This window comes from Hirundo rustica, chromosome 7 (genome assembly GCF_015227805.2).
Source record: "Hirundo rustica isolate bHirRus1 chromosome 7, bHirRus1.pri.v3, whole genome shotgun sequence".
NCBI lineage: Eukaryota > Metazoa > Chordata > Aves > Passeriformes > Hirundinidae > Hirundo > Hirundo rustica.
The window spans coordinates 31,687,042-31,791,491 of record NC_053456.1 but is presented as its reverse complement, the minus strand read 5'-3'; the positions used below and the strand labels follow the sequence as shown (position 1 = coordinate 31,791,491).

General features: G+C 37.4%; 1 long non-coding RNA gene across 4 annotated transcripts; it reads left to right on the top strand.

The window, feature by feature from the left end:
• The first annotated feature begins 29,777 nt into the window (after positions 1-29,777).
• On the top strand, positions 29,778-103,269 carry LOC120755196 (uncharacterized). 4 transcript variants are annotated; one of them, XR_005701678.2, is made up of 6 exons: positions 29,778-29,868; positions 30,955-31,111; positions 78,289-78,428; positions 86,039-86,118; positions 98,910-99,016; positions 103,153-103,269. It is a non-coding gene; the product is annotated as an uncharacterized LOC120755196 (long non-coding RNA). The 4 variants fall into 4 exon arrangements; XR_005701679.2 differs by lacking the exon at positions 78,289-78,428; XR_009208044.1 differs by lacking the exons at positions 98,910-99,016; positions 103,153-103,269 and adding an exon at positions 96,419-96,510.
• The last annotated feature ends 1,181 nt before the right edge of the window (positions 103,270-104,450 follow it).

Below are 104,450 nucleotides of genomic sequence, written 5' to 3'. Positions count from 1 at the left end.
AAGGAGGGGGAGTTCAGGGCTCTTAGTGTATATTGGCAGTGACACAGTGGAGCTCTGATCAGCTACTTTCTGCTTTACTAACAGTCACTAAGTAATGCTCCTAAGTTTGGAATTTGGATTTGTCCAGTAGAACACTGAGCTCCTAGAACTGGGCAGTAGTTTCTGAGCAAAGCCACGTGGGTACAGGTCTCTGGCTGACATCAGCCAGCTGCATTCTTTCCACATAAGTTCGAAAGCTATAAATATAAGAGAAAAAAAAGAAAAACCAAAAACCAAAAAAACCCACCAAAACCAATGAAGACCCCATATCATAACAAGCGACTTCTCCTTTTCCTTTCTACAGGAAATATGAAGCTTGCATTGTGACAGAGACTTGGAACATAATACAGCATTGATAAATTGGGGCAGATTTGCAGAGGAACGTTGTGTGTTCAGTCCTGCCAATAAACTTGCCTGGATGTTATTTTAAAATGATTTTAAAATAATATGGAAAATAATATTTACTCTTGCTTGCATTCTTATATAGAAACCAACTGAATGATCTCCAGTGGGATTTCATGACTCCTAAATTATTTAATCATTGTTTAGGAGAGCAAGTGTCCTGAGTGTAAAACACAGGGTTTTCATATACACTGTGTGTTAATGCTGCTACAGGGGCAACAAAACACCTCAGCAAATGAAAATCTCTTATATGAAAATACTGTGAAGCACTTCTATTGCTGATGCTTCACCTGACATCTGCAGATTTGTGGTGGTTTGGTTTTTTTTTTATTTTGTTGTTGTTGTTGTTTGGGGTTTTTTTGTTTGTTTGTTTTCTTTTATTTTCTTTTCTTTTTGGTGTGTGTGTGTTTGTTTTTTGTTTTTTTTTTTTTCTTTTCTCTTCTTTTCTGTTACCTAAATTGAGCATTAGGGATTTTACTTCTTCCTTTCCCCCCTCCCCACCCTTGTATTCATCTGCAGTTGTATTGAATAGAAATGTTCCCCAGTTATGTTAATGAAGATACTGAAAAATTGCTTTTCAGCTGGTGTTTCCATAAGTACAAAGTGAGTACATCAAAAGGAAGAATTGAGTTTCCTGGATCTCTGCTCATAATCTTTTCAGTCTTGTGTTTATTATTAGTATTTTGTTTGGATTTCTTTTTTTCAACTATCATATAAAAATGTCCAGGTGATTGTTTTTCTTCTACAATTTCTGTGTTTGTGCTGTTTAACTGTTTTTGTGACTATATAGCACAAGGTAAATCACATAGGCATTTTATCATTATAAAACTGCATGATTCATATTAAAATATTTATATTCTAATGCTGCCTACAATATCTGGCAGGACAATAATGACATATATCCTAACACTAGCCTGGAAATATATTTTTTATTATGTGTGGGGTTTTTGTGGGGGTCATTCCATGATCTTACTTTGTTGCAGTTCATCTAGAAGGCTTTGCAGATAAACAAAACCCCCGGATGAACTGCTTAGTGGGAAAAGTTGTGTATAATGTTTTGTACAGTACATGACCTTTAAAGCTCGCCTTCAGAAAAGGACCAGAGGAATAATCACTAAGAACAGTTTATTTTGGCACTGTAAAGTGAAGTGGTCTTCATACTTCTGACTACTGAGCAATACGTACTTTAGTTTAATGTGTGCTCTACAGTTCTTCCTCTCCACTTTTACTTCAGTTCACTTTGTACAAATGACATTGTCTAGCAAGGACTCAGATTTGCAAAAGTATGTTTTTAATGACATTTCAGAAAGATTAGTACTGACAGGGTTTTTTATATATATTTCCTATGTGGGGCCAACTCTTCCAGCCCATTTCCTTCAGTGATATCTGGAGAGGATCTGATAAGCTTTATACTGCTTTTTCACAGTTCAAAGGGCATTGTCTTCCCCTTCACTCCAGCTGACAACAACAAAGTCAGACATATGTTATCACCATCACACAGGAAGCTGTGAGCCTGCTTGTGTTCAGCAAAGTACAAATGCAGGAAGAGCGTCAGGTTGGTTAAAAGCTGAGGGAGCTGTGCTAAGGTACTGTAGAGCTGACAGTACTATAACCCAGCAATCCCATGCTGTATGCCAGGGAAGTTTCAGTTCAAGGGAGGGTAGTTATCTATTGCTGATTGGTTCAATATTCTTATAACATAACTGCAGGTATTCATTTAAAACCATTTACAGGTAGGATCATCTCCAGTGGTGGGGCTGCATTGCATTAGAAGAATAATTGCTTAGTTAGTAAAGAGCAAAACTGCAATGGGATTAAATGGTAAAGAATCGAACATGAAGATCATCTGATCAGAAACAATCTCACTCTGTCAATTAACAAACAGGATGTGAGGTGCCTTACATTTGTACTGGATATCCTCATTTTAACATGCAGGGTGTTGTGCATCAAGATTAAAATGATGTATGATATATTAGCAAGTTCATCTTGTGAAATGCTGTGGGTCATGACAGCACAGTTCTGGGAAAAGTGCATTTTCCACCTTTCTCTGATTTTGGAATGTGAAAAGTGGCTTAAAAGAACCCTTGTATTTCAGCGCTGATATCCAGTATTTTGGAACCACAGTGATTAGTGCTGATTTTGAGTCTATTTGCAGCTTCTCCTCTGCTTCCGGTACATTGTTTACTGCTTCAGGAAAGTCATCCCAATACTTTATATTAGTTCCTATCCTCTGGCTTTTGCTCAACACAGAACAAATCAGGTCAGCACACTGAGTTCCAGTTTCTGTCTCCAAGGACCACTTCAAGCTCTGTTACGTTGTATTGCCTCTACCTGGAATTTCTAGGCCACACCATAAATAACACACACAGATACCTGTGGGAATCGAGTACTGCAGAAGTAGAGTTATGTGAACTGCTTGTCCATGCCTTCAGGGGAGTCAGGAATGGGGTCTTTGCTCTGATGTCTGTGCCAGAGAGTGCCATACTGCAACTTGTCCCATCTCTCTACTTGTATCACTGTTTCCACACCATCAGTGGCTATGCCAAGAGCTAAATATACTTTCAGAAGGGCCTTAAAATGGTTTGCTTCCTCTGTTGAGATCACTGGATTACTTTAAATGAGAAACCAGCTCTTGAGCTTTTTCCATCCAGAAGTATAGATCCCACCTCCAGTGCCCGTGTCCTGCCCCTTTGGAGTGCAGTGTGGACGGAAACAGCAAGCAGCTGTGAAAGTCTGGTGAAGAAGTGCAGGAGATGAGTAAGTGGGATCATGTTATGGCTCAAACACAACCTTCTGCATTCCCAAACTGCCTGCATATTTAGCAGGGGGCACCAAGAGCAAGAAATGGTGTATTCACAGCAACAGAAGCTCAGAGACACTCCTTGTAAAGCTCTTCATCTCACACAGGGGATGGCAGCAGCACCTGGGCTCAGAGGTGGTCCCTAAGGACTACTGGCATTGAGCACTACTTTGGGTCACTGCTCTGAGGTGGAGAATGAGGGTAACAGTAGTACTTGAGCTTTCAAACCTGAAATAAACCATTATGACAAGTAACCCTTACTGTTCCACTATAGAGTTACTTCTGTGAATAGAAACTAGCCATTGTCACATCCTGCTATAATCCTGTCAATCTCTTCTGTTTTACCTGAAAGTGAAAGTGCTTGAATGATTTCATATCTATTAAGGTCTGTAACAGTACTGCAGACTCTGTATGTGTAAATGTCTGGGTTTACATCACATCAGAAAGGTTTGTCAGGATTTTTCTGGGGGAGAAGAAGAAGAGGAGAAAGTGGATTGTTAATGGATAAAATATTGTCTACTAGCTGGAAAAGAGATGTGTGGCCACCTGACGTTACAGAGCTTGAGGCTGTGTAGACATAATGAGTAGATATGCACCTGTACCAGTGACAAGCATGGCTAGAGGTAGGAGCAAGGGCAGGCTACAGAACGGAAGATAGGGTATTGAATGATAAATTAAATTAAATGGCACTTACAGCTTTAGCCAAGCATATTGCCATGTCATTACACATCTGCTTTAAACCTGACTTAAAACAATACATGTTTCCATGACTTCAAACTGAATTATACATCACTACAGCAATCTGTAAGTCATGCTTGGCATTCCTTTGTGTTAGCTACAGTCCAAGTGCTGAAAAACCTGTGCTCACTGATAGAGTAAAAGATAAAAGGTGTCAGTGAGGAAATGACCAGAATTAAACAGGTGGTGAAACTAGAGAAAAAAGAGATGAGGCTGAGGGAAACCTTTTAGTGAATTGGCATTTAAACTGCCTATTCAGAGCAGATGGCTCACTCAGAGAAGAGGTACTTGGAGGACTATGCTTGTGGTTCTGCAAGAAACATGAGTGATTTTGTTTTTCTTCTGCGATCTTTGAATTTTTTTGTGTGCCCCATCTTTGAGCAAAGCCCGTCAATGGAGTAATTTGAGTTGAACTGCTGAGATCTGGTACTTTAGTTTTGATATGATCTGAGGTGACTAGGTAGCCTGTTTGTGTGTACAACTGATCATCTTAACTAATCTGAAGCTTTTGATCTTTGTCTATCTGCAGTTCACAGAAATGGCATTAAACAATTCCAGTTCTGATACTCTAGAAGGCTGATCCTTAGCAATTTTCTTCAAAGCCTTATGCAGCTTAATACAGATCTCTGTAGCCTCCAGTGAAACTCTGCACTGTATGTACATACAAGCTGGAGCTACTGAGATGCTCTGAACTACAGAAGGTTGTCAAACACATCTGTTGGCTGCACTTTCCTGATTGTACATTTTGGAAATAACTAAGAAGGCTTTTCTGTCTTAATGGATGTGTCTTTGTTGTGAAGGGTTATACTGATAACTTTGGAATACCATCAGTGTTTGATAGGGTGGCACTTGTATTTGGAAAATTTTTAGGAAGTGGTTTGCACTTTAGGTGTTGCTGTGCATTTGGATGCTGGGGACTCTTTCCCAGTTATGCTCAGTAGAAGGTTTGTTAGCTTGAACCTGTATGTCTGTACAGAGTTGTCAGCTCATCACAGCTCTAACCACTGGTCATGTTCACGACCCCAAATGCTTCTTCAAGTCTGCATAGCAGAGGCGAAACCCTTCTCTATATGTGCAGATCATCTGCAATGTATTTTACCTACATGTGGGTAAAATACTGGACTAGAAATTATATTATATAGGAAGGGCCAATCCTTTTGAACCATGAGAATTAACTCTGTGTTTGGAATACTGCCTGAGTCCTGAATGTTATACCTACCCTAAATAGGTCTTTGACAAATTTCCTTTGCAGCTGTGAAAATGGCTGCTGCTGGTTTCCCAATTCTCCAGTGCTGAATTTCTCCATTTGGAGTCAGTCAGTGGAGTGCAGGCTGGTATTCTCTTCACTTCAATTTCTGAGATACAAAGCCTACAGGTAGCTTTATGTATATGTATCTAGACAGATGCATATACAGAGATATGTCTGGTTAAAATGTAATGGGCATTTTGCCACGTGTTCTTCTTTTCTTAGTCCTTTGCCCTTTTGCCAACCGTGTTCATGAAGAATTTATGCTAAAAATGCTCTGATTAAGGAGATTTGCTAAAGTTGTGGTCCTGAAAGCTGTGTTTGTTACTCACCTCTGGAACAAGATGTTATACCAAAACTACTTTTTATATCCAGTAGGCTTAACAGCCCTTAAGTGACAGAGGAATTCATGCTGGTTGGTAAAAAAAAGCCTTCTTGTTCTTACTTGGTGCAATTTTGTCTGAATGTTACCGTTGCAAGTTAAGATAGAGAGGACTGTGACTACAGGAAGCCAAGTTATCTTCTTCCAGCCTCAATCTTTCGAAAGGAATTTTAGTGGGATGGAAACAGCTTCAAACTGTGCGGTGTCACACTGTGAAACTGTGCTTGTCTTCTGGTGGCTTGTCACAAGAGGGGGCTGGAGTTCTTCGCAATGTCTAAAAGCTGATATGTTTTAACTCACTCATGTTCTACTCATGGTTGGTTGACCTTGTTTTTTGCGGGGATAAAGGAAATCTTCATATGGGTTTTTTTTTTTTGTTGGATTGTACTGTTTGTCACGAATAGACTCAAAAATTATTGAAAAGCTTAAATTTTAAAAAAGGGACTTGCTAAGAAACTGACTGTTCTACTCTGATTTTTATTTTGTACCTTGATGCCAAATATCTAATTGCAAAAATAATGATGTAAAAAGGATTCTTGGGCATGGTCATACTTTCTGGCAGTGAAATTCATAGAATAGGAGCTATGAAAAACATCTCTGTGAGAAACTGTATTTCTTTAGAGAACTGTCATGCGGTAAACCCAAGCTATGAGCTATTCAAGCTAAAGTAAATGAAATAATGATGCTCTGTCCTCTTGAGACAATATCCCTGTTTTTACTGGGATTTTTAACATGCCAGAATCCTTTTTAAAGACTCTGTCATTGGTTTTTAATGGAGTGACAAATATAATTGTCCTATTTTGGAATGCTTACTGTGAGCAGGTTTTGGAAAAAGTAAGAGTAGAAGTCTAGATCCAATTTTATTTGGTGGATAATCTTGGAAGGATCTGACACTTTGGATGATTCTATAAATCCTTGCCTCATTCATTCACCTTTTAGCATGCAGACCTGGAAGGAAGAGTATGTTTCATAGCACACAGGGCTAAGAGAATGGCTGAGTCCCCACTTTTCCCAGTGGAGTAGGATGATGTGACTGAGGAGGAAGTGTCTTTCATGTCTAATGAATGAAAGGTCTGGAAGGATCTAGTCTCCAGCTTTACAGGAGAAAAAAACTTGTCTAAAATAGTAAATGATTGCAAAGACTTTGTTTGATCAGTAGTGAATTATTATGATGCAAAAAAGGTAATGTAGAAGTCCTGTTTCTGTCTGTGAGGAAATCTAAACCTTCTTGTTCTTATCAATTCTGGGAAGAGTTTAGTAGTTTCTCTTTGAAATATTGGCTTATGTGCCTTAATTCTTAGAAAACCTTTCTCATTCATATCTACATTAGCCACATTCTGAGTTTCTATTGTGTTGTATTAAATGCCTGTAAACATCACGAGGATTGGACCTTTCTCTAGAAAATCTCACCCTGCAGCAATAAACTGATTTCATATCTTGCACATCTGGCAGCAATTCAAGTGTTTTAAAATACCAGCAATGCTCTTGGAAGATCTCTGTACACAGCTGAGTGGCTCTGCAGGATGGGGACAGTGGCTTTTTTATTTTATGCCTTAATATTTTCAGTGTCTGCAAATATTTATTGTGTGAGTTTTCTTAGGACTAAAATAATAGAGTACAAAAAATGCTGTGTTTTTAGGAGAGAAATGGCTTTCAAGCTAGAAGCACATGTACTTTGAGAAACACTACTTTAATGAATGACAAATGATGAAGAATAATTTTTAAACACTGTTAGCACAGGTGAAAGTATATAGGCAGGAGATTGCGTGCATCTCTTGTGAGGAACAGCATAATGGAGGCCCATTTTTGGTTCCTGAAAATGAATACAACTTTTCCTTTTCAACTTTGTTTAGTTCATTTTGATATTCTGTTGAGAATTGCAACCAAAGAAGGAAAAAAGAGGAAAAAAAAGACTAAAGGGAAAAAATTAGAGGAAAAAAAAAAAAAGAATAACAGAAAAAAAATTCCTTGGGCATTGCACTGGTAAATAAAATAGCTCACACTTAAGTGGGTTTTGTCTTAGAATTACTGAAGAATTGAAGAAGGATTATATTCTCATTCTTTTCTACTGTTATTGAGTACAGCAGTTCACAAATCAAATGTACGGCACCATAAACAGTTGCCACAATGTGAGCTGTGATTTGCTTTGTATTTACTCTTGGGAACTTTGGACAAAGGTCAGCACGAGTTTCATTACCCCTCCCATCTGTATTTTCCCACACTTTTCTTCTTCCCACAACTGAAGGAATCTATCTGGTGCTCGCTTACATCCATCGTGTTGTTTCATGTTTGAAATGTGACACATAATATTCATAAACTGGAGTTTTATGAGATACTGTCATTAATTCTGTCATGTTTCTGTCAGTAAAATGAGGACTCTTTCCTCCTCTTGTTTTCAAGTCAGAAACACTTTTTCTTTCATTTGCAATCAATGCTTCTCTGTAGAATTTTTTAATGATATTTCTTTTTTTTTTTTTTTTAATCAGTGGTTTGTTTGTTTATATATATATATATTTAGAACAGAGCCTGAACATGAAAATTTTTTTTCAGCACTACTTCTTACTACTTACTACTTACTACTTACTACTTACTACTTACTACTTACTACTTACTACTTACTACTTACTACTTACTACTTACATTCAAAATGTAAGGGTAGGCACTGGCTGTCTACCATGAATTGTAGAGCACACCCCATTTACTTTCTCCTAGCTTATTGCTTGTGCTGATCTTGATCCCCAGCTGAAAGATGTGAAGAAGGCTAAAAACCCTTTTTGATTTTGATGGGGATTATTGCTGCTAAGAATAAGATCCATGGGGACAAAAAGAAAAATATTTTGTAAATTTTTGGTTTTAATTTTTCTTCAAAACATCAGTTGGGGACTTTGTATCTTTCACTTCACTAAGTAAGAAATGCCTTATTCTCTTTTATATGTGATAGTTTCAGATTGATATAGGTTTTAGAAACAGATGGCAATAGAGGAAATTCTTGTAGGTCATGGTCTTCCCATCAACTCTTTGCACTGTTCTTCAGCTGTTCAAATAAACATACCTCTGCTTCTTGCCTTCCTGCTGAGAAATTAGTACATGAGCCCAAAGAAGCAGGTGTCATACAACACTACCAAGCAGAATAGCGTTTTGTTTGGAAGACCTTTCTACTGGTGCTGTGAGTTCACTTACTGTCTGCAGTATTAAAGATAACAAGTTTTAAAGAGCCTCAAAGGAAAAAAGTTAACAGGGAAACTTACTAGGTTTGTATCTTCTAAGACAAACATATATTTTGCTGACACAGTTATTTCTGTTGACCTTGCTTTGAGCAGGAGGTTTCCCTACAAAATGACCATAAGTTCTTTCCAATTTAGTGACTTAATTATTCTATGCTGATGACTGTTACTCTGTGGTGTGAGCAATCCATTTATCCTACCCAGGTAAACCAGATAAAACACCAAATGGGCCTGTCAGCTGTTGCTCCTGTTGTGTAGTTAATGTTTTCATGTTGCCTTTTTGTAGTCTGCAGACAGGAAAGCTCTTGCATTGTGAAATCCTGATTTTCTCAGGTGAAATTCATCTACAGTCTGAGCAATGAACTAGTTAGACTGAGAGTGGCACAATTAAGTGTTCAGCTCTGGAATACCAGAATCTCATGAATTTGCATTGACACCAAAGCTATTTTACCCTCTGATCTTGAGTATCCTTTGCAAAGAACAATCTAAGCTGCTCTGGAATATAATACGAATAGCACTTAAAATATGAACTGTGCAGTCAAGAGTGTGTATTTGAGAAAGCCCATTCAAAAAGTGCACAGAAAAAGGCCGAGATGTGCAGAGTTAGCTGCTAACTCGGTTTATAGCTGAACTCATTGTTGGCTCTTGGTCAATAATGGATATCCTCTCATATGCAAGAGATCAGACAAAACAAAGCTAGTTTTATTGTATCCTGTTCTGCTAAATAAACCTCTTTGCTCATTCTCAGCACAGCTGAGATGCCATTATAATAGCACTAATATTTTCCCTAAGTAAAAATACCTTCAGAAGGAAGGGTAAAAATAATCTCTGAAATATATTTTAGTTCTAAAATGAAAAAAGAAAAGTCAGCAAGCAAAGCTGTCTATTGTTACATTGAAGCTTTTTAGATCACTATTCTTCTGTCAGCCAAAAGTAATGGGGGAAAAAAAAAAAAGGGGTTAATCTTCTCTGTGAAAAAGTCACAGAAATTGGGCACTTCAGGTTAGGGCATTTTTTTGGGAGTGGGGGTGGTGAATCAATCAAATCTTCTCTGCCAAAATCCCCAGTGTTAATGATGATAAAAAATAGTACTTTCTGAAGAGGAGCACTTAATAAAAATTTCATGACCAGCTAGTTTAGGTCCAGTTATTTTATTTGATAATGCTTGTAATAGTGCAAACGGATTCTCTAGGAAAAGAACAGGACATTCATGACTGATTTGTCTGCTGACATTTATTAGCTGTGGGAAAGTCACCTTTTGGCAATTATATTTTGCAAATGTAATTCTAGTAGCATAAATATCATAAGCACTGAGGTTTCTATAATTAAGGTTACCTTCTCTTGCTCTTTATTGAATTAGTTCTATTTTTCTATATTAAGGGTGGTATTTCCAGTATTCTGTTCCCATGGGAAATTTTATTTATCAAGCCTTGTCAGATGCCTTGTTATAAAAATGTATGCCCAACTCTTTGCTCAGTTAGCTGATTCGTTTGTATCAAATATCACCATCTGTTCCTATTATCTGACAGAAATGCAGATGATCAGGCTAGAGGTGCCTTAGTGCCGGTGTGAGTTGAAAGTTCAGATGTTAGATACACTGGCATAAACCATATCTTCCTTCCTACCATAGAATTTGAGTGAGAAAAGGATTAGAGGTGCTGCTTCTGTGGTTTGTTCCTGTTTCTTTGGGAAGGCACACCCTCAGAATGTGGGAAAGCAGTGTCTTTTTCCTGAGTGCAGACTTGAGTGCTGTGATTATCTTTATTCCATCTACAGGCTGGTTTGCTTGCTTCAAAAGTGTACCACTGTGGGCCCTAGTGAAAATGGAGTTAAAATCTGGGAGAGGAGCCTCTGCTGCTGCTCAGATTCTCTTTTGCTTGGCAACTGAGCTTTGTATGGTGCTATAAATCAGGTAGCCATAAAAAGAAAAATCATCACAGAAGGAAGTGGAATATGATAAACTTCTGTTTACTGCCCAAGTGACTTCCTTTTGAGCTCTCCTCTTCTTTTAGGAAACGGAAATATCACCCTAAGCTATGTGGTGAATTAATGCCTATTGAATATGTTCAATACATATTCATTCTTCTTGTGATGGAGAATAGACACTTTAATTGGAGACTCGGGCTCTTTGTGCTGGGCACTGTCCAAGTGCATATTGAAAAGACTGAGCTGGCTCTAAAGGCTTCACATTTTAATATACCAGACAGAGAAAAGAAAGGGCTTTCTTTTTCCTCCCTCTTCCTCCAACTGTAGGATATTTAATGCATATTTGTAATTCTGGCTAGATGCTTTTCTTGGTGGAGAACCACACAATTGCAGTATGGCTATTCTGAATGCAAATGGACTTTCAGTAAAACTTGTATGTAGTTGCTGTGCTTCATTAAATACTAGAATCCAAAACAGCTGTTAAATCAAGGCACAAAGTGTTACGTTGAAGGTGGGCTGTAATCCTCAGTTTGACCTTGTTCTGTCATTAGTTCTAAGCTACATTGATGCAGTGTGTTCATCAGGGAGATACAGTTCGACTAATGACAGTTCATGGTGTTATTGCAGTGTTTAGGACCTTGGCTCTTGGGCCCTGCATGCATTGTGCCATACAGGGGAGCAGAACTCCAAGTGACTGGTCCTGTGTTCAGAAGTTTAATCTACAGGCAAGGGGAAGGGAAAGGGAAAAAAAAAAAAAAAAAAAAAAAAAGAGAGAGAGAGAGAGAGATATAGAAGGAATTAAATAAATGGTCAAGATGACAGATGAAAAATATCCTGCAAAAGCACATTTGCTCCTGAATCCTAGAGTGCCTTTTGTCCCATTTTCCCAGAAACAGAAAACTGGTAAACTTCAGCATTTCTGCAAAACAAACCACTGAAACAGTGATTTAAAATCTAGTCTTTGGAACAATTTCTCATGGCCAGCCAACAGTAAGCTTGATGATTCCATGTGATTGCTTGCAGGTTTAGGGCTCTCTGTTCAGCTACAGTATTAGGGAAAATGAAGAAATGAGCAGAGTTTTTATGGAGTTTGCTGCTTAGTCTTCAAATTACAGTCAGATCCCTGCTTAAGGCTATGAAAGGATCTGAGAAGTGTTCAGTGTTTAATCATGTGTCTACAGAGAATACAGGTTTTTTCAGTCCTCTCAAGCTGCTGTGTCTGCCCCTGTAAATTACGTTATTCTGACTGATATAAACATTTTCCTTTATTAATAGTGCCCAGCATTAGATGTCATAATAAAATACATGTCTTCATTTGTAGCTTGGATTTTGGAAATCCCCACAGACCATTTGAGGAAGTATAAAGAGACCAACCCGAAATGTCCTGGGAGAATTTCCAAAAAAAGCAAAGCAGCAAGAAATAGAAATCAAAATAATGTCTTCAATTTTCTATGCCCTAAATTCTTAGAACACAACTACTGTTTCACCTCTCTGGCAAAATCACAGTGTTATGATTTTGATATTTTGCAGCTACTGTAGACAGAAAATATTTAAAGCTGTAGTAAGTGACTGTCTCTGTTCCTGCCTTATCAGCTCCTGTCCTGCAGCTCTTTCATATTGAATGTGTGTGTTGTGCTCACTTGGAGAATAGGTCTGAAAACCGAGAAATGAAATATATGCAGCCAGTTGGAGTCTCCTTACTTTCCTTCCCAGTTCTGTGGAGGACTGTGACCTGTGCAGACTGGTTTGGATAGGGCTTGGTGGTTTTCTCTCTGCTGCTATTCTAACTTTTGCTCTTGCCTGCTCTTGGCATACTTTGACTTCAAATCAGTTAATGATGCTGGCCCTACTTATAGTAAGACACTGTTCCAAAAGTTAAGACTCAAGAGAGAATATAAGAGGAAAAAATATTCCCAAGGGATTGTGCAGAAAGCACGCTTATAAATTTTGAGAATGTGCTCCTTAATTCTTACCTTGTCTTTTTGAATAAATCTTCTACAGTTATGAGCCTTCAGAGACATCAGAGTATAATCTCACAGATCATGGTAACTTGAGATATCCAGAATAATGAAATTAATAGATCCTGTAGTTGCTTCCTCTACTGGGCAGAGTTAATTTGTATTTACTGTGGGAAGGTGGGTCCATGGTGGAAGTTTACTATGTCACAGCTGTGATTCTGTGGTCCTATTGGATTTTCTCCTGAATATTCAAAAGATAAAATGTTAGGATTAAAGATCTGACATCAAAACTTCCCATGATAAGCAAAGCTACTTAATGGTACACCTGTTAAAATAAGTAATTGTGTTGCATTTAGTGGGACTAGATGTGCTGACAGCTTGTTGTGCACTGAAATGGATTACTAGAGACCAGTCAATGCATTCTATAGCTCACGTAGAGAATCTTTATTATAATGCTGTTGCTGGTGAATATGTGTGGATAAAGAAAAAAGAATTGCATATTGCTGTAATGAGTATTTAGAAGATTAACCTTACCAAAATTATTCATCAACAGCACACTTCTTGACAATGATTAATCCTTATGCTTTACTAATTCTACAAAGATGTTGGTTTATAACACATTATCCCTGAGTATACAGTATTGCAGAGCTGATGCTATATAGTCAGGACTATTGATTAAATCCTTTGTGGTTCTAAGTATCTGAGGCCAAGGTGATTATTTCTTCCTTCTCTGATTTTCCTTGACTGTGTGTGATGTTTCTGTGCTACTGCCTTCTCCCTTCCCAAAGGGGTGTCACAGGGCTCCTCTGGGTTTTGGCTTTGCTGGTCATCCTTCATGAGCAGCAAGGAGACTGTTCTGCATTTCTGGTCTGACATCTTTGGTAATATGAATGCCTGCTTCATGTACTCCCACTCCTGTCCTTGCCTGTTTGGTGAACATATTAATCACATATTTGTATTACATGTTTTACATTGTATAGCAGATGACAGCTATATGAATAAATTGTTATTAGATTCAGTTTAATCTCTCTCCTGGAAGCATGGAATAAAGAGACTTTTCAGAAGTCCTTTTCAGACTAAACGTTTTTAGGACCAAACTGTACAACCATTTAGATGAATGTGCTTGAATCTCACAGAGAGAATGGCAAACCTAAATGTTGCTCCATCTCCCTGGGACACATTTCTCTTCCTTCCACAATTTTTTCTGGAGGACTTTACATCTCACTCTAACACCAGCACCTGCTTCTTTCAGCGGTTGTTTTCTTGCCCCAACAACTATAGCTGGCAGCAGCTCTGTTAAGCTACAGCACAGACAAGAGAAGGCTTTTGAATTTGGAAGAGCTTTCATTGCTCAAGCAGCTGCTCCTGATGTTCCATCAGAAATCTGGATGGAAGTCAGTTGGACCACATGTGAAGTTATTGCATTACACTGTCTAAGAGGTTCAAAGACCTTTTAAAAGGTGATTTAAGAACAGGTTGTCACATACAGTAATTTCTAAACTGCATTTTTTTCCATTGATTTTGTTTATTAAGACTTTTCTTCATAATATCACATGTCAATTATAATACTAGATCTAGAAATCTGTAATATGCTCATTTCTAGCAGTTCTTCATTTTAATATTTTGTTTCTTAAGAGCAGTAGCAGAAAGAACAGCCCACAAAGAGAATACAAGTAGTATAAAAATGCATCAGTATCCCATAGAAAGGAAAAAAATAAGCAAAAGTCCACTCACTGTTCTTGTCCAAGAGCTACTGCAGCAGCCTAAAAGCGGCCTCACGGTCAGCCAAGCAATGGTTCAACTAATTGATTTGTGTTGTATATGGTGGAATTCTTTTCCACTGGCTTGTATGAATTTTCCTCAAGGTTAGATAATTCTAAAAGACAGGGAAATTATTTCAGGTGTTTTTTGTTGTTGTTTTGTTGTTGTTGTTGTTGGTTGTTGTTTTTTTGCTGTTGGTGGTGTAAATAGCAGTTCCATAATTTCGGACAGTTGTATAGAATGACTGTTAGATCTCACACACAATTATGTTTTAGAACCGTCATGTTATCTCTATGCATGCTGCTGGAAAGCCACTTGTACCCGTCAGCACACCTGTCCTGGACAGAACAGACGTGCTGACAACCACGCTTGCCCACTCTTGTGTTCTCCCCAGGCTGGTGCCTTTTTCTCTATTGGTCTTTAGCACACTGAAATAGAAATGTTGCAGATGGCTGAAGAGGTGATAGGAAGGTTTTCAATGGACATCTTCCATAGTCTCAATCAAGTTTCTCTCTTTAAAATAATGAGTAATTTATCTTGGTTGAGGATACAAATTGATTGCAAAAACCACCAAAAAACCTCACATAACCTATTAAAGTTTGGTTTTGCACAAAAAGAATGACTAAGGCAGAGGAAACAACAGTGTCGGAAGATTAACTTGTGTTGAGTTGCGTTATGAGTTTTGGATGAATGGTGCTTATTATGCCTGGGCTTGTGCAGTGACCTGTACACATGCCAAGCTGCCTCTCTGACCCCTTCTCCCTACACATGTTTACTGTTGCTGGCTTAGAACTGTACTCAGGGTTTATCTTGAAGGCTGTCCAGAGTCTTGAGCCAGCTGTTCAGGCCTTCTGCAGGTCTGTGGGAGTCTCTTGGAGCATAAATGCTCTGGACTGCTCACCAGGAGCCAGTAATGCTCTGAGAAAGTGCTGGCTTCTGAGAAGAATTCGTCTGCTTTAGAAAGGAGCAGAAGGTGTTTATCCTGTTTTTAAAGTGTTCTATTTATCAGCAGCAGCAGAGTCCACCTGCTCCTGAGTCACATGCAGTGCAATGTATGTTGGGTGGATGTAGGTCAAAGACTTTACTTCTGGTAGACTGCTTTTCTTGACAATTTAGCTGCTAATATGTCAAGTTCTTTGCTTAATGAACCCTGCACAGAGTTATATCATCTATGTGTAATAAGTTTCTCTACCAATGTAAAGCTCAAACATTAATATCACTAGGTACCCAAAAAGATTCCTTTTACTTCACTAGAGTGCCCTATGAAATGCATCTCTAATACCTTAAAAGAGAGCGTATTTGTAACAGTTCCTTCACTTCAGATGGCATCTACTTTCTCTTCAGCCTCTGTAGAATCTTCTCGTAAACTAGAGAGGAAGTATAAACTTTGCTACATTTCCAAGAAGTTGTTAACTAATTATGTTAAAATAGTTAGCATGTAGAGTGGGCAGTAAGTATTAATTATAGTTTCTCTGAACCAATATATAGGGAATAATTTCTTCCTGTATTCTAATTTATGAGTTTGATAAGCTTTATGAATGGTACAAAGATATTCTTGTGAGCTGTTGGTGGTTTTTAACAGTATCCGCTAAAGCCTTTGGCTTATTTTTGTAAGGAATCTGAAAATATTCCCCCAGGAGATTCAAGTATGTTAATTAGATTTTTAAATAATCCAGACACATGCAGTGTTTTCTTAAGGCTCATTTTTTGGGAATATTTCAGGATCAAAAATGGCTTTTTTTTTTTTTTTTTTTTTCCCACCTCTTTTCTATCCTGCAGACACATGCATATATGGAGCATTTGAAGCTGTTACAATTTGAAGTTAAGCAATTGTCTAACCTTAATACTAGAAATCTTTGTAGTGATTTTTGGCCTGCAGTTTGTAAAAAAACCCTTATGAAGTCTGTACCAAATGCAAAAGCATTGCTATGGATCATCACAATACTTTTAGGTTCTCTTTCCTGGGGATATTTTTCTAAATTAGAGATTAAAAATGTCACTAGTTATCTTCCATGGTTTGAACCAGCTGTTGAGAAAAATGCAATTTGCAAAGTAAGTTAGAACCACAATTGAAGGATTTTCCATGTCTTTTCCTTCAGAGAATTCTGAGAGGTGTGGCACATTCAGAGTGCAGTTCTGCAAATGGAGATTGCTGCTCTTTGAAGAGTTGGAGGCTTCAAAAGCCTTTGGTAGCCTCTGGGTAGATACCATACAGCTTCAAGAATTTGTTGTGCATGGCTGCCTGGATCAGAATGCAGCTCTTGTGAGCCTCTTCTCCTGACACTCCTTTTTGGCCATGTATCCAGGACGCTCCTTCCTGGGATACCTCGTGGATATTTGCAGGGCTGCCACTGTGCTGCCATTTTCACCAAGGCGTGGACAGGGAGTCGCAGAGAGTGTGTGATTTTCTGCTGTGACTGATGGGAGAATACAGACATGTCCTCTGCACTCTCCTGAGAGACAGAAAAATAGAAAGAGCACCTCTGAAATGATTGAGGGGCAGAGACAGGAGTACACTGAGAACTGACACACAGCTGATCCAAAGAAAATACCCGCAGCTGTATGTGCAATAATTATAGATAGAAAAGTTTATAGTCTTGTTCAGGTACTGCTCTTTGCTTGCTCTATGATCACTACTTCTTCCATGTATTTGTGCTGGTCATTGAACTGGTTTGTTCTGTTAGCACTAAATGCTAGGTAGCATCCCCGAGTCCTTCCATAGCTTTTTGAGGCCCATTTGTGTTTTAAAATCAAAGACACACACACAAAGCCATCAACGAGGATAGCAGGGTTATATATTTATCTCACAACAGCCAATTTTAAATGTCACTCATAGAGAACAATTAATATTGTTTACCTGTATAGGTTTACACTGTTTGTGAAAGCCAGACAGTGAATAATTATCTTGGATTTAAATGACAGCCATCTACATTTTGCCTTTTCCCCAGTAAGTTCTCCACTGCCTTCTCATTTTTATTGCACTGAAGATAATGCCTAGCAGTTAAGAGAATCAGAATATTTTAAAGGGTTTTTTTTTTTCCTAGTTTTTCCAATTATCTTCATTTCTCTAACAGCAACATACTTTTCAAATGTGGCTGTCATTGTGTAAAATATTAGATGTAATTGTATGTAATTATTTGAAATGTGAAACCCTGTGCAGATTACTTACATGGCAGACCAGCATTTTCAATAAAGGATAAGAAAAAATGTTTTTAAGATGGGCTTTGTCCTGGAGACCTCTATTGTGAAGTTAGCATATATGTTAATTAAAGACATGCAATTAGATTGCTCAGCAAAGCCTCAGCATTTTCAAGCCACTTTTATCTTAAAACATACCACAAAAATGGCCTGTACTCTTTGTTGCTCAACTAGATATTAACCATACAATCTCTTTCTGATTAAATTTCCTAATTAAATAATGCAGCTTTGCAAAATACTTGTGACCACAACTGAAGCTGGCTGAGTTCTGTTTTGGCTTGCGGTGCTTTGTTGTTGTTGTTTTTGGGTTTTTTTTAGAAAAGCACAACATTCAAAAGCAGATTCCTTGGATATATGAAAAGTCTTTTGAGTGATCTTTGAGTAATTAAAGATTCTGCATCAAACTCCAGCGGTAAAAAACTTTTAATTACAGTACTTTGAATTTGACCAACTATTCAGATGATCTTTAGTAAAGTCATCAAAAAATCCATCTTGCAGTGCATATTGAATTCCTGTTTGACTCATTTCTCTGGCTGAGACATCTGTCTTTCAAATTAGTTGCTTAAATTCAGGGAAGTCTAAACTAGTGAGTTAATAGAACCTACCTTCCAATACATGTTAAGCTATTTAAAAGGAAAACTATTAATTATGTATAGGAAAAAGACAGTAATGAAACTGTGGAGTGAAGATTTAAGCATAAATATTAAAGGCAAAGATTGAGCAAGCATGTAAAAAGACATCTCTACTATCTATAGGGGAGTTCTTAGATTTACAGTTTCAGTTTTTATGTTTATTGAAATATAGACTTTTAAGTGTAAGCTATGAGTTCCTCCTGTCAAAGTTTGACATCTGACTTACAGTAGATGTTTATATGAGTATCAGCAAAATAAAACTTTCACAATCTGGTAGTTTAGTAATCGCATGCCTGCACAAGCTGCAATAGCTTGAAATGCATTCCTTTTACGTTCCATAGTGCTGGTGTGAAGGAGAAATGCTCTTTAAAATGAGCCATATCTGATGAAACCCCACCCAGTCTAGCCCTTGTGAAGATGCTGTGGAGCTATCTCCTAAAAGGATATCTTTAATTATAGAGATGCCCAGCTCTGCAAAATGATCTCCTAACCCCACAGAGCCAGAACAATGAGTGACAGGAAAGAAGCAACTCTATTTTGATATGGGGGACTCCTATGCAGAGGAAGGAAAAGTCTCATCAGGAGAGCTTCCATCTACTTCAGGATGTACTGAAATTAAAAGGATTGCATGTGCCAAGGACACACTTTACATACTTTTGGCTGTGCTGCGTGAAGATTTTTTTTTTTTTTTTTTTTTTTTTTTTTTTTTTTTTTTTTTTTTTTGGTGTTAGTTACTAGGCTTTACAGTAGATTTCTATAAATCTGATGGTCTAAGAGATTACTAGAAATTCTGTTTATGAACAGCTTCTGATTTAATATCCTAAGCATATCCTGTACTGAATTCTGGTCTAAGTGTCCTAGACTTTCTTTGCTGCTGCTGTTCCATGTTTTACAGCATCAGTAACTAAGTGTGAATGACAGTGACTTAGGACTACCATGGTGGCACAAATACTTCTTTGGAAATAGGTCACTGTAGCCCACTCTTTCACTTAGCAGTGCAATTTGTGAGATTAGCATTGCTGACAATCGATTCAAAACTGAGTAGTTCCAAAAGGATGAACATTTTTTTCTTTGTGCATATGTTTTATTCAACCCCGGGGTGAGATGTTCAATACACAGTGGATAGATTTATTGATGTAATTTTCTTTGTGGTTTGCGTGCAAAACTAGGAGCTAAAATTCATACAGAATCAGTAGACCCAGAGCAATTATAATTTAGTGCAGGGAGAAAATTATTTTTTGTAAAAAGGACTATTTGTTCAATCTACTCCACACAAGTCTTCTCTGCTTTCAAAGTTAATTTCCTTTACTATTGCACAATGCAACCTGGAGATACTGTAAAAACCTTCTAATTAAAAACAACCTGAATTGCCGTGGAGACCAAAAAATAGATGTGCTTGCCATAGACCAAGTAAGGAAAAAGCCAGACTGGGAGTGTCAAGATACCATTTCTGGAATTTTTATATATGTAAACATAGTTACATGTGGTTAAGTCTCTGGTGTACACATCCACACATCCATGGCCTGGGCTGTGTCAGAAGGGTAACCAAGGTATTAAGGGATGCGATTATTATACTCTACTCAACCACTTGTTAAGCCACACATAGAACACTGTCCAGTTTTGGTCAAGATTGCTTCAAGAGACATAAAGCTGGAAAGGATCCAGCAGGGAATTACCAGAATGACTAGAGGGTTCTAGAACTTGAAAAATGTAGAAAAATTGAAGGAAATTGGTTTGTTGAACCTATAGAAAAGGATGCTCAGGGAGGGAAACATCACAGTGTTGCAATACTGGAGGGGTATTTATAGACAAGATGGAGATTCTTTTGCCACCCATCATGAGAACAATTAGACACTAGAAAAGGTTACCCAGGGAACAGGTGGAGTGTCTCTCACAAGAAATATTTAAGACGTATCTGCATAGAGCCCTGGATAACAACCGAAAGCCCTATTTGCCACAGAAGATTAAACCAGATGATTTCCAGACTCCCTCCCACCCTAGGTTTTTCAATGGTTCTATGCTCAGGAGGGTAGCTTAGTCAGTGGCAAAACAGAGGGGATGGTCAATCCACTATGGGTAAAAGTGATTGAGTCTCTGAGATGATGCTTCTCATCCTTTCCCTTCATTTGTGTGCGGGCCTTTGCCGTCTGCACATTCACGCATTTTGAGGTCACTGATGTTACCCACAGCACCCATTCCCGGCCTGATCCTACTGCTGCCACATTGTTGTCATGCAGCCTTAGTGGACCACTTTTGTGAATTTATGGAAACTTTCTCAGGCTTCACCAAAAGACATCAAAAGATGCCTTTTGTTCTTTTCTACTTCTCAGTAAGTCCAGTGGCCTCAACAGGAAGACAGGAACCTTCTTTCTGAGATACACCAGGGTTGTTTGCTAAGTTTACATGTCTGAATACTTTGTATGAGAGGCATCATACCCCTTCCACTGTAGAGGTGTATTTTACGAACTTAAACCTCCTAAACCTGTGACTGTTTATTATAATTATATTATTAATATTAATAACAGTAGTAGTAACATTTGATGATGTTATTTCTTATGTCCTTGCTGAGACTGATGAGCTGCTTTACAGCATAAAAGTATCGGAGCCTGTCAGGGTGAATGATGAGGACTATATGAAATTGTACCCTTTTTGAAAATGTCAGTTGTCTCTTCTTAAATTATTCTGGTATCAGTCATGTAATGTGGCCAGATTTTTCTCATTCAGAAGGCATTTCACAGGCAGCTGCAGTCAAACACCTCTGTAAGAGGTGTTTACAAACAGAAGTACAGATTATCGCCGGAATGGTTGAAAGTGGAAATTTTACTTAAAATTTTTAATGTTAAAAACTTAAGGCGACACTTTTTCAGCCAAAATTTGTATAAGAAGTATCAAACATAGAAAAGAATACTGAAAAATGCCCGTTTCTTTTATCCTAAGGATATTGTTATGGAGGCTAATACACTAAGTAAATATTCTGAGGCTCCTATTCAGCTTCTCCATCTGATTGGGTCTTGTCTTACCTAGGAAAGGATTTTTGAGCCTTACATTACCTTAAGAAAAATATTAGGCCTACGTCTCAGTATCACTGGAAACTCTTGGTTTTGCCTTCCTGTGTGCATTGTGGGGCAACTATTTTATTAACAAATTATTTGCTTGTAGGGGTTGTGACCAGAGCCTAGGCAGTAAAGTGATGCAAACACACCTGCTTGATTTACATCTCCCAAGTCTATCCTTGCTCAGGTGTCGCAGATAGACAATGTGAAAACCTTGCGACTTGCAGATATAAAAATTGCCTTTCCTCCTTTTCTAAATTTAGTGCCCAGCTGTCACATGGAAAACCTCAAATGTGAACATTTATAAGTTTTCCATCTTTCACTGATGCCTCAATATTTGATTAAAAAAGCTTATTTTGGTGTAAGATGATCAACAATATACAGAGCAAGAGAAGTATAGTAGGTAAAGGCATGTAAATGCTGTAGTATTAGCTCATTTATTGATTCCATTTTTCCAAGTGAAAGCAGTTGAAGGATATAATGGATTATGGAGTCTGCCTGTGTTCAGAAGGTCACCTTTATATTATTTTCAGATATTGCACTAGTAATTTTACAGTACAAACTTACCTAAGAAGAGGAAAGAGCTGAATTATTTATGAACTTGGTATACAGAAGACCTACCCATCATCAGAGACAGGTTTCATGTCACTGCCATTTATTAGGACATACTGTTCCATGAAGAATTTGTTTATTATACAGCTGCACATGAGTCTGATTTTCTTGATTTCTTTATGGTGCATAGGAGGATTGAAGGCAGAGAGAATGCAAGGATGCATTCTGTTCTCCAGGTATTAGTTATGTCTCAAGAAAAATTTAGACTATTGTGAAACCCAGCAAGTAGGAAGATAGCAATAGAAACCATGGTTAGTAGAGAAATGTCTAATGAATCATCAGGCTGGGCATCAGCAAGATTTATGGCTGAAATGAAAAAAGTAAAAAAGGTATAAAGATTTTTCACTCTTATACTAATAAACTGTCAATTAAATATATACACCATAGGATGTCTTCGGGATGTAGTGCACTGGTAGGGGAGAGACAAGGAATAGGAATGAATAGATGGGAAGGTAAGGAAATACCACAAAATTGAGGAAGAGAATAATCCTGTATATTTTATTTTTATTTTCTTGGAGAGAGAAAATATTATATTCAAACTGCATTCCTTGCCAGCACGTTGGTACAGATCTCATTCTTGCTATCTCATCTGACTTGTTTTGCATTTGAAACAGATCACTTTCAAATTCCTTACAAAAAATAAGAATAAACATTTCTTCATTTGTAAAGTGTTGTTTGTTAACTCCGGTGAAGTTGCTAATTCAGAGCTGGTTTAACTAAAAATGGTGTAATTTACAAAAGACTTAATGTGATTCCTCAATAAAAAGGAATTTAATTTCACAAGTATTCTGAAAGCTGGGCTGTACCTCTTGTGTGGTGGGGCAGACATAAAGTAAGCAGAAGCAGATTTGTTTCAGAAAACCAAGGGCTTTGTTACACGACTGTTTTGCTTAAATCTTAGGGTCAAATTGTTACTGACAACCATCTCACATTTCTGGTATCTCCCATGGAGATGTTGTCAGTTCAAATAATTAGTTCCTTGTCTCCTTTCTAGTCCTCTTCCCCGTTTTGGTTCTGCATCTGTTTTCCTCCGTATGTCTTATCTGGGCAACTGCTGGCCTTTCTTTTATCTTTTCCTTCTCCTATTTTTATAAAATGCTTGATGGATGGGTCATTGCTTATATGAACCCTTGTAATAATTTCTGAATCTACTGTAAGTTTATGTGCTCTGTAACAAAATAGTTCTTTGACTCATTTTTCCTATTTCTGCCCTTTCAAGGTAAGCCTTAATCTTGTTCTTTTTTTATTACAGTAAAGCTCTTCTCAACCTGTTGACTTTTGAAGAGAAATTAATTCCTTTCTTTTTGATACTAACATCAAAAATAAAAACAAAATCCCCTTTGAAATCTGAAGATATAACTGTGAGACATAGATTGAGTCTCATTTGAGAAGCAGTAAAGATAAGGAAGGGAGCTGGCTTCATACTGTGAGGAGAAGGAATTTTAATGCTTACTTACACAATCCTTCTTACACCTAACAGCTTGGACACTTTTGTGATATCTTTCAAAACAACAATTGCCATAGAAGGAAAAAGCTAGCTTGCAGACAATACCTTCTGTGACCTCAACACCCAAAACCTAGCCCAGAAAACAAATGTTTCTTTACTACTCAGATGTTCTCAGCAGAATCCCAGAAATTAGCCAGGAACTTATGCTGAGGGCCAATGTCCTTTGGGGAAAAAAATCTTGTATTTCAGAAATCTGAGACATGTTCTGCCGACAAAATTAATGATGTTACAAAACATTATTATAATTACTCATGCAGAACTTTATTGATGCAGTATGTTCTGAAAGTTCCCATCATATTATTCATAATTGTCTTCTTTCGAAGAGCAATGAAATGTTCTGACTATACAGTTTCTCTTCTGGGAAGGAGTATTTTGTGTTTTGCAAGTTTTGTTTGTTTTTTTTTTTTTTAAATTATTTATGCACTTAACAATAACACAAAAGGATAATTGTGGTCTAGAATTGCTGAAGTGTGCCAGCTGGGATGAGCTGCTTTACTTATTAGGGCTGTCTACACTGCAGAGAAATATATTTTGAAGTGCAAAGAGGTTCTGATGTATTTCAGTGCATTTACACTCTGTAAGCAATCCCAGCAGAGCTTTATCAATCTGTTCATAACACTACAGTTTTTATATTCCATTATGAAGTCTGAGAAATCAGACATGGGGGTTCTGTCTTGTCTTAGAGGTTTATGCATTCATATAAAGCCCTATCCTCTCATCCCTCTTTTGTTTGTAGTGGGTTTTTTTTAAGATTTATGTGGCTTTAGCTGTGGTTAGAGGGAGCCTAGTTTGATCAAAATGTTGCATTTTCTAGATTTTTTTCCTAGATTTTTCTCAGCTTTAGAATTTTTTTTTATTATTATTTTTTTTTTTGCCTAGAGGGAAAACATAAGCCTGGAATGAAAACATCACCTGTTTTTTCCAGAGTCTGAGGCAGAGGTGTACTAAAGACAGTGTTAGATGCGAGCATTCTTTATGGTGCACTAAACCAGCAATAACTGACTAACTAGTCTCCCTCTGTTGATAAAGGCATTAATACTTTTTTTGGAGAACCTGTCTCTCTCTTAGCTAGAGCTGTGGAGTTGCTGTGGTTTTGTTTTGCTTTGTTTTGTGGACACATATCTATCCCACTCAAACCCATGGTATTTTTTTAAGACTATATGATAGTTGTCTCATTCTAGGGTATTTCTCTTCACTCCCAATAATTTAGCACCTGAGTGTCACAATACTTTTTGTGAATGTTTCTTACAGTTACATTTTTATAATGAAGGGAATACTAGTCCTGTGTTAGACAGAGAACTAGAGTGTAATGGGTCTGGTTACAATTACAGATTACAGAACAGCTCTGAGATCCTCAGATATCTCTACTAAATTGTCTTATGGAAAAATGCAGCATAAAGCTATTAGAAATACCAGCTGGGCTCTTGGAAATGCTACAGGTGTCTTGTTATAGCCCTACTGCAGTACTCATTAGCACTGTTTCTCAAGTGAAGATATCTAGTATAGCTTCAGGAGTTTGAATGGCTCAGCCCAGTGCTGTCCTGAAAGAATGTGCAGTGGGAATACCCCTAGTGGCTCTGGTTCTGTGGAAGATCAAGGTATACAGGGTGTGGACTCTCCTTTGGAATGAGTTTGCAACATGGAGAAGGAGAGCAAATTGACTAAGAGCCCAGACCCACTCCAAAATAACAAATTAGCACTCTAGACTCAGCTTGAATGATTTGCCCAAAATTACCCAAGGATTTTTAGGAGTTCAGTTCCCTCTCCTCTACCCAAGCCCTAAAGACACACATACTAGAACACTGCTTTTACTACATTCTCTGTTCCTTACTCTCCGTGTAGTATATTACTAATCATATTGCTGTGTGGTTCTTTGGGCTTTTGTGGTTTCCTAGTGTTAACAGGATTGTCTGAAAAGAGAAACAATGCCAGGATTTTCAAGAATTCCAGCAAGGACACAGGGGAGTTGGATGGAACATTTCCTCTGTTGTATGTCATGGAGTTTAATGCTCAGCTTTGATGGTCTGGTGTCCAGGCTCCACATTTGCCATTCAGTGTAGTGAAGCAATAATCTGGTTCAGATTCCAGCTACAGTCTGAAAATTTTAGCATTTTTCCAAAATTACAGGAATGTAGAAAAATAGCATTGGAAGCAGCCTCAAGAAACCATTTAGGCTGTCCCCCTGACAAAATCTGTTTGTTCCGTAATCTTTCTGACAGAGTTAGAAATTACTAGGTAATAGCCTGAAACAAAATTAATCATATAAAAAATCTGATCTACATTCTAGGTGAAATTTGCCCTTATGCAGAAGCCAGCAGAAAGCATCCAATTTTCTCTCCTAATGTTACATTAAGATTTAGGCTGTCACAATCCTTTATAGTCAATGTGGGTGGGCAGTTGCTGGCAAAGAAGGCTCAGATCCAGAAAGGAATGAATCTCTAGTGGGAATGAGCCTTTTACCTCTCAGTCCACAATGTGGTGTGCTTGACTTAGTAGTTTTCTTCTAATGGATTAAACTTGCTTTACCTCATACATCCCATAAATCATGTATTTCCTCATTGCTGTCAGTATAACAAGTCAAACTGAGGTTAATGTATGAATGATTAGCCTTTAGCTGGCCATAGGATGGAGAACTATGATTCAGAGCTGCTCAGGCTCCTGGATTTTAAAGTAAAATACCAATACTCTCAAGTTTCCTTGCTTCATCTAATGAGAATTCTCTAGAAGAGCTAAGAACATATAATTCCAGAAAGTGCATGCTGCAAATGAGCTTGAGCTGTTTTGTGAAAAATGAAGAACTGCTCTTTTTAATGCCTGTTTGGCTCTGTGCTTTCTTATTTTAAGGACTTTATGTGGGGGTTGCAGGTATATGATAATAACTATTCATTGTACATATTTGAACTTTAAAGAGTACTGATAACTTTATAATAATAATAAAAAAGCTGTATGAAGAATTTTAAAGGAATTACGGGAATAGAGGCTGATAAGAATATTTATGAGTCACTCCTATACCTTTGAAAATTCAATTCATACCAGCTGAGGGTCTCCACATTTCCCTTTCTCTGAAGAGCATGAGGATAAACTGGCAGCAAAATTGCTATGTCTCTAGTAGTCTTTGTGTCCCAAGAACATGCAGAGATGGTGGATGTTCTTCTTCACCATGAATATGCATTTACATTTCTATCAGAGATAAGGTACAATATTTGGGTGGGGAAGTACAGCAACTGTACTGTTTATTTAAAGTCATACCAGCTTGGAGTGTACATAAAGTCATACCAGCTTGGAGTGTACAAAATGCCAGATTTTATAGTAGTGTAAAGAAATCCCAACAGGATTTTAAATAATTACATTTCATTCTTTGGAGGCAGAAAAAGCATCCTTCCTAAAGATTTGGAAGTCTGAGAAAGGATGTAATTTTTATTTTACTTAACCCCTTAGAGATCTCTCTAAACTGTATTTCTAATATTAAAATCTCTTTTTTAGGTAGTACGCACAAATGATGAAATGCAGTTGTCACAGTGGAGCAATTTAGACAAAGAACCACCTGCTTGTCTTGGAATAGTTATGTTGTGCCTTCCCCCAAAATTATTTGTTACTTTAATGCTGTAGGCATGGTGAGTTAGGGAGGTTTCCCTAAAGGGATGTCACAGGCATTATTTTGTTTCAGTGTGAAGTGGATGGAAGGCAGCTGTGGTGAATGGCAGTAAATTAATGTTAGTATTTCTAGCAAATATTTTCAAGTAAAGCATTCTTTAATATGCTTGGAGAAATGCAGGCGAGAGCTTCTCGATTTCTTTGTGGCACAGATCTACCTCAAGGGGAAAGGAACAAGTCCAGTTACTGTAACACCTGTTCCATTTTATAAGCTCAGGGAGGGCTGGAAAGAAAAGTTGTCTAGAGTTTCAAGCAGTCATTTTAGCCTAGATTTCTATTCAGAACTACATAGACTACATAGAAATTATGACAATGCCTGGAAGCTGATGAGAAAAAAGAATCACCAATGTGAAATCATTACCCCTTGGTTAAATAATTCTTCGGAAATAGATTATGTTCCACATGCTGGATGCTTTGCCTTTTTAATGTTTGTGTTTTATTATTTGTTGAAGCTCCTGCACTATTGCAAAGTGACTATAGAGTTTCCTGAGACTGTGATCTCTGCTCACCAGAGTATAAGACCCTGCATACTTTTCCTGTGATATAAAGAGAGGAGCTATAAATACTCAGAAGCTAACATTATGGTGAGGCTTGTAAGGTATTGCTATGATGGGAATTTAGATCATACAGTCTGGTGGGACTTTTTGGAAAAGAATACAGCCAGTTAAAAGTTGACATTTATCCTTTTTTTCTCGTTCACATCACTGAACTGCAAGATTAGACACATATCCCCAAATCATTCATGTCTGGAACATCAAAGTCACATTCCTATATTAGGTAACCTCTGGATTTTTCCAATCAACAACCTCCAGATGTAGAATCTTTCCTGAGAATTCTCAGGGGAGTCAAAATTGCAAGTTTGGTGGTTTGGTTTTGTTTTGATGTGTAAGGTTGTATTATCCGGCCTCTAAGTATAGGAGGCTGTTGCTAAAACAGTAAAGTCTGGTGGGGCAGTGTGGGGTAAGGTGCACTTTGGCACTGAAAATGCTGGGAATGATTGGCAGCAGGGGTATGGCTTCTCTGTAATGAAAAGAGCATGCATGCAAGGATTCATTTACAGATTAATTTGCCAAATCTCTTCTGATTAAATATTTCCTCACTAAACCTTTTGTCCATCTGTTTCTCTGGAAGTCTTTAAATATTACAGGTTTCACTTTAAAATAGCCAGTGAGCTGGTTTCTTGTCCATATGTAAGTTTCTAGAAGGAAGAGAACATACTGATCATTTACAAGTGCTATATCTGGTCTGTTTCTTCAAGTCTCCCTACCTTGCATAGTTTAAAAGCACAGAAATCAAAGAATATTTCATATGTAAATCATTAGTGAAAAGAAATAAAGAGTAGTAAGAAATTAAATAGTCAATCGGAATTTGTCTTCCTTTTTCATAAGGAAGACAAAAGTACTTATGGCACTCTTGCATAGAATAGACTTAAAATATGATGGAATTCCTTTGATTCTTTTTTACTCAAGCTGGGCAGTAATGCAGGTTTCTTAGACTCATAATTAGCTTCAGGCAGTGAAAAGCTAACCACTCCAGGTGGAATAAATGCAATATCAAGAAATGAAATTATTTCTGGCATGCTAAGATTATATTTAGCATTGGATTGACAGTTAGTTTTGACTTCTAGACATATTTTATCAATTTTTTTTTTATCCTCATCTTTGCAGGTAATTTATAAAGCACGGTACTGATGTGACAAAAGAATGCAGAAAAATACCGATAATGTGGCATTTAGTAATACATTAAAATAAAATATAGATGTCTGTGCACTTTAAGTAATTAAAAGTAATTTATTTACACCTTTTTGCATTGTATTTAGATTATTTTCTAGTTTTAATTTGTGAGGGAACAGAAATAAATTATCAGAATTTTTTAATCAGCATCATGAGCCAGTATCAGTTCCTTCATCATTGGCATTATTTAAATTTTCCAGGTTACCTGTAGTGCCTATGTTGAAGTAATGCACATTTTGTCTGAACCACGTGCAGGAGAACTGAATGCGATTTTTGCACTTTCCAAAATAAACTGGATAAACTTGAAAAAGCAGAGACACTAGTATTGACTGTAATATTACACTATTGAGGTCAGGAGGGGTTGACTGTGCGTTTTTCTGAAATGGAGATCAATTTTTTTTTATTTTCCAACACAGTTCTTATAATTGAGGTTTTAAGTTTCCTGTTCTCTCCTGAGCGTATTGAAATCCTTTGCCTCAGTCCCTCAGTATCATTTTTTCACCCAAGAGATAAATCACACTGGAAAAGAGTAAAGTGGGAAGAAAAGTGGAAGAGGGCACATGACTGCTGGCCACAGGGTCTCCTGCAAAGACGCTCTCTGCTCTTCCCTCCCTCCTTTCAATACAGAGAAGGTGCAGTGCTCAGCTCAGAGGCTGCCTGCTGACAAGGTGAGAGAGCATCATGAGACATTTATTCCCACCTCACAGAAGAATTTTAAATTTCCAAGGTAGTGCAAAGCTCCTAGTACTTTGTCATTTAAACCCTGACGGTGCGGGGTGAGAGCACAAGAGTCTGTTCTGCCATCAGCCCCACAGCTGTTCCTCCCACTCGGGTGTTTTCAATCTCTCTAAAAACGACCCCTCACAGCTAATTACCTGCTGGGAGGACACCATTCTTTCCACTCACACAGGGAGAAGTCATAGGCTTTGGAGAAGGAGCTGGGGTGTGGCTGGACAGGGCAGAAAAGAAAGAAAGTGAATGTATTTTACAATGGATATTACTGGTAAGGAGGTTTAAAAATCAAGCTAAGTGCTTGGGATGGGATGCTAAAGCATTTTTTCAAGTATTCATATCTCACAAAAAAAAAAAAAAAGATCTTTGTTTGTTTTATGAGTGTGCACTGGTATAAATAGAATTATTCCAAAGTAACATTGTTTGAAAAACTGATGTAATTATTTTACTTATTTTTCAGAATTTGGGCTGGAGGATTTCAGTGAGTTATCAATATGTTATCCAAATTTGAAAAATTCTTTCCTGTATGTTCCCTTCCCCTTCAAATTTTGCAGAAGAAAAAATGACTAAGATGAATCATTGGAAATATTTAGATTTGTAATTTTGCCCACCTTCCCTTAAAAAGAAAGCCTTCCTTTTTAAGAAGGAATCATGAACTGTCTAAAGGTAAATTCTTGCTTCATGCTCAGGTCCAAAATTTTACATAAAGAAGCAACTATGTTTGCTTTTCTGTTTAGTTGACTATATATGTGTCCATAAGCGTGCTATTATAGTTAGTATGTCATAAAATTCTTGAGGCTGTGGTGAACAGATGAAGAGCTTAGTAAATTGATCTCATTTTTCAGGCAGCTGAACATCTAAGTATTGTGAAACTGCATATTCAAGTCATTCTGTTTGTATGAAGATACACTGATCCTGAGAGATGTAATTAAAAACATACTATACATATTTAGTTTTTGAAAAACAGTATCAGAATCTCTCGTGTTGTCTGCCACAATGGTTTACACTTCTAGCCAAATTAAATATGCTCCAGCTTTGAAGTTTCCTTGTTACCTCCATTTCTTCATATTTCTGTTTGCTGGCACAGGTGGGAATTTGTGCAGTATGTTTCTGGTAGGCTTTTGGTGGAACACCAGTAATCTGCATGACTAGCATTCCCCCTAACTTGTCTCAAAGCAGGACAACTACAAAGAAGTAAAGATAAAACAAACGGGCATAAGAGCACACCCTGCAGTACCTCTAGCTCTACTATTCCTGTAGATCCTGTCTACCCTGCATTTTTAAGAGTGGGATGCTAAGATGAGGCTATGATTGTGGGAGCTGTGCAGGTGCTCATTTCTGTTCTCTCTGCATGTAGGTAATGAAGCTGACCCATTAAGAACTTATTAAGAACCCCTCTGTCAGGCCAGCAGCCTCTCTCCAGGAGTGGCAAATAGATGCTGCCAGAGCTTGTGCACCTGGCCCCTAACTACAAATCACTCCCCTTTGTGCTGCCGACTCAATTGGATTAAGAGGTAACTATACATTCTATTTTTTGTCTTCATAATAGATTCCAAATTTAGCTTTGGCGAAAGACTTCATTTGCTGTTTTTCCTAACCAAAACCAAAGGTAAATCATGTTTGTTGTGGCAGGAATTGGATCCACTGTAGGTTTTGCGTGTTTAGAAGTTGCCTGCTGAATTACATCTTTCTGCGTGTAGCCTGACATGATTTCTGTTGTGGGTTTAGAGGATTTTAAATAGAAATTCTACATGGAAAACATACTTTATTGCCAACACACACATGCTTTCTGAATCACTTGAAAGTTTTATGTAAAAGTGCATGTTTCACTTCTCAGGCTGCAGATATTTTCATATCTACTTGTGTTAATCAATTTAAATGAAGAATGATTGTCAAGTTGGTTGTGAATCGCCCTTAAGCTGTCAAGCTAGTTGTTCTTGCCAGTGTTTAGCCATGAAAGTTTTCAGGCCCAAATTGATTACCCGGTTTATGTGCTCAACCCAGCTCAGTCATAGGCAGGGATTTGTTAGTTTTGTCTGAGTTTATGAGTTCTAAATTAATTTTTAATATCTGTAACTAAATCAGTCAGTGTTATCACTAACAAAAATCTGGAGCTGAAGGAATCTGAATTCTCCATAAATAATGTTTATGCACTCTCAGCTTGTTCCATTTCTTACTTTTTGTTCTGTGAACTTCTTTTGTCTCTCTTACAGTTTATTTCTTTTGCATTCTGCTTCCTAATCACTTTAATATTCCCACCCTTCTATTTTTCACTTTATTTTTATCTGTATTTGGTTACTTATCCTCTTTTCTGTCTTACTGCAGAACTGAGCATCCATAGAAGCAAGGAATGGTTAATGGCTGCATTTCTTTACCTTTTTTTTACCCTCTGCTCTGGTTTCTCCTGCTGTAACTTGGTGTGGATGCTTATGTATATCAGAACCTTGTTAATGTGATAAAATGTACTGGCTTGCTGCAAAAGCTCAGGATCAGCTTTCCATAGTCCCAGTTGGTTTTCATGGAAGAACAAGTTCTGGCTCTGGCACTGCTTTCCTATGATCCCTGCTGATATATGGATCCAGCATGGTGAGATTCCAGTGCAATTTACAAGAAAAGTGCCTTTGATCAGAAAACTGGCACAACAGAAGCTGCTTAGAAGAGTTCTCTTCTAATCCCATGTCTCTGGTTAGTCAGTAATTATTAGATCCAGCAGATAGCCTGGCCTTGGGGATATTTTGTGGTAAAGAGATCAGACTTTTCCCAGATTAGGGATATGCATGAAATGATACTCATTGGAAAATTAATTTCTCTTGTATTGTAAATATGGCTTTCTTTCCTTCTCCCTGACTCCAGCAACAGTGGCTGGTTTTGGAAGAATTATGTCAGCTCAAGAACCAGATTGTTACATTGCTTTGCATTCTGTCTGATCTTTGAGTAGCTCTTAGTTAAAGAGGTTGATTCTTTCTAGCACAAGTAACTATTGAGGGAAAAGATGATACTGCAATCAGGAGAACTGTGTGAAATGGACTACGTCCCTGATGACAAGCAGCTTTTAAGAAATGTCATGTGTTAAAAATAACCTGATAGCAGAACAAAGATTCTCTGGAACATAATTCCATGGAATGTCTTGATTTTTCATTTCTAACAGATGGAACTGCATCTGGTAGTGTAATATAAGTGGTCCCATTCTAAAGAATGGGAAATTGAGATAGTGAGTGCAGGCCTGTCACTTGACAGAATATCTTGGGGAAAAGAGCTATGTGACTTGAATAAATTTAAACAATTTCTGATTATGACTACCAGAACAACACCACCTTTCCCTTGAAGGGTGTCCAGATTGGTCTACTACTCATGCTAGGGTTTTAAATCTTAACAATTTTCAAGTTATGTTTATAAAATTTATTTTAAAAATTGTTCCATTTAAGCTTCAATGTTTTAGTTGATATCCTCTTGTTTCATCACAGCTAAGTTTAACCATTTACAAACATTGCCAGCCAGTTATTTCCATTTCTAGTCAAAGCTCACATTTTCCTGTCATGTCAATGGTGACAGGTGCCATCTTTTCCATATTCATTTTGAAATCATTTGACCACGAAGTCTGATTTTCATAAGGAATATTTGCCTGCAACAAATGTCAGATAGACCTAATAATGCTTTTATTCTATATTTTCCTCTCAGCTTCATTTTGTCAAGCTAGCCGGATAAGTGTTATTTCAGTTGTAATTAGACCAGTACAAATTCTGTCCTATCATTTATATTCTCTCGTGAATACTAGAGGAAAAGAGCGTTAGACAGACATGGAGCAGTGAGGGCTGGCTGCTCCCATAGAGAGGGTGAGTCAGGAGATGAGGGTGATTAGGCAGACTGAGCACCCAAGTGAGGGGAACAGAGGGCGAACACAGCCTTGGGGTGGCCAGGCAGGGCCAGGCTGTTGGGCGCAGGGCTGGGTAAGCAGGGCTCAGGATGAGGCAGGGGCTGGGCTGCACTGCAGCAGGAGGTGCAGCTCAGATCGGGGGCTGATGGCAGAGGCTCAGCTGAAAAGCAGCTCCCCGGGGAAGGGGCTTTGGCCCAGGCTGTGCAGGCAGGGAAGGGTGGGGGCCAGCCTGGACAGGCTGCAGCTGCACTCCCTGCCTTGGCCCCCAGCCCAGACAAGCCTCCAGGACGGACCCTCCTAGGGCCCTTGTATATGCTTTGCAGTCTTTAAACTTGTAAGAGCTGTTGAATGCTGATATATTTGCTTATTCCATTCTCTGGTAAGGTTTCTAAATATACTTAGAATCTTGGGGGTTTTTTTTCTCTAATTTACTGGAGGCTAAAATCTTTGCCAGAATCCTGTAAGTTGTTATATATATTCATTGGGACCTGGACTTCTCTGTTTTCTCTCTTCCAAGTTCATTGCTAATATTTTCCTGTTGCACTGATACTTGAAGCACTGTCACCTGAAGTATGACCCACGCCAAATGACAGATGTAATTTATTTTTTGTTTATTCTGCGCTGTTCCATTTTATTGATATTTAGTAGGGGTGTCTGGGGAAATGTCACCAGCCGTGCAGAGTAACAAAGCCATGATGCAGGATTTGTTTTCTGCCTCATGTCCTGTTTAGTTCCATGAAATGCCTTTCTTGTAGCAAAGCTGTCTTAAAAATGCTGTGACCACAACTCTCCTTGCTTCAGGTCTGACAGAGAAAGTGTTTTTGTAGAACTTTGTAAATTGAATGTCTGAATTAATTCAGGGTTAAAGCAGCCCATCAAGAGAGAAGACTTTACTTTTTCTAACCCTGTACTTTTTAGGCTTTTAATTATACTAGTTATTCTGGCATAAATAAGTGTGAGTAAGAAAATGAGGTGCATGTGGGAAGGCTGTGAGCACCAGGGAAGGCTCTGAAGCTGGCATTTCAACTCTCTACCTGCTGGGTGCCTGGGTCATTAATTTTGAAGCATTTAGTGCCAGTACCAGTTCAAAGTACTCTTTCCATCTACCAACTCTGCCCTTGCTGCTTTCTCTGCGACATGGTGTGCCAACACTTCTGTCAAAATCAACTGGCTTAAGGGGATCAAGGACTGTGTGGAGAGCAGGAATACCTTGTGATGATTTTCCTACTGTTTCCTCTTGTGAAACCATGTGTCTGGAATGTACTACATTAACCATGGAAACATTTCTTGTATGCTCTGCATACAGGACTGTATCAGAGGCCAGTTGTAGATTCTTAATAATATTTCTGATGTGAAAAAAAACCCCCAAAACTGTTTAGGAGAAATGTGAAGAATCAAGCATGAATTCTTCTAACTTAGCTTTCTAAATACTTTTGCTTTTACTTAGTCTGATGTTTTAAGTGTGACTACTATCACATTGCTTACAAAAGTAAATAGTGCAGCAATTAAAACATATTTCTATTCCCTGCTTTTTTTAGCCTTCTCCACAACAGTCGGTATTTGCTGTAACCACAGAACTTGTGTTAAAACAATTTTGATTCTGCCACCTGTCATTCTTATATGGGCCACATAGAAGGAAAAAATAATTCCTTTTTTTCTTGATACAAACATTGTAAATCTTCTGGATTATATTTCTCCTTGTGTAATATAAGGCTGGTAACTCTCTGAGATTGTATTTCTTGTGCAGAGTAAGACAGAATCATACCCTGCCACAGAACAACAAATTCACCATATTTTACGCATATTTACTTGTGGCATAAATTCTCATGCTGTCTGTTAAGAAGCTGATTCATTAAGGCTATAAGTTTCTTTAAAGACGGTCATTTGGAAGCTTTCAGTAATTCAGTGCACAGCAGTTGATACAATTGTCAGTTCTTTTATCTGAATAAACATTTTATGACTACAAGGGTGAGACAAATGGGGATTTCGTCCTGCCGTTCCAAGTTCCTTTGCTGTTGTTGGCTACCTGCCAGAGCAGCATGGAGTAAACATGCAAGATTTTTCTCCTTATTCCTGGCATTTGATAAAAGTGGCTCCAAAGTGATTTTTGCAGCTACAAAGCATTTGATGACCCGCTGGAATTCCTCCATTTGTATGCAGCGGCCTATAGAATTCTTAATGGAAAATCAGTATGGATTTACTTAGACTTTGTTGGTGAGGGTGATTATTGCCTGTTAATTTTACTCTGACCTTATCTAAACATTTTAAAAGGTCAACATAAAATAAAATCTACTACAGTAAAGCAAATCTATTTCATGTTTCTACTACATGCATAAATCGTTTTCTTAGTGCATGACTAAAATAATTTGTCCTGCCATAAAGATTAGCTAGCTTTATGCTTTTCAGCTTTTGGAGTATTTTTAGAGCTGAAGCATTATAGAAAAACATTTGAGAAAATGAATCTGGGAATGAGTTGTGCAGCTCTGTCCTGAGTTGATGTCAGTGAAGTTTTGAAGAAGTTTGCTTAACAATTGAGTCTTGATCCCTGGGCTGTAAGCATGGAAAGGGTATATGAAAGTTTCTGGGCTTAGTTGGAGCCCTGACTGTGTTTGAAAACAATGAACTGTTTCTCTGTCTCTCTGCATGGATGGTACTTTAATTATAGCGTTTCCAAAATATATGAACTTCAAAAAATGCCTTAAAGTATCATTGGTGATCTATTACATTGTTATATCCTAGATTTTAAGGAATGATGGCATTGAAGGACAATTTTGATGTAGATTTTTCCAGAAAGTGTGTGCTCCTCTTTTCTAGTCATTGCTTACTGGAATTAAGTGAAATTAATATAGGTATTTAAAATGCGTTTCCTAGACCCATGTTTTGGATGGTGATAGAGATGGATTTCAAAATGAGTAATTGTGTGTTTCAGAAAGCACCTTAACTGAAATGGAACTGTAAATGTTATGCTGCAGAATTTTTTATTTTGGTTATGTTTGCATGACTGAATCTAGCAGACTGCCCCCACTTGGTCTCCTGTCACACTGTTCTCAGAAGAGCTCAATCCTACATCCCAGGTATTTTTAGTCTCCAAGTTATATTAGTCTTGATTTCCTAGTTAGATTTATTCCCAGAAGGTAAGTTGTTTCTGTACCACCAACTTCTAACATACATACTCTAAGCCATCACTGAGAAGTGGGTTCTTCACTTATGCAAGTATCAATGTGCCTTCTGCAAAAATGGGGCTGCAGAGAGGTGATAAATATGTTGGTTTGGATTTCAGTTGAAGATCAAAGCTTAATAAAGCAGGCAGTTAGAATGACTGTTAGAAAAAAAGTTCTCAAGTCTTTACCCTCCTGCCCTTCCCTTAAATCAAGTAACATCTGCTACTAGGTTTGTACTGTCACTCCTGAGTTCTGCCTTGGGGTAAAAATGACAAGTAGAATGATAAAACACATCCACAAGTTCATCCTTGACAAAAATCACTAATTACAGGATGATTGAGAAACTACTGTCAGCCTGGTTCTGTGTTCATTATCCAATCTTTTGTCGCTTTGTTATTCATCTTTGGGAGTGGGTTTCTCTGTGTAAAGCCCACCCGCATTCATACAGCATTTCACAGTTTCAAGAAATCAGAGAATAGGAGAATCTATTATATCTGTTCAACAATTGAAATTTGGTATTTTTGCTCTTGTAAGCTGAGATCACTTCCTAAGTTGGCATTGCCTCATTCATTGAACCTTGGGTAACCTTCCTTCTTAATTAACTTTGAGAAAGCATGTAAGTGTAAGCCTACAGATTAATTTTTATTTCTGTGTGTACTTTACTGTCTGCCAGAAGAAACATTTAATTTCCTGGTGACAGGAAGTCCTCTTTGAGCAAAGAATCCCATTCTTTCTGCTGTTATTATGAGGTCCAATACTTAATTACTTTCTGAAATGTGAACAAACAAGGAATCTGAATTTGAACGAAATAAATACATAGATGAAATATTGTCAGTCACCAGATTGTATTCATTGCACAAACACAATAATCTGGACTGAAGGGCAAGTAGCATAGACAGAATTTGTAAAATACTGTCTTGAAGAGTCATAAGTGTCTCTTATACTTCCAAAAGAGATAAACCATCTCAGAAGCATTTGCAAGTTTAAGCATATTAAAGCTTCCAAAGAGTTGCTGTTTGTCAGTAGGTGTCTGATGTCTCTTGACTTCTGGCAAAGTGTAAAATTGGAGGCTGGCTCTGTGTCAACTTCTGCTGACGGAATCTGCCATAGCTTCCTATAGATAGTAGTCCATAAAACCTCTGTAATATAAGCTCTTGCCCAATAAAAAGTGAAATCCCTTCCTGCCTGTGCCAACTACGACAATCTAGCGATATGAGCCAGCTCTAAGCTTTGCCTTTTGCTCTTAATAAAGGTTCATGTCTCATCCTTCATTTGTTGGGGGCTCCCAGAGCTTGCCTTGCTGCTTATACTCTGCTTGTCTGCTTTGTTGGCACTTGGATTACGTAAGATTTTAGGCCAACAACTTCTAAGAAACACAAAAATTTTAATAGTTTGAAGTAGAATGTTAAGCTTTTCAGTATGAGGTTGCAACTTTTTTACTGATGTATCTTTCTTCTAGAGAAATCCTATTTCTCAGTCAAAAGTAATTTCTTTCCCTTTCTTTTCCCTAATTGTGCTTTTATGCAGAAGTTATATTAAGTAGCAATGATGAATTCAAGCAAAACATGAAACTAATTTTATTGTACTCTTAGAACAACTGGAATCCTCCTTAGAGACAAATGCTAATTGAATGAGTGTTACATTTTAAGCCTCAGCTCTTTTCCATGGTTTTTTTCCTTTGAAAAATTTTCTTTTTATCTCAATGCCTAAACATGGATGACTAAAAGACTAAGTTTTTATTCTTTGGCCTGAATATAAAACTATTTTTCACATATTGTTTTTTCTGAAAAGCACTACAAAACAAATTAAAGGAAACAGTGCCTCAACTGGAGTAATCTCAAGAAACTGCTATTGGCTGAGGAACTGACATAGTGGGTTGATCTCTGTAAATGTCAGTGGGAGCTTATGTTGAATGCAACAAAGGGGCTGCAGTGCCATGGGGAATAGACATTAACAGAATGCAGAGGAAAAGACAGGTTGTGGCAGAAGGTCCATGAAAACATGAAAATGATGTACTGGTGATTAATCAGATCTTGAGCATAAGTGCCTTTTTGTTAGCATCAGGAGTTTGTTTTAAGCTGTTCGGCATCAGTAGGTAATGTGTCTACTCTGGCACTTTCTTGGCACACAAAAAATAAAGTGGAAAATTGTAGATGCAATATTAGCAAATTTTTGCTTTATTCATGCTTTATCATTTACCATCTGCTTTGTAACTGCCCACTGTTAATGGGCTGAATTTGATTTTAAGTAGAAAAAACAACAAAAAAATGTTCCCATGTAGCTTTTGGCTGCCCCTGTTGGGAGTTGGTAGGCCAATACTCATGAACATGACACACTGCCCTCTCAGATTCAAGACAACAGGTTTTTATTGCTCATGTGGATCCAAGTGAATTATCGAAATACCAAATATGAATAATTTATTCATCTGGGTTAATAAGAAGTTAGGGGACTAACTGATTTGAAAGAAATGCTGGATTTTTAAAGATAAGACTTCAAAGGTAGAATTGATGGTATTATATAAATGTTAAATATAGGTAAAAAAAAGTGAATCCTGTTGAACTGTCTGATGAAAGAGGATGTTGCCTAAATTACTTAGTACAGAGAGGCAAGTTATATGTTATCTCAGAGAGAATTCCTGTGCAGTGCTTTAACATGAGTTCCTGAAATCCACTTGAATAGTATAGAGCAAAATGCACATGATTTCAGCAGATTTTTAAATAGTTATTTTAAGCATTTCTTCACTTGAATGTGTTTGTATTAGCCATTCCTTTGGATGCATTCAGAAAGAGGTATTGTTCACCCTTGTGCTTCTGAAGTACAGTGTGGCTTTAAATGCTCCATTAAATCAGTGGAGGAATACATTCTTTGTTTCTACAATGCACAATGAAAGAAATCAAAGCTTTTTATGTTTTTTTGTTTGTTTGGTTTGGTTTGGTCTGGTCTGATTTTTGGGGATTTTTTTTTGTGGAAATGGAACAACAAAGAGAACTTACCTGTGTGCGTGTCCAGTCTTGAATGGCCAATGAAAAACATGTTGTCAGTCATGGAGGCAGCTGGTCATTGGTAATCATTGTGTTGCAAATTTCTCATTTTGATGCACAGAATTATTTTTCTACAGTTCACTGTAGTCAAAGGCCTTATTTCTGGACTGAAGAGTTGAGGCTGATTCAGTTTGAAATATCTAATATTTATTCCTTTGCTATTTAAGTAAATTGTAAAAACTGGATGCCCGACTTCCAAGTGTGCTGTGATAAAGATAGATTAGCCTGAAGTGGCTTTACTGAAAAGAGAAATCAAATCAGTACCACCTCATTTTGATCTCCTATTATGTTATGCATTCTGGTCACATTTCGAGGGTTTCACTGAAAAATTAACTTATATTTTTACTGTTCAGAAGTAGGCAATAAAATTTTAATGATATTGTAGAAGTTATAAGTATAATAATGATCTAGAAATTCCATTATTGCACAGGAGAGTCTGAATGTCTGCTTCTAGGTCCAACTAAAAATTAAAGTTTCTATCATAGGTCTCCTTAAGCCAGTAAAGAGAATATAATGAGAAAATGGGTGGATGATAATTAAGATACACTAGATGAGTTAAGTGGAAAAGTAAAATGCCTCATGTAGGAAAAGGCGTCTCTGAAGTACAAAGCATTCTTGGATATCACAGGAGTAATTTTGTTTTACATTCCTGCAATAAATGATTTTCTTTTTTCTTATTGGAGAATTGTTATTAGAGAAATAAGAGTCAAGAAGTTGTTCTGGGGTCTGAAGCCTGAACTACTTAAAGTGGTAGTTCAGTAGTTCGCAAAGTTCAAGGTAAATAGAATAATGTCCTACTTGTGATAAAAGCCTCAGTGTAATGTAGCTATTGTATATTTTAATTTACATTATGAAGGGATTTTCTAAACCACTTCTGGACCTGACCATAACAACATATGAGGTATATGGTACAAAAATGTACCCCAAAATCCCGGTATAGCTGAACATCCAAGCAGTAGATTATTTTTTTGACTACCTGAATTTTTCAGATTCATGTATTTAGGTTGGGTGTCCCCTGAGAAACAGGTTTTCATTGGTATTTCCTGCTTCTAGAATTACTGGAATTTTGAGCCTTCCTCATAGTACATCACAGTTCTGACTAAAAAAATCCCAAACTAGAGAGGTACGAGGGTACAGACAAACAAAAGTAGTATTTAGGCTTTTTAGGCCTTTGCTTAATAAAGACACAGATGACTAGAGGTAAGCAAAACCTCTTGTAGCTCCCAAAATAACAAACTCTTAAGGAAGAGGAGAATGGCGTAGTAGAGTGACAGGTCTTGGTACATGTGGCAGAATAGGCACATGGTCAGCACCTTGTGATCAAGGCTCCAATGTGTAAGGAGCACGTTGGAGGGAGGGCTTGAGGTGGAAGACAACCCAGGCTGAGAAAGGTTTGTCTTTGCTAGTTTAGCAGCACAATGTCCGAGCAGTTATGCTCGATTCTAGTCCTCCCAAAAATTCAGTCTACCCAGGATGTCAGTTTGCCACATTAAAAACAGGGATGGTACATTCTGACCTTGCTGGGCTGCTGTGAGGATAAACTGTAATGAATTTCAGAAATCCATTCGGATGCTACCATGTTGGCTGAACTTTTTAAAAGGTATAAAGAGCAGCGCTGTTCTTGACTAAGTTTAAAAATCATGGATAATGGGATTCACATAGGGAGCTTCCATGGGAAGACCATGAAAATTTGGTTGTGTTTATTGAATCCAATTAACAAAAATGATGCAAAATCATAAAGAACCTAACAAAACCATTCGCATGATAAATATTTTGTAAAATTTGTCAGTATATGACATTTGAGTGAGGATGATTGCAGGGTCAAAAACTGAGGGAAATTAGAGACACTTTTTTCAAGCCAGTTCCCCTGCCCTAATTACATTCATAAAGTTAATCCTGTGTTTAATCTGGATGGATTCTAGATTAACATTTGTTGAATTACATGTAGGATTTAGATCAGAAAAAGATCATCATATGGCTATCAACTATGTATTAACTTTATTAGGATGTATTTCCTCATAAGATCTTGCAGTTCACTGTAGGGCAAGACCTGTAACTAATTCACTATTGTAATTATTAATATATTTTTTGCTTCTTATGATGAACTTTAACCTGATAACAAAACCAGACTATTTAAAAAAAATTTTACACAACAGGAAACCATACAAATGCTTGTAAGATTGCCTTATGAATTCAAAATAAGATCCATTTTTAAAATAAAATTTCTTATCACAATATTTGCCTGTCCATTTCTAGAAATGGATACTTCACCTTTTACAAGCTGTAGTTCATGTTATTTGCTCATCACTGGAAGCATTGGGTCTCCTAAACACAAGAGTTTGTTTTCAACAGCTTATGTTTGGCTTAACCTAATTATTCTTACATGATATTTGGACTTACAGATGTCCAGCTTAGACTTGGCTAATTGTTTTTGTTTCTTTTATGAGTATGGAACAACTTCTTCCCCTCAAAGAATTTAAATAACAATCATAATACCTATTTCATGATATTTTGTTCCTACTAAAATCAGTGACAGAACCCACCAAAATTTTTACTTGTCAAAATATATAGTTGTATTATAATAGCTGATGATTCCTTATTCATTGTATATTTGTGCTAAAATTCTAGGAGTAATTGGTGAATTCATACTGGTTTCCCAGTCTGAGTATTTTTGTGGGGAGTTTTTGTTTCTTTGGTGGATTTTTTTGAAAGAAAAGTCTGGCATGTATTTAGAGATATAGGGAACATGGAGGAAATTAACTGCATAGAGAGATTAAATTGTTAGTGATTTTCATTATTTTAAGAAGTGTGTTGATTCTCATTGTGGATTTAATGTCTGTCACTTTAGTCAGAAAGCTGAGACTGTTTTTCTTGGCATTTCTCCCATGTGAGACCTGATTTTTCATGCGTTTCCAAGCAAAGCTGTCTGGAGCAATTTATTGCATTGTACACATAATCATCATGAGCAGAACTTTCCTCATGACCAAAAGGCTGCCTGCTCTAAGAAAATTGGAACAAGGTGTTGGGCATCATAGAAACACCTGCAAAGAGAAAAACCCATCATAACCAATTAGTCTCATATCAAAGAAACTATTATGTAGGGGGACAGGATGAAGAGTTGGGGAAAAATAAATGTTAACAGATATGACAGTAATTGTTCTGATACATAACAGATTTGTGATAATTACATATTTTTATTTTTTTATATTTGGAAATGCATTCAAGTTTCAAGAAAGAAAGGTAAAAGATGTGAGAGGGGAAATTATTTTTAAGGTTTGGGGTTTTTTTTCCCCCCCACATTTCAGAAGAGATGACCATCAATGAAGTGACTAAGGTCACTAAGTTTTCAACTTGCACAACGTACAGCTGGCTTTTTCAAACATCTTCCCTCAAAATAGTATCTTCTTTTTTTATAGTTCTGCATTTTCAAAGAGCCACAGCAATGTGTGATGGGCAGCAGACAGATGAAAATTCCATTATTTTTATTGCAGCCAAGAGTAGATCTTTGCTGTGTTTTAAATGCAACGCTGCATTCAAGTCCAATGCAGTTCAACGATGCTCTTGGGAGCAGTGTCCTTTTCTGTCACAGCACAGCAGCTCGGCTCTAGCAGTGTGCATTATCACATCTAGGCTTTCATCTAGGTCTTGCTTCTGCCATGGAAAGAGAGAAGAAAATTAAAATTTCTGAGCTGTTCTATCAGAAAAAAGCTTTTCTGTGTTTTTGTAATAGAGCATTAATTTCCGTCAGACTTCCTGGGGCTTTGAGTTGCCCCGCCTGTGCCCTCTTCTTCCCCAAGTCAATGCCAAATGTCCCACAAGGGGCTGGAAGTTAAAAATATTTGCTTATGCAGTAATATCTGGGGGGTTAATTACTGCCTGTAATAAGGGATCAGAACACTCTGAAGTGGTTTAAGTGTTTGAGAAATTTAGCCATTGTTCTCAGTGTTTTACAATAAGAAATAAGGACAAATTGCTGGCAGTACAGTTCTCAGCTTCCTATGGCATCCGAAAAATGAAGAGGTCCAAAAGGAATAGAAAATGTGGAATGCACTGAAAGCTAATGATGTTTTAAACTGTGAAGTCTCAAAGTGCCGCTTGGCATCAAGCAAAATGAAGAGGTAAAAGAATAAGAAGATGCAAAAGGCAAACTCTTTAAATACTACATTTTTTCTTGATTGTATTTTCACTTTCATAAAACTTGACAGTCTGGGTTTTAAGAATTTTGTATTAGTTTTCTAAGTCTCTGTTTTCTAGAAAAGATTTTAAGACTATCTTGATGAAGCAATTTTCAACAAATGGTTCATAATGCTGACGGAATCGTAAAGTTACAGGTAATCCATGCTTCCCAGCACCCCTGCTGCACCAAATAAGTCACCTTCACCGGCCAGTTTGAGGAAGAATTGAAGGTGATGAAGAGGGTTGCACTTTGATTACTTAGAGTTCTTATAGCACAATGAGTTAGAAGTTGGAAATTACTGAAGTGAGGAGTCATTTTAGTCCATAAGTTCCAGGAAAATTAAGTGGAATTAAACTTGAAAAAATTGTAAAATAGGAAATAAAATAAGTATGCAGGGCAGCAGTTTATATTTTCTTTATCAAATTTCTGTATCTGAAATCTTAAAGTAGAATAGCATGAACAGCATCAACTGCAATTTTTTAGCTAACTAATAAAGAAATGCATTTCTCTGTGCAAAATTTTAATAATCATGGTTACTAATGGTAATAGCATTCACAGCTAAAATGTCTTACAATAGGATTCTAATGAAGTTTTTCCTTCTTCCCTGTCTCTTACCACAGCAGTTAATATTACTCTTGGAATTCAGGTACATCAGATAAGCAGTTGGTAGCTTCATGCTGTGCCTGCAAGATTTCTCTTGCATCTGGCTGGAAAAAAAGGGCTGCTATCATTTCACAGGCTTGTATCAGGGCTGTTATCATACCAGTCAGAGCTTAATAAAAATAGAGTATTTTCAACTTGTCCTTTCAGCAGAGAGGATCAGTTACTCATTTTCACAGTAAAATGCCAAATAGAAGGTCCGTTCATGCAGCATTTTTTATGTCCTGTAGCTAGTCCTCTTCGAGTTTGGGCTCTATCAGCAGCCAGGAAACCATTTTACCAAGCTGGTCCAATTTTTATTTGTTGACAAATACTGGGCAGTGTCCTGTAATTCTTGCTGGGTTCCAGTTCCTGGGTGTAGTGTGTTACCAGGGAAGTCATGTCACAGAAAGTCAAAACTGATTTTTGGAAAAAATCCTATATGCTTCCTGCAAGGCTTGAGAGCTACTCTGTTACAGTGTTTTAGGGAATGAGGCTTAGTAGTGTTGAAAAGGAAGAACAGACAACTTTGAATGGTTTGCACATTTGTGGAACCACAGATTTGACACGTAATGTACAAAGAAATTATATTCTGTCTTATTGATCAGCTGTTAATATTTAGCTAGACTGATTTTTCCATAATCCTGACATCCTAGAAACACTGCATTTGGGGTTCTTTATTAAGAACCATGGGACTTGGATTTTGTTTTCTTTCTCCATCTCATCAAGTGTTTTATTACCAGAAACAATATATTTAAAAAAAAAAAAAAGTAGAAGAAAGGAGAAAGCTGGTGTTTCTCCCCCCCCCCCCCCCCCCCCCCCCCCCTCTTTTACTAGAGAAGCTTCTTCACTGGAGAAATCCAAAGCCTTTGGGAATATGGAATATGGTTGCTAGAAGTGCACCTGCTGGTTTACAGCACAGAACTTGCTTTGTGGCGTGTTTTTTTGGGGGGTGAGAAAAGAGGTATTTCAGCTTTATTTTGGCCACTCTGAGCTGCTCAAATAGCTTTAACTCTCTTGCAAAAAAGGTTCAAGGACATTGATTATTTGTAGGAATATGAAATATGTTCTGTATTACCGCTTTTCTTTTGTATGGATAATTAATTTTGAATGATATAGTGGAATCTGTTTTTTTCCCTATTACTGTGCCAAGCTGAAAGAGTCCAAGTTGAAAGAGTACAAATAAAACTGGAACTTGGATGGCTGAATATATTTCAAAATAAGTTCTTCAAGAATATTTGTTGTTTTAGAAGACAACAGATAATGTGCATAGAGGAACATGATCTGATAGATGGGAATCAAATATTCTGTTTGGGGAGCTGTAATTTGCTGAAATTCCTGAGAGTCAAATATGCTGTTTAAATGTCCCTTCAGGAAAGAAAAAAAAAAAAAGATACAGAATATTTTATTACAATTCTGTGAAATATTAATTCTATATGGTTTCAAAAATTGTATTTGTCAAGATTCGTACAATAGTTGGAAGAGAGTTGAAGCAAGGCTTCTCTTTGAAGTCTAAGATTAGCTTACACCTTCAGTGTCCTCACTGAGTTTTAAAGCCACTATAAATGTCTTTTGAAGTAAAAAAGATTTGATTTTTTTTTGTGTGGAAACAAACTTTGAGAAAAATACTGAGGGATTCCTTGTGCATAATAACATCAGATTGAAGGGAAAATGTAAATCATGGTTATCTTTCAAGAGGAAAATAATCTGAGGGCAGAATCCTCATCTACTTCTCCAACAAAATAAATCAAAACTTTGTGAAAAAATTCTGTAAACACCCTTGTAAGTGGAAACTTGTTTTCCTGCCTCTTACCTGGATCGCTCCCAAATAGGGCAGAGTGTGTCTGGAGACGGGAAAGGTAATTAACATTTTGAAAAGACTGGATGCTCCAATGAAAAACGCTTTGCTTTGCTAAGGTTCCTGACTGTGTCCTTTTCTATCCCTCGCCACCCTCAATCCTTATCCCAAGGGAACATTTCCTCCCCTCTGCAAGTAGTAGATTTAATGCTTTGGAAAGATTTTCTGTATTCCTGACCAGACGTTTAAAAGCAGAGTTTGTTAGAGGCTTTCCAGCTCATTAAACAAATTGAATTAACTTATTTAGTCCTCAGGCCTGGAGATGGCAAAATTCAATTCTGCAGAGGTGGCAGCCTGGTCAGTCTTCAGCCTCCCCTTCTCTGTGCTTCACTTCTCCTTCCTTATGCCCAGCCCTTTTGGAGGGATGCCTGACAGCTGCATGGTCTTTTTTTCCCCTGAGCTTCTCACACAGCCTCTGCTTTTATGGTGATTTTTCCTGATCTATTTGAGACCATATTCAAATGTCTTTGCTGACTGTTAAAACAGATACAGGGGATCAGCCCTGTTTAGAGCAAAATTCTCCTTACAGAAAACAATTATTTGAGGCACAATGTGCACTGGGAAAATATTTCTCAGGAGGTAAAGATGAAAACCCAGCTTCCATGTAAATCTGTCTGACCCCATGTGTTAATTAAATGCTTCTATTGAGAAGAAACATATGGTATTGTTTGGTATCATGAATTAATGACTCAAATGCAGCAAGAAAAAGGGACCACTTTTCATTGCTGTGTGTCTGCATGCGTGTTTATTTCAAGGACATATTTCAATTAAGAGTTTAAAATAAATGTAGATAATCATGGCCTAGACAAAATCTGACCCAGCCAAAAGCATTCTGTAGCTTGTCACAAGATGGTGACATCATTCACAACATACAAATACATCCCTGCCAAAATTTTCAAAACACAACAGCTGCAAGTTTTCTTTTAGATGAGAAAATTATTGAAATAGTATCTTAAGGAAATTTATAGCTATGGGAACTTCTATCATAAGTGCTTTGGTAAATCTTTAAAATAGACATTGGAATAAATTATTTGGTTAAACTATGTTAAAAGGTAGAAAAATAAGATGGTTTTAGCTACACTACTTTACAAATATATTTTTATTTAATTTGAGTGCAAATGGAGGTCGTGTACTGGTGGAAATTCAAATGCTATTGCAAGGCTGGGGACTGACAATTCCTTCTGGAGAATAGTAATTAAGATGTTCAAAACTTGGTAAGAAAGTATATTACAATTCTGTTGTAATGGATAACCGTTTCTTTTGGATTTTTAAAATGCTAATTTTCCCAGCCATTTAAAATTCTCATGGGGTCAGCATGCACACTGAGGTAAGGCAAATGGAGATAAATGGATTTTGTAGAAACTTTGAGTGAAATCAAGATGCTATCAAAGCTCTGAACAGATACATATATTCATATTTGCCTCAGGCCATGGTTTTGGTTTAAAGGAGCCTTGACATATTTCATGGCTGACAGCATAGTCAAACCCCGAAAAATTACTTATTGTGTAAAGCCCATGGATGCCTCCAACAGGGTTGAGGAGAGGCCAGGGAGAATGAACAGAGTCTGGATAATTCCTGCTCTCTCTGTGTATGGGCCAGGGGTTTGGTAGCAGGGACACTGCAGGGAGACCCTGCTGTGTGTGGGTCAGGGGCTGTCTGTGCCAGACACTCCTGGCTCTGCAGCGGTCACCCTGTGCACCAGAACTGGCCCAGGCAGGAGTCTGTGCTGCTCCTGGAAAATCTGTTTAAGAAAGGGCAGTATCCCCTTGGCAAAAGAAATGTGAGGTGCAAGAGGGAACGCCAGGGCAGGAGGGACTCCTGAGCAGGGCCAAAGGAGGAACAAGAAAGGACAGGAGGAGTAGAGAACAAGTGCTGTCAAGGGAAGGAGGAGAAACAGGGATGTTCCAGGCAAGGCCTGGAGGGGATGTCTGAGCAGGGGCAGGAATGAAAACCTCTCTGAACAGGACTTCAGTGAAGGCATAGGAGAAGGTGCCACACCAAAAGTGGCAGTGGCCAGTGGAGGAACCCACACCAAAGAAGTGGATTAAGAACTGAAGGGTAGCAAAACAAAAGGAACTGTTATTAATTCACAATCAATTCAATTGTTTGGACTTCCCCAGCTTCTTTTTTTTTTTTTTTACCCCGTGACAGAATGTCCTACCTCCTTCCTCAGCATTCAGAACTGTTGTTTTGGCATCTTAGAGAGTACAACTCTGTCCTATCTCTGTTTCTGGGTTGCATATCATATGTTTGTTGAAGGTTTCTCTGAACCTTGATTATATTTGTACCCTCCAGTCTTCCCTTTTCCACCTAGATTTTCCTAGCCTGTTTAGGTGTGTCCTTATAAGGCAGCTATTGCATCCACTTGGTATTTTCAGCTGCCTTTCATGGGCCTCTTCTAAGGTGATTACATCCTTTTCTTAGGTCTTCTTCTCCAAGATGACCAGACATACACTCAGGATGTGGATATAGCAAGAGCTTTACAGTCACAAAATGAAGAACTTGTTTTTCATACCCTTTCTGAATGACATCTGACGATCTATTAGTTTTTTTGGCTGTCGCTATCTGAGTCACCAATTTCAGAGAAGAGCCAGTGATGATTCCAGTGTCCTTTTTCTTAAGCTGTAACTGCCAGTCCCAATTTCAGTGTCATCATGGCTTGCTTTAGATTGTCTCTGCCTCCACCCCATCCATGTTTCCCACTTCCCTCCCTGCAGCGGAGTGTGAGTCTTCTGTTCCACTTATTTACATGGAAGTTTTTCTGCTGTGTTCTTCCCTGTTCACAGAGATTGGTGACTTGAGCTACTTGGCAGGGCATGACATTTGACTGTGTGAAAGAGTATGATGATATCCACAGACCAAGAAACTCCTTTCTCCAGGTCACTGATCAATAAGAGAAAAATGCCTTCTCCTGCCCACTCAGTTGCATATGTTCCTGACCCTTTTCTGTCCTGAGAATTGTCCTTTAGTCTATGTGTTTTATGCCTTTAGGAAAGACTACAGAAGACAACTCCAGGCCCGTGACTGCTTAATTTCTTTACTAACTTAACAACGTAAAGCAAGATCTGTGCAAATTGCAGATACATGTTCATGTATCAACTTGTAGAGCCACGATTTAATTGTTTATGTGCTTGCTGTTCAGTCAGTACAACTAGGATTTTTTGTGATATTTGTCAAAAAGCAATTTGTCATCAAGAAGCAAAATCCCTGATGAGGTGATATTTGAAGTATACAATATATGCATTCCTGGAAGTATTTCTGACTAAGGTGGGATATGGTTATTGGAGGATATATTTGTAAGGTTTTCCCCCTTTCCATTAAATTTTTAAGTGATGACAGCTATAACATGGTACAGCAAATAAAATTTCCTGTCACATTTGGGACAAGCCTCAGTCACACAAAAATTTTGCAGTGTTGTACATTAATGAATAAAGGGAGAGAACATTTAGTGGAAGTACCTCTCATAAAACCTTTTTCATGTAGGCACTTTTGTAGAATGATATTAAACTGTGGTTTATAATTTAGTCATGTCACATGGGTGTCATATGTGATATGAGAGGTGTCCAGAGGTATGGTAAGGGATCAAAAGTTAGCCTGTCAAATCTAAAAAGAAGTTTGGCCATTGAGTGGAACAGTCATCCTGATTGTCAGTGTGTGCTGAGGCCACTGTCATACCCTCCCAGACCCAGAGAGGCAGCAGCCAAGCCATGGAGAGTGCTTTGAGGATGGTGATGCCTTTTCCCTTGTCCTCGTGCTATTTCAGGTGAAGTAGTATTCTAGGATCACACCCAAGTTTAATATATTGTCTCCTCCCTCCTGTTTGCTGCATTTCTATGTTGGCACATAATAACAAATTATCTGGTTTCTGATTTATCGGCTTGTCGTTTGAGAATCAAATTCTTAAAAATGCGAAGCTATTAGAACAAAACAATATTGGGCAAATGTGAAACCCCCTTAGCTACAAGTCCTACTGGTAAACAGACTTAAACTCCTTAAACATTTGTTTTTGTGTTTACATCTGGACACACAGCACTGGGTTGTGAGATGAAAGGATTGTTGTAATAAAATTGAACCTGTACTTTGCCACAGCCACAAGCAAAGCAGATATGAGAATTATTTTATTTATGAGTTGTGTCAAGAGGTATTAATCTTCAGGATTCATGTGCTGTGTAGACACTCTGCTGGACACAGTAGCTACTGAATTTTCTTGTTTTCTACATTGTGTGTAATGGTCTGCCTTGCTGCTGTTCCATATTCATCTGATTATTTGCATGTTTGCAGCAGATGCTGCACTGGAGCAACAGCTTACAAGGAAAAAGGCTTTTGCTACCTTTGTAACACTGCAGAACTTATAAAATATCATGGGTTTACTTGTTAGGGCAATGTGTCCCTCATATTTCTAAGTTCTCAGGAATTCTTGCCAAATTGCAAATAAATATAGAGTGACCATTTGTACAGATTTTCTTCAGTATTTCACTTCAGTATTTCACTTCAGTATTTCACTCTGCTTGTTAATCTGGTAGTTTTCTCATTTGTTATGATTTTCCTAGTTCAAGGACTTGTTAGATATTAATGGCATTGCTCCAGTGCAATCAGTAATATTTTAATGATGCATACCAGCTGGGGAATGGGTCTCATGAATTAAACTACTAGTTCTCAGACATTCAGAGGAACATACAATAAAATTATTTAAGATAATGCTGCTTTTTTTTTTAAATTTTATTTTAATGCATTCTAATGGAGAGCTAAATGTAAGGAAAAAAAAGAAAAGGGAAAAAAAATTGTTTACATAGGAAACCCCAGACTGTTTTAGAAAAAAATGACTAAAATAAATGTGATCTCTAGATATCTTCCCTCCCGTTTTTTTTAGTCTGATACTAATGCTGAAAATTGTGCTGTGATTTCCATGTTTTAGCAGCTGCAATCTGTAATCTTTGTTTACATAACAAAAAGGAAATCTATTCATGTATGTGATTTTTTTAATGCATATGGAATTATGAGCTTCACTTTGTAATTTAATTGAGATTAAATCATCAGTTATTTGTCACAATTTATAACAGAATCATGTAAGCACTGAGTTACACAAAAATCTTACACGATGATCCAGATGAATTCAATTGCTGTTTATAAACTAGACTGATCCTGATGATGGCTACATCTCTGAAGGAAAAGCCAGGATGGAGAATTATGGTTGGTTTGGCTTCTTTTTTTCCCATTTTTTTTGTTCTTCTTGTGCCATGACATATGTATTATAGTATACAACCAAGAAAGCATACTTCAAAACACCTTTCAGATCTCAGTGTTTCTCAAAGCCTAGATATTTAAGTGATTCTCTTACAGTCTGGGTAAATTAAGAGTAATTATGTCCCACAAAGAAAGAAAAAAGAAACTTTGGTGTCACTGAGTGGGTGGTAAGAGCAGGTGATTTTTATCCAAGAATGATGCCTGTACTAGAATTGCCTCTCCATAGAAAGACATTAAAGAAAGCAGCAAACTGCCCAAATAATTTTGAAAATAAAACCTGAGACAATTAAGAGGTGCATTCAGTACTCTTTATGAAAGATGTTCTGTTCTCTGGCAATTTTAGATTTAATACTGTGTAGAATAACCAGATGTTTTTTTCCTAGATATTGGCATTAAATTAAAACAAAACCAACAACAACAACAACAAAATAATTTTGGCTTCTACCTTCTCAATAAATCTTTCAAGGGAAAAAAAGCCAAGTATTCTGTTCAATTGTTTCTACACAAATGCTCTTCTCTTCCTTGATTTTGTAATGTACTTATTTTGAAGGGATTTGAATTTTTTTTATTAATGTGGATACTATTGTGCTGAGCAAAATCATGAGCTAGTCCAGATGATGGATGTTGAGAAAGATGAGCTGTTTCTTTGTGCTGACACTGAAAAGATTTTGAATCAAAGAACACAAGCCTGAAATTTAAGAGAATGCTTGTTTCTAACTTGTCTAGCCATTGTACCCCTCCAATACAGGCTCTGTGCCTCAGTAAATGAAATTATGAAATTGTTGTGAGGATTGTTAGTATATGAAGCCTAAAAATAGAATAAAATAAAATGCATTTGAATGACAAGACCATTATTTAAGTTGGAGGAAAAAGAAAGGCGCTAAAAAATTGTCAGCATATGAATGTCCTGCAGAGGCAACCAAAATTCAACAACCAAAGCCAAGCACAAGTCTGCTTCACTTAAATATAAACATTCTCTTCAGAGTGGAACAAAGTAGTACAAGAATAATTACTCCATGTGACTCTTCATTTTGTCATGTCTTTTTGCAAATATAAAAGTTTCCATTTGTATTTTTCTCTCTAGTACTCTTCCTATCTTTAGCTTGTCTGCTGCTGTCTCAGAGACTTTGGGGTTTTTTCAGTGCATTGCCTTCATATTCTTCACAGTTGTGTCTTTGGATTTTCTGTGAATGATCCTTTAAATATATAAGGGTTCTAAAAAGCTTTTGTTTAAATTCTGGACCAACCACCTGCAAGGAAAGCAAAAGAAAGAGCTGTTTTCAAAAAGAGCACCAAAACCAACAGGGAAGAAACAGCAACCCCACTCCACCACCCTAAAAAAATAGAAAAGTAGGTTTTGAATCTTCAAGGTCGACCAGCAAACAGCATACAATGGGTTTTTAACACTGTGCTAGTGAGGACTTTGCTCATGGTGGCTGCTGTTACGGTTTTCCAGCTCATCATCTCGCTAGGGTGAGTTATTATGTTGTCACTTAGCTGCAAAGTCTACTGGTGGAACTGCTGCCTGAGCAATTGTGCATGATGGAAGGCTTTTCTCAGTTGAGGGGGGATTAGCTTCTGACCTGTGTTTCAGCGCTGTGCTGACATGGAGTGAGTGCAGTGTCTTCCAAACCATTGCCTGTTTCCCAAAAATTGAGCCTGTGTACAGGCTGGGGCTGGGACTGACTCTTCCCCCCACCACAAATAATCAAGCTTGATTCAAATGGGCTCCCTGGTAGGAAATGTGGATGTAAATACCAGCAGTGAAAACTGGGGAGTTGGACAGCTAAGTCATTATTAGGCCCTTTTAATGTTTAGAAAATAAATGTTCCTTACTTTGCCTGAACATGTGACATGATGGCTTATGTGAAGAAAATACTAGGATGAAATCCAGGTTTGGCTGAACGTAAAACAAGTCAGTAATCAGTTGTACTTATGTTCCCATATGGCTCTGTTCTTGTTTGCCCTATATATGAGCTGAACTGACAGACAGAACTCACTGAGTCACGGAGGGGAAGATAGCCTGCAAAATGACACTCTCAGATGGTCTTTATAAATATGTGAGCAGCAGACAATGAAAACATCCTTTAACTAGGGAAGTGATAAGTTCAAAGACAGTGGAAACAACACTTAATCTCTTGAGAATGTGATTTCCCCCCACCTCCCTCAAAAAAACCCTCTCCTATATTCCATGAAATTTTGGGTTTATATGAATCATCTCCTTCTGGAAACTATTTTCTCAGTCAAAAATCATCAGTCAAGTACACCACTCAGGAGTGATCATATCCTGTAAGTTGAAAATATTTTCATGGATTTTTTTTTTTTTTTTTTTTTTTTTATTTTAATCAGTGCAGAGGGAATTATATTGCTTAATAGTTGAGAAATACTGAGATTAGGCAAGATTTTTCCCATTGATACTAGATAAGTGTTAAATATCTATAACATATCTCAGCTTTCTTGACTGTGAGCAACATACAGTCCTATATAAAAATAACTAAGAAATTTGGTATAAGCTTGATGGTGCTTATCTAAAATAAAATGAGCTGTCACTCTCTGGGGAGCAGAGGGGGTTTGTTTGCTTACTTTGTCTTTATCAGTTTCCTGAAGAGTGGATTTGAATTTCTTGACACTTTTTGTTGGTTAATTTCATAAGACCCCTCTCTGTTTCATGCTATGGTTCTGAAGTGCACAGGCATGCAGTCCAGCTGCATGGCAAAATGCAGTAGCCAGATTAGAAGACGAGAGCAAATTGTGACTTTAAAATTGAGAATTTTACTAAGTGTTGAGGCTTGGTCATCTTATTTCAGGCAACTTGCATAAGATGCTTGAGGCAATGGAGGTTTTTTTCAATTTAAAATGTATATAGAAGATTGTCTCTTGTATTTGAAAATGTTACCTATCTGTGAAAGCTAGGATAGGCTCTTTCAACTTTATTATGTCATAATACACAATTTACATGATGCTTTCTTGTTTTAGAGAATTTCTTAAATCATAAAGATCTCAATGGATCCTTTTGTCACCTCCACAGGGGGAGCTATCTTTCACGTTTGTGTTGAATTAAGATGGACCAAAGGAAACAAAAAAGATTAAATCTCTTATCTTTCATGCTGCATACAATGTAATTTTTTTAGCCCTATATACAAGTGTGTGTTATTCCTGCCCAGGAAAATATTTGCTTCAAGGATATGCCATTGAAGTGAAATCCAGGGACTCTAAAATGGAGTAAAAATACAATTGAATTTCTGTTGTGGTGGTTTTTTTTTTTTTTTTTTTTTTGTTGTTGTTGTTGTTGTTGTTGTTGGTGGTGGTTGTTGTTGTTGTTGTTTTCCTCTCATTCAAAAGATAAAAAGACCTTGAAATCACATCTGAAAGAAAGATTTTCATCTTACTTATGTTCTAAGGTAAAATCTAAAAGTTAAAATCAAAGGGCATGTGCCAAGTAAAGTTGTGTGAATAGTAAAGAGAACTAAGATGAGCAAGTGAATAAACAAGTCCAGTAATGGGGGCTAGTTTAGTTACATGTTCTATTATAAAGACATAACTGTCTTCAAACTTTGAAATAGGAGTTGTGTAAGATATTGTGTTAAGACTTTCACAGGAGGCAGACTTGCTTAAGACAGATGGCATTTTCTTTTTTAGGAAGTGCCTAAATTATTGTTGTCTTGCTAATGATTATTTTGTGTTGTGTATCGTTCCCATTTTTCTATACCTGTGTGTAGAAAATTAATAACTGGTATGAGCAAACAAATAAAACCTGTTTTGCCGAACTAAGGGTTTTCATTTTCTCATCTGTCAGATTTAGGTAATGCTTTCTGTGGCTGATAAATCCTCATTTCATTCAGGTTGCAGCACTTGATGTTTGTTTGGTGTCTGTTTTGAAACTTTGCTGCAGAGGGATTTTAGGGCAGGCGTTCGGGTTAACATTAAGCATGTGCTTGGATGTGTGGAGCTTTGCAAGTGGAGAAGAGCTGAAAATGATACCAGTATTAAGAGGCTTGTGGAATAGGGGGATGGTGGAATTGTTGACAGTTACAGCAAAACAGGAGGGAAGGAGCTGAGAGGAGAGATGTTTTTGACACATTGATTTTCATTTGGCAACAGGACATCTGGAGAAGATTCCGTAGAAGCAGTTTGAATTACAAGTGTGAACAAAAGGGAAGTGAGTGAGGAGGAAAGAAATCTGGGAATCATTGACACAGATTGTAATTCAAATCCTTGAGAATATCTAAGGTTGCACAAGGACAGCCCAGATGAGTTGTGTGCATACTACAGAGCCTATTCCTACTTAAACATACAAATCTTCTCACTTGGAAGCTAATTTTCTGAAAAATGAAATTACAGTCTTGGAGCATGTTATTCAAAATTTATAATTCTTATTTCTAGTAAGAACATGAATAATCACAGAAATGTATAGTTTGAAAATATTTTTTCATTAGACTGTAGCATGTCTTCAGAATTACAAAGGAAAATAACCAAGGGAACCTCATTATGCAAAATTTCCTGAACACAACGAACAGCATGGTAAAACAATTCTGGTTTCAGCAAGGGAGCATCAAAACAATTCTTTTGCAAAGATGGCTGATTTTATACACAGTATTTCCTTTAAAAAAAACAAACAAACACAAACAACAGCAACAAAAAGGCAATAACTTCCCATGTATAAGTCAATTTTAAAGTAGGAGGAATTTTTGTTACTATGATTGTCTGAGAACTGCATCTGATTCTGAGTTTCACACGCCTGGAAGTTGCTGTTCACGCCCAGTGATAAAGGCCATGCAAAATACTGACATAACTGGGTGTACTGTAGTTCATCTGCTGACGTGTCTGACTTTTGGATTCAAAAAACATCAGCTGTTCAGAACACTGCAGTTAATAATAAATAGAGAAAAGTATCAAGAGTCCGTTTCTTCAGACAGTCAGGCTTGTGATAAAGAGTCAGGTTATCTGCTTCTCATTAGAGCTTAGTTCTTAGTTTTTCACAGAATTAAAAATAAGTCATACAGCCTGCTGTTCTTGCATAAATATTTTAATGATAAATAGGGTGTCATTTTTTCCCTTCTGTCTGGTCCAGGCTGCCTTTATTTTAGTTATTTTATGAGCCATGATTTGTGTATTTTATCTGTACTCTGTTTCTTTAGCAAAGGTACACAACCTGGTATTTATAACAAGCTCACGTAGAACATAGTAAATTTTAAGTAAATATAGATGTTTCTTTAGAACATAATGATTTTCTTGGTCTGTGACTGTTGTTTACAGTTTGGGGTGTTTGTTTTTTTTCCCTTGATGTTCCTCACAGGAAGAATGGACTGATCATAAAAAGGAATATTTTTTAAACTTCTTTTTCAAAATATGCAGTGTCAAGAAATCAGTTGTAGAACTGATTCTGATAGTTTCTCTTTTGACTTAATACCCCAGTTTACACTGAAAACAATGCAGTTGCATGGAGACATATTGGATTTCAGAAAAAGACCTAAAGTACGTTCACGTTCAGAATAATTATGTGGTTGCCATCCTCTGACATAAATGTAGGTGGATATTCAGAGATCTCTGTTAGTATTCAAAAGTACGTAGCTCTGTTATGAGTTGTTACTTGAAGGTCTTTGTTATTCTGAAAAGTGATCTCAAGATGTGAATCAGATAAAAACAATCCCCAAAGCTCTGGCATTCAAATTCAGACCTGCATCCCAACTTCCCCAAACTGCTGAAGGTCAACTTTTGTCAGTTCAATTCTTGTGTCCCCTTTCTGAGCCTGGCAGCGGAATTGAAAGGAACATTGGCTCGGAACTAGGAGCTTATAAATAGAAGCCATTCTGTTTATTTATATCCCTTCATAAAAGGTAGTTATTGGAGGCTTCGTTCAACAGCTGTTTGCACCCTCCATAAAATGGATTATCCTCTCCTTCAATGTATGATTAAATTGAATAGCTGAACTCTGAAGTGAGATTTATCTGACTAAAAAAAATGTAGTACCCGGTACTTTGGAAGAGCTGCATGTAAACAAACTGGGGCATTATACTGTTGCTTATAAATGCCAAAGGATGTGGTTACAATGTAAAAAGCACACAAGGGAGCAACCTACTTTGTTCTTTATTGGTTTTTTTCTGCATACTTGGGAAGGCTATATAGTACTCAATGAATCCATAAATAGAAATCCCAGCAACTCAGAAACGTCTTGAATGTTAGTGTGTACAAGATTACCTTCAGTTGTTTCAGAGATTTTCATGATGATAGTTGACACGTAGAGCCCTGTATTTACCACCCAGGTGGTAGATATCTCTATCTGCTGAAGTTTTTGGATAAACTGTTCGCTTTTGATAGCAGTTCAGTGTCTTCTTTTAGCCAGAGTATTTGGATGTATGGTTCTAGTGTTTACAGAGAGCATGGGGCTGTAGTATTGAAAACTTTATTCCAAGAATCAAAAGGTGGTCATGACTGTGCAAAGACTTACCGCTGTAGCAGAAAACGAATGTATTCTAATAACACCCAGCTCTTTTCCCAGACAGCTCTGAGCATCCTTAACCACTTAGTCTGCACAGGCATTCTCTCTAGTTTTGTAGTATCTGATAGCTCAGCATACAACAGGCAACAACCATTGTCTTCTCTAAATTGCAGCTCCTTATCCTTGTTGGTTTGGCTGTTGCTGTTTCTGGCAGCAAAACAATCTCATTTCTGTCTCTCAAAACTGAGAGGGTGGGGTAACACCATGGACAAATCCATCGGCAACCACAGTACTCTGTCATCCTTTGTCGCTTTTTAGTTTGGATCTGGTTTAGATTTACCACGGAGATAGGTCAAAGGTAGGCCCAATATCCCCAGTTTGGTTTGATTGCTTGGCTGTGAAGAGGAGACAAATGGTGCAATGCCATGTGGTTTTGTGGTTTTGTTTCTCATATCCTCCAGTTTTCACAATTTTTGTTTTCTCATTTCATTTAATAATTATCTGGAATTTTTTTTTTTTTAAGCACTCTTCTAGGATTTCTGGAGTTTATAGTTTATGAGATAATTAGCAGATAAGAAGTTTGGCAATGAAAATTCATATGGTATTTCCCTTCAGATTCTCTTTACATGTAAGAAAGTCATACAGTATGAGAGGACAGTAACAAAACAGTACTACTGTAGTGTATATGAAGTAACCAATGGTAACATGACTTTTTTTTTTTCTTTTTCAATTGACTCCTTAGTTGCATAGCCTTGTACAAAATAGCTCCTTCATTTCATCCTGAGGTTTTGTTCCTGCTGGGATAAACTTGTTCCTTTTCTGGCCTGAGCATTAGTCATTAGATTAGAAAAGGGTCTGTGTTAGGCAGGAGAAAATCTGCAACAAAATTAGTCCCAGAGCTCTCCTCAGAGAGCAAAAAGGCAACATTTCACTTCATTGCTCATGGCATGAGAAGGAGACAAATCTTGTCTGCAGATGTTTATCGGTATTCAGGGCCACACCTGGTGGGACAGTTACACTATGCTTGGCTATTAAGCTTTAGCCAAGAGGGGGAAAACTCCACCCAGCCCACTGGAGGAAGGACAGCCTGAGTTCTGAGCAATGCTATGCCGTTGTAGCCACATTCCTCAGGTGCCCTATCATTGCCAGCAGACTGGGAGAGCAATGTGCTACCCAGTTAGAAGAGTATGTCTGGCTGCTGCCCCTTCCCAATGCAGGAGTATGAATGTAAGGAGTTCCTCAGTAGGGTCCTTTCATGAGTATTTCGTGTCATGGGAAAATCAGGGAGAAGAGAAACTAATTGGATTATTGATAATTTTAGTTCTAAACTGTGTGGGAGCAACACTTGCCATGAAACATAACCATGAACTCACAAAAATATCTTCATTTTGTGGTTGTTTTACTGTCCCATGCTGTTCACGTGTTAATAATGAACCAGTAGATTGTGAACCACATTTTCAGGGCAGTTTCTGGCTGGTTGCTGTTGTGAGAATTCCTGTGGAATGCGCTGCTCTCCAGGAGTTGTGTATTTAATCTAAGGGGACTGAAAATCATAATTGTTGTTCTCTGTTCCCAGTCCTTAATGTGTGGCCTTGTATGAGACTTAACCTCTGCATTTCAGCCCCAAATTCTTTACGATGAGCATAAAAATTAGATTTTCTCTGGGTATGAGAGTGCATCTGGAGACTGGAATGCAAAAGTGCTGCTGAAATGCAATGTGACTTTATAGATAAATATGCCAAGAATGCTAATGCCTAATTATTTTTGATTTTATTTAGTTATTAATGATTTATAACTAAATTGATCTCACCTGTTAAACGCCTGCAGCATATAAATGCTTAGTAGTCCTTCTGGTACTGAGCATAGCCTGGCTATATAAAAGCTTTGCAGAAGTATTACTGCTGACTCCCTAAAGCCCATTGATGAATTTGAAGTCTGCTGTTCCATCTTGAGTATCTGTTGTTGTTTCTAGTAAAAAAAAGTCAGTCACCATAATGCTGAGCCTGGGACAGCTGAACAAAGCTAGTTAGCTTTATTCCTCCTGGATTTGGATTAGGTCATTGTGCCTTAAAATAGGGAGTATTAAAGTCACATTTAGAATATACACATCCAAAGTACTCTGTTGCTTATTGTGGGCATAATAGGAGTTGTGCATTGCAGTGTCAGCCTCTGGAGTTTATAAAGGCGAAATATTAATATTGGGAGCAGAGAATATTATTCTAGACCAGTGTAAGTTTAGAGAGAGAGCAGATACATGGATTGGAAATGACAATTTAAGAGTAAAGCACACTCAGCTAAACTTCCAGGCTAAATTCAGAACTGGTATGTCTGGCTGAATGTGATTAAAGGAGGAAATCTAGTTTTGACCAGAGATTTTATTTCTCTGAGCAGACATTTAAAACAGGAAGACATGTAGAAATAGATGCAAAATGTCTGTGCAGTAGCCTGACAAGTGGCAATACCATATGTAATCTATTATAAGATGAATGGCATGCTGAGAAATGATTCAAGCTGGCTAATTTACAGAGCTCTAATTCTGCAACAATGTCCTGGAGAATACCAGAGGAAACAGCAAGTCCTATGTTAGAACACTGTAGTGTGTGTGTGTGTGTGTATGTGTGTTCATATTTACTTATCACAACTGGAATAATGATTGAGATTTTAGACATTTCCTGGGACTCAGAGATCAGCTGGGATCAGATGAAGTTCAGCCAGGTGCCATTAGCTCTCACCAGACAGTCATTAATCCTCAGGCAATGCCTTGCCCTTCAATCACTACTCCTTAGCTGAAAGTTTTCTTGTTAAGGTTTAAATTGTGTCCTAGAATCTTGCTAATAATTATTTTTCTGTAGGAGGTAATGCTTTGCAATAAAATGCAGTGTTTGATCCCCGTGTTTTTCGCACTGAATGACCTTTCCGTTATAAATAACTTGTGAAGTTGAGGGTTTGTATTAACTCCGAAGAATTTAGCCCCATACTGGAGTGTTCAGGAATAGTTTTGTATCCTCAGACTGTGAGCTTGTTAGTTCAGTTGATTTCCATAATGGATGTCTTATCTATTTCCCTTCAAAGTTTTCTCTTCCTGTACTTAAAGCATTTCCATGCAACAGCTCTTAATTGTTCCACTGGATGTGTTTGGAGGATTTGGGGGTGCCTTTTTTCATGCTCACGTAGTAAGATTTCTGTGGAATACCATGAGTGTGTTGATAGGGAAAAGCACAGGAAATGTTAGAGGAAGGTGCATCTGGGAAGGGATTTGCCCATCCCTTTTAGGAAGTGACAATCTAGTTCTCTGTCATGTCACTCAGCTTAAATCCACTTGATGCAACCAGTTTCCTCCAATTCATGGTTGTGTAAGTAAAGCACTGATAGGTGTTTCTTTTCTAAGTTTCAAAGTTCCCTTCTAGGGGGAAAAAAAAAAAAAAAAATTCTAATTCCACTATTTCCTGCAATTGTTCTACCTTAAGCTGAAGAAGATATGTGCATAGCTGAGAAAATGCAGGATCCTGAAACTCTTAATTGCCTTTGTTACCTGATTTGTTGCCAGAGGGAGGAGGAATATGATAAGCTGTGACATCTTTATTGATAATGGAGTTTTACAGCAGTATATGATACTGGACAGCCAACTGAGCAGCAAGAATTTAAATATCTCTCCTTTCATAGAAAGCAGAATTGTATTGCCATTCTCCTGCAAACCCATTCTGTTGTATTTGACAGTTGCACAGTAGGATTAAAATTTATCAGATGAACGTCTGATGTCAGCCATTCCTTAGCCTCCTTTTGCTTAGCAACTTGAAAACACTGCTGAACTGTTGGTAGCTTCTGTGTGTGTGTCCAAAGCACGGTGCAAGAGGGATATCTGTTGTGTTACTGCATGGAATAAAACACAGCTCAAATCCTTTCAGATGCACACTATTGAAAATAGCAAACAATTCTATTTTACCTTGGAAAAAGGTATCTCAAGGTAACTATTCTGATGGTGTAAAGTACTGTTTGGAATCGAGTGGGCATGTTTACAGGGCTTAGAGTTATTTGATTGTGTAAATTTAAGGCAGAAAGATAAACACAATTCCTGGATTGCAGCTCCAAATTTAGCCCAGAGTTTATGGATCAGAATTTTTTTGAAAAATACCCCAAAATGTCTACAGTCAGAAGCAAGTCAAAAACAGGAAAATATCCCTTCTCCTGTCTGCGCAGACTGGGAAAAACCAGGCCTTTCTTAGAGTACCAGAGGTGAGAGCCTATCCAAGCCAGACAACTAAAATATCTCAAGTCTGCTTTGGGTAAATGCTCAGAGGTTCTATTTGGTTTTGGATTTTTTTTTTTTTTTTTCCTTCCCCCAAAATGTAAATCAATGCAGAGTCTGCATAAGAAAATGGCATAACTTTCTTAATGAAAAGCTGACAGTCCTTCCAAGCTCTTGGCAGTGATGAAATACAAGCATTTCCATGTGGTTGAATGCCAGTGCCTTTGGAAAGGCATGAAATCACAGAATGACCCGTTTATCTCTCAGTGAGTGATCCTGAGCGATGTCAGTAGAGAAGAGCTCCTAGTTTAAGATTGACATTCCAGATTGTTTTGCATTTCTCTGACTAGGCAAGCCCTTAAATGAGATTGTTTTGATGTGCGCGAATCACGGTATGGATCTTGTTAGGTTTTGCAAACTGTCAAGTCTGTGAAATTGTTGCTGGTGTTTTTCTGTGCAAAGTCTTTGAAATACACGGAATCAGTGCTAATCTGCAGTGGCAGTATTCCAGGTTTCCGCTTTCACATCTCAGTCAAAGTTAGGGAGGGTAGGGAGAAGTTACATGTAGACAAAGCTAAAAATAAGGAAAATAACTGTAACTGTTGCTAAGGATTTAGGTGTATCCATACTCTGGGGCAGAAATCATTATTATATCCTAGCTAGCTGGTTTATTTTTAGTGTTCGTGTGGAACTTATTTATTTTTTTATTTCATTTTCCCTTTGTAAATCTTAAGAGGTAATGAATTTCTTTGGAGGTTTTTGGCGTTCTTCTCACTTTGTTTTCCTTTGGAAAACAGTCTGTGTGCTTCATCTGATCAACTTTTAAAATTGACGTCTAGCGACTGTTTTAAGGGATATTTGTTTTACAGTTAAAAATCATGGTTTATCTGTGGACTAATATTTTTTTTACTTTGAGAAATATGTAAGGAAATTGCTCTCTGCTCTTATCTAGATGAGCCAGTAGGGAGCAGTATCTTTCTTGGCATTAGTTTTATATTCTCAGCACTTGCTGGGTGGACTGTAGCTCCCTTTCTGTTTGTGGGACTGTGAACACTTGGAAGCAGATATCCGCACAAATAAATTGCCATGATGAGAAGCAGATTCCATCTTGGCACATCGGCAGAACAGGTGGAGATTCAAAACAGAACAATTTTTTTGAGAAGTTGACGTGGCATTGCTTTTCATTATTAAGTTTGCTCCTACACAGCTACCTGTAGGAAGTGAGGATTTTATGATGTTAATTATGAAGTGTGATCTCATAGGATTCCTTGATTAAAACACTTGTACGTGTAGACGCTTGCAGGAATGAAGCATAAATGCAAAGCTGCTGCTGGTAACTTCTATGAGATCTGAAGCACGCTTTTCTTTTTAATCCTTGTTAAATGATTAATATATGAACAAGGATTTAATCCTTGTTAAGTAGGACAGTGGGGAGAAGAAATTACTGTGGAAGCAGCTTTACAAACAAAATAAGTTCATATTTTAACTTGAGTTTGTTTTTTTTTCTTGTTTTACTCTTAGTAGGTTCATTCCTTCACCAGTATTAACAGGATGAAAAATTGAGATTATGTATTTTCTCCCCTCTATGTTGCATTAACTTATTACTTTAACATATTATAATACTCTAATAGTTGGAGAAAACTGAAGTTCCTCACTCCCAGTTTGCTTACTTTTTGTCTCTGACACCACTTTTGTATATGCTGCCTTAACCTTTTCAATGCTAGGTAATCTTAACCATTTCCTGGCGTCAATTTTGAAGCTCTATGCTATTGTAGCATATCAGTGAGAGAGTATTTCTTTATATTTGCTTTAAAAATAAGCCACATAGAGAAAATGCAATAATTGAAGAACCTTTAATCCAGTTTTGCATGAAAATGACTATTTTCCTGCATTAAGAAAGTTGAGGGTTCAAATTTAGATCTTTAGGTTGCATGTTTTACTTAGTTTGAAACTGATGAGCATGGAAGGGATTGCCCTCTCCCTCCCTCTACCTGTGCTGCTTCATTTAGTACTCTTGCATCCCTTTGTCTCTCTCTTCCTATTTGTCTGTGGTTCTTTCATTTACTTTCCTTTGTTGATCACTCTCATCTATTTGTCTTGGCCTACACTTCTCTTAGCTTGTTTATTTTCACTCTCATCTCTTATTGTATTCCTGTTTTACCTTTGTCAGTATTCTTTTTTTACCTGCCATTGCCTCTCACCCCTTTGCCAATCAATGCTAAACCTCTTATTATCTTAACGACCTCTTTCAAATCCCATGTTTGATTATTCCTTTCTGTGAAAAAGTTACAGTGGAGAGCAAAGGCAATTCTTTAATCTTTCTAAAACTACAGGTAACTATCCCAAAGGCAAAAGAGTTTTGTTTGGCTTCTTTGTTCAAGAAGGTGGCAATCAGGGGAAGTAGGAAAAGAGATGCTGATGGAAAATTCTGACAATTTGTGGGAAAGGGAATTTTCTAGTGCTATTTTCGATTTGCTTTTGTGCTTCCCCCTTTTACCTTTTCCTGCCTTACCAGCATTTCTACCCTACTGGGGAGATCACTGCCTGTAAAGCAGCAGACAGGGAGGAGCCGGGCAGGCACTAGGGCTGGCTCAGGCCGAACGAAATCCTGATAAAATATTCTCCTGAACAGCCACTCGATCAGCTGCAGTGCAGAACTACTGGTACATGAATCAACTGCCTCCCAGAGTCCAGAATAAACACTGAAGGAAGACCTTGGTGAACTCTTCTAGTTGAATTTCAGCTGGTTCCCAGGGAGCTGGAAAAGCTATGACACTGCAGCTTCTTTTCTTGGATACCTTTCCTAAGAGATGTGTTGGATGCCCCTTCCACAGAAGCAGAAGGGCCGTGATGTCAGGACACTAAAGCAGGATTGAGAAATGATTTGCCTGAGTTTGGAGCTTCTTGGTTGTGTGCATGTAGCATTACATTTATTTAATAGTGTCTTAGAAAACAATACCTCCAGGCTCCTAAAACTGCTGTAGGCCTGGTCTAAAGCCAAATCTTTAATTACCTTCCTGTCTTTTGATTGTTGACTCTGCCCTGTAACAACAAAACAGAGCCTCTTTTTTGGATTTGATAGTGCTGGTTAGATCATGACCTTGCTACTTAAATACTGTTCCTTCTACTGTTTCAAAACCAACTAAACCTTAGAAATATAGGTTAATAAAGGCAGCACCCTTTTCATATTAATCCTTCTGAAGATGTCAAAACACAGAGCAAACTTTTCATGTGAATAATGTATTTTGTGTTTTCATTCAAATTAAAGCCAAGGCTTTGTCCTCTGATTTGCAAGGATGCTCAGATTGTCAGTAGAATTAAATCTTGAAATGTTTAGCTGTGATGATGTTTCCTTTTTGCAACTTGATATTATGACTTTGACTGATAGTTTTCTTCGTACCAAATAGCTGACCTTTACTACTTGTCCTAAAGGATACCTTCCTAATTTGGCACCACTCTTGGCAATTGTATTGCATGTACCATATGTTAACTTTAAATGGTAGTTCCGCATTTAGCTCTAGAGATTTAATTACAGATTAAACTCATCCCAGTGGTGCTTCCCAGTTGATTGTGGCAAAAGTGGGTATCTAGTATATTAATTGGGAATCTAGAGATTTCTTGATGATATGGTTAGTAATTTGGATCATGAAAATACCAGAGTATGTGTGGAGGCAGTTAGCTACACTAAGAGGTTCTTACCGAGGTAATATATAGCAGAAGCAGCAGCTTGCAAATAAATCATGGTGGTGATGGGTGAGCTGACAGAGGTATGGTTTCACTTGCCAGAGCAGAAGTGAGTCTCTGTGTAACCTCAGAGAGATACGATTGTGAAGTGAAACAGCGGAGAAATAAATGAAGGGCATTGGAAGGGGGTCTCCAGAGTGAGAAGTGTTCAAATTTCCAGCGTGAACAGCAGTCTACAAACAAAAGGCTAATTACTTGGTAGCCTGAAACTTTGATATTTGTGAATATACAGTCAGACAACATCCTCCTGCAATCAGTCCATCCTACTGCTTGAAAGTACACCTCAGTTTTGTCTTTTCTTGATTGTCTGGATAAATAGGGATAGATTTGTCTCGTAGTGAAATGAAAGTGGGCCCCGATAAGTTCATGGCCTATCTTAGGCCTGATTTTTGTTCACAGACTATGCTGAGACCTTTGAAATGTCAGTAGAGCTCTTGTGGAGAAAAATTGACAGAAACATCTTACAATAGCAGGAAGGAATTATAAGATTCCTATTAGCAAACACAGATGCATTATTGTTATTATTGCTTTGAAAGACAATTTAAACAGAAGTAAGTGCCAGATGTCCACCCAAAAGAAGGAGGTTTTTAAAATATAAAAAAAGCAGTTGCCGTTTTCTGAAATATTTATTCAGTCCTCATTCTGTTGTCTGAAATTGCATTTAAATGTAACAAAAGACAGCATTTCCAAATTTAGTTGAAATTAAGCTTATTTGTATCATTTGAACAGTTGTCTGGGTTTGTAGAATATAATAATAGTTCCTTAAGCTGAAAGAACAAAATTTAAAGTGCATAAGTAATTGTCGAATTAAAATGTGTTTGTGGTATGTTACGAGCTATAAAAATCAGATGAAGCTTAACAGATTTTAATTTAAAATGGTATGAATAAAGTTACAAGTGATAGTCCCAATTTAAGTAATGAAGAAATGTGATAAGCACTTGTATTACAAAATGAGAAGATTTCTGTACCTAGAGTAGTAATGTTACTTGCTCATGCAAGGGAAAATATTGAGCTAATATTGTTACCAAAAAACATTAAAAATGTCTTCAGCTCTACTCAGAAGCAGAAAAAGTCTTTGCCCTACCAGCCTGGTGTCTGTAAAGTCAATGTAAATTCCATTGACTCCGAGCTGGTCTCAGAAAACAGCCTGGACTATTGCTCTTTCAAGTAACCTATTCACCACCGTAGTGACAGAGGCACAAAATACAGAATCAGTTTGTTCCTAAAGAGAATAGTTTAGAATATCCCAGATGATACAAAAGGACGATACAAAAGGAACAGTGTGTTCCTTTAAATTTTATTTAGGTACAAGTGAAAAGAGAAAAGAAATGCAGTGAGCTTTGCTTCAAAAGGAAGGGAGCACACCGGTCTTGTTTTAGCTGGCAGAGCTGATTGTGCCTAAATGGGAGGCCCCCTGAACCCCTGCAATTACGGACAGACACAAGGAGCTCCTTCAGTGAAAGTGCCTTTTTTTTTTTTCTTGAGGAATACAAAGTTTGAGGAGCTTTTTAACCCTGGTTAGTGAACACACAAAATAAGATTGGTTTGTGTTTTATGACCAATTAGATTTTTTCTTATATTCCTGCAATTCTTCTGTGGCACAATGTTTGGTGGTGAATTTTTCAGATGCAGAATTGTGCCTATACACCTCTGAATAAAAAAAATCATGTTCAAATAATTTTTTCATGCTGTTTCTATGTCCTCATCAGGGATCAGGTTTTAAAGATGTCACATGCAAGGCCTTTAGGATTGAAGCCATATTTTTTCTAGTCTGATAGCAATGCATGTATGTAGTTGGCAGAGACATTAGGAAATTAATAAGCAGTGATTCTTTGGCAAGGAGCAGAAACACTATGTTGTTTAGCATTGCTTGTTCTTGGAGGTCTTTACTGATTTCTTAGGAATTCAATCCCATTCTGCTGCTCCTTACTGGGAGGAGACAACATAACCTGAAATCTCAGTGGTAAGGTTTGAAAAGAAATATGTGGAAGCAAGGCATAGGAAAAATCTGAAGTAAAGTCATAAGGAAAGATTGATTTTTATGAATGGAATGTGATTTAATCTGGCAAATGTGAGACAGAATAGACCTTTTAAAATATCACTAAATCTGTTGGAACTGCTGACATGCGGAGTCCCCCTCAGCTTCTGCTGACAGGTGCATGATGCAGTGTGCAGTGGATCAGAAGGGTTCAGACTCATTTGCTGTGGCAATCCAGCTTTCCCATTTGCAAAGGCAGTGAAAGCAGTATTTCAGTTCAGAAAGCTCCTGTTTCAGTTGAGCCATTGTATTCCTAAGAAGGGGTCTAATATATCAGGTAGATTTTCCTGTTCCTTCTCTGTTTTGGGAGAAGGGAGTGGTGAGGGAGGAAAATGTTTTGGGCTGTGTTTGAGGACAGGCTTGATGTCCAGCAATTTCACCAGTAAAGCTCTGAACTACTTTTGCAGCTTAACTACAAATCATTGTGTTGACACTGCCCCCAGATGAGACAAAAATATCTATTTCAAGTGTCATCCCACAGAGCTTAATACTAACATTTTAAACCTCCTTAATATATTTCCGTTTGCTTGTGGATACGTTGTAGGATTTAATACACAACGGCAGGGAAAAGACTATAGAGAAATAGTCACCATCAAAATGAAAAGCAGCTTTAAATAAATTTCTTGAGATTGATAGAGTATTACAAGTGGGATTCACAACTATTTAATGTGTAGTGCTTGCAGAATAATATTTTAGTTTGTTTTAAGAGTGTAAGTGAATTTTGATTGTACCTCTGGATGCCGCTTAGAATATATTTGATACAGAAGTCACCTTAGCTGCCACACTCATTGATCACGAATTGCCTAACTGATAGCCTGGAGTATTGATTCCCCATGCGTTATTAAGCCCAGGAAACCAAGGCTTGAAGGCCTTGTATTGTAGAATAGGAGTCTTGGAATTTTACTGGTGTAAAACATCTGGGATGTCTATTCTGGTGTTAAATATGTCTTTCAGAACTGGAACTGCTTCTGTCATCAGAGAGATCAGTCCTCTCATTTACTGGAGAAAGCCCTTCCTTCATGGGCTGCATTTTGCTCTCAAAGATTTTGGGTTTCCCATCCTTTAGATTATTAGTCAGGGTTGCAGGTCACATATTTTGTATTTTCAAACCAAACTTTTAAATGGGTTTGACAAATTTATTTAAGGGTTCAGTTTTATGGTGTCTGCTATTTTTTAGCCTATCAAATCTTAACCTGGAAAAATATATACAGGGCTTTCTTTTTTCCTGTTACTCTAAATCTCTCTCTCCCTTCATGTAGCTGTTGAGAGCAGTTTTATCTAAACTAAGCTATATGTTGGTAATGGTCAGATAAATGTACTATCCATTAACAAATTTCAGCTGTAAATAAGCTGGTTTCTAACCATCTAAATAGGGGAGAGATAATCTCCCAACTTACTTCTTGAGATGCATTATGAATAGTTTGTGAACAGGGATATATTCAGGATTGATCACACTAGGCAAGGATTGGTGACTTGATGAATCTCTTTTTACTCCCTTCCCTATCTTGCTAACTGCAGAGCTTTAACTTTCGTTTTTCAGACCTCTTGTCAATAATATTAGATTCACAATTGAAGATGGATAGGATGTATCAATTTATATCAATGGTGTATGGGCATGGGCAGTCACTGGAAAGGATCTTTTTCAGCTTTGTTTTCAGTTTGTATCTCTGTTGTCATCTATTTCATCTTTGTGCCGGACAGAAACTAAATCTGCATGTGGCGTGACTATGACAGTCCAAAAGTAGTTTCTGGAAAACCTAATTAAAGAATTGGAAAGCTTTTGCCTGGTATTATTGCATGTTCAAAGCCTGGTTAAATGAAATTTGAAGTATCTTGGCCTCCAGTAGTGAAGTTGTTATGGAAATTAGAGACAAAATCAGGAATACTGTGTGATAATTCTCAAAGGGACATATAAAATTCAGCATTAAGCCATTATCTAATATAATACTAATTAGAACACTGAAGTATTCACTAGGTGAATATCTATTTCCTGAACCTTGAAGTTGTTTATAATACAGTAAAATATTGTGCTAGGGAAGTGGTTTAAAAAACAGCAAAGACTTGCTTAGATTTGATAACATCTGAAAATGTTGCAGAGTATTTTTTCTTTACATTGAGTATAATTTTCTTGAGAAACATCCAGATGCTTTTTAACACGGGAGAAACTGGAGTGTTTATTAAAGTAAACAAATACACATGGGGCTAATCCAAAGCCCAACAGGCCAGTTAAAATTTTTCTACAGATTTAACTAAGCTGTAGGTCAGGCCAGTGGATTCCCCCAGTGCACAGAACAAATGGGACGCTTTATATGTATGGCCAAACAGTGTGTTTGGAATGCTTCCAGCAGAGTTTGGCTTTGATTTGACATTAATTTATTTCAGCTTGTTAAGCCACTGCTATATGATTTAAATAGATGTTACTTTAATGGATGCTGATAAAAAGAGATGGACTTCATGACATGAAGTTCCGTTTCAGAGCCTGGCTGCTTAAATAGCTCAGTTTTGCCAGCACATAAATAAGTTTTCATTAACAAAACCCCCCATGGATAGCTTGTAAACATCTGAAAAGCCTAGGAGTGTGTGTTGGGGGAAAAAAAAAATGGTTTGAAGTTTGAATTCTGTTGAGTGACTTTCATATGGCTGTTTCATCTAGAAACCACTTGGGAAAGTTTATTTTTCATATTTTTGAATTTTGCATTTCAATTGCAGTTTAGATCTCCGTGGAATTAATGGAAACAAACTTTATAGTAGTTCATGTGAAGGAAGGTTACACTTTAAATACATAAACAGAGAATTAACTAACCATCCACCAAAACTAACAGTCCCCCAGTCTCACCAAAAGTCTAGATGGCAAACAAACAAACAAAAGAAATTTAAATTAATATTTAGAAATTCTGGTGGGCTTATTTTTTAAAAACCATTTAGAATGTTGCCAGGAGTAGGCATTGGAACAAGATAAAGGTTTTCGGTAGGGTGTAGCTAGAATTGATGGGATTCTCCCACTTTTCCGTGTAATCTGTTGCCATGTTGGATTCTTCTCATGATGAGGAATTTGTTTCATATGCCTGTATGGATTTCTTCCTGCAGGTACTTGTGTCTGTTTCCTCTTGTCCTGTCACCATCTCTCCTTGTGAAGAGGTCATCTCTACCTTCTCCATAACCACCTTTGAAATATCATAAGTTTGATCAGAGCCTCCAAACCTTAATTTCTTTTGGCTGAGCAAACCCCTTTCCTTCAGCCTCTCCTCATGCCTCCAGTTCTCCGACCATCTCTTTGGCTTGGTGGCCCTCCTGGCCCCTCTGCAGGTTGCCAGTGCCTCTCAAAGTGGGGTAATTCCAAGGAGACCCAGTGTTCTGGGTGGGGCAGAGTGAAATCCTGACGTCCCTTGATCTGCTGAACACGCCTTTACCATCGCAGCCCAGGACAAGGTTTGTCCTCATGGTTCCTGTGGGACAACTGCCCACTTGTGTTCAGCTTTTTGTCCACCACCTCTTCCAAAGCCACACCTGAGTGACTGAGAGCCCAGCTTTGGCCACTGCTTGGGTTTATTTCATCCCATGTGCAAAGCTTTACACTTATTTTTGCTAAAGCTCATACTTTTCTTGCCAACCCACCTTCCAGCCTGCTCTGCTTTCTCTTCCTAAGGAGGCTCTTGTCTCTGCTTTATCTACCTCTCCTTCTAGCTTGGTGTCACACCCAGACTCGGAGAGTGTACTTTCAATTCCATCATTCCAATCATTTATACAGCTATTGAACACTGTGCATTTACTTTGGATATCCAGCCGGGGGTGGCAATCTTCTGAGCTAAAAACAACAACAACAAAAACCACCAAAAAACCCCCAAAACACCTACTTTGTACAGGTTTACAGCTTTTCTAAATCAAATATGGCTGTGACATGTGAAATATAAATGTAAAGAGGCATATTTACCACCCATCTGGCAGCTGTTTCCTAGACAAAAACTTACACAAGATTGATGCTTTTCAGAACATTTGGAATTCTCTAGAGACCTGTAGTAAAAGCCTACACTGTACTTTGAAGCAATGCCTGTCTGTCAGGATATTTTTTTCACATAATTTTTTTTGTCGATTCAGTAATTTCTGAGGGACGTAGACAAGAATAGTCATTAAAGTGTCAGAGAAAGAAGATGTTAATTAATTTGCATGCTTCATGGCACAATATATTTGGTATCTCAGTTCTTAGTAAGTTGTTTCGGCACAGAATGGACTGACTTGTTCAGTCTTGAATTGTGTGCCATATTGAAAAGTTGTGTTATTTTGTATTGTTCCTAAAGGATATTTCAGGAATCTTATGAAAATAGCATGATATTGTGACAGCCTGATATTGAAAACAGGCTTGTAATAAGTTCTTTGGCTAATTTTGAGAGGGGGGTTATGTGAGAGAAAAATGGATTAGGGAACTTGAAATCTGTGTCTAGCTTTTAAGTTTATGGACTCGGTCATCATAAGTGGAAATAAGCTTCTCTTGAATAGAGAAGTTTTCAATGCCAAATTACAAACAAACTTTAAAGTTAAAAAAGAAAAAGGAAAATGGCTTCCAAATAACATGCCCAGAGGCCTTATTTTTAATATGGTTGTTAAAGACTTGGCCATGAGAGTTATACTGTAACTGCCATCTGTCTCTTTCTTCTCTCTTCTCTCTCTTTCTCTTAAATGTTTCTCATTTGTTTATTCCCTATTCCAGGTGAAATCTCTCTGGAAGTAACTGTTTGTTCCCTCCCCAATTAATTCACTAGGAAAGCTTGGCTTGGCTTTGGGATGGGACTTTGTTCTCCTTGTGTGGCAGCTGAGCACTGATGATTGCTGGGATAAATTTCAAATGACAGAAGCATGTCACTTGCTTTTTGATCTTTAGTTTCAAGACCAGATGGAAAAGATATAATTGTCTAATCTTTTTTTTTTTTTTTTTTCCTAAGAATAAACCCATTAAAAGTAAGTATTAGCATGCACAAGGGTAAAACTGCTAATGCAGTAACCCAACATGGCTTTGTGAAGCTGGACAAACATCCTGCCTGTATCTTAGGAAGAATATTTTTTCACTTTTCTGTTCAGCTGATTTATTGCAATCAGCCGTGTTGGAGGGTGCCTGAACTTGCTTCCTCTTTCCTTTGCAGCTTCCTTATTTTAGCTCAGATGGGACTTTGCTTTAAATCACATAATATGGTAGAAGGTCTGTTATTTGACCTGGGACTGGGGTCACACAACCAATCTTGGCTAGTCCAAAATTAAATGTAAACAATACTAAAACATATTGAATAATTCTCTACTTAAACTTGGGAGCTGCCAAGTAGAACAGTACTTTATTATTGCACAATAAAACACAATTAGAATAATGGCTGTTAACATTTCAAGATTTTTTTTTTTATTATTGAATATAGCAAAGATTTCATTCCAAAATACTATTATTGCAGCTGGTACTCTGTTTGCTCAGGGCTTGAGGAGACACTTCCTATTTTGCTTGATTTATAGCCTTGTAAAATCACAAATAAGAATTTTCAACAGCACAATGGATGGAAAAGACAAGATTATTTTTAAAATTGATCGTGTTACTTTTACTCCATAGTCAAGTATTTCCTACTTTTGGAGAACTTCCTCCCCCCCTCAGTCATGATAATTGTATTTCCAGTTAGATTTCAAATTATTACACCAATAGTATATTTTTTATTATGAAATTTGTTCTTTAGGAAAGCTGAAGTTTAAAAGGAATAGCCACAGACTATGATTTTAGAGACACAAGCTATAAAAATTTAATTATCTAGATTAAATTGTTTATTTGAAGCTCTGTTTTTTTTAATTGTTATTTTATTTGGTTCAAATCTGTAGCTGCAGCAGTTTATCATGGAATTGTTCAAATTGCCATTAAAGGCTAAGAAAGTCTAGGAAGTGTTGTGCATCTCAATAAATACTCCATGGGGGCACTTGGATTCTTTAAGAGAGCATATCCCAGGTTGCTGTGAATTAATTCTGCTTCCTTGGTGAAACCTCATGAGTTCAGCACTGTGTTCATTTTTGTTCCAGAATATTTCCAAATATATTTGATACAAGACAGGTATTCAGGCATATTTCTCACTGTATCATGTGTCCTAAGAACATCTGTGATTGTTTTTCTCCTAATCTGGCATGGGATTAATTCAGATCTTTCTTTGATGGATGTGTGTGGTAAGCAAGATGGTTTAAGTTTTTACTTGGTTACTGTAATTCATTTGGGACAGACAGAAAAGAGAAAAAGACCTTTCCCACTCAGAAAAAAAAAAAAAAAAAAACAACCAAAAAACCCAAAAAAAACCAAACAAAAAACCCAACAAATTAGCAATACTAAAAAAGGAAATTATGTGAGAAGATGTGGAACTTTGTTTAGTGGTTAGAGTTTTTAAGAATTCTGCCTTAATAGCTAGGAGAATTTCAGGCTCTTTCATCAACATTTTGCATTGGCTATAGAGTGCAGACAAATGTTGGATATCACACAGCCCAAACAAATACGAAACATTTTATACTTTTTTTCTACAGCTTAGTGTCACTCTTTTCGCTTGTGCTGTTTAATACAGCACTGTTCTGAGAGACCCATAAAAAAGCTGAAACTAAACTATTGTTTGGTAGGCTGCCTGTGCCAGAAATGGTGCTTTCCCTAAAATAATCTTCATGTGACTGTGATTCACAGAAATTTCTGTTCAAAAGGACGTGTTAAAGGCTATGAACCTTTCACCCTCATATATTAGCTGTGTTGTGTGGAAGGAGTCAGTGGTTAATGGTCAGTGTGTTCTCCTTGCTTGCAGGGGGTTTTCAAGGGAAATCTCTGGATTCAGAGTAACCGTATGACCTCAGTCTCAGCCTAACATGGGAGAAGCTTTCATAACCTTCACTCACTTATTGCATAAGCTGAGATGGGGAGTGGCACTTGTAGCAGGGCCAAGGCATCAAGACACTATCTCTGTTTTCAGGAAGAAAAAAGAAAATCTATATTATATATTGTCATTACCCCCTTTGTCACTGTTTTTATCTGTTTCATTACAAGCTTCCCTAAGAAGTTCAGATGCAACTCAACACGTGTGTGTGTTCCCATGCTTGTGTTCTCCAAGTATTTCTCTTTTATTTTCTGTAGTTTAGAGTAAAATAAACCTCGGAGCAAAATGATGAAAGCTTGGGCAGCAGATTTGAGTGCCTCTTGAGTTCCACAAACTGCTATTGTGATCAATAATTATGAAGAAAGACTGGTTTGTGTAATTTGAAAACAGCAGAAAATTTCTGCACTAAAGTTTTTAACAGCCTACATCTTAAAGCCCAGATTTTGAAATGGGTGGGACTTAAATACACAGATTAAAGCTGTATTATTCTGGTTAGTTTTTGCATTTAGAATATTTACATGACAGTGCTTACCTTTTCTTTAGAGGTTAAAATACACTGCAAATAGATTATCCTTTTATAGAAAATCAATGCATTTAGAACAGAAAGCCAAACAAATTTTGTTGGGTAAATTTTTAGAATTAAATCAAAAGTTTTAAAATACAGGTTTTCCAAGCTACCAGAAATATTTACTGTAGAGTACTTAAAAGAGACACTGATGTAACGTTTAGATTTATGGAGAGCTTCAAGAAACATTAATTTTGTGGATGATAGTCAGTTACTTTGATTTTTAAGTTTATGATAGGCACAGCAATGTTAGACGAACCTTGCTTTGTGTTGAAGATTATAAAAGCTGAATTTTTATTTGGCTGAAGCTCATAGTACTGCACCTGCAAAAAAGAATATGAATCTGTGTTTGTTCTTGCAGACAATTCTCGTGGTTGGGCAATTCAGCATCTGTTCATTAAATATGTGCTCTTGTGCCTGGAGACAAGTACAAAACCAGGAGTTCTGCTTCATATGACCTGCTCTATTCTAGAAAGCTCGTCTGTATTGCTCAGTCTTGCAACACTGGCTACAGTCTTTTGTGAACTGAGATTTTTGGAATGAATTTAACTAGTAAGAATAAAAAGTCTCAGCATGTGAGACACATGACGAAAAGCTTTTGAGAAAAGTATGAACACAGTCAGAGTAGTCCAAGAAGTCTTTTCAGTCAGGACACAACCTTTTGCTTACTAAGTTTTAATTTATTACATTAACTATGAAATTAGCTAAAACTCAGATGGTTGTGAGAAACAGAGATGAATATACTTGATTTTAAAATGGACTGATTAATCTGTTCCTCAAGATTGCAGAGAAACTTCTCGCCCAGGAAAAAAATAATAACTTCATTTTGCAGAAGATAAACAACACAAAGAGGCTGCCCTGCAGAAAAACAAATGTTGGTATATGCTGACAGAAGTAGGAAGCTTTCCCAGGACACGCAAACACAGTACAGTTGGAGGTGATGATTGGATTTGAATGTTTGTTTGTGTTTGGTAGTTCTTAACTTTAATATGAATGCATATTTCCTTAGGTGTCAGATTGTTTTCTTCCCACTGATTTTTAGCCTGACCATAGTAAATACAATGGCAGTAATTCACAAATTGAGTATATTTAACAAGAATTTAAAGTATGAAATCTTAATATAAGCAGTGTTGTAAATGTCCTAAAAGTCTATTTAAATTGTGTTTTTAAGGAGTAAGATTTCTTACCAATTTATCCCCGTTTAAAAGACTAGAGAATGAACTGTGTAATCTTTGATTCAATGATATAAAAATCTACGGAAGTCTTGCTCAATGTAGAGTGAGTGCATCTCTGCAGTTTCATTGCTAATTAGTCAGACAGAACAGCCATAAAACTGGTATTTACTGTAGCAAATATCACCAGGTCTTTGAAATACCAGAAGCAGCATAATTTGCTGCTATTCAGCTTCTTGTTTTGATCCCTATTGTAAAAATAGCTCATCATTTAATCCATTGCAAAAATAGAATCTTGGTGTTTGGATTGGTTGATTGGAGTTTCTTAATTCCCTAGGTATAAAAAACTGCCCTCAGGAAAGTGGAGAAAAAGTTGTACTTCAAATAAAACAAAGGAAAAGTTTATTGTGGAAAGACAGACAGAGTCCTATCTCTGCCTATATCCCTGTCTTTAAATAATATCATTTTTGACTAGTTATTACCATGCTCTGCTCCCTTAGTCAGCAATGGTGTCCCTGACTTCAGCAGGTGACAGTCTTGAAGACTTGAAGATTTCTTTGAAGTACTATCACTAGAAAAGGGTTCAAACTGGCTGGCTGGCTGGTCTGAGGACTGAACAACAGCCCATATCTTGGGTGATTTTCACTTTTGCTAAGTATTGAAGGAAATAATCAGGTATAATCTCAGCTCTAACAAGAAAACTTTGTTCAAGTATTCAAGTCTCTGTAATAACATAAAAAGAGGCTGCATCTTCACCAAGTCTTTGCTTTAGATCTGGAATGTGGTTTTGAAGTGAATCTCTTGTGTTCACCCTTACTGTGCAATGGTTCATATTGCAGAGCAACCAAAGCCTAAAAAAAAAAAAAAATTGCAAACATGCTCCAGAAGCACACTGGAAAAAATTACTATGGTGTTTACATTTGTATAACCATTTTGAGGCCAATGTGTGAACCCAAGGAGGGGCTGAGAACTTTTCAACTTGCTTGCTGATTCTGGGTTGCTTTGAAATGTGCTGAGTGGATAGCCCTGGAAGCCTGCCAAAGCTACAGACAAAGTTGCAACAAATGGCTCGGAATATTTTGCTGGAGAGGTACATGTTTTTTTACTGGATAAACCAAGAGCATATTCAAAGAAAATAGCACAGAGACACTATGCTCTGTTTTCGTGGAAAAGCTGGCAGCTTTTCAGGTAATTCAAAGGCTGAAAAAGTGGTGTGAACATTGAGTAACAAATATCTTCAGTTGTTTATTTTCAGGGAAACAACTTTTGTAGATAGAATTTTATTAAGGAAATACGAAACGCTTTTAGCAGTACTTACTCCTAGTAGTAGTACTATTACTCCTTTGCCCATGAAATTATGAATATGGTTCAAAGAAGCCTATGTGACCCCAGTCTGAATTGTTTCTCCGTGTCGATCCACACACATAGCATGGCACCAGGCCCTTTTTGAGGATATTCTGTGCTAAAGAGGCCACCCTGTTTGCATCTGACTCTTAACACTTCCAAAGAATCCTTTCCTGAACTAAGTGTTTTGTCTCAGAAGGAAAGGCATAATTACAGAATGATTAAAAAATAATTGGAAAACATTTGACTTTTCTTTTGCCTTTCCCCTTCTCATTTTTTGTTCTAGTGTGCTAAAACAGCATAAGGCCTCTTTGTGACTCAGTTGTCAAATGATACGTCAGAGAAACCAAGTGTTGGCCAGCACTTCCTTACCTTTGCTCTACCTCACATGGGCTTCCAAAACCCAGAGTGCGAGCAGTTAGATATGTAAGTAAAAGTTTGGATATCTCTTTTAGTGAGTGTTTCATGGGGACCTGAAGTCTGCTATACTTTGTTGCTTAATAGCTTATTCTGAACTTTGGATCTGGGGACAGGCATGGGGCTGTAGAGTTGTGTTCGTGCACTCCAGTCCTGTGGGCAGGTCCAAGGGCAGGGCACTGCCCAGTGCCTGGGAGAGAGCTGTGCTTTCTGTGCCCCCTGTGCTGAGTTGGCTCCTTGGGGTACTTTTATCCAGAGCCCACTGAACTGTGCTTCACAAACAACAGCTTCTCTGTGGTGGTTCTGCTAGCTGTGCACTCAGGTCCCATGGGTAAATCTGTGTTCTGCTGAAATATCCTTTGTGAGACAAAAGACCTCAAAGCTTTCCTCTTCACTGCTGCTAAAGAGTTAGTGATTTAACTGTTTGTGGTGGCTGCCACATGTTGCCTTTTGGCTACTGAGAATAGCATGAAGATATTATGATGCTGCTGGCTGACTTTTAGCGTGTTGCTTTGAATTAATGTGCAACGGGAAAATAAAGAATCCACTACTGTAATTGCTTTGAAACATCACTTTGGATTTAGAACAATAAACGTGCCGGTGGATTTCTTGAAGACATAAATGTCATTGACAGAATTTATATGGGACTTTCTCGTTGTCTGTGCTTTCCGCACTTAATTACTTAATTTGTGTTGGGAACATTCATTAAAAAGAATAATGTCATATTTCTGTGATGCCTCTATGAATCCTGTATAATCTGTCAAGTAATAGGTGTTATCTTAGTTCCAAAAGTAGATTTCTTCTCTATTATTTAATTGTAAAACTCTTATACAACTTGATATCAAACTTAAATTACTTAAATGGTATTACTGTTTCTTCTTTCCTGAAAGTGAATTGTGAACTGCCTCTTTCAGTTTGAAACATCTGTCTTGGAGAATGTTAATTTCATTAAAACTGTTCTGATGCATCTTTTGGCAGATAAGTGATGAAATCACTCTGAATCTCGGGGGGGAAATCCTTATGATCAACCGCAAACTAAACAAGTATTCTGTTCAATACCAGAGCTAAAAGGGGATATTTTAAAATACCTTGCAAATCCTACTGTCCTTATAGATCCTGTCCTTGCTGCAGGATCCTTTGTAATTACCTGTCCTCAGGAACCTTTCAAAAATACTCTGTTTAAACTTTTATTGCCATTACTTCATTTTTTTTCTTTATTGGCACAACACCAACATTGGTGAGTGAGTGCTAAATATTCACTTTGATAAGTCAGTGTAATCACAGAATAAAAGGATGGCCTTTATTCCCAGAGAATTCTTCGTCAACCTGATCTGTAGTGCCTCGTGTGTGGACTTCGACTATTGGGAAACTGAATAGGCGTTATTTGTGGTATTCTTTCTATTTAATTGCAGTTTCATACTTGAATGTTTGTTTTTAATATTAGCAAATGGATTTTTGTCACTGTGCAGTCACTAGGGCTCTGATCCTAAGAAATGTTGGATGTAATGATCTTGGGAACAACTGTAAGAGAAATGACGAAGATCTGCGTATCAGCTGAATGTTATCTATCAAAGCTTCCAGCTTTATGCATAAGAATGTTTTTTCTCGTGTTTCCAAAACCAAAGACAAGCTGGGTCTGATTATAAGGAATATAAATTACAAATAATATAAAGAGGAAAATACTCTTTAGTCATAAAGTTAAGCTAATTACATTTACCACGGAAAGCGTGAAAAATGAAAACCAGATAGTAAATTATAATCGAAGAGATGAATCCCTGGCAGAACCTGATGGCCATGAGAAATAGCATAGTTTCTGGTATAAATGTTAACTACTCTTGTAAGCAATTTTGCATATTTTAAGGTATTAATGAATCTTTCCAAAAGTTGTAAAATAATTTAAGTCAGCTCTTTGTTCTCACTTCTCAGAGCTGCAGAATGCAATGCTTATTATATACTCACCCATATAAGTCAATTGTATCGAAGAGACTTTTTTTTGCTATACTTGCAGAAATTCTAGGAGCAGCCCCAGCTCCAAGTGCACTTCCTACCATTGTCATAAATCACTAGTTAGATGTTTTGCCTTACTAGGAAAATTCTTTTGTAAATCAGTGGCTATGCTAAGATCTGTTCCTAAGAAAAGTAGAGTGAGAGCTGTGCTCTGAGGTTTTTTGTTTCTCTGGAAGTCACACATCAAATTTACTTTCTTCCTCTCCATCCAGTTTGTGTGATATTTGAGTTTTGTAATTATTGATGCTTCAATAGTAAGCTTTGGGGCAGTCTAGTCTTGGTTAATTTTGTAATAAAATACTCTGATTATATTTTTTTAAACTCTTACCACTGCTTCTGTCTATTTTAAAATGTAGATTGTTTTGCCATGAAATATCTTTTAATTAGAAAATTATGCAGATGTAATTTCAAGTTTAAAATTTTAATTTCTTTGTTAGGTGACTTTTTAAATTTGCCCACCATGATTAAACCTTAGGTAACAGGGGTTATTGGCAGGTATTGTCATTGTACAAATGAAGTTCATTATTTGTTCATTTAGTATTTGACTATGTTGAGAGGAGGTTGTAGAAACCAGGAATATGAAACATCACTGATCACAGTTGATCATATTTTTGGACCAAAGTTCCTATAAGTACAGCTATTTTTCCTGCTGTGTTTCTTTTAAAATAAGCCTGAATCCTATTAAGTCCTCACTGCTATTTTAGTGAGATACAAATAGTAGAAGTAGTACTGAAGTGTTTAAAAGTTTTTCAATTATTAATAGTTGTGATTGACATTGGGAATCTTCACTGATGTGTTTTTTAACTGTGAAAAATTCCCTTCTCAGTTAAATGTTTGAGTTTCCTGGTACACATTTAGCAAATATGATGTATTTAATTAATTATAATTCATTAATTAGCAGATGCACAAAGTGCTGAACCAATGCAAATGAGGAAGCAGTAGCATCCAGAATGATTGAGTCAGAAAGATGGAAGATCTTGGAACATAACTTAGTTCAGAATAAATTTTGATGGACATAAAAAATGCCCTTTATAACATCTTGGCTTGTCATACTCTTTGGATACATCACTGACCAGAGCAAGCAAATATTCCTTAGGATTTTATCCTGTTTTCATTGGGATAACAGCAATTCCTGTTGATCTCAAGTTTTTTCCAGTCTATTTTGACAGTGTATTTAGGGATATTACTGTAGCCTAAGAAGACAAGTTGTTTTCCATAAAGAGGAATGTGTTTTAGTCCGTGGCTTCACAGATGGAAGCACTTCATGATGTATTTGTAGATTCATTAAGAGTAAGTATTGACAAAAAGAGAGAAGCAGATAGATTCAGGCCATTAGAATATAATTCCCAGAGCTTCAAACAGTTGAACTTGGTTCCTGATGGTGATTTCAGGAGCTGTCAGACTGCCTGCTCTCTGAGGTGTACTAAGCATTTTAAATCATTGTACAGTATTTATTAAGAAGGGTCTCTTCACAGGGAAAAATAACACTTTCTGAGAACACTGTGAATCTTACAATGTCTTGACAAGCACGATTTTCAAAATGCATATTTCAAATAAAATTAAGAAAAATAAAATGGTAACCTAGGGATCCTCCATAACTTGAAAATGTCAGGTATAATTTCACATGTTTACACATTCTGCATCTCTTTTTGTCAAGCATCAAAGCTTTGACATTAACAGAATAACCCCAGTGTCAGTGTAACTTGCCAGTAACAAATTTGGAAAAAAACGTGGATAGTAATAAATTTTAAAAACCTTCAGAGGATTCTGTAATTCCTCATTATCCTCCTAGGCAGGAATGGAATGTATAATGAAAGGATATAGAAGAGGTTATTGAAATGAGCCATAAAATTAATTATTTTATTCATTAGCACTGCTTTAATTTGTTGAATTTGTTGGAAAATGCTTTAAAAAAAAAAAAAAAAAAAGGCTTTTGTGATTCTGCTGTGAACTCTAATGCCTCTCACACAAATATAAATAAGACATGGAGGATCCAAATCCTCCACAGAATTAAAATCATCAGACTGTGACCTGCTGCTTTATTATCTCAGAGGACAGCTAGTAAGAAAATGTCAGAGTAAGGACTGTGAAATGTAAAGCTTTGCTGGCAGAATAAGCCTTAGGCTTATTGATGAACTTTCTGCCTTTTCATTCAGGCTCTGATCTGAAATTTCCTGTTCCTAAGAAAATACATATATTTCTAAAATACTTCTTTGAAAACACTTATTCTGAAATTGAAGCATTTCCTTCCCAAGTTTTCACTGCACCCTCTCATAGAAAATCAATTGGTCAGGTAAGTACTTTTGTTTAGAACAAGACTAAAGATTAATCAGAGGGAGAGCATACTTCTGTGAACTCAGCTGAGTCACACAGGCTCATTTCATGCCAGGCCTGTAGCAACACTTTGCCTCATGCTTGATTTTATCACAAAGGTTTGTCAAAAAATATTCACTTCCAGTTTTTCTTTCCTGCTTCAAATGAAAAAAAAAAAAAAAAAAAAAAAAAAAAAAAAAAAGCGCCTTTATGTGGTGGGTGAAATGGGCAAAGTTTTTTAACCCACTTCTTAGTTATTTTAATGGAAATCTCCATAGTAAACAGTAGGGAGAAGCTGGGTTCTTTCATCTGCCTTTTTCCTAGAGCAGTGCCCCCTTGTCCTGGTTCAGGGCAAATTTGGGAGAGCAGCCTTGAATGGGACTTCTCTGAGGAGCAAACCCAAATGGTCTCTTCCCCAACTGGTCCAGGAAAAGAAATTTCTCGGAGGAAAGTGGAAAAAACTATTTATTTAACAAACAAAGTGCCCACAAGCATAAAGAATGAATAATATGAAACAATAAAACCTCTCATTGCTCTGAAGTGGGATGGTAAATTCAGAAAGTCCTTGCTGTGGGAAGTTCAGCTCACTCAGTCTCTTATCAGTTCCTTCAGTGCTGGAAAATGCTGTCCTGGGCCCAAGGGGTGCAGGTGTGAGATCCAGGTGTCTCTCTGGGTTTTTCAGTCCAGGACAGGTTTGAACAGTCCCAAGAAGAAGGAAAAAAAAAAACCAAACAAATAAAAACAACAGTCCAGAGTACTTCTCTGCCTCAGCTAGCTAAAACTAAGAGCGAAGCAGATCTTCGTGCTGCTGCGTGTCTGTGCCTCAGACGAGCACGGCCCAGGAGCAGGAATGCAGAGAGGGAACGCTGTTTTCAAAACAAACTCCGTGCATCTTCTTTCTCCCCCTTCACTCTTGGAGCAAGTCTCACAGTAGTGATTCTCTCTCTCCAGAATCCTGCTCCGTGAATCTCTGCTTGATGCTCCTCAAGGTTCCTCCTCCATTATGATCCTCCCTTTAGCAGCTAACCCCCTCTTTGATCTCACTCATCCTCGTTGGATATAGCTGTTACTCATCAGGGGTAAGGCTGCATTGGTTAATTAGCACAGCTGTTACTTATCAGGGGTTACTTAGTCTTAAAGGTACAGAACTTAACATACAGCATAAACAGAACAGACAACTGGGGATCAAAAAGTCACTCCAGGACACCTGTATTTGGCGTAAATTAATACTTCATTTCTTCATCCTATAGGCCAAATATGAACAGTGATGCCACAAGTCTTTTTTGATAGTATTACTCTTTTACAGCAGAGCTTTTTTGTCTTTCAATTTCAGAAGAGGGGCACCAAATATCACTGAGGGGATAGTGTACTTTTGATGAAACTCCTCTAAAATGTAAATTTTGGAGGTTAAGGCATCTTGTTTCATACCTGTTGTGCCTGGGGGTTTGGAAATGCATCTCTGTGTCAGCTGTTACACTCTAGCCACTGGCTCACTTTGTATTATCCCGTAGGTGCCAGTGTTGCTGGCCTAAAGCTTTATTCAAGGTGTAGTTGTAGACTAAATGTTGCATTCTTGTCTGTTATCTGTCTCAATGTATATTTCTGTAGTGACAAGACTTCAAGAAATTCAGTACTCAGGTAGGTCACCTGTGGCTGCTCCGTTGTTCAGAATACATCTGCACTTGAATGTACTCTGAAGTACTCTCGTGATGACCATTTCATTATTGTTAGTAGCAAAAGTAAGTCAAACATTTTACTGCTGTAAAGTTGAAAGTATATAAAAGGCATATTTAATCACAAGTTGACACTCAAGAATACAACTACCTGTTGAGAATCTGTGATTGTGCCATTCTGGTTGGGAATTAAGTAGAATTTCTGGAAACTTCTTTTCTGCCGAAATCAAACATACACAGAACATCACCCGTCTTAAGACATTGCACTGCTGGTATTTTTGGATCCAGCAAATGTGAAAAGTGTGGTAAAGTAACACTCAGCAGCACTTCTGTACCTTCCTACCTTTTGGAATTCCTCTGTCTCACTCAGATAGGACTGGTTGCTCCAGATTGGGAAAACTATTATGATCAGAAAAGGACAAGATACAGGAGTATTTTTCTGTGCCCCAAAACCTGGTCTTACAAAATTTGTCTTGAATATTTATTCTGAGGCCTCTTGGCTTGCTACTCTTCCCTGTGAAGTTGAATTTGCAGTTGATAAATTCTTCAGAGATCTAAACAAAGACCTAAAATTTCGACAAATTTAGTATCTAATTTAGCAGTTACAGTCTTGAAAGGCACAACAAAGTATTAAGGACTTCTCTTTCAGACCACAGCTCTATAGTACCCTGGCCATAAGGCTCAACAGCTAATAAAAAAATAATTTGCTGTAGGCATTATCTTTCTGAAGCTGATTTCTGACAAGATGTTTTGTTATTAATGCTCTGTTTGGAGAATTTTCTGTTACATCAGTTTGACTCGGATTTGAACTCAGTTCCAGAGGTGAATATTCAGTGCTGCAAAGTGAGTGCTCCACCCAATGCACTGATTATTCAGGTTCAAGAGATTTCTTTTCCAAATTTTCCACCCAATGTGTAGGCACAGAACACTGAGGATGACACAACTACTTTCTGTATTTGTGGGAACTGTTGCTATGAGCAGATCTTAATCCCATATGTAATGCTTCATTTTCAGAAAACAAAAAAACTAACAACTCCCCACACACTACCCAAATAACAAAGAATTATTTATGACTGTTTTTAAATCATCTGAGTTTGTTCAGAGCATTTGATTCCTTGATTATCTCAAAGCAACTTGAAGATGTTAATTTATTTGATAACCTGTGCAAGTGCTTGTCTCAGACTGAGCCCTCACAGCAAAAAAAGTTTGGACCTATAAACTCACATAATTCCTGCTTTAACTCATGGATTTAATAGCCACAGTAAGAGAAATTTACTTTTCCTCTTCAGTACTTACTCCTCAGACTATGGTTGTAAAGCTGTGCCATTGTCAAAACTTTGAACTTAGAGAAGCAAAATGCTGACTTATCAGTATCTTAAATCTAAATTTGTGCCAAGGGTAGGTGGGTTTAGCTGAGTAAAGGAAAATCTTGAATCTGTGGATTATGCAGCCTTGGAGGTGGGCAAAACCCAGCCAGAGAAGGGCCTGGACAGCCTACTCTGCTGAGGCTGCTTTTACAGGATAATTCAACTGAATGGTCTTCAGAAGTCCCTTCCAACCTCAACTATTCTGTGCATCTGTGATTTTTTCCTGTATAATTGAATTATTATTTTTTCCCCTCCACAGGGTTATGTGAAATTACACATATAATCCTTGTACTGTGCATCTGGTGTTATGCATAAAAGAAATGTGACAAAGATGGAGAAGTAAGTAAAAAGATCATTAGTAAAACATGGTTGCATTTTGCTGTCCAAATTCTTCAACTTCGCAGGGTTTCAATTTCTAAGATCTTTAAGGTGATGTTAGCCTCTCAGAGGAGCCTTAATATGGACATTCTTGCGTGAAGCCCACAACACCTGTTTTCATACACCTTATTTTAAAATAAGCCTTGAACCTAAAATACTGCCCTAAATAATTAGCATAATTAGTGAATTACCATTGTACAAAAAGGCCGCGCTTAGGAGAGCCTGTAGAAATGACCTTGGAAATTGCAATAATGGATGTGTCTTTCAGTAATGCTCTGGAAAGCGGAAGTGTGCTAATAGAGGGTGCCATTTGCTAATTGTAATAATTGCTGTAATTTTGTTCATTATTTAATACTAAATCCAGGTGGAATAGAATGAAGATGGTTGATGAATGTAATTTATGGGATAGTACCCAAGCATGTAAGTTGTCTGAATATAATGTGAGATCTGAGTGTTTTTAATGTGATATCTTGATGCTAGTAGTGTTTTGGGTTTTTTGAAGAATTCTGTTATTGATTGAATGGCCATTAAAAGTAAGAGTTGCACTGTATCTGGTAAACCGAGGTAAAGAGGATGATAGTTCTGACAGTTTTTTTTCTTTCAAGAATTCCAAAAAGTTACAATTTTAAATTGTTTCTCGTATTGGGTTCCATTATTTTGAAACCCAGTATACTTAAAAAAAAAAAAATAGTATAGTTATTTTTTTAAGCAAAAATTGGCTGATTTCAGTTTCAGCAAAGTATTAATTTCATCATTTCACTTATAGAATTGTCACTGAAATAAGAAACATATTTAATAGCTTCTTGGGTTTTTTATTTTTATTTTTCTAAAAGTCCCCCATTCCAAGCTCTTATTTTCAGTATCAGACTGTGGGCAAAATGGGAGCAATGTCAAAAATCATGAGGTAAGAGAAACAGATTATTCAGAAGTATTTTGAATTTATTTTTAATCCTGGAGTTTCAGAATTAATTCTTAATGTAACCATCTTTCTTCTGGTTCTTGTGTGGGTTTCTTGGTTGGGCTTTGCATGAGAGGTTTGCACAGATAAAGCCTGAGGGTTTGCACTGATTCTTAGATAAAGATGGTGTTTCTGAGCTAAGCTTAAATTTCAACGACCATGGACTGGCTGGTGTGGAATAGGGCTTAGAAATATCTCTTCTAATTGGACTGACAAAAGCCTAAGGAGCTGAAATATAGAAGCGAGGAAGAGATGCCTTTCCTCTCTTTTTCAAAGCTTTCTGAAATGTCTGGTATATTTCTATTAGGATAACTTATTAACTGTGAAGCATGGAGATATATTTAAATAAAGTTACTACAGAATTTTCAGCCTGTTACAACAGATTAAGCTCAGACCTTTGTCCAAGAAGTTCTGCCAGAGAGTGCCCGAGGCTTTGCTCAGGGAAATGTTGGCTGATGCCAGCAACAGCAGAATGGTAGGAGGCAAAAGTTAAAGAGAGCAGGGAAAAGGCAAGCTATTCCTGCAAAAGTTCTAACAATAACATCTTACAAATCACACTCCCCTACCAGAGCCTGGAGCTCTGAGTGCATCTTCTTGGTATCCTTACCCAAAATGAGTATAATGAGGCAGATGAGGATACTTGGAGGGAAGGAGTTACATGGAAATATATATAGCCAGGTGGGGTGGGCTTCTCTAGGTTTGATACCAACTGTTGAAACCTGACAAAAACTGTGAAATAACAACTAACAGACAGTCGGTTTCTTTCCATCTCATAACTGCAAAGGAAAGTGGCAGCTTGTGGCTTCACTTTGTTGGCCTTGTGTTATTTAAGATTGCAAGACTTTTTGCTGATTTCTGGATATGTCACTTTTCAAATGCACATAATGCTTTCCCTTTTTCTAGTATATTAGAGAACATGGACAATCAAGGAACTGTGCATTATATCCAGTGTCTGTAGAAGAGACCTAAAGAGTGTAAATACACTTTGAGGAATATAAACCACCTAAATTTCAAAGTGAAACTAGCAGTTAAAAATGGTCAGCTGGACCAAAATAGGGTGTATGAGAGAGAGGAAACAGTTCTTTTGATCAGATTTCTCTGCATCTTTTAATTTTGCAGGCCAAACTAATCTAGTATCCAGATATTTTCCAAGTATAACTGAATGGGTTAATCTACATTTTGTTAATCGCATTTAGTTATTTATTTGTTGTGTATGAAGTAATTGTCACTTATGCTGATGCTAAAGTCTCTCATGGTTAGTTCCAGAAGTGATCTTTGAATAACTTCTGATCTTGAACTGCAATAAAATGCACAGATGCAGGTGATGCTCTCGTCACTGATGTCACTCGTGGAGCTGAGTTCTCTGATTCATATCAACATTCCTGATGGTGATTGCTTGTGGTGGGAGGGATTGCCTTCACTCTGGTGCCTGATAAGAGAGCATGTATGAGTTGTAAGCAGCCTTAGTTAGGTGAGGCATGGCTGATTTGTTGATGCTGTGGCATGACTCTTCCAACCTGTGTCAAAACTTGAGCCTCAGACACAGATATTTTATAAACAATCTCAACCTTTCTGTTTTCTGCTTCCATGTAAGTTGTTCAAATTAAAGTGAATATCCTTATACATGTCCAAAATATTACATTCTATTTTCCCAGCATCCTGTTTTTGATAGTATCAGAAGTGTTTTGTTCTTAGTGTAGATGAATAAGTTTCCTGCATAGAGACAGCCTCCACGAATAGAATATTTTTATTACCTATGTTGTTTGCCTTGTAATAGACTTTAAGACCGGTGGGTCTAGACCCTGTTTACTCAGTCTATTGTGTGTGTGCAAAGTGGTGCACCAAGGATCCTTATTAAAATACCAGGGTGAAACCCCCTTATCCCTTAATTGTGTCTGCTTCTCAGTTTTTTGAGACCAGGGAAAGGCATCACTCAGAGCAGCTCCATTTTGACTGTGTCCAAGGGTGGAGAGTACAAACTCTCTGAGCAACCTGTTCCAGTGTTCAGGTGGCTGAAAAGAAGGAGCTAAACCTAAATAAAATACCGGGAGCTGCTCTATCATGTGTGAATCTCTTGACAAAGAATATGGATTCTGTACCTCTCAGCATACATTTTTAGCAAAGCTCTGTTAGTTTTGCAGTTGAATGGTATGGTATGGATCAAACTGTGTATGGCAACTATATGCAGCCAGTAGATTGGCTTAAGTTGCATGGTTTTACAAACAGCTATTTGTACCACTTACATCAATGGTAAGTTCAGTATTTAAGTATTGTTTGAACAATATTTCTGGCATTTTTAAATTTTTTTTCCCACTCCAGCTTCACCTTGCTTTATCAGTTACAGGAAGTTGAATTTAATTTCCCAAAAGCACCCAATTTTCCTGTTTATTTGTACTTTGTCATTATCTGAAATTTCCAAGTATCTTGAGATTACGTAGTCGTACTATAAACACGAGAAGTGGTTTCGTTGAGCTTTAATACTTTCGGCCTGACGCGATAGGACATTAGAAGTCCGTAATGTGCGAATGCTGCGGGGCTCACTTGTGTGGCCTCGCACAGAAGGAAGGTTGGAACGTCCCAGGGGAGGGCGTTGCCCTGGGACAGCTTCGTGTGGCTCTGTTCAAGGGGAGGTTGAGCAATCTCCATGTTGGTGAAATCACAGCGTTGAGTTGTTGCTGTGCATTTGAGCTCACCTGGCACAACACGAGGGAAAAACAGTAGCCGTGAAGAAAAGCCAGTTCCCCACCCTGTGGGGACTGGCACATGGCAGGCAAATCGTGGCAGAACAAGGGGGTTGTGATTTGATAAAGGGCTCAGCCTTCTCCTACTCGCTCTCCTCTCATTCCCCCTTCTTCAGCAGAAAAATGGGAAGTGTGTAGAGCTTTGTTTTTGTTCCAGGGAGTAACTCACCCTTTTTTGTCAGTCTTGTGGTAACACGCTTCAGGGCTGGGCTTAGGAAGATATTGCTCCAAAGTCAGTGCAGGTCTGAAGGCACCAATCTTTTTTATGGCTGTCTCTTTGGTCTGGCTATAAATGCAATGGAAAAGAACTGAAACTAAACCAAACACTCTTTTGATTTTACGATGGAAGGGATACACAACTTCAGTGTTTGTGTTACGCTCTCAAAAATGACACAGGGATAGTAAAAATAAATAAATAAAAAGAGCAACTTCATGATTTAATTTAAGTGCATTTTTAACAGCATGTGCTTTTTGGTCAGCACACTCTGGTTTAGATAAACACTGTGTTGGCAAATAGTGAGTGACAAGGAGTGGCCAGTTAGCATTTAGCATGTAATCACTGAATGAGTCATGAAACCAATATTATAATTATGCCACTATGAGATCAGGTTTGCAAAGCCCCACGTTTGCAAATATACAAACCAGTGACTGAGAAGGTTTGTTGTTTGTTTGGTTTGGTTTTTTTCAGGGTAAATGATTTTGAAAAAGGCACCTGCAAAATAAATTAGTCACAGCGAATTGGGAGACAAAATTCAAGTGCCTTCTAGCTGCAGGTGATAGATGTACTGACTATTGGTTTTGCGACTGTTATGTGAAACAATGAAAAATACCTGTTGTGTTTTGTGGTTACAAAAGTGTTGTAAGGTCAAGCTGGGATTTTCCAGCAGTTTGTTCCATCCTGGTGGAGGAGAAATTCCAGAAATCTCATATATGAGAAATCAGTCTCTTCTTCCACTGAGGAAAATCCCTTAATGGCAATAGTCAATAAGGCTCATGACATGGTTGTGTATGATGTCAACCTGCACTATAAAATTACACATGAGAAGGACAAAAGAGTGTATTTAGAATACTAGTGAGCAGAAGAGGGGACAATTCAGCCCCACAGGACTGTGAGGCCTCAATGGTCTCTCTGTTATGGTGGTTCAAGAACATTCAATCAGGATTTCACCCTTAGCATTGCAGTTTTATAATCACAGATCACCACAGTGTGTAATGCCCTGAGAAGGTTCCCAGTAGAATAACTGACTCTGTCTCCAGGTTGATCAATAATATAAAATCCTGAATGTTTGGAAAGAGGTAATCGCTGTTCTGACCTGAAGTTTTATTTTTGGGTCTCCATCTATTTAGGAGAGCTTTTGTCATGTATTTTGATTTTACTTTACATGTAATACGCCGGTTCAGAATCCAATTCTGATTAAGCTTGTGGGATTTCTACAGATGAGAAGAGAAGGAAAAAGTAAAAGTCTCCTTATTTATCCTCTTGTTATTATCCATATTTAAAAAACCCCCCAAAACTTATAATGATGAGGGGGTGTATTTAAAACCTCCACCCCACTAACAATTCAGTTTAATTTATTATATGTAAGCAAACCTCTGAATTTCTAAAATATGCTCATTCTAGTGTGCTAGTGTGTGCGCTAGTAATTACCAATGCACGCTTTCAATATTTAGTGATTCAAATGTGTAAAAAACTGTTGGAGCTTTTAAAAAACTTTTAAAATCTATTTACACATAATTTTAATTTGGGAGGGCTTTTCTGTGCCTAACTCTTATCCCTGAAGGATGTAAGTCAGAGGGAGAACAGCTAAATAACAAGCACAAATGTTAGATGAGAAATCAAAATTAGGTATTCAGATTTAATCCTTCTTTTTATGTTTGGTTTGAATGAAAGTTATGTCTGTTTACAAAGAAGCAATTAGTTCTAGAGAACTACTTATTCCCCTCATTAAATCATATTTGTCAAAACAGAATAATTTACATAGTAATTAATTTTAATGCTGCTTATAGTGGGCTGTTATTTTGGTTGAGAAATAGGTCCCTGGAGCAGATGTGCTCTTGTTGAGGAAAAAGCCTCCTTTTGGAACCACAGCTAAGGCACATGTGGAAAAAATAATGTAGAAAAGAGTCACAAAGCAATTGTTATTTAATAAATTCTTTGACTAATTTGTTTTGAAATATATGAAGAGCAAATTGACCAGCTGCATCTTTGCCTGTTTAATCAAGGGTTCCACGGCCTCTTGGCTGACAGGTCAAGTGCCTGTATTTTCTTTATCCTAATTCAGAAAAGCCCAAAAAAACTCATACCAAGCAACAGCTTACTGTTAGAAAAGTGACTTATATGCTTGGAGAAGTGTCTGCATCACATTATTTGTAGCTTGTGGTTGTATTTCATGACTGATGATTAATTGCATAGACAAGGGGTTATCAAGGAAAGCAGTAAATCAAGTGACAGTAGATTTTGTTTCTTTTCCAAAAATTACATAAATTGCATATCATTGGAAACGCTGGCATAGTTACACATTGGTTGCAAGCATTAAAACCTCAGTTACTGAGCACAGTTTTTGAAGATTATAATCCCAAAAGCTGCCATTATTTCTGCCATTTGGAATAAATACATCAGCTCCTGTAGTGATGAAAAGTTTTAAACCAGGAGGAGCTCATCAAGAAAGGTATTCAGAAGCAGGCTGTAGAATCACACCAGTTTGTTTGGGGCAAGACATTATTTAAGGAACAGTTGATTGGTAAATATGAATTAAAGTGGACAATAATAACAAGCTTAGAGTGATTATTGCAAGAAGGCTTTACAGTGTCTCCCCGCAGTTTCTGGGGAAGCACAAACCGTAGAAGAAGTGCTCTAGTGGATAAGAGACAGAGTGAAAAGGCTTCCCCAGCATCAGTGCCTCAGTAATCCAGCCTACTTTGCTCTTTTGGGCTGACTTCTTTTTCACATGTGCTAGAAGCCAGCAGCTATGAAAGAAACTTCACTCTTTTGCTTCCCTCTTTGGTCAACTGATTTGACCCTTTCTTACAGCATGAGGAAGTGCCTCACAGTCCCACATTTTCTGATGACAATTAACCCCATCCTGTAATCCAGCAAGAGGCAGAAAGCAAGTTTGTTTCCTGGTTTGTGGCTGATTTTTATTCCGCTGCCTGGCCTTGTCCTTTCCCAGAGCGGAGAGCTTGGCTTTCCAGCACATCGGCTGATTTATGCCATGTGTTTGAAGTTTGGAAATTGTAGCTGTCATTCTTCACTGCCTGATTTTTACTTTCCAGGAATCTCCTTTCAGAGGAAAAAGCTATTATTTCTTGTGCATTTTCCATCCTAGTTTGAGATAATGAAGACATCAGAATATGAACAGTAGTGACTTTTGTCTGGTTCAAAACATCCTTTGTACGGACATGTCATGACAGTCTGAAATTTTCTCTTCCAGTTTATGAAATTTCTCTTTTGTTTCTAAGGAATATTAGGACTCCTCCTTCCCCTATAATAAGAAGAAAGAAAAAAATAACTGCTGTCGAAATATTTTGAGATGTTCTAGTCGTGAAATGGTCCAGAGAACAGAATAAAGACAGTCATTTACTTGGCTGGGAAGACAAAGAAAAATAAATAAAATGACTGTAGCAACAAACAAAAACATATGAGCAAGGCTTTCCCAGGATAATTCCCAGTTCATAATCCTCTCTGTGAAAGGAGAGGCTCATTTGCTGAAAAAGGAATGCCAGGCTGAGCAGCTTCACATGCAGCCTAATAATTTATGAATATTGTCTTTACACTTCAAGTAAATATTTACAGCAAGTCATCTTAAAATTCATACTGAGCCTTAAAAGTAATTAAGAAATAAAACCATTTATTTTGCTCTTTTCCTAATGTTTTTATTTATCATATTATAAACTTTTAAAGGTTTTTTTCTTGTCTAGATTTTAGTTTTGTTGTTGTTCTAGCATGTTTAAGTAATTTTGAAGTGTGAAATACTGTCAGGTTGATTGTTTTTCCAAAGATGTTTTACACTTGAGTATAAAATTATAATAATGGATCACATGGACCTAAGCGAACCACAGAACTCATTTCAGAATGCTTTTATCCAGGCTACAACAGAAGACAATTATTGGGATGTGAACATAATCTAGAATTTAGTGGAGTATTCAGTTGAACCACCTTTCTCATTAATTTTGAAATATTCAAATAGCTTTTTTTAATCATTTGCTTTTAGAGGTGAAGAGGCAAATACATTAGTGTTTTTTAAATCAATGATCATGAACATGTTTGCTCTGTATGTAAATGAATGAGTTACTTTGCTTTAAAGCCTTTAAAAAATACCTAATCCTGGGAAGCTGGAGCCTGTAATTTTCTGTCTACCAGCTTTAATAATGATTAATGAATTCTGGCTGTGGTGAAGCAGCTTGTCTTGTGTAAGCAAGATATCTTAATATAAACAGCTCACTTTTCTCATTAAAGTAATTACTGAATCAAAGCCAAGGCAATTGTTTCAAATACATTGCAGTTCTGTTCTGGAGTGCTGCTCAGAATCAATGCAGCAGAGCACTGAATATACTATTTACCAAAGAATTCTCAAAAAAAAAAAAAAAAAAAAAGCCTGCCCAGAGAAACCTTATATGCATAAGGACATTTGAACAGTTCTGTTTGCAAGTTCCCTTCTTTCTTAGCTGCTCACCTTTGGTTTCTTGAGGCAGAGATCATGGAGGGCCGTGAGAAAGCTTCCTGCTGCCTACTCCAGATAGTAATTCTGTGTCTTTGGATGAGATGCAGAGCTAACTGCAATAGCTCAGGTAAAATTACCTCTTGTTTTGAATGCAGACAATTTGGCAGGAGAGCATCACTGAGAGGGATGGAAAGCAATTGGCTGTTGTTCCTCTTCAAAACCAGTCATGTAATAGGCACAGGATCCTAGCAAAGGGATATCTTTAGAAATAAGGGGAGAGAAGGTTGAGGATACAGATGGACTATTCTTTTTCACTGCTCTATTTAATCTGTACAGCAATAGAAAACTGTCGCTCTCCATACAAGAAACAAAACAACTTGCTCCCTGACAACAGAAATCAGCCTCTCCCAAAGCACACAGCTGGTTCAAAAACTGACACCCAGAAACAGCACATGCAATTAACTCATACATTTTCAGATTGATAAGCAATATTGAAAGAGACAATGAATCTTAAAACAAGCCTTATATAGAAAAAGCAAGAATGTTCACAAACAAGGGGGATTTAGTCTTTGAAATACCCAAACGTTTTCTGTCATTCATTACGCCTTCTTTATTTGATAGTAGCAGTCTAGAAACACTTCAGTTGCACATAGGTAAGCTTATGTATATTGTCCTTTTTATGACATAATTGAAATAAGAAATGATCTTGAAGACCTTTGCTATCATCTGAATAATATATATGCTTATGCTGACAGCCCAGTGAAGGCAATAGTAACTATCCTGGGTTTCAGTACGCCAGTAATAACATCAGGGATTGTCTGGAACACAGGAGGGTAAAGACATTAAAATACGAGATAAGTGTAGCAAAACACGACATCTGGTACCTGACAAGGGAAAAATTAATTGCAAAATTAAATGCAAATTAGGAAGACCGAGGAACAATGAAATTGCTTATGATATAAGTAATGATTTCTCCATTTGCTAGTCTCTACAGTTCAAGATTTGCTGGGATTTTTTTCTGTTCAAACTCACTTTTTCTTGTTACAAAAGTAAAACTACAGGAAGGGAGCCATGGAAATGTGTTACTGATCAGTTTGCTTTGAATGCCAGACCACAGAGAATAGCAAATGTATATCAGGGTCTTAGAGGCTTCTGTTGCCTCTGCTTCCTCATGCAGAGTGGATGGCAGGTCTGAGTTCACCTGCGTAGTTGCAGTAAGCTGGCTTCATCACCTCTTAATTTAATTAAATCTGAGATCTCTTCACAACATTTGGAGAAATCTGAAGAAACATTACTTCTTCCCAACTCGGATTTAGTCAGATTTCTCGGAGAACAGAGTGACCGTGTGAATGTTACCCAAAGTGACGAATGAGAACAGTGTGCTTGAAATGTCATTGCATGTTTAAGGAGAACTGAAGTGTGAATGTCAGCACGGCAGTGGGTGCTTTAGTGCACCTGCACAGCCCTGCCAGGGTAGAGATGGGTGTCATGTTGTTTAGTGAGCCTTCAGAGACTGCAGCATTGTGTTGGCCGTGCTGGGCAACTTGGGAGCAGCCATATCTGCTGTCCTGGTTCAAACAGGTCATTATTATCCATGAACAAATATGTAGCTGACAATTTGTGATTGCTAAGCTTCCTTTTAGTTATGCTTTTGGCCTGCATCCTAAAGACACTACATTACCAGTGCAGAAATGGAATCTTGGGGATTGTTTTAAGTGCTGAAGACTCCCTCCCTTAACTTACTTCCTCCTTTATCAGAGCCACAGCTGATTAGATAGGAAAGCATGCTGGCTGGCGCCTTCCCATCCCGTTTGTTTTTGTACCTCACTGCTCTGTGGTGCTGGGTCATGTTCCTATTCATTTTTCATGACCTTACCTCATTACACCCTTTCCAATTGCAGCTTGTTTCTCTGACCTTGAAGTCCTACAGGCTGATCCAAAAGATCTGGGACTGTGTTTTTAAGCTACCTTCTGGAAAGCATGGAACCATGAGGATATTTTTCAGCAAAGAAGTTTGTGTGTATGTGTACACTTGTGGGGTTTTTTATTATTTTATTATGTAATGTTTGGCTCAGTGGTGTAGACTGGTTTTGCAGCCCACCAGCACCTTCATGAATTCTGGCGTTGAATGGTTCTCGTTTACAAACATCTTATATTTGGTATACATTTATTAAAGAAGTGGATAATCAACTATTATTCTGGGGGTATCTGTCCTTATTTCACAGGTTTTCAGTCCCACTGCTTTGCTGCTTATTTCTATATCGACTTTGTGTGTTTCTGCCCATCTAAAAATCATGCAATTGTAGTGGATTAAAACACACACCTGTTCATTGCAGCCACAATAGATCATGTGTTGAACTTATGCTATGGAAAATTAACTGAATTGAAAACATACATAATTTATTGAAACATTCCATGGACTGAAAACATCCAGGGAATGTTGCTTCACATGGGAGCCCTCTCAGAGCCCATGGGTGGAGTGGATACACAATCATCCATGCACAGTCCTGGCAACATGCACTTGGTGCCCCCTGCAAGGGTTTGAGGGTGAGCACAGACAGTGCAAGACTCAGGAAAGCATTGCTGTAGGTCACCATATTTAATGTTGGCACCTGGTGTGGGATGCCTTTAAGTATGTGCTGATTGCATACTCTGGGTCCTGACATCTCTCTCTAAAGCTGGGAAAGGAAAAACAAAATCTGGGTTCATTCACATGCCTACACTTGGACATAAGTTGGTTTAACATGGGAATTTAAAACTGTCAGCTCTGGCATTGATGTATTTTATTATAAAGTCCTGTACTAGATGCAGAGGCAGATGCAACCTTGATGTAAATGGGAGAATTTCTGGAGCTAAATGTCCTCTCTTTTTTTTTGTACCCGTGCCTCAGAGACAAGTTGAACTCGTTTGTACCTCGCCAATGGCGTCTCCTTTCCCTGTTCTCTTGGTTGCCTTGTTAATCTTCAGAAGAAAAGTGGCCAAGATGTTTCATCCTCTTTTCCCGCAGTTTCAGTTCTTTTGAGCCATTGGCTGCTGCTGCTGCAAATCAGAGTAGTCTTGGGATGGAAGTAGGACAGTGGTCATGTGAAATAGGGATGCAGACATTTGTTTTATTCTGTGTGTGGCTTCACTTTCTAGTCATAATAATAAGACTTTGAATTATAATAACATGAGTTTTAGAGTACCTAATAGTAAAAATGCCTTGAATAAAACCTTGCTGCTCAGGGTGCATTTAAAAATTCCCCAAATTGAATTCCAATACATTTGAAATTAAGAACTTTCATTTAGAAGTATGTAGAGTTCTAGCATCATTTAAAACTTGGCTTCTGTTAATTGTAGCTTTACTTTCATGTGGTGGTTGTAAAGGTGAAATTTGTTATCTAGAAGGACATAGTGGTTCTTTTTCTTTAAAAAAGAAAAAAAGTAGATGGTTGCAGACTTTTGACACTAAAAGAAGTTCTGACAGAGGCATTTTCTGTGGTTCGGTTACTGAAATGAAACATGGGATTTAATTTTAACAGGATAAGTAACTGTAGTCCAACCTTACATTTATGCCTATTAGCCTTTATAGTGCAAAATTGTTAAATATTGATATATCCTATATATCAACTTTGTTTCTTAACATAATATTGGTTCTTATTACAGTACGTGTTTAGTACCTGCTGGCTCCAAAAGATGCAATTCCACTGACTCAGAGGTTTTGTTACTGAAGCTGCAAAATATTGCTTGACCTGTAGCTAAGGCATAAATATAAAATTACAGGCAGAATATTGAAGAGAATTTAGGTTTAATAAAAATACACTGCTGCTAAAGCTAAAAGGAGGTTTGTCTTCTATTTCAGCTGAAATGTAAAAAGTGTCTTGACAACAGCTTTTGAGAATCTCTCTGAAATATGAAAAGAAAAATATTTAAAAGAAATGGAATTGTGTGTTGTCAACCCTTCATTTTTTCCATTGCAACTTGAAAAATCTATTAAATTTGATGAAAAATAGTAAAAGCTTGGTTCATTAAATGTCTCCAGTTCAAGATCTTTCACTGACTGCCTGGGCACTGTTGCAAGCTCCTACTAATAAAGCATGTAAAGAACAGGTGATTTGGGCTTAAAAAGTATTTTTTACAATTAATTAAGGCAATCTAATAGAAAAGTTTTTCTAGCAGGAGATGTCACTTTTTGAAATGTTGGATAATTGATGGAAACATGTAATGTTTGGTAAATCTTCCATTTTTGCAAACCTGGAAAGGAATTACATCAAACATCTTTCTTTAACTTCTCTTATAAAATTTATGCTGAAGCAAGAGATGGGGGTCTGTTTTAAGGCTATGAAAGTTTCATTTGTTGCAATGACATTGTAGAAACAGAGGCTAAAAATGAGTAATTACCTACTGCTTCAGATGATGCACAATGGCAGTCACTGCACCAAGGGATAATCCAAACAAAGGCTTCCTCATCATTCCCGGAAACTGCTCCCATTGTTCTTGCTCTGGCTGCTGCTGCTGAGGTAAGGTAATCACTGGCATTAGTGCTGGTCCTGCTAAACATTTTCAAGAGTCCCACATTTGTGAAAGAGACTGAAAGGTCATTAGAAAATCAAAAGAAGTTTTGAGTATTTTCTCACCCAGTCCCCAGCATGGCTGAGCACATCTCTTGGGCAATCAGAATTAAGACTAGGTTTGATCTCTGCAGAAGGCATAAATACCGAGCTTAAGTAAAGTGGGCTGGACATTTACAACAGTGAGACCTGAGACTAATTTCCTTTAAGTGAGTGGGCTGTAGAAATATGACTTACTCCAACATAAACTGATTTTGTTTTTATGAAAGCAATCTCTTTTAATATCTAACAAAAAGAAGCAAATTTATTTCCTATAAAACATTAATGTTTTGTTCAAGTTTCTATCTTTTCTGATGCCCAGTTCAGCCAGCTGCAAGAGAAATGAAGAAGCTGCTCAAAACCAAGCAGTCAGGGACACTTCCTCCTGTCTTCAATGTGGTACACAAGGGATGGATGGGATGGTTGGGGTGCCTGCGTTAATGCTCATGCTTTCATTCTTTGTTGTAATAAATTTATTTGCACTTATCTAAAATAGAATAATTTCTGGATGAGGGATTGCTTCTTTTAGTGTGTATGGTAGAGTATGAGAATTTCCTATAGGAGACCAACAGCTCAAGAGAATTATTTTATTGAAATATTTGTTCTGACTCATGTGCCAAGAGGCACTGTCCTGAAGTTCCAAATATCCTGGCTGTGCCATTTGATCTTTGAATTTTAATGTGCAAGGTGAACAGAAATACTTTGCTTTCCATTTTTAAAATAGTTTTGTGAATTTAGTCCCTCAAAATGAGTCACATTTCAACTCCTTCCCCACACTCCTTCTCTCCTTTCTTCCCTTTCTTTCTTCTCTCTCATTTTCTTTGCATCTTTCTCCATATTCAGCAAATAAGAATCAAACACATAGATATTTTCAGTTATTTTTTTGGCTTTTTAGCAGTTTTACTTAGCTGTAAAACTATTGTGAGAAGCTGGATATAAGTAACATTTATGAGTATATTATATATACCCGTAGTAAATAGTTAATTTAATAAAGACAGGCACTGTAGGCAGAGTTGCCCATCTCTTTTATTGCTTCATTTTTATTTTTCTTTATGTTATTTTATAGTATGTTTCCACCAATAAAATTGTCACTGCTATGCAATGCAAATTGTCTATTGCTCAGATTTTGGGCACTACAAGATTTAATTGATTAATTTAATTGAAATGCATGAAACTAACAACATAAAATGCTGTTTGCTTTTCGGCATTAGTTGCTTAATTAGTGATTTGGCAGATGGGACAAGTAGGAAGGGTATTTCCTGATGGTGGATAATTCATTAAGTTGAGTGCCAACAGAAAATCTAAAATCCCTTAACTGCCATTAATTAATTACCAGGAAATACCTGGCTCGGGTGGAGGAGGTCATTATGCTTGTGTTCCACGTAAAACTGTGAAAGGTGAAAAGAAATCAAAATAACACAGGCAGTGTATTGTGCAAAGCCAGTCGAGTCACCGGGGCTGGGCAGTGACACAAACGGGCCACCACATCTGTCCCAGCGACAAGCACAGCTCAGAGACACAGAACCAGAACTTCACGATGCCTTTGGGTTTAGCAGTGCACCAGTGTAACCAGGATTTGTGTTTACAGCAGGGTAGTGCTTTTATATTCATATTTGAGAACAGTTTGGCTTGGTAATACCTCAAAGCAAAGCCCTCTTGAATGGTCTAAGAGTGTTTAGGCAGCGGCTTCTCCCCTAACACACATTCACACAGGATAAAATTAAATGTGTTGCAAGATATCAGGTTGCTAAAGTGTGTCTCTGAGTTTTCTTCTTTTATGTTACAGTCTACAGTTGCTCATTTATTACTGTAAATTGCTTTACTAATAGAGACAAAAGGGTAGTCCTTGATAACAAATTGTGTGTTTCACTCTGATTATTCCATTATTTTCCAATATATCAAAGGAAAAGGGTGGAAAAAATCATTTCCCCCTCAACCCCCAACACTCCCTTTCCTGTGATGTCTGTGTAATTATTAACCAAGAGGAGTCTTGTTTTTCATTGAAATAGAATCTTCAGTCTAAGGTGTGGTGGACGTATGATTTAGAGACTTCATGATTCTGGAATAGGTGGGCTGTACTACATTTATTTCTGCTCACTCAAGTCCAAATGAAAGGGGGACCAAGCCCAGAGAGGCAGCTTTAGTTTCCTTCTAATGAGCATAGCCATCCTTCTGGTAACAATAAATACGTGTAAATAAAATTGGGAGCTCTTGCTATTTCATATTATCTCAAAGTCTGTAAAGATTGTTCTTTTCTTTTGTGGATAATTTGTTGGCTACCTGAGCATTTTGAAGTCTCTTACAATTTACTATTTTTTGGATTTCTTTTTTTTTTTAATTGGATAATGTTATTAATTTTCAGAGGAGATTTCCTCTCCCTTCTCCCCTCCTTCAACAGCAATTTAGAGTTATATATGGAAGGTACTTAGATGCACGTAATCATAGTTCAGCATCTCTGGTGCTTTGGGAGCCCAAAGCTATTTCAAGTTAGAGTAATAAAGGTTATTAAAAAGAAGAAACATAATAATCCCTAACATATTTCATATCAGGAGAGAGTATATATGCAGTTATGCTGATAAATTTCTTTCCATTTTTAAAATTCCCATTAGTGTGTACAAACTCATCTTTAATACAACAAATCCTGGAGTGTAATTTAGACAACAGGAACATTCTAAACACTCAGGATTTCACCTAAATTTTTATTTAATAAAATTGGAGTTTGCTGAGGATTTTGTGAGTTCCACAAAGGCTCTTCATACTGTTCAAAAGTAGATTTGACAAAACATTTGAATTTGCTTTAGCCAAGGAACATTTCCACCACTTTTCTTCACCAGGCTGTGCAATATTTTTTTTCCATATCCTGACAGCATCAACACCTGGCGGGTAAGCCCTGCAATTTTTCCATCATTGATTTTCAAGAGAATGTGAGTGCACAGACAGGAAAGTCACTTTAGGTGGTGGTGCTGAAGGTGGAGACTCAAATGGGACCGAGAAAGAAAGGGGGAACTGTAGGAAGTGTACAGCAAAGTAGTTAATTTCCTTATATTTGTTAAATGAGTGAGTTCCCACACATTAATTTTGGCCAGACTTGTGTTTCATTTTTAAGTACACTTGAGGATCAGTTGATACCAGGCTTAGATTACTTATTGAGCCACTTTGCCTTTTCTTTAATAAAATAAATCAGATTGCTATGTCTCAGCAAAATTTTAACGCCTTTAAGAAGAATGGGAATTCTTATGTATCTTAAAAACGCCTGCCATGGTTATTCAATGGCTAGTTGTTTAAATTTAAACAGTGTTCCCATGGACAGGAAAAAAACTACTGATAAGAAACAATGCAGTCTAATGGTAAAGATCTTATGATTGTGAGCTTTTCAGTGATCATTCTAATAATTCATGTACTTTCATAACAGAACAAGATATCTTTTACTTATAAATGAAGGGTGGATACTGCTGCATAAACCACATACAATGCCTTTCAAGCTTTTTGTTGAGATGCTGTCTAAATACGCAGCTCAAATCCCTCTATCACTGAGATGAGTGGTAGAACTTCAAAGGGAAAGAGAACATACCCCCTTTATCTCATCTAGCAGAGAAACAATGGGACAATGGACACAAGAACGTTTTTATTTTTTCAGATGTAAACCTAAGGACAAGAGAAGAATGCATTTTATTGCTCTGTTTTCCCTGTGGGACACACCTAGGAAATATTATAGTTAATTTATTTTTTTAAAGTGAAGATGAAATTGCAGATTTTATTTGCAACTAGATCCCATCCCAACTAGATACAGCTATATTTCTTTCCAGATAGACAATTAAATTATATTTCTGCTGAAAAACCTAATCTTATATGGCTTAAAACTCAGAGCTGCTGGTAGCCGTGTCCTAATCTTAGAAACACCAGTGTGGTTGACAAAATACAATTATTAGGAAACCTGCCTTTAGAAGTTCATATGAATAGAAAATAAAAAATTCTCTGACAGTAATTGCAATACATTCTTAATGAGGAAAACTGACCAAAAATTTGAATTTTTTTTTGTTTCCTAGAAAATGTAGAGAGGGTTTGAATGCCATTGGAAATCAAATATAATCAATTGTACAACTTAACTCAAGGCGATGCATGGTGTTATGCAATACAGAAAAATAAGTCCTCCAAGTTTCTTGTAGGTAATACAATTTTTTTTTTTTTTTTTAATAATTCCTTGTTCAAGGTTGCTTGGGCTCTAGTCACAATATTATGCTATGCCCTAATTACTTGGTTCCAGCAAAAATGGCCTGAAGGTTTGCCAGCAGAAGTTCTGATTAGATATTCGACAAACATTTTCCCTGGAAGAGTGGCCAGGAGCTGGAATAAGTTGCTCATGGTGGTGATGGAGTGGCTGTTTCTGGAAGTGCTCAGGAGCCATCTGCGTGGAGCACTTGGGGATATGACTCAGGGGTGACTCTCGTGGCTTGGGTTGATGGCTGGGGCTGGGTGATATTGAAAGCCTCTTCCAAACTTTGCTGGTTCTTTGGGATTCTGGGATCTGTGCTGTGTAAAGGAAAGATGCAGTCCTTAATGTATAGTGATCAGATACCCTTGATGTCTTCAAGCTTGCAAATGATGATTTGACTGTGACTTAAAAAAGAACATTTTGAGTGTTTGAGACTCTGAGGAGGGAAAAAGCACGTAAATTTCATGCTTTGTAATTTACCCAGTACAGCTACTGTTAGAGCAGGAAGGGTTCTTGCTGACACAATAAACTGCAAAAGGCCCTCAGATTGCTAATGGGAACCTCGGACTTGGAGTTCTTACAGATTCCTTTGGTTGTCTTAGCATTTTATTTCATTATTGCACACTGAAGCTTACTAGGAAATTAGATAATGTGTGGATTTTATTTATTATATCCATTGTAATACAATTAAGTCTTTATGATTCAGTTTGCAAATACAACATGGGAGGTTTTATAGGAAATTTCAGTTCAGCTTCCCATGTAAGTGTGTGGGAGGAATATGAGAATATAATTTCATTTTTTATATGCACTCTTTTTCAGTACCTTTCCCATCATATTGATTTTGTACATTATACTGTACATTTAACTCGGTGAAAATTGCCCTGGCACTTAAATGAGTCTCCGAATGCAAAGTTTTTTAAGCATTTTTTTCTTTGAGCATGCCTTTTCTGAGAATCTTTACTAAGATTTTTCAGCTTTAACTTTCTCTTCACCAGTATCACATGCTTTGGTACAAGTATTTATTCTCTAGCATAAACGATGATAAATGCAGTAAAATAATTGTGGGGTTTATGTATGTATTTATTTTTTTATTTTTATTTTTATTTTTCTTCCCATCTCAGGCCTTCAAAT